This window comes from Hyla sarda, chromosome 6 (genome assembly GCF_029499605.1).
Source record: "Hyla sarda isolate aHylSar1 chromosome 6, aHylSar1.hap1, whole genome shotgun sequence".
In the NCBI taxonomy this organism is placed as follows: Eukaryota; Metazoa; Chordata; class Amphibia; order Anura; family Hylidae; genus Hyla; species Hyla sarda.
This window is the reverse complement of record NC_079194.1, coordinates 77188879-77318762: the sequence shown is the minus strand read 5'-3', so window position 1 is coordinate 77318762 and position 129884 is coordinate 77188879. Positions and strand designations below refer to the sequence as shown.

General features: G+C 44.0%; 2 protein-coding genes and 1 long non-coding RNA gene across 3 annotated transcripts in view; 2 read left to right on the top strand and 1 right to left on the bottom strand.

Annotated features, from left to right (window-relative positions):
- The window catches only part of LOC130275798 (uncharacterized), a 5151-nt gene extending 2761 nt beyond the window's left edge, over positions 1 to 2390 (bottom strand). The window contains exon 1 of the long non-coding RNA XR_008844904.1: positions 2219 to 2390. This is a non-coding gene — a long non-coding RNA (uncharacterized LOC130275798). The remainder of the gene's footprint in view (positions 1 to 2218) is intronic.
- Positions 2391 to 12120: 9730 nt separating this feature from the next.
- Positions 12121 to 76712, top strand: LOC130275797 (inter-alpha-trypsin inhibitor heavy chain H3-like). Its single transcript, XM_056524221.1, has 25 exons — positions 12121 to 12213; positions 17196 to 17213; positions 20268 to 20434; positions 22000 to 22104; positions 23004 to 23166; positions 24555 to 24665; positions 28465 to 28590; positions 30267 to 30383; positions 37330 to 37498; positions 42489 to 42614; positions 47547 to 47728; positions 50119 to 50304; positions 52894 to 53033; positions 54926 to 55086; positions 58099 to 58128; positions 59616 to 59648; positions 62603 to 62638; positions 65093 to 65128; positions 68764 to 68793; positions 69684 to 69797; positions 72632 to 72833; positions 73228 to 73400; positions 74748 to 74859; positions 75912 to 76064; positions 76450 to 76712. The coding sequence occupies exons 1-24, from the start codon at positions 12121 to 12123 to the stop codon at positions 76039 to 76041; spliced, it is 2760 nt and encodes a 919-aa protein (XP_056380196.1). The 3' UTR covers positions 76042 to 76064; positions 76450 to 76712.
- An 18304-nt stretch (positions 76713 to 95016) lies between these two features.
- The window catches only part of ISY1 (ISY1 splicing factor homolog), a 46798-nt gene continuing 11930 nt past the window's right edge, over positions 95017 to 129884 (top strand). The window contains exons 1-8 of the mRNA XM_056528257.1: positions 95017 to 95087; positions 97444 to 97466; positions 108511 to 108562; positions 109419 to 109484; positions 110334 to 110376; positions 124481 to 124593; positions 125083 to 125200; positions 127791 to 127913. Of these exons, the coding sequence (XP_056384232.1) occupies positions 95085 to 95087; positions 97444 to 97466; positions 108511 to 108562; positions 109419 to 109484; positions 110334 to 110376; positions 124481 to 124593; positions 125083 to 125200; positions 127791 to 127913 (541 nt within the window). The 5' untranslated portion in view covers positions 95017 to 95084. The remainder of the gene's footprint in view (positions 95088 to 97443; positions 97467 to 108510; positions 108563 to 109418; positions 109485 to 110333; positions 110377 to 124480; positions 124594 to 125082; positions 125201 to 127790; positions 127914 to 129884) is intronic.

Here is a 129884-nt window from a genome sequence, read left to right as displayed (position 1 = left end):
TGTGTGAAAACCTTGTGAAGACTTACAGAAAACATTTGACCTCTGTCATTGCCAACAAAGGGTATATAACAAAGTTTTGAGATTAACTTTTGTTCACCAAATACTTATTTTCCACCATAATTTGCAAATAAGTTCTTTAAAAATCAGACATTGTGATTTTATGGAAATAAAATTTTTCTCATTATGTCTCTCATATTTGAGGTATACCTATGATGAAAATTACAGACCTCTCTCATCTTTTTAAGTGGGAGAACTTGCACAATTGGTGTCTGAAGCCACTGTATATGGTATACAGATCATGTGTACAGACATATTTCTACCTCTATATAGTCCTGTGTATATTCATGTGGCATGGCGGAGTGTGAGGTGCAGGGCAGATGTAATTACCCTAGGGGCAGATGGCATTAACCCCTTGTGTTCGTGACGCCAGGGCGTGGGTTATCCTTAACCACCCGAAGGTATACCGATGGATCCTGGGCTACGAAGACACTGACGCCAAGTTACGGACAACGGTAGCTTTACTGAGGGTAGACAGTTGGAACAGTCTATGCAGTACAGCCAGGGCCCAAGGAGGTGATCAGTGACACAGAGGCCTTGCAGGCTTGCTGGGACTTGTAGTTGTATGGGAGAATTTAGTGCAGGCCATGCTGGGTAGACAGATCACTTGACTTGACTGACTTGTGACTGATAGGACGGTGACTTTATCTTACTGGCGCTTGACTTGTGACTGCAGGACTTGACTTGAGGCCTTCACTACTTTGGACACACACACTAGGCACGACTTTACTGGACCTCAGCAGGAAGTAAGAGAGAAAAGAGAAGCTAGCTCCACCCAGGGTTTATATTGGGGAGCCTAGCAGGGAGCTCATAGGTCACCTTTGGGGTCAGTTGATCACGGGTACCTCTTGGTTAACAATCACATGGTACATTTAAGGCATAACACATCTTTTAATATACAACATATAAACAAATGGGGAAACAACTACAGGGGGCCCTGGGACACTGCCTGACAGGGCCGGAAAGGTACTGGACAACACCATCCGGTACTGGGCCAGCACATTCACTTCTATGGTTTACAGATCTGTGTACAGCTTATAGCTGGTATTTACACGTCTATATGGTCCTGTTTATAATTACTTATATGGAATACAGATCCTCTGTACAGCTAGTTTTTACCTCTATATGGTCCTATAAATAATCACTCTATAACGTAAATGTATGTGGGAATATTGGTCTTTAATACAGTGATTTTCTTTTGGTAACAATATAGAGGTAAAGGTCATTGATAATGGTGGTAGTGGTCATGGTATGGCTGTATTTTGTGTACTTTACTTGTAACACACAACTAGCAATGTGCACCTGTGCATGAATTTCATATTGTTTGAAGATGCTGACAATTTTTATTTTTTTTGTACTGGTATTATTGATCTCAATAAACAAGATTTGGTCAGTAACAGTATGATGGTGATACAATCATGGCCGCAAATGTTGGTACCCCTGACATTTTCAGAAAACATTGAGTTTCTATGGATCAAATATTCTTTATTGATTTACAAAAAATGCACAGACAATACATACAATATTAAGAACAATTAAAAGACATAGAATGCAAGCCAAAAGTGGTAGTCCGCTGGACCAGAACTAACAGGCGGTGACAGAGACCAGCAATAGAAGTAAGTACTACAGGTCAATGCCTGATCATTGCAATAACACCAAGGAGATATATAATAATGTAAAGTGCATTATGTTTATTTATACAAAAACAAAACAGTCATAAAACATGGCAAAAAAGTGCAATGGCAGAAAAACACAGGTACGTATCCCTGCATTCCCCTGAGTTACCAAGGTAAAGGTATCAAATGTGCAACATAATGCATAAAAAACATAAAAAAAGTGCATAGAGTAACTAGCACAACCCACATAGCCTGTGAGGACAGTGTAAGAAATTGTAAAGCTTAAGAATAGCAATCTACAACCTGGTGTATGGAGCCCTGGTCACTCGCCAACCCGTCGCTTCGCTCCTCGCTTCAACTGGGGTGTGGCCTATGGATGAACCTCCTTCCTATTTATAACACCAAGGAGCCAATTGCTTTGTGCTCCTTGTGTCAGCTGATGGTGGACCATAGTACAATTCAGACATCACTTGATTGCGTCCGTGTGCTAATGGGCGCCTCATGATTACATCATGTGCCAAAAAGCTACGTGTATGGTCGATTACCTGTTGGTGGGCATAATAACCGCCACCTTCTACATCTGCTGCACGGAAGTCCCATCAGTGCGCGGGCCGCCCCGCCCAACTGATCGGTCAGCTGACCTCACGTCATCGTGGGGGGCGTGGCCGCACACTAGCTGAGGGTTAATGTGGATATATTTAGGTAAAAAATATATGCGGTCACGTGGCCCGCCTTACCCGGAAGATGGGTAGGCTGACCTCACGTCATCATGGGGGACATGCCTGCACACTACCTGATGCAGTACGGATCTGATGTGATGAGATGTGTGCGGTCACGTGACCGCCAGTGAGTCACATGACCGCACCCATCGCGATGACGGTACATCGTCTGGGACTATGTCTAGCTGGACACGTGAGCGCACACTGACAGGGCACTGTCAAGTGCTCACGCACCGATGTCTCGTGAATGACAACATATATATGGAGGAAACCAATTGGTGGTACACAAAAATAATCAATAAATCCTAAGGTAAACCTAATCCCTCTATAGAAAGGACATACAAAAAAATATATGTATCGGAGATAGATAGGTGATCTAATTACCATAGTACTAGAGCCAATAGGTTAGGTGCGTGTAGTGAAAGTGAATCAGTGCTGTGTCACACACTGAAGCGTGGATGACTATAAAGTAAATAAAATGAAAGATGTGTGAGTATGTGTGTAGTGACTGACCATTTGATATGTGAGTATAGACATGTGAATAGTCAATGAGTGATTGATGAATTAATGAATGAACAAATATGTATGAAAGATCAAAAGAACAAGTTAAAGATGAATAATTATAAATATAAATAAAAATAATTAACAACATTATCGTTGATGGTGTACCAAACATATGAAATTAGGTGTTCGCACAGGTATGCAGGGCATCAGTCATGATGCCATGGATATCCGGCGACCTACCGTGATCACAAGTCATTTATTGTATAAGGGCACCAAGTGGAAAAACAAACTAAGTCGACAACAACTCACTCCCCAAGGTAAGCAAGTGAGAGAAAACCACTGCAAATAGTGAAAAAAGAAAGGGAAGTGAAGTGAAGGAAATGTGATGAGGTGACGTGAGTGCAAAAAAGTGCTCAATTATAAAATATACTTGCCTTACCTATAAGTAGGTCAATACAATGATCTACAATGGCTGATCTTGAGGAATAAATCTATAAAAAATTTGCCCAATATAATAACACAATTTAATAGTATAAATCTGACCAATGGCCGATAGACAGATTACTAAACAGTTGTCAATGTATGGCATAACAAATGCTCGTATATAGCCAATTAAGGTAAAAAACCGACCTATGGTAACTCAGTGGAAAAGGGTAATAAAAGCAACCCAGAGACAATTTTTATATATATATTTATGTTAAATCATAATCATTTCAGGTAATTTGTACACAATACCAATTGAGGACAGTCTATAATGCCTAGGCTAAAGCAGCCAATTAGATATATATTAGTTCGGTAACCAGAGTATGAATAAAAACCAGAGTCCCCCCCCCATCCGTTATAAATGGTCTCGAAAAAAATCCAACGTGATGAGTGCCATCCAGAAAAACTAGGGCGGCTCATAAATGTAGAAGAAATCGTGGAGTACACCATTGCACAGATCTGACAATAACGAAAACGGTCCACCAGCTTAAAAAAAAGGAAGAAGGAACAAGAATGAATAAAAAATGATTAAAACCAATTAAAAGATAAAAAACCAATCTGAGTTGAAGAGAATCGCCGATAGTCATAAGACTGATTTGCATAGATGGTAAGAAGCTATACTGAGGTGACTACACTGAGGTGTCAACTCTATAGGAATGGTGCATAGCTATTTACCTCATTAAGTCCTTTAGGTGTCATGGTATGCAAACGAAAGATCCAACGGGTTTCACGTTGAGCCAAAGTGCAGGGCCAAGTGCCTTTCTGGGGACCAACTGAGACATGATCAATGCCCCTGAAACAAAGAAGTGAACCATCAGAATTATGGTATCTCTTAAAATGTCTGGGAATAGATTTTAAATGCATTCCCTCTTCTTCGTCTCATGCTGCCTGTATGTCGAGAACATGTTCTCGAATTCGGCGGCAAAACTCCCTCTTGGTCATTCCCACATACATAAGATTACATGGGCATGTTGCACATAAATTACTCCCTTAGTGGTACATGAGATGTGATGTCTCATGTTATATGTTCTGGTCCCCTCAGAGTTGCTAAATTGAGTGGTCTTCTCCATGTTCGGACAAGCCACACACTTGCCGCATGCCACATTGCCACATCGCCACATCGTGGGCCTGTTCCGCCAAACAAGAAATTCTCATTGGGTGTGGCTTAATAACTATGCACCAGAGTGTCCTTGATGTTGTTAGCCCTACGGTAAGTGATGGTTGGAGACGGCGATAGCATCCTAGCCAATGTGGGGTCCGTCATAAGTATAGACCAGTGACGTTTGAAGATATCACTTACATGTAAGCTTCTTGAGTTGTAATCTAGTATGCATCGAACCTGCTCAGTAGAGGTTAATGCGCTCCACTACGTTTAAAACAGTATTTGTCTATAACAGAAGCAGTTGTGTACTTTTGGCTGGCCTTTCACAGTAACTAGGCCCTTAAGACTTTAACAGGCACAAAATGGTACACAACCTATGTATGCACAGGTTACACTTAATAGAGGACAATACGTTCCACTACTCAACCAGTATTAGGCACTAATAGCAGGTGATTATGGCTTTTATTTCTCTGCTCACCCTAACTGGCTGTCCACTATTAGCTTTTCAGTTGTTGTACACACCAGTGCTGCAGCACACAGTCGCTGTGTACTAAATTTTCTCTCTCAATCTCTCTCCATTCCCTATCTGTGCTTCTAGGCTGGATTTGGGCTTGAGGTGAATCGCTTCTGTAATACACCCACAATTTCACTTTCTCTCTCAATCTCTCTCCCTTCCCTATCAGTGCTTCTAGGCTGGATTTGGGCTTGAGGTGAATCGTTGCTGTAAAAATGCTTTTCTGTGCATCACACACTGCTCTCTGTCCCTCTCTCTCTGCAATAGAACGCTGATGTGACTGGCCGCAAGATGGCTGCTGATTATATAGGGCTGTTACATCACAGGGGTGACTGGCTGTTGATAGGCTGCATGCTGCATGTGATTCAGGGTTCTGGAGCCTGGACCACACTAAATGGAGTTTACTGAAGTGATTTGTGTGATCGAATTGGGGTGTTATTCACATTTGTTGCAAAGGAAATTTTTCCTGAAATTCATAACAAATTCGGATTCGTCAGATTCGATTCGCTCATCCCTAGATATAACCACCTGCCCACATATTTGCCACTACACTTTAAGGATGGAAAAACAATGAAAATATTTTTTTCACAGAGCTTCAACCTTCCTGTAGGCCTCCAGTGTAAAATCAACATGCTGAACTAATCCAGTGTATTTATGAGAGAATTCCTCTCTTATAACACTATCAAAAATACAAAATGTCTGGAGACAAATACGAAAGGATAATAATAATGATTGATTCCATTTTTTTATATAGCGCCAACTTATTCTGTACTGCTCTACGTGCTTAATAACTCACACTGGTTCGTGAACTGCTCTTCATCTGTTCTCTTCCTAGCCGTGATCCCTCCTGACTTTCTTTACAGTAAACTCTTTATAAGCAGCAGGAGGGGTACCACATCCAAATACTCAAATCATTATTTTTTACAGTAACTGGATTTATATTGCTGTTACTGGTTTAATCTGGTTTCTCAAAGAGGTTCTCATAGTTGTGTGTTTAGCAGAAAAAAAATTAAGAAAATGGGTCGCCTTCTTCTAGGTTTGACTTTGCTGCTTTATGCCTTAAATCCAATAAGAAGACTTTGTGATTTAAGGAATAATAAACACAGAGGTTCTGTATATATGGGAAATGGTAGCTTAGGTTTACAATTTCATGATCACTTTTTAATGCAGCCGATATATATCTATAGCTTGTTATACGTTATGACCATTGGGTTCTCACATGTTATATTTATGCATGTTCATGTAGGAAATTTTGTAAGAGCAAAAACGAGTAAAGCAAATGAGATAACATACATATATATATATATATATATATATATATATAGATTTTTCAACATGAAAATTATACTAGTTGAAGAAGAATTCTTATAATAACCATGGAGCTGCTTTAGAAATAAATAAAAAGCCAATGCCTGCTGCACTATTCTTATCTATTATGTCAGAATCTGCCAAGTTGAAACATCCAACGCAAATTTTTTTCCAACGCAGCTTTTATTATGTATTGTACATGAGAACAAGGGTTTAAAAGCAAAATAAGAAAAACCTCTTCTTCCACCAGCTCTCTATTTAGGGCCCCTCTTCTATATCTACACACACATATAAATGCATATATATATATATATATATACACTCCTCTACAGTATGTATGTGGTCATCTCTTTATTTCCAACACAAGCTTCAGTTCAATCCATCTGATCTGCTACTAAATCTCCACAATCTCACATCCCCCCCCCCCCCCCCCCCCCCCAGGATTCTACGCAGTCTTCCAGTGGTGGAGGAGGACCAGGTGATTTCTTGGATAGTGACAAACTTTCTCCTTTCTCTTCTTTTAAAGATGAAAATCATCCCCCTTCCTTTGAGTATCATGAGACAAATCAGTTTTACAGGTATACATTGCATTTCTAAAAAGAATGGGGTGACCTGGGGCCCAAAACTTCTGCTCTTATGACAATCTGCTGCTGACATACGTTGGCTCTGGCCTAGCACATGTGTAAAGGGGTGGAAGCGCTCACCGCAGTCCACACATGGCAACAGTTTCCAGATGGCGGTTGGACTCGGTGTCATCCTTGTCTCCCTCCTGCTGGACAGAGCAGAAAACCAATGTAGTGAGAGGCTGGCAGGAGGAGGAGAGCGTACAATTCTGTTTGGCACAATGGCAGAAAGAAAAAGAGAAAGAACAGACAGGGCAAGGGGGGCAGAAAAAGGCAAAGAAACATGGGCATGGAACAATAATTACAGAGGACATCTGAGGATTGTGTAGAGCCATCAGAATTAGTTGGTAAGAGCGGCTCACTCACTGCTCTTGGTAACACCGGGATGGTTGTTTTACAGGGGACAGGGGAGGAAGCTGTACTGTCCTATATGAGGGCAGATGATAAATGTGGTGCTGCACTGCTGAAGGGGGTATAGAGGACAATGCGATGAGTTTGGTGAATGGTACTGTAGGAGGAAGAACATATACAGTGCTGCATGTTGGAGAAGGGGAGGATGTTGTGCTGTGGGGGAGGAGAGATGCTATAGGGGAGAGGGGTAGATGAATGGTGTTGTAGGAGTTAAGGTAAGATTTAGGGAACAGAGGGGGGCATTGATCTGGAGTTTTTAATAGTGGTGGTGAGGGAGTGTTGCTGTAGGGGAAGAGCAACAAACAACCCAGAGTGGGGTTTTCTACTACCTAGCCCCGAATGTGTCCCTGTTCATACTTTCAGGGTTTTATAAGGATTCTGGGCAGATTCTGTTTTGACGTTGGTTCATGCCATGGGAAAAAAATCTACCTGTTGCCACATATTCCACGAAAAAGCTGGTGGATTAACCATACATGGATCAGACCTTTTGAATAGGACCAATCCTCTGTTGTGGGGCTCCATAGAACATCAAACTGCACACCTGCAATAGAAATCCTAGTGCCATATATATTGATACAGATATTGAGGCATAGTGAAACGGGGGAACTATGTTTGGAGAACAGCCCAAGGCCTATGGTCTGCTATATCAGTCACTGTTCACAGTTCTTTTTATGACAGGCACACTTTAAGCAATTTAAACATCATGACCATCTGATTCGCAGGGGAAATCAGGGCAATTCTTTCTCTCTGCTATGCATTCTGCTTTCTCTCTGCTATGGCATCAGACTGGCAAACTGAAAGCAAAGAATTGGCTACTGAATTATTTTGCCTTTAATGGGGCATTCCAAGGTAAATTACTTCTTACAGGTGATAATTATAGGTGGTAAGTGTCAGACCCCCCCCCCCCCCCCCCCCGCAATATCCATAACAGGGACAAAATAAACTGATAATTTCTTGTCAATGCTGTCAGTCAAAGAAGAACTGACCGGATATGCCAAATGATTTGTTATTGGGAATGAATTGAATTTCCTTTTTGGGAACCATCTCCAATGTAGTCTAAAATTCAGAAATGAAGGCTTATCAAAGGGCCCACAATCTCATCAAGAGTAAAAAAAACATTATAACCCAGAGGCAACCTGTGCATGCAAAGAGCTGCACCCTCTAATGGCTTGGGTGAAGGGCAAGCCATGGCCACATTTTGGATGTCGCCGCGCCGCCTAGGATGCGGCGACACGGACTGTTAAGGGTTAAATATAAAGGTAAATGCCCAGCAGTAAGGGAAGGAGCTATAGGAGCGGGTGGAGTTAGGTTCCAGTTACAGGAGAGAGAAAGTAAGAGGATAGGCTGATGGCAAGAGGAAGAGGAGGAGTATTAGGGGTTAAAAGGGAGGCATGAGATCCGGCCGGCCTCTTTGGGTGATCTCCGGCCGGGTAGCAAACAGCTTCCCACCCTCCCTCCCATTTTTTCTGGTGGTTTTTTGAGTGTGTGTTGTTATAAAAAAAAAATAATAAGCAAACGTGTTGTTTGTATGTCTGTATGTTTTTACCCCTTTATATATAAAAAAAAATGCTATATTAAAAAAAATAAAAATAAAATTATGTGTCGAGATCAAAAAAATTCAATAAAAAAATGTATAAATAAAACTAGTAATTATGTGAACTTTGGGTTTTGTTGGTTTGGTTGTTCTGGTGCCACTGCACTGGGGCGTGGTGGTGTCTTGTATTGGGGTTTGTGGTGAATTTGGAATTTTTGTGCACTCGGGTGCCTTGGTACTGATGTTCTTTTCTTTTAGGATAAGTCACAGCGTGGCGGAGGAGAAATGGAAATGAGGAGTTCATGGAGGAGAGAGCGCTTTGCCCGTTAAAGAGGGCGGCCGGCAGATCGCTTACCTCCGAATGCTAGACTCAAAATTTTTGGGCTCAAATGTCTATTTGAGATATTTGATAAAATAAACGCTGTGGCCGACCCCCAGTTGTCCAGCAAAAGGTTAATGGTTGTCAGTGTGTTTCTTTGACATGAACATACAGCAGTTACAAGTGATAAAGCAGCATAATACGGACAGTCTCTCCAAACTTCTCAGCATCCACACCTTTATTAGTCTATACAGGGCTGGGTGTTAAGATTGGCTTTTTTAGAGCACCTTGACATAGAATGCCTCCTCCACAAATTGAACCTTCATTCATCTTATGCATGTTTGTGGCTACTTACAATGTGCCTTATCAAATGCAAAATAGGTTTCTTTACTTAAGATAGCCCCACGTAGAGGCATGATCTGACGAAGTGGGCTTGTCCCGTGAAACAGCTGTCACACATGCGAATGTTCATGGCGTCCTAGCCGCCTGCTCTGCATTAGCATGTTCACCTTCCTTTTCATATATGGGATAAAGATTATCAGCATGGACTGACCGGTAAGTGCGGTTTCTCTCTCTTTCAGGTTATATATCAGCATTCTGTGCCCTTCTTACCTGCACCACCAGTCTTAGCAGCACCCCATAGGCTCACGCCAACCCAACGGTTTGTGTTACAAACAGGATTCACGTACTACACCCCTGCAGTGCTGGATAAGAATTGTCTATACCTTTTATACAGATAAGAGGAGTAATGTCATAAAGCAACTGGCTGCTCTGACAAGAGCAAAAAAAGCACTGTGTTCATGTTAACCTTTTCCTGTCACATTATGTGGCTATCACATATGATATCATGTGGATGAATACCTTGAAACAAACATGTATGATTCTAAGGATAGGGGATGTGTTAGATCGCCTCGCCCCCCTGCGATCTCCCGAATGGAGCCCTGGCTCCCTGCATGGAATGAGCATTTTCGACCACCGCAGGTAGCTGCGGCCAACATGGCAATCTCCGGCCTTGCCATAGAACTGGATGGAAGGGGCGTGTTGGCCACAGCCTCGTGCTGTGGTCGAAAATACTCGTTCCATGCAGGGAGCCAGGGCACTATTCGGGAGATCATTGACCCCCCGTGATCTAACACTTATCCCTATCCTTAGGATAGGGGATAAGTTGTACATCCCAGAGTTATCGTTTAACACAACAATTTGTACATCTGTAGCTTTAGTGGTTACAGAGAGGCAGGTCTTTGCATATGGCACTAAATATTGTCACCTGAAACAAGATGGCTGCCAGATCATGTGGCCTAGAACTTTTATGTAAAAAAAAAAATAAAAAAAGAATAAGAACATAAGTTCCCTAAGTTTTTTGGTCTACAGTCTGCATATTACAGCCAAATAAATATGGAGGCTTTTTGGCTTGCTGTTATTGGCTTGCAGTGGCGATATTGATTATGAAAATGAACCAGCTTCAACAAACATTGTACAGGAGGTAACCGGGAACATTTGTGCCAAATTGGGAATTATTCTAACAAACGGTTTCAAGGGAGAAGATACAGTGATCCCTCAACTTACAATGGCCTCAACATACAATAGTTTCAACATACAATGGTCTTTTCTGGACCATTGTAACTTGAAACCAGACTCAACATACAATGCTTTGGAATCTGCGAAACGTGTCAATGGCTGGAAGAACCGACCAATCAGAATGGACATTTCACTGGCAAAACCCCTGTGCATGCATTGACTGGTGTCTGGTAGCGCCCCCTACAGTACAGGGAGGTATTACATGTTCTGTACTCTTCACCTGTGCCAGGGTTAGCTTCTCCTTTGGGCATCAGGTGGGGGCGGCTCCATTTTCCTTTTTTTTAGGACATTGCATGTTCTCTACAGGACCCTGAAGAAGCTCATATCCTCTACATAGACCAGTGTTTCCCAAAGAGGTTGCCTCCAGCTGTTGCAAAACTACAACTCCCAGCATGCCCGGACAGCCTTCGGCTGTCCGGGCATGCTGGGAGTTGTAGTTTTGCAACAGCTGGAGGCACTCTGATTGGGAAACACTGAAATAGACAGTGATTTACAGCTCCCAGCAGATCTTTCTTACTTTTATATGTAAGGACTTGCTTTATCTGTATTAGTTATCTACTTATTTATCTTTAATCCTCACTTTTTCCTATTTTTGGATGACATTTTGGTGGCTTCAGAACCAATTACCAGGTTTCCATAGAGTTATGGTCTCAACATACGATGGTTTCAACATACAATGGTCGTCCTAGAACCAATTAATATTGTAACTTGAGGGACCACTGTATTTGTAGAATATTGTGCAATCCAATATGGCAGTCAAACCATGTGCTCAAAAGTCTTGTAATGAACAACTTTGAGTAAGGTTAACAATGTTACCACATGCAACAATTTATACATCTGTTGCCTGTGCAAAAATTGCCACAGAAAACCAAGATAACTGGCAAATCATGTGACCTTTTTGTTCCAAAGGATTTAGCACAGTATAGGGCAAAAAAAGAGTCTTGGGGTAACAGTTCTGCCAGTATAGGCATTTATGGGCCAGAATAATAATCTGGGCAAAAACAATAGGTGTCCTGTGCATCTTCGTTGCTTGGCAACCTAATAAATTCTTTTAATTATATGGCGCTAACATATTCTGCAGTGCTGTACATCTATAATAACTCACACTGGGAACTGGTCTGCATGTGTTCTCCTCTTGGCTGTGCTCCATCCTGACTTTCTTTACAGTAAACTCTTTATATGCAGGCAGGAGGGGTAACCCATCCACATACTCAAATTAAGTTGTGTTTTTTTTTTATTTAAAAAAAAAAAAAAATAAAGAAAGAAATTTATATTGCTGTTACTGGTTTAATCTGGTTTCGGACCTCGGTTCTTATAGCTGTGTATCTCCCCGAAAAAAAATCATTTGCAAAATGTGTCGACTTCTTCTAGGTTTTACTTTGCTCCTTTATGCCTTATCCCCGATAAGCAGCGACTTTGTCATTGAAGGAATAAGAAACTTACAGGTCTGTATCTATTATGTGTCGGGGGTTAATAACTCATTTATGAATTATGAATTATTAATTATGGTCAACAAAAGTAGGTTTAGCATTTCATGGTCCCTTTTTATTATTTACGTTTTTTATACTATATGACCATTAGGTTATCACATGTTATCTTTATGCATTTTAACATAGGAAATATTCAAAGTTTTATACATTAATGAAAATCTAATGGAATGACATATATATATTTTCATAGAGGTCAAAAAAGAATTCTTACTGTAATGTACCAATATTTGGGTTTTGTATTCTGGTGTCTGTCTATCATGTGATTGCATGAAACAGTATAGTACAGTGGTCTCGAACTTTGGCCCTCCAGATGTTGCAAAACTTCAACTCCCAGCATGCCCGGACAGCCGTTGGCTGTCCGGGCATGCTGGGAATTGAAGTTTTGCAACATCTGGAGGGCCACAGTTCTAGACCACTGGTATAGTAGGACATGACATTATGTTGCCACCTTTGGATATTATTGATGTACTGTCACTTTTTAAGGGGCTTTTGGCAAGTTCCTATTTTTAAAGTACTCCAGTGGAATTTTTTTTTTTTTTATCAACTGGTTCAGAAAGTTAAATAGAATTGTAAATTACTTCTGTTAAAAATCTTAATCCTTCCAGTACTTATCAGCTGCTGTATACTACAGAGGAAGTTGAGTATTTCTTTTCTGTCTGACCACAGTGCTCTCTGCTGACACCTCTGTCTGTGTCAGGAACTGTCCAGAGCAGGAGAGGTTTTAAATGGGGATTTGCTCCTACTCTACTCATGTCAGGAACTTTCCAGAGTAGGAGCAAATGCCCATAGAAAACCTCTCCTGCTCTGGACAGTTCCTGACACAGACAGAGGTGTCAGCAGAGAGCACTGTGGTCAGACAGAAAATAAAAACACAACTTCCTCTGTACCATACAGAAGCTCATAAGTACTGGAAGCATTCATATTAATTCATTATTAACATTAATATTTTTAACTTTCCGGAGCCAGTTGATATGAATAAAAAAATGTTTTCCACTGGAGTTCCCCTTTAACTGTAATGTTGAAATAGATTCTAGCTGTAGGATTTTTGCTTCTTACCAGCAGCTTGTTATTCTTAAAAAAAACTTGGTTCAGCAAATTTTTTAAGGGAGTTTATTAGGGTTTATTAGGTTTTCATAATAACGACCTCCAACAATCCTCTGTCTCCTAGTCTAACTACTATCTCCTCCAACTACATAGCAAATTTTACGTCTTGATTGAGTCATGTTTGGGATGTAAAAAAGAGAGACGACCAATTTACTCACAGCTGTAGTTGAAGATCAGAGCCTCAAAACTATTAGAAATGTCCAGCTGAAACTCTGTATAATGTTTATTCAGGTAGAAGAAACAGGCATGGTCGCACATCTACATATTGTAATTTGATCTAATTGCTTCTCAGCATAAATTCAAAAACTAACAGGTTGTTAGTATACATTTTTGATCGAAAAGTACAAGCCCACTCGCCATGTCAAGGTCACCTATTTAGAGTGGGTCCCTAACGTCCCTAGCATAAAATGGCGTAGCACTGGGCGGCGACCACCACCGCCGCGACACCAGTGCCCAAAGGGGGAACAACCCACTGGCAAAGCGGCCCCAATGCCACTCAAACCAGTCTATGGGCCGCACCCCCCCGCAGACACGGCGCCACGGCAGCAATGGACACCGCACAGCACCACACCAGTGTGAACAGGGTGTAAAAGCTCACTTACTATGCACTCCCAGTCAGACTGGGAGGCTGCTAGGAAAGAAAAGGCCCTTGTGTAGCTAACTACTACTTATATAGGGTTGGGCTGAGGGGGTGGGGCAGAGTGCAGACACATGGTAAAAAAAAAAAAAAGAGGGGATAAAAACCACAATGTGAATTCAGGTAGAAGAAACAGACATGGTCGCAGATCTACATAATGTAATTTGATCTAATTGCTTCTCAGCATAAATTAAAAATCTAACAGGTTGTTAGTATACATTTTGATCAAAAAAGTACAAGCCCACTCGCCACATCAAGGCCACCTAATTAGAGTGGGTCCCTAACGTCCCTAGCATAAGATGGTGTAGCACTGGGCGGCGACCACCACCGCCGCGACACCAGTGCCCACAGGGGGAACGACCCACTGGTGTGGTGCTGTGCGGCGTCCGTTGCTGCCGCGGCGCCGTGTCTGCGCGGGGGGGGTGGTGCGTCCCAGAGACTGGTTTGGTTGGCACTGGGGCCGCTCTGCCAGTGGGTCGTTCCCCCTGTGGGCACTGGTGTCGCGGCAGTGGTGGGCGCCGCCCGGTGCTACGCCATTTTATGCTAGGGACGTTAGGGACCCACTCTTAATAGGTGGCCTTGACGTGGCGAGAGGGCTTTGTACCTTTTGATCAAAATGTATACTAACAACCTGTTAGTTTTTGAAATTATGCTGAGAAGCAATTAGGTCAAAATAGGTCAACTAGGTCATAATACAAAATTGTGAATGTGCGGCCATGTCTGTTTTTTCTACCTGGATTCACTCTGTATAATGTTTGTTGGCTCACAAATAGGGCTAAGGCTAGGTTCAGACTACGGAATCTTTGGGCAGAAAATTTTCCGCCCGGAGATTCCGAGTGCGGCCAGCGCAGACTGAATCAGTCGGCGCTAGGACCGTGTGGACACTGCAGTCTCCAATAGACTGCAGTGTGTTCCACACGGATTTCCGCCTGAAGAAAGAGCAACACCACTCTTCAGGCGGAAATTTCCAAGCGGATTTTCCGTTCACAAATTCCGCTTCACAAATTCCGAGGTGTGAATTTGTGAACGGAAACCCATTCACTAAACTATACGTTTTAGCAAGCGGAATTTCCGCCTGCAATTTCGAAGCGGAATTGCAGGTGGAAATTCCGGAGTCTGAACCTAGCCTAAGGCTCAATTTACATTTGTGTTGTCAATTATTTTTTCATAGGAGCAGAAAAACCAAAATGACAATGCACAATGGACCCAATTCACTTAAAATGGGTTGTGCCATTTTGACAGAAAGAATAGCACTGCTTGCTGCACTATTCTTCTAATTAAAGGGGTACTCTGCTTCTCAGCATTCGGAACAAACTGTTCCGAACGCTGGAGTGGCGCCCGGAGCTCGTGACGTAATGGCCTCGCCCCCTCATGATGTCCCACCCCCTCAATACAAGTCTATGGGAGGGGGCGTGGCGGCTGTCACGCCCCCTCCCATAGACTTGCATTGAGGGAGCGGGACATGATGTCATGAGGAGGCTGGGCTATTACGTCACAAGCTCATGGCGCCGGCTCCAGCGTTCGGAACAGTTTGCCCCCAGCGTTCAGAACAGTTTACCTCTTTAAATATGTCAGAATCTAGGTACCTGTAATGCAAATGTGAATACAGCCTCAGTCTGTGTTGTACATCAGAATAAGGATTTAAAAGCAAGATGGAAACCTCTTCTTCCATGGCATCGGCACCGAATTTACAGCCCCTATTCTATATTTGTCAACCTCAACCACAAATCCCCCCTTACATACCCTGCTACTTGTGCATTGATCTCTTTATTTCTAACACAGACTATTCTTAAGATCAAATGCATCAGAATCTGCCACATAGGAACCTCCAATGCAAATGTGAATGCAGCCTTAGTTTGTATTGTACATGAGAACAATTCCAGGATTCTAGCCTAAAGTCATAAAGTGGTGCAGGAGGACCAGGTGATTCTCTGGATAGAGAGAAGTTTCCTCCTTTCTCTTCTTTTTAAGAATAAAATCATCCCCCTTCCTTAGGGTATCATAAGACAAATCAGTTAGGGCAGGATAACTTGATGGGGGAGATTTATCAAAACCTGTCCCCAGGAAAAGTTGCTAAGTTTCCCATGGCAGCCAATCAGATCTTTCAATTTTGAAATGGCCTTGTCTTTTAGAAGAATTAGTGCAATGCAGGTCAGATTGTTATCAATGGAAAACTTGTCACAGTCAGTGGCGAATCATCATATGGGGTGTTTGGGTGCCCAAGACTACTGCTTAAAATGCACTTTTAACAATATGCTACTCATATACGTTGGCACTGGCCCAGCACATGTGTAAAGAGGTGGAGGAGTTTACCCCAGTCCACACCAGGCAACAGTTTCCAGATAGGCTGTTGGACTCGGTGTCATCCTCATCTGTCTCTTGCTGGACAGAGCAGAAAACCAATGTAGAGAGGCTGTCAGGAGGAGGAGAGCGTACAATTCTGTTTGGGACAGCGGCAGGAAGAAAAATTGAGAGAAAAGACAGGGCAAGGGGGGCAGAAAAAGAAGAAAGATGGACAAGGAAGAAGAATTGGAGAGGACATCTGGACATTGGATAATGATCTGGGGCCTATGGTCTGCTAAATCAGCCACTGTGTACAGTTCACACTACTATTGTTACTTATCACTGTTGTTCCCATATGTGTTGTGTGAAACATTTTCTTATTTCACTTATCCAGAAACCTTTGTCTGACTTTGGGAACTTCTAGGTTTTGCTAATGTGCCTGTTATCTTAGGGTATGTTCACACGATGGAATTTGTCCGCACCGACATTCCACAGCAGCAGAGTCCCATTGATTTATATTGAAATCTGCTGCACTGTTCACATGGCAGAATTTCTGTGCCAAATGTTTCTGCTTTGGAAATTCAGATTCCGGCGTCCGCAGAAAGAACATGTCTATTCCTTCTGTGAATTCCACAATGAAATGCATTGTCATCTACGAGACAATGCATTTTAAGCGATCCTAGCACCCGCTGCATTAGTCAAATGTGCGGAATATCTGTACGTGTTTTTTGTGCGGAATATCTGTACGTGTTTTTTGTGCGGAATATCTGTACGTTTTCGACTGTGTGAACCCGGCCCTACTTGGAAAAGTAGTGCCGCATGCAGAGCTAGTTTTCCCATAAAAAAATGCAGGTGTGAATATAGCCTAAATGAATTTTGCACAATTGAATTTTTTATTTCTTTTTGCTTACAGAAAAGAAGCACCGACAAGGTAAGGCGTTTAGCATATTAAACATACAACTGACTAGATGAATGTCACCACACATGTATCACACAGGGCTTCCCTGTTAACAGCAGAGATTAGAGTATCCATTTTTAATCTGGTCTGTATCTTCCATAGTACCGTATATACTCGAGTATAAGCCGATAAGCCGTGGCCCCTAATTTCCCCCAAAAACCCAGGAAAAGTTATTGACTTGACTATAAGCCTAGGGTGGGAAATACATCATCCCCCCCTGTCATCATCCAGACCCCCGTCATTATCACCCCCGTCATTATCACCCCCGTCATTATCACCTCCGTCATTATCACCCCCGTCATCATCACCCTGTCATTTTCACCCCGTCACCATCACCCTGTCATCATCCCCCCCGTCATCATCACCCCATCATCATCACCCTGTCATCATCACCCCATCATCATCACCCTGTCATCATCACCCCGTCACCATCACCCTGTCATCATCACCCCCCGTCATCATCACCCCATCATCATCACCCTGTTATCATCACCCCCATCATCATCACCCTGTCATCATCCCCCCGTCATCACCCCCCCTTCATCATCACTGCCTGTCAATCCCTTCATCAGTGGTCTTCAACATGCGGACCTCCAGATGTTGCAAAACTACAACTCCCAGCATGCCCGGACAGCCGATGGCTGTCCGGGCATGCTGGGAGTTGTAGTTTTGAAACATCTGGAGGTCCACATGTTGAAGACCACTGCGGCCTTCGTCATCATCCAGTCCAGACCCCCCTTTAGTTTTCTACTCACCTCCCCTCGGTGGGAAGGAAGCGTGAGCTGGTCCGGGCCATCTATGCTGCAGGGACCGTACGGTGGGGAGGGTTAGTTGTTCCGGGCTGTCCATTTTCACCGGGAGGCCCCCTTCTCCGCTCCGGCCCTGGACTAGTGACGTTGCCTTGACGACGACGCACAGGGAGGTTCATGTGCAGGGACGTCTGCTGCGCATGGACGTCCCTGTCTGTTGTCGTCAAGGCAACGTCACTGGGCCGGGGCCGGCCCGGAATGGAGAAGAGGGCCTCCCGGTGAAAATGGACAGCCCGGAACAACTAACCCTCCCCACCGGACGGTCCCTGCAGCATAGATGGCCCGGACCAGCTCACCCTTCCTTTCCACCGAGGGGAGGTGAGTAGAAAACTAAAGGGGGGTCTGGATGATGATGAAGGCCACAGTGGTCTTCAACCTGCAGACCTCCAGATTTTTCAAAACTACAACTCCCAGCATTTACTACTAGTTTCTATATATTTTATGGGCACCAGATATGCAGCCAGGCAAAAATGGTTTCAAATTATTGTATATACCTTATATACTCGAGTAGAAGCCGAGTTTTTCAGCACGATTTTTCGTGCTGAAAACTCCCCCCTTGGCTTATACTCGAGTGAACTCTCCGCCTGTCAATCCCTTCTCAGTGGTCTTCAACCTGCGGTCCTCCAGATGTTGCAAAACTACAACTCCCAGCATGCCCAGACATGCTGGGAGTTGTAGTTTTGCAACATCTGGAGGTCCGCAGGTTGAAGACCACTGAGAAGGGATTGACAGGCGGAGAGTTCACTCGAGTATAAGCCAAGGGGGGAGTTTTCAGCACGAAAAATCGTGCTGAAAAACTCGGCTTCTACTCGAGTATATAAGGTATATACAATAATTTGAAACCATTTTTGCCTGGCTGCATATCTGGTGTCCATAAAATATATAGAAACTAATAATTCTCTTCATTCAACCTACATTGTAATTGAATGTTTGGAGTGCTGAAACGCTGTAAAGTTTTAGGTTTCTTCTTCAAACCATGTTATTTCTATCCTGAATATACATGAAGGGAATTCCTGTAAACTCATTCTATATGGTTAACAGAAGCATCTAATGTGTCTTATTACAGTAACAGATAAGGCTGGGATTCCACTTGGCAACTTTTTTTTTTTTTGGGGGGGGGAAATTGCCACTGCACTTTTTGAGTCGAAGCCAGAAGTCTTTTCCTGAAGAAGAAGTATAAGTCTTTCTTTTATATTCCTCTTTCCTTTTGAATACACTTCTGGCTTTGGCTCAAAAACTGCAGTGGCAGTATTCCCAAAAAAAAGATCCCAAGTGTAAACACAGCCTAAAGGGGTTGCCACATCTTTGTCAATTTTATGAAACTTGGATTAATGTTTTGTTCTGTCCTGTCCTATAATATATTTGTGTCGCATTTGGCTAGCGAGGAATGGCTCTCATGTGCACACCATGGTATCCTATGGAGGAACATGTGACCATGACAGCACCCCTTCAATAGAAACTCAATGCATGCAAGAAACTAACATATGTAATTTCTTTATTTCATTTTTTGCATATTATTATGGAGCTGCCACCTTGCCTGAGCTTTTTTCTAACCACACTTAGGCACGGCCCATTGACATAGGCAACAATGTGCAGGACCTGTCTAAGATGAATTGGAGACAGCACTGTGCATTCTCTGTAACATTTTCAGAGGGCATTCTATATAGTGAGGGGCTCTTCTCTGATCAAAAGCTATTGGGGGAAATTTATCAAATCTACCTGTGTAGATGAAAAATGGTGCAGTTACCTATAGCAACCAATCAGATCACTTCTTTCATTTCTCTAAGACCTTTTTAAAAATGAAAGGAACAATCTCATTGGTTGCTATGTGCAACTGGTCAACTTTTCCTTTGCACAAGAGTTAATAAATCTCCCCCATTCTGTACTGTGAAGAAAGGCATTACTGGGAAAATGATCTGTACAGAAGAGGAAGTCTCAGCGTAGTTTTAGGCCTAGTGGTCAAACTAAAAACTGCAAGATTTCAGGTTTAATATAAAATATAGAAAGAAAAGGGAAAATTAGGAAAAAAAAATCACCAAAAATTCATCAAAAATATGGTTAACATAAAAAACCTAATTTAAACAACAGTTTATTTTCTGATAACACATTCTCTTTAAACTGACAAAGAAATGGCGAGCCCAATAAGATAAAAGTCTTATATGTGAATTTCCAGATATAATAATAACTTTTGCACATCCATCTATTTTGTGCCCTGCAGCCGGTCGCTGATATAGAAGTCTACAGTATAATTATCAGCAGTCAGGTGACGTCCCGCTTTGCCCACAATGTCATCACAAGTAGAGCTGTTAATAATGCCAATATCTCAAAAGAAGCCTTCTTTGATGTGGATCTGCCAAAAACTGCTTTTATTACAAATTTCAGCATGTAAGTCCAATTTTTACATTTTTTCTTATGCCCAAATATAGCTATTGTTCAGTTTACCTAAGGATTTGGGAGTCAAACAAATCTTATCTTTCCTTACATCCCACGACAGATGTTTTTGTATGATATAATGAGGCATAACTTATATAACTGCAATTGTCTAAAAGTGTGACATTTATATAGTGAATGACTACTGGCTTATTGCACTTGTACTGACAGAGGATAAAGGAGTTACCTTATCCCAAGTAAGTTATCAAGGACTACCAGGATTCCGTAAAACCAAGACTGTCTGCCACATGGACTTACTAAAGATATCCAGTATAGCTGATTTTCCTTGGCCTGAGGGATATATTCATTCTTGTTGGCCACTACTCCTCATGGTGGACCAGCCTCTCTGAGTCTAAGAGATAACAATTTCAAGGGCCCTTTAAATGTCTGTGCCATTTTGGACCTCTGGTTGTGCCATACACTTCTACTGCTAGGAGCCAACCAGTGGTATTCTCCTAATTGTCTCAGAGATTCATTCATCTCAGGAACTAACTATCCAACCCACTGACTTAACATGGGTTAACTCCTTGTTACCAGCTACCACTTGTCACCACAGGAATCATCTGTTGAAACTGTTTAAGCTGTGCACCTTGTGGATGAAGTTTTTGTGTTACGTAAAGTTAACCATTTTGAAGCAACTCCTCAAATCCATGTGTCTTGGTTTCCAACTGCATGTGCACCACCAAGGGCATCCCAATTGTTAAAGGGTTATTTTGGATACTAGAAATTCTCTTCTATTGTTCAGAGGCTGCAATCAGAATAAATAAAAAATATATACTCATTTACCTCACTCCCTTAAGGGTCTGCTTATAAAGTCTTCTGAGATGGATTCATCTCAGCATTGATGGCCCGCTCAGCCTATCAGTGAGTGAGGCAGAACACCACTTCACCTGGTGATTGGCCGAGCGGTCCATTACTGCTGAGCCAAGTCCATCTCAGAAGTAGAGACTGGAGCGTTCAGTGGGGGACCGGGAAACTTCACAAGAGAGAATTTCTAGTATCTGGAATACGCCTTTAGCTGGAATTGCCCCAGGAAGGCAACACAATTAGTGCAGTCCCTCTTCTTTTCAAATTGTGGTGTCCCCCAGAGAGGTACTAATGATCTGAACTCCACTGCAGCCACTGTGAACAAGGTCTCCTACTGAGGGTGGGACTACAACTACCAGCTGGCCCTGGCAACACCATCTGTGTTACCCTGCAAAGTCACCACATTGGAAACTTGGCCATGGTTTGCTCCAGGATAAAGATACCATAGGTTCTTCTATAGTTAAGTGACGTGTTTTGGATAATCAACTTTTTTAATATGACATAAATTTTATTGGTGCTCCATCCCATCTGATGAACCTTCACCTGTATTCATTACAAAATGTTTGTTTCTTTGGTAAATATGGGAAACAGAAAGTGTATTGCTTGTGCTTGACCCTACTGATGTGATGTATCCATTTCTTTTATAAGAGTCCTTGTAAGAGAAGGCATTATGAAGAATAGTTTGTATAACCAATTGTAATTGGATATTACAGGATAATAGATGGAGTAACTTATCTAGGAGTCATCAAAGGAAAGGAAGCTGCTAAAAAACAGTATGAAAAAGCCGTATCAAGGGGCCAAACAGCCGGACTTGTCAGGTAAATGATTCTATTTGGGTTCAGTCTTCCAGGCTGCGGAAATGCTGTATAATTTATTGGGAATTTGGTGTTGATTTGCTGCTGTGGATTTTGGAATGCATGCACCAATATTTTACAGATAAAAGTCGATGGGAGTATTTTTTCTGGGGCTGGCACAAAAATGTGCTACTTTTTTTTACATAATAAAACTGGCATGCCAGCCTGGATCAATTGCAGATTTTGCTTCAGATCTACAGCATAGTTGCAGCTCAATCAGCAATATTTACTGTGTATTTTGTCTTCTCTATTGAATTCATGCCAAAATTTAGTTTCTGCTGTGAATTTTTTCAGCAAGTATTAGAGACTACTCATCTACTTTGTTGCTACTGTAAATGTGGTAGCCGAGCACAGCTGTACCAGCTTCTACACTGAATCTAGTTTGGGTGGCTGTAGTCTTACAAGGTTTCCTGGACAGTCAAATGTCTTTGTCTAAAATGCTGACGCCTAGGTCTGTTTAATACATTGTAAATCTATTTTCTGTGTTTCTGTGTACATCATGAGTACACAGAAACACATGAGTGCCGCATTTTAAAAGTTAACAGTTTCCTTTCAAAAGTGTTTTTCACAATATAAAAAGCAGTATCTAGTCACTTGTCCACATTTTAGCAAATTAAAGGGGTATCCCGGGATTTTTTTATATATTTTTTTTTACTATGCTACAGGGTCTGTAAAGTTAGTGTAGTTCATAATATAGTGTCTGTACCTGTGTGTGATGATTTTTTTCACAATTCTTCTGTGATTTTCACTCCATTATTGTGTAACATTATATATATATATATATATATATATATATATATATATGTGTATATATTGTACCATACATATATCATACTAACATAAAACAATTTTATTCCACACAGGGCTTCTGGTAGAAAGACTGAGAAATTCACTGTATCGGTTAATGTGGCTTCAGAAAGTCAAGTAACATTTGAGTTGGTCTATGAAGAAATGCTGAAACGTCACCTTGGAAAATATGAGATGTTCATTAAAGTTCAGCCAAAAACTCTTATAAAAAAATACGAGGTACGGTCCCATACAGTATCACTTAAATAGAATGATAGAATTCTTGTTTGGTTCACATTTATATTCTTAAAAAATCTTATATATTTAACTTGCACACTTGTGCTGCCCACATAGAGGAGGAGACTAACAGTTTAGGCTAGCTTGGAGTAGAAGTCACTTAGGTGGAAAAACTTAAAGCTTCATGTGGGGCAGGGTGGTCTGGCTAACCTGAGGAACCCCCTGTGAGCCTGTGCAACACTTTTGTCAGTAGAACACAGTCCTTGACCCTGGAGTACACTTGGTGTGGTGTCTGGGGATGTACCTGTGATGTTTAGCTCCAAACACTCCGGCATCTTGTAAACAGAGTTGAAATTTACTTAACGCACAACTGTACCATGTAATGACCCTATAAAACTGTGCACACTGTATAAAGGCTGTCTACATGTGTAATGCAGCCATACCTTTGGCTGCTTATTCCATGGCTTTATCTTTGTAAAAATTACTTTTTTTTCCCACAGTCAGGAAAAGCATGAAAGGCATGGCCAGGGGTCTGCAATGCCCTAAGGCTGCCACGCCTCTTTCCACCTACGTAATTGTTTCGCGTGGCGCCCCCTCCCATAGACTTGTATTGCGGGGGTGAGTTTGCTCTGTGCAGTAATGATAGCGGGGCGATGCAGCTGAGATCCCGGGGGTCCCCAGCGGCGGGACCCCCGCGATCTGAAATCTTATCCCCTATAAGAGGCTAGGGGCAGGGTACCCCTTTAAACATAGATGCCCTCACAGCACGGACTGAAGACAATCTTGGTTAAAATCCTCCAAAACTCCACACAGTGCCGTGATCACCACACTTATGACCCTGATCTGTCTTAGATTAGAAGATTCTAGCAATAGAAACGGTACCTAGAAGAAACAAGTTTTTATCATCACGCTTGCAGCAGATTTAGGCTCAATCTGGTTGCTGACTAAGCCTAACTTTACTGACAAGACCTAGCAGGATACACTGGTCTACCTTACAGGAGCAGAGCTGGGAGACTCTCAACCACTTGACAACTTCATACTTTAGTATCTGGAACACATACTCAGCAACTATGGATGTCATAGAATGGGGTCCCCTGGTCAGGACATCTCTATATGAGTCAGAGCATAGAGGTGCTTAAAAGTAGCAGCGTCCCCCAGAGCATTCATTAAGTCCTTTGTATAGTCAGCCATTGATGTAAATAGCCGCATGTAATACTACAATTTCCCTGTAGCAGTCACTGCGGAGAAATAAGCAGCAAATGGCAACTTCCTCCAATACAATCAACTATTTTTTATTTAAGTGTATTCCAGGAATTGTCATTTAAGATCAACATGGATTAAACTTGGTGACCAAATATAATTAAACATGTGACATTTTATTTGTATTTCAGATTGAAGTAGATATACATGAGCCTCAAGGTATCAGCTTTCTAGATGCTCAGGCATCTTTTCTAACAAATGACCTACTACCGGCTGTAAAAAAATCTTTTTCTGGAGAAAAGGTAATATGTTATATGTGATAGCAAACATTGTAAAATTCATGTGTTCCTTGTCACGATGCCGGCTAGCAGGAGGTGGATCCTCTGTGCCAGAGAGGGATTGGCGTGGACCGTGCTAGTGGACCGGTTCTAAGTCACTACTGGTGTTCACCAGAGCCCGCCGCAAAGCGGGATGGTCTTGCTGCGGCGGTAGTGACCAGGTCGTATCCACTAGCAACGGCTCAACCTCTCTGACTGCTGAAGATAGGCGCGGTACAAGGGAGTAGACAAAAAGCAAGGTCGGACGTAGCAGAAGGTCGGGGCAGGCAGCAAGGATCGTAGTCAATAAGGCAAGCAGGAGGTCAAGTACACAGTATGGACAAACACAGTAACGCTTTCACTAGGCTCTAAGGCAACAAGATCCGGCAGGGGAGTGCAGGGGCAGTGATCAGATATAGTCTGGGAGCAGGTGGAAGCCAATTAAGCTAATTGGGCCAGGCACCAATCATTGGTGCACTGGCCCTTTAAGTCTCAGGGAGCTGGCGCGCGCGCGCCCTAGAGAGCGGAGCCGCGCGCGCCAGCACATGACAGCAGGGGACCGGGACGGGTAAGTGACCTGGGATGCGATTCGCGAGCGGGCGCGTCCCGCTGTGCGAATCGCATCCCCGACGGCCATGACAGTGCAGCGCTCCCGGTCAGCGGGACCGACCGGGGCGCTGCGGAGAGAGAGACGCCGTAAGCGCTCCGGGGAGGAGCGGGGACCCGGAGCGCTAGGCGTAACAGTACCCCCCCCTTAGGTCTCCCCTTCTCTTTGTCCGGTAACTGCCTCCCCTGGGATGAGGACACCGGGAAAGAATGGAGGGTTTCCTCAACGGCAGGCAGTACAGCAGGAGTGGGAATGGGGAGGGAGGGCAGAGGGCGAGGCCTGGCACGGGGCAGTGTGACACCAGGACGGGGGCCATGAGGAGGCACCGAGGCTTGCCTGACTGGACTGGGAGGGGGGGAGAGGCACTTCTTATGGCAGGCAGAGTCCATAAAGACCTTAGGGAGACCGGATACAGGGGGAACCACAGGGTCACGGCAGGGAGTACTGGGAACCGGTTTAAGGCAGTCCTTGAAACAAGAGGTACCCCAGCTCTTGATCTCCCCTGTGGACCAATCCAGGGTTGGGGAATGGTGTTGAAGCCAGGGTAGTCCAAGGAGAATTTCGGAAGTGCAATTGGAGAGGACCAAAAACTCAATTTTTTCGTGATGAGGTCCGATGCACATTAGGAGGGGCTCCGTGCGGTAACGCACGGTGCAATCCAACCTGACTCCGTTGACCGCGGAAATGTAGAGTGGCTTGACGAGACGGGTCACCGGGATGCGGAATTTATTCACCAAGGAATCCCGAATAAAATTCCCAGAGGCACCAGAGTCCAGGCAGGCCACGGCTGAGAGGGAGGAGTTGGCTGAAGGAGAAATCCGCACGGGCACCGTGAGACGTGGAGAAGCCGACTTTGAATCAAGAGACGCCACACCCATGAGAGCTGGGTGCGAGCGTGCGTTTCCCAGACGTGGAGGACGGATAGGGCAATCCACCAAGAAATGTTCGGTACTGGCACAGTACAGACAAAGATTTTCTTCCCTACGGCGATTCCTCTCCTCCTGGGTCAGGCGAGACCGATCCACTTGCATGGCCTCCTCGGCGGGAGGCCTAGGCGTAGATTGCAACGGAGACTGTGGGAGAGGTGCCCAGAGATCTAAGTCTTTTTCCTGGCGGAGCTCTTGATGTCTCTCAGAAAAACGCATGTCAATGCGAGTGGCTCGATGAATGAGTTCATGCAGGTTAGCAGGAATTTCTCGTGCGGCCAGAACATCTTTAATGTTGCTGGATAGGCCTTTTTTAAAGGTCGCGCAGAGGGCCTCATTATTCCAGGATAGTTCAGAAGCAAGAGTACGGAATTGTATGGCGTACTCGCCAACGGAAGAATTACCCTGGACCAGGTTCAGCAGGGCAGTCTCAGCAGAAGAGGCTCGGGCAGGTTCCTCAAAGACACTTCGAATTTCCGAGAAGAAGGAGTGTACAGAGGCAGTGACGGGGTCATCGCGGTCCCAGAGCGGTGTGGCCCATGACAGAGCTTTCCCAGACAGAAGACTGACTACGAAAGCCACCTTAGACCTTTCAGTAGGAAACTGGTCCGACATCATCTCCAAGTGCAGGGAACATTGTGAAAGAAAGCCACGGCAAAACTTAGAGTCCCCATCAAATTTGTCCGGCAGGGACAAGCGGAGGCGAGGAGTGGCCACTCGCTGCGGAAGAGGTGCAGGAGCTGGCGGAGGAGAAGGTTGTTGCTGCTGTAGCTGTGACTGAAATTGCTGTAGCTGAGACTGAAGCTGCTGTAGCTGCGACTGAAGTTGCTGAGTCATGGTGGTCAAGTACGACAGCTGGTGCTCTTGTTGGGCGATCTGTCGAGCTTGCTGGGCGACCAGTGTAGTGAGGTCAGAGGCAACTGGCAGGGGAACCTCAGCGGGATCCATGGCCGGATCTACTGTCATGATGCCGGCTAGCAGGAGGTGGATCCTCTGTGCCAGAGAGGGATTGGCGTGGACCGTGCTAGTGGACCGGTTCTAAGTCACTACTGGTGTTCACCAGAGCCCGCCGCAAAGCGGGATGGTCTTGCTGCGGCGGTAGTGACCAGGTCGTATCCACTAGCAACGGCTCAACCTCTCTGACTGCTGAAGATAGGCGCGGTACAAGGGAGTAGACAAAAAGCAAGGTCGGACGTAGCAGAAGGTCGGGGCAGGCAGCAAGAATCGTAGTCAATAAGGCAATAGCAGGAGGTCAAGTACACAGTATGGACAAACACAGTAACGCTTTCACTAGGCTCTAAGGCAACAAGATCCGGCAGGGGAGTGCAGGGGCAGTGATCAGATATAGTCTGGGAGCAGGTGGAAGCCAATTAAGCTAATTGGGCCAGGCACCAATCATTGGTGCACTGGCCCTTTAAGTCTCAGGGAGCTGGCGCGCGCGCGCCCTAGAGAGCGGAGCCGCGCGCGCCAGCACATGACAGCAGGGGACCGGGACGGGTAAGTGACCTGGGATGCGATTCGCGAGCGGGCGCGTCCCGCTGTGCGAATCACATCCCCGACGGCCATGACAGTGCAGCGCTCCCGGTCAGCGGGACCGACCGGGGCGCTGCGGAGAGAGAGACGCCGTAAGCGCTCCGGGGAGGAGCGGGGACCCGGAGTGCTAGGCGTAACATTCCTGGGTTCAAATGATCACACAGCCACTTGTAAACAAGCTTTTTATACAATATTTAAAAAAATATATTAAGGGTTATACGTGTCGTATTTTGCTACATATCAATAAGTAGCAAAATCAGCTGCGTATTTTACCATTGGGTAGGAAAATACGCAGCAAAATACCCTAAGGTTGTGTTCTCACATAACGGTGAATGCATGCAGTGGAAACCATGCCCCCATGTGCTCACCAATGGGCGTGCCATGTAGCCAATAATCTCAGCAACAAAGCACAGCAATTGGAGAATGTGTTGGGCATGGTTTCAGTCACATACATTCACTGGCACGTGGGAACACAGCCTTAGTTGTTGGTTTTAGCGTTACATTACATTAAAGTACGTTTAGTTTAGCTAGAAGATTGGAAAATAGTATGGTCTACAGCTTCTGTATATGTTGGGTTTGTAAATCCCAAACTGGGAAGAATTAGATTGCCTACCATTTATATCAACTGTAAACCTCTAAAAGAACTGCTCATGTGTGTTGGCATAGAGTGACATTTAGGACCCAAATCATTTATGGTTTTTATCTTTGTTGTCCTCAGGGCCATGTCTCTTTTAAACCCACCATAGATCAGCAGCGTTCTTGTGCAAACTGTGAGACTACTTTACTGAATGGAGATTTTACTGTGACCTACGATGTTAACAGAGAATCCCCTGGAAACATACAGGTGAGAAATAGTGATCAAAGATTACCTGGGGCGATTGTCAATTTTTTTTAAGTGGGGTTTGTAAGCTCATTGGTGGTCATGGTGTTGATGGAAAGCTGCACCACCCTATCTTACCAACCCTAGCCTTTTCTAGTAACTCAAAAAGGCTATTGAAAATCATTAATTTAAACATACAAATAGTTAAAAAAAACTGTGTCTCGGCATCCTGCCAACATGTTTTGAACACTATGCTTTCTAACTCATGTTTTAAATGTATGTATGTTTAAATAAAGGATTGCTGTTTTAATAATTGACACAGGCACTGGAATTACCTCCTACTATGTGAAGTCTTTCACACCTTGGCAGTCCTCCAAGCTATGCATCCCTGCATCCCCTCCCCCTCATGAATACAGCAGCCATGTTACTGATTCTGGAATGGGTATTTTGGATACATTGATTTATACAAATATCTACATCATTTGTGTTTACAAAAACTACCAAGCAAGAATAATTAAACTATTTAATCTAAATTCAACAAAAGAACAACCACATCTAGCATATACTTTAGTCTTAGAATTGTTCAACTCCCTAAATAGAATTCCTCATAAGAGGACACATTCGTAAATAAGGTGTTGACTATGACTTTTGCTGGCATGTTAGAAGCAAGCCTATGTCAAGAGAGCGATCTTAAGAAGAGAACATTACATAGCAAAAGCCAGGAAAATTATACAAAAAGATAGCAAAGGCATTGAATGTTGAAAGGATACAATTTAAGGAATAGTTTGCAAACACTAGCGACACTATTTGGTTTGCATAGTAAGACTAACACTAAATGCTGAAGATCTTAAAGGGGTTGTCTTCCGAAAGAAAAAACCTGTGTATGGTGTCAACAAGTATAATAAAACAAGGGATATAATGTTATTAGCCACAGAGCACAGATCTTCTATCAGCTTTGCTCTTTCCTTGTAGCTGTGCCATCACGTCACACTCTCTAAAAGCAGAGCTTCCATCTCTCTCCCCTCCTCTCTGCTCTGGACAAGACCAGTGATTTGAAGAGAGGAGCTTGCATTACTGATCATTAGATTTTAAGGCAGCAGGAAGCCTTTCTCAGCCACAGTAATTTCAGAACAGGCGCACTGCTGCCTTATCTGAAAAAAGGCTTTCTGCTTCCCTTAAACCCTAATTAGCAGTAATATGAACTCCCCTCTTCACATCACCGGTCACTCCATGAGCAGACAGGAGGGGGGGAGGGAGGGACGACGGTAAGATGGATTCAATCATGTATCAGGAAACCCTAGCAGAAAAGGTTATGCCTTCTTGTAAGGAAGATGAAGCTTGGACCTTCCAACAGCACAGTGATCCCAACTTAAAGTCCACCAAGGCTTGTGTACACGAGACGATTCTGCAGTGACCATCACATTCACATGACTTGAACACCATAGAAAATCTGTCGTGGGATTTGTAAAAGGCAATTGCAACCAAACAAACCAAACAATATTAGTAAACTGGAGGCCATTGGCCATGAGGATTGGGCTACAATTCCTCAGGAATGCTGCCAGAAGGTGGTGTTGGGCTATACTTCACTTTTGCAGCAGGACATAACAGTACAGAGGTTGTCACGAAGGGAATGAATAATTCTGACTTTCAAAATCTATGACACTTTTGGTATTAAAATGACTTTGATGTTTCCTTTTCAGGTTGTCAATGGATATTTTGTTCACTTTTTTGCGCCCCCTAAATTGTCTGGTGTGCCCAAAAATGTAGTTTACGTCATTGACAGAAGTTCTTCAATGTGGGGTAGAAAAATAGAGCAGGTAAGATATTCTATACAAAAGAATAACTTCAAAGCAAATTCTAACTTTCTAATTCCCATGGCAGGATTTATGTTCACTACAAAGTTACAAAAGGCATTTTATGGTAAATGAAAAACAATGGTGGGGTAATGAATGTCTTATTTGTGTCTACATATATAGTTTTGTGGCAAAAGTTCAAGGATGACTAGTAATTTATTCATGGAAACCTCTCCTCATTCTCCCTTCTGTACCCGGCGTTCGTTTAAAACTTCATGTGCAATGCCGGAGGCTCGTGACATCACGGCCACACCCCGCTCGTGACGTCACGTCCAAGCCCCCACAATGCAAGTCTATGGGAGGGGGCGTGAATGACAATGACGTCACGAGCCTCCGGCGAACTTCACATGGAGCGAAGTTTGCTTCGTGCACCGGATTTCTGGGGTGCCGCAGCCGAGATCGCAGGGGTCCCCAGAGATAAGACATCTTATCCCCTATCCTTTGGAGATGTCTAGGGGCGGAGTACTCCTTTAAGTTATTTGGGCAATTCTACTCAAGGGTGCGTATGGATAAATGCCCACATTACTACTTAGCCAAAAAAAGGCAAAGGTTTACATAATAAATGACACATTTAAATAATGTTTTTCCCCCAAAAAAACTATATATCAACCTGCTCACCTCCTCATGCTTCATAACATGATGCCCACACATTGGACTGCATTTTGAGTGTAACAGGTTCCCGTTAAAAAAAACATTGGCCCAGAAAGAAGTAGGAAGGATCATATGACCTCAGGGTAGCCCATATTGCTTTGCAAACAGCTCTCCCAGCCAATCAGCAGGAGGTATAGGTGTTCTGTATTGTCTGTTGTGCATTGTCTGTTATGTATGTCTGGTGCCACTAGATGGCTCTGTAGCTGAGAGGTTTTGAAGTTGTATAAAATGTCAGTAATTTTTGACTTGTTTGTCTCACATGCTAAAAAATATATTTTTGTTGTTGTTCAGTTTCCATGTTGTTTGACCATTAAAAGACATAAACCAATGCTGTCGTATCGTATTAATTATCAACAATAATTAAGTACAAGACATAGGGGTGATCTCTGAGCTTATACCTATGCACATAGCTTCAGCAGGTGTTCAGGAGAAGATCTCTAGGGGGATAAGTTAACAACCTAGATAATAGTAGGAACACACTGAGGCTAGAATTCCACAGAGGTTTTCATACATTTCTGTGAAAAAACGCCACGGCCAGATGTTAGCTGCAAGTCAATAGTGAACTGCAAAATGCCAGATCCACTTGGCATTTTTCATTTTGGCGTTTTTTTTTTTAAATCCTTTCGGCATTTTACAGGTCTTTTGGGCTCAGAGGCTGGTTTTCAAATTCAGAGTATGGCGGGGTTTTTTCGGGAAAATCATGGCGTCTTCCTCCCATACAAGTCTATGGGAGAGAAAAAACACAATAAAAACGCCATGTGGGTTTTAACTTTGGCGTTTTTGCAGGCGGGTTTTCTTTTTTTTGGCCTTTAGCGATCCAAAAAAGTGATGAGGTACCTTTTTTTGTTAAATTTTGTGGAGTACCATTAAAAAATTAAAAAATAAATAAAAAAGATACAGTAGTGATGGAAAAAATTGTATTTAACGAAATTAATATTTTTCAGAACAACATTTTTATTACATTTTAAACAGGGATCAATTTATGTGGCTGGGCAGAGAACTAAAAATCTATCCGGCAATATAAAAATTTAGAAAGGGGCCATTTAATTAATTTAATTATAACAAATAATATATTTTTTATAATTAATTTTGTAAAACTTTTTATTAGTAATGTATTTTAACTATGTAATTAACAATAAACGGAGCAGTCCTACTAGGCTAGGGAAAAAAAGGTTATAGAAATCAGAAGAATTGAAACTGCGCTGCAACTACGGCCAACACTCTGGACTTAATCTTTCAGCGCTATTTGCGCTAAATACCCTCACTGAGACTACAATTCACACCAATCCTCACCTATAACAAATAGGACATTTGCAATTTCCAGACTGTCCCACTGCGCTTACTATAGCACAGACCCTGTGTCCCAGCCACCTCATTAGTGCAATTTTAGCTAGCAATTGTGTTTTTCCCCTAGCCTAGTAGGACTGCTCCATTTATTGTTAATTATTAGTATCTATAGGCACATCGGGTGTGTGCAATGCAGTATCCTCGGCCTGAGTCCTCGTTTAAGTATTTTATGTAGAGCTCTCATCTCTGTATCTCTCTATTTTAATTATGAGTTTGATAAAATGTTTGTGTTTATATTTTTTTTTTGTAGTACTACTACTCCCAGCATGGAACAGACTGATCCATGATGGGAGTAGTAGTACCTATACTAATAGATAGATCGCAGTGGGTGTCACTGCTGTGATCCCCTGGTATAAGCTATAGAAGCCGTTGGCCAGCTGCACTTATCCACTCTGCCCGGCACCCTACTCCGCTGTGATGTGAAGTTCTCTTCACATCACAGATTCATATTTCCCTGAGAGCTGTGATTGACCGGATAGTATTGGTCACACAACTCTCAGCAGCATATTCGAATCTGTGATGTGAAGATAACCTCACATCATAGCGGAGTATAGTGCGGGCAGGGGCCAAACAAGTGTGGCTGAGGCCGCTTCTATAGCTTATACCAGAGGATCGCATCGGGTGTCAGGAGCGACACCCGCTGTGATCTGACCTTAACTGCAGGTACTACTACTCCCAACATGGAGCACACTCTGCTCCATGCTGGGAGCTTTAGTACCTGCATTAATAGACAGATTGCAATGGGTGTCAGAAGTGTGACACCCAGGCCATCTGTCTATTAGTACAGATACTACAGCTCACAGCATGGAGCAGAGTGTGCTCCATGTTGGGAGTAGTAGTACCTGGAGTAAGGGACAGATCACAGCAGGTATCACTCCTGACACCTGTTGCGATCCTCCTGATGTGAATTTCGCAACTCAGCTGTGCTCAGGGCTACAGAGCCTGGAGAACAGCTGATGCTGAGCAGTAGACATACTGTACGTTGTATATCTACTGCCCAGCAAGAACTTATAGTGAGCTTGCAATGTGTATACAGTACACATTGCAGGTTATGGATTGTATAATAATAACATTACAGGTTCTGGATTCTAGATCTATAGGGACAGAACGTTGATCCAGGGATCTATTCTGATGCCATATTTGGAGTCGGGAATTAATTTTTACCTCGAGTATGAGGGTTTTTTTGGCATTCCCCTGGATCATCTCAGTAGGGACTCATTAGGATTATAGGTTGAACTTGATGGACTCTGGTCTTTTTTCGACTTGTGAACTATATTACTATGTTACATTGCTGGCTCACTTAACCCCTTGCTGAGCTGTGCGCTATGTGCCAGCCCGGCAAGGAAAGAGTTAACTTACACTGCTGGACAGTGTAGGTTAACCCTTTGGGCGGTATACACTATATACATCTATCTATAGATAGATGTATATAGTGTATACAGAAGACAAAGAAGTCCCATTACCTCCCTCCAGTCCCGGCTGGGTAGCTCTGCCTCTAGTGATGATGCCATTAGGAGGCGGAGCTTCAGATGGGAGCCAGGCTGGTAAGGGTGTTAACATTGTACGTTTTGTATAGAGTAAACAGACTCTTCTGCCAGTGTCCTCCCAGACCGGGAGACTCCAGTTGTTGCTAAACTACAACTCCCAGCATGCCCATACAGCCATGCTTGTAGTTATCGACGGAATCCATTACTAAGCCGGGGCTTAGCGTTAGCCCCAAAAACAGCTAGGGCTAACCCCCAGTTATTACCCTGGTATCCACCTCCACAGGGGTGCCGGGAAGAGCCGGTACCAACAGGTCTGGAGCATCAAAAATGGCGCTCCTGGGCCTAGGGGGTAACCGGCTGGCATTATTTAGGCTGGGGAGGGCCAGTAACAACCCTGGTAACATCAGGCTGTTGCTTGGTTGCTATCTGGCTGAGAATAAAAATACAGGGAACCCTATGCATTTTTTTCCATAAATAAATTTAAAAAAAACAACGCATAGGATTCCCCATATTTTTATTCTCAGCCAGATACCAACCAAGCAAAAGCCTGATGTTACCAGGGTGGGCGAGGATCATTGTTACTGGACCTCACCAGCCTGGTACTGCCTGGGCTCAGGAGTGCCATTTTTGACGCTCTGGGCCTGTTGGTACTGGCTCTTCCCGGCACCCCTGTGGCGGTGGGTACCGGAGTAATAATTGGTGGTTAGCGCTAGCTGTTTTTGGGGCTAACTCTAAGCCCCGGCTTAGTAATGGATTCTGTCAATTAGACGGCTTCCACTACTAAGCCTGAAAATGTAAAAAAAAAAAAACACGACACATCGGCAAAATTATTTTATTTAAAAAAAACACTCCTCCCAAGCCCTCGTTAGCCATTTTATTAAAAGGAAAAAAATTCAGTTCATCCGCAGTAATCCACCGAATCCGCCGCAATCCTCTGCATACACCGATCTGAAACCAGAACAAAAAAGAAATAAAATGCAATGTCTTCCCAAACAGAGAGCCTCCAATTGTTGTAAAACTACAACTCTCGGCATGCCCAGACAGCCTTTGATTGTCTGGGAATGCTGGGAGTTGTAGTTTAGCAACAACTGGAGTCTCCCTTTCTAGGAAGACACTAGCAGAAGGGTCTGTTTACATTATACAAAACATACAATGTGAACAGAGCCTCACTAGGGGCGGAGCTACATGGACCCGGCGGGGACAGGGAGCGAGGGAGGTAAGCGGACCTTGTGTTCTGTATACAGTATATACAGCTATTTATAGATAGCTGTATATCCTGTATACCGCCCAAAGGGGCTAGAGGAGCAGGGAGTCCCGTCAGTATAGTGACTGGATTCCTGGCTCCTGTATAGAATACACGGGTACACTATGCCCCCCTGTATACTATATGGCCGGGGGAGGTGAGTAGTGATGCTGTAGTTCCCTCCTCATCTTCTTACACTCTGTGGAGTGGGCGCTCAGCATCCAACCCACAAAGTGGTACCTGAAGGCTGTGAAAAAACTGTCACAGGGGACAAATTTGGCTGTTTCCACACACCAGGAAAAACGCCTTTAGCTTTTTTGCTGGTGGGAAAAAACCTCAGTGGAATTCTGTTGTTCTGTTGTATTGCAAATAAATTAAGCCAATTTCTTGCGGTACACCAAATGTTGTGAAAAGCAGTGTATAAAGGGTTTTGTTTCCCTTTTACGTGCTTTATAAGGCCAGAATTCTGTTGCTACTCCCCAAAATGGATTATATTGGATGACTTGCAAAAAGCCTTTTGCTTCTTCACTTTCCAGGCACAAAACCTTTTGCTACTTTCAATTAGGGGCAATTTTTGGACTATTTGTAAACAGCCATAGCTTTTTCTGATACTTATTTGTATGTGTGTGTGTGTGTGTGTATATGTATGTATGTATAACCCTGGCAGGCATTTAAAAATAAATAAAAAATCCCATATTGCAGTGTATTTTTAAACAAGCTGCTAAGTTACCATCAGGTCCCATCCGTTTACCCATGGCCATCCATTTTAAAATTAACTATGCCTAAAATCTTAGGCATAGTACTTAGATACACTCCTAGGTGACCTAACAGTGTTATACAGGGCTCTGAGACAGTGTTATATGCAAGTTTTAGAGCTACTGTGAAGTTCGGATTTGAACTAACCATTTTGCTGAAATTTGGTCGGCTAGCCAAACCGAACTTTTGTAAAGTTTGCTCATCTCTATTTGGGACTTTATTCTTAGAACAGGCCATCAGAATCAGACTGTGGGGTTCTGATTGTCGACACTCTTGGACTTAAATTTTTATGACTAATTCTTAGGATCGACCATTAATATTAGATTATCGGGGCCTATCTCTCGCACCTGCACCAATCAGCTCTTTGAAGGGTCTGTGGCACTAACGCAAGCAGAGTGTCTTCTTTCTTATTTACCAGACACAGCTTTGTTCCTATAGTAGCAGCTGTGCCTTGTATTACAACCTTGTATTATCAAGAGCTATAGACAGTCTAACACAGCATAAAGGCCTGCACACATGTGTCTAGCAATCTAGAACCAACCTGAAGGGTTGCAACAAGTTGGTGCTTTTGCATCTGACGCCCTATCTGTTGTTCCATAGGCTGAAATCGGACCATCTGCACAGTTTCTCTTTGGGTTGTCCCACTGTATCAAAAGTGCATGCAATGTTTTCTGATCTGGCCCCTGCACATTGCATGGCAGCTGTATGTCAACCCATCCAAAAGAACCGGTCATACAGGATCCAAAATGAGTCATCCAGCAAATCTCAAAGGTCAAAAAGCGAATCGTCCAATTCCCATTTTGACATTTAATGCTGGCTGGATGACTTATTTTGCACCCTGTTGGACCGGTTCTAATCGTGAGAACATGTTACATTTTTTGGGCACTGGTTTTTATTTCACTTCTTTGAGTCTACATTGTGTTCCTTGTAGTTACCTGTTACCTCATCATGTTTGGATTTGGATTTTTTTTGCATTTTTAAGTGACTATATTAAAGGTTAAGTGTTAATTCAGATGTTACACCTCTAGTAATGCCATAAATTTAAAGTGTCCCTGTAAAGTGGAGAGACATAAGTCTATATTGGGCGATAAAGTTTCTGAGGCACCATATGATGCCCAGCAGGTTTCCTGCACAGGCAAAATTTGAATTTATAGGATTTATACACAAAACTTGTTGTAGTTCCCTCATTAATGCGATCGTCTAAAGTTGACTTATGTCTCTCCACAACCGATCTAACATTAACATTAGAGGGACATTTTATCTAAATATGAATGATTATTTACTTGGAAAACTGAATTACAAAAAGTTTACTGAATACATAGTATGGTAGTCATAAATGTGGCCTCGAAAACTGAGACTAGCAAAATATGTCTTGCTTTCTGAAGTCCAAATATTGTTATTACCTAACACATGTATTTGCACATAGACAAGGGAAGCCCTTCTCCGAATTCTAATGGACACCTCAGAGCACGATCGCTTCAATTTCATATTGTTTGATAGTGGTATTTTTCCTTGGAGTAATTCTTTAGTCAAAGCAACTCCAGAAAATCTAAGAAATGCTAGAAACTTTGTCAGTACAATCACACCTCAAGGTGGTAAGTACATTTAGATTTTTTTGTCAGTAAAAACTTTTAAAAGATCAGATGTAATTCTGTTTCTGTAAAAGGAAATTTTAAATCCACAGAAACATGAAAAAATTTGCTTTCTGACTTGTTGGTTTATTTTTAACCTTGGTAATTGTAGATTGAAAATGTATTTTAAATGAACATCTATTTGCACAGATATTTCAGAAAACAGGGAAGGTGCTCACATATTAATATGGTCTGACTGGATTATTAAGCCACATTCTGTCAAGAATCCAAATTGCCATACACAACTGCAGGATTGCAGTACCCAACAGAACACCAGAGGATCCTTAAAAAGGTACTACGTTGCTAGACATTTTATCCCCTACACTATGGATAGGGGATAAGATGTCTGATCAAGGGGGTCCAATGCGATCTCCGTGCAAACACTCGTCGTTCTGAACGTGAATGGAGGAGGCGTGGAGTGACATCACGAGGGGGCATGGTGTGATGTCACGAGCACCACCTCCCAAACCCAGCGTTCTGAACATAATGTTTAGGATGCCGGGTGTCTGCACATAGATTGCGGAGGGTCCCAGTGTTGGGATCCCCTGCGATCAGACATCTTATCCCCCATCCTATGGATAAGGGATAAGATGTCTAGCAACGAGTACCCCTTTAAGTCACGATCAAAACGGATATATGGAGGTGGTGCATTAGCTGAAATTCCATGGCCAATGCTGCTCCCTCTGCCCTCCTTAACTCCAGATTGGGATTTACAGGTTGCCACAGAAACTGGTGTTGTAGGGAGGATTTAGTGGTGGGGGCAGCAGGCTATGCAATTTCAGCTACTGCACCATTTCTTTATCCGTGCTGATTGTGACATTAAGTTATAACCCCTTGCTCTGCTTGCTAATTATTTAATTTTTGGTACTAATTTTTGTTCGTTCGTTAATTTTCCTCATAGTAGATTTCTTTTTTATAACTTTAAAGTGTACCTGTCGTTAGCAAAAACTTTTTATATAATGTAGATAACACCAACATATGTATAAAATGGTATTATCTCAGTGCAGACACCCATTACACATTGATTTAATTTTTTTTTATATTTCTGGGTGAACAAATGCTTTTCCTTAAACTATTGCCTGTGTGCCTCTGTGAGGAGACCAAATACAGGAAGTGAGGACAGGACAAGCCGGGCTCTGTGCAGGCTTCTGGCTTGTCAATCATCCTGCTGTGTGAGCCGGGAGAGTGTCACAGAGTCTCAGTGCACAGGGCCCTGCTTGTCCTCAGTGTACAGAGTCCTGCTTATCCTCAGTGTACAGAGCCCTGCTTGTCCTCAGTGTACAGAGCCCTGCTTGTCCTCAGTGTACAGAGCCCTGCTTCTCCTCAGTGTACAGAGCCCTGCTTGTCCGCAGTTTACAGAGCCCTGATTGTCCTCAGTGTACAGAGCCCTACTTGTCCTCAGTGTACAGAGCCCTGCTTGTCCTCAGTGTACAGAGCCCTGCTTGTCTTCAGTGTACAGAGCCCTGCTTGTCCTCAGTGTACAGAGCCTTGCTTGTCCTCAGTGTACAGAGCCCTGCTTGTTCTCAGTGTACAGAGCCCTACTTGTCCTCAGTGTACAGAGCCCTGTTTGTCCTCAGTGCACAGAGCCCTGCTTGTCCTCAGTACAGAGCCCTGCTTGTTCTCAGTGTACATAGCCCTGCTTGTCCTCAGTGTACAGAGCCCTGCTTGTCCTCAGTGTACAGAGCCTTGCTTGTCCTCAGTGTACAGAGCCCTGCTTGTCCTCAGTGTACAGAGCCCTGTTTGTCCTCAGTGCACAGAGCCCTGCTTGCACTCAATACAGAGCCCTGCTTGTTCTCAGTGTACAGAGCCCTGCTTGTCCTCAGTGTACAGAGCCCTGCTTGTCCTCAGTGTACAGAGCCTTGCTTGTCCTCAGTGTACAGAGCCCTGCTTGTCCTCAGTGTACAGAGCCCTGTTTGTCCTCAGTGCACAGAGCCCTGCTTGCACTCAGTACAGAGCCCTGCTTGTTCTCAGTGTACAGAGCCCTGCTTGTCCTCAGTGTACAGAGCCCTGCTTGTCCTCAGTGTACAGAGCCCTGCTTGTCCTCAGTGTACAGAGCCCTGCTTGTCCTCAGTGTACAGAGCCCTGCTTGTCCTCAGTGTACAGAGCCCTGCTTGTCCTCAGTGTACAGATCCCTGCTTGTCCTCATTGCACAGAGCCCTGCTTGTCCACAGTGGACAGAGCCCTGCTTGCCCACCCACACTTCCTGTATTTGGTCTTCTCACAGAGACACACAGGCAATAGCTGCAGTGACAAAAATAGCCCTGCTTGTTCTCAGTGTACAGAGCCATGCTTGTCCTCAGTACAGAGCCCTTCTTGTCCTCACTGCACAGAGCTCTGCTTGTCCTCAGTGTACAGAGCCCTGTTTATCCTCAGTGTACAGAGCCCTGCTTGTCCTCAGTGTACAGAGCCCTGCTTGTCCTCAGTGTACAGAGCCCTGCTTGTCCTCAGTGCACAGAGCCCTGCTTGTCCTCAGTACAGAGCCCTGCTTGTCCTCAGTATACAGAGCCCTGCTTGTCCTCAGTGTACAGAGCCCTGCTTGTCCTCAGTGTACAGAGCCCTGCTTGTCCTCAGTGTACAAAGCTCTGATTTTCCTCAGTGTACAAAGCCTTGCTTGTCCTCAGTGTACAGAGCCCTGCTTGTCCTCAGTGTACAGAGCCCTGCTTGTCCTCAGTGTACAGAGCCCTGCTTGTCCTCAGTGTACAGATCCCTGCTTGTCCTCACTGCACAGAGCCCTGCTTGTCCACAGTGGACAGAGCCCTGCTTGCCCACCCACACTTCCTGTATTTGGTCTTCTCACAGAGACACACAGGCAATAGCTGCAGGGACAAAAATATACCCATTTTTTAACTAATGTATATAAAATATATTCATATAATAGTATTATCTACATTTTATAAAACCTTTTTGCTAACAACAGGTACACTTTATTACATATCTACTAAAGGCGAAATTTTAGGTAGCACCTTTTTCAGTCAGTGATATGCAATTTAGTAGGTGCTACTTGTACCATTGATGATTCTTTATACTCTAAGTTATTTTCCTGTTCCTGACAACACCTCTGCCTGCCCCGTGTACCAAACAGACTCCCCTGTGCTTGACCCAGACTATGTATTTTTGCCTGACTCCCTGGTTCCGAGCACTGGTTCTACCTGGTCTGCTAAGCCAACATGTTTGGGAAGTTATCTAGTACCCTGTAGCAGCAGAAGTCCAGCCAATGCATCCTGGAGTGGGAATAAGGGTAAAAGTAGATGCCTGATCTACTTTGAGTTAAACGGGCACAAATTTTTGTACAGAGCAGGCCAAAGTGGACTTTAAAGTCTGCTTGCTGTCTATCAAGGCCATTTGCCTGGGCAACCATTTCTGGAAATGTGGTAACCCAGAAACCTCAAACTTGCAGGAATTCCTGGCCACATTCCAAGTGGTCTTTGAAGAACCAGGCAATACATTCTCTGCTGCACTGCTTAATCTTCGCTAAGGATCTCAGACTGTGGGATTAAATGCCACTCAATTCCATACACTAGCCGCAGATTTGGCTTGGATTGATAAGGCTCTGACGTTTTTTTTCGGGAGGACCTGTCTGAGCGCATCAAAGATTATCTAACTGGCAGAGACTGTCTTTCCACCTTGGATGCCCTCATCTCTCTAGTCACCCATATATACATATGTTTCATGCATTTCAGGGAAAGCTTCAGCAAGGTCACTCATACTAAAAGGCCTACTAGTAGGACACCTTCCTTCCAGGGACCCATTCTGTCACTTCTTTCTTTATCCACAAAGGAGGCAATGAAAGTCGAATGTGATAGATTCCCTGATCAAGAGGGCCAATGGCGAGGAACTTATACCTTATGTCTGTACTCTGTTAGCAACATCCACTTAATGCACAACTGCCCACTGAATTTGAAAAGCTCAAACACCTTAGGCTTGTGGGAAAGATGATCCTCAGTGGAGAAGACTTTGGTCCAAAATGATCTGTTCCAATGACTCTGTGTAATGGGAGTACCAGCACATCCATGCCTACATTTCTGAACTCTGATTTGACTCGTAACTTTATTCAACATGCTCTAGTTTGTCAATACTGGCTCCCTACCATTTACCTAGAAAAGCATATACTAGGGTTGTCTGTTAATGAAGCAGCACTGCCAAAACCTGTCCAGTATGTCACATCCCCTCTGAATCTGTAAGTAGGAGACCTGCATTCTAACAGTTTCTTTTGTGTCCTGCCTCTGTTTATTATGTTATTCTTGGCCTACCCTGGCTGTGTTGCATGCTCTAGTTATAGACTGGCATGCTGGGAAAATCCTTCATTGGGAGACTCATCAATCTTTATACAAAGAAAATCATCAGAAACGCTGGACTACATGAAGAGCAACATGGGGTAAAAATCCTGGAAAGTATCAGTAACTTTCATTAGGCCAATGACACCACGCTTTTTACAGAAAGTAAGGACAATCTAGTACATCTGCTGGCCAAGATTAAGGAACGCAGTCTCAAGATGGGCTTACAGGTTTACAGTCTTTGTTGGCCTAACACTATAACAACCACTGCAGATATGAAACTACCTGTTTCACCGCTCAGTCATCTGGCCTCAGACTGAATACACTACAGGGAAGCTATTCAACTGTTCACTACAAGTTGACAGCAAAAACCTACTTAGACTTTTTTGGTAATATATATCCTAAGTGTCCAACGATAACAACAAAGTTCAAAAGTCAATGTAACATGCACATGTATGGGTGGAAGTTGGGCACTCAGAAGTATTTCCTCCAATTGGCCCAAGAAACCTCAGTCTAGCACCACATACAGTAAATCTCTTAATTTCCCCAAATCTATTTGACATCAATTATCTTATTTGCTCTTATATTTAGTGAGCTACTATATGCGTTCTGAATAATGACTGCATACAGTGAACATGTAAGACTATTGAACTAACTGTTAAAACATTGTTATATCGCAGCAACAAACATCAATGACCCTGTGCTGAAGGCGGTTGATATACTTAATAAAGCACATGAGAGCAAATCTGTTCCTGAGAGAAGTGTCTCCATAATTGTCCTCCTGACTGATGGTCAAGCTAATACGGGTAGGTACAACAATGTAGGTTATTTTGTTTTGTTTTCTAGAAAAGGTTATCCTCTAGGTCATTTTAGACAATTTATATATTAAAGGGTACCTCTCATCTAAAAAAAACTTTTGATATATTATAGATTAATGTATGTAGAATAACTTTACAATTGCATGTTATTAAAAAATATGCTTCTTTCTATTTAATTTTCCACTTTGAAGAAATGACCACTAGGGGTCTCCCTACCAGTCCTGGCAGCAAGCATTTCAGACTCATGCTGGAGTCCTAAACACTACGAGCTGCCAGTCTGCTTTGTTCACAAAGGAGAACACTCAGAGCTGCCAGCCTCCTTTGTTCGCAGCCTGTTTGGCTGTGAACAAAGCAGGCTGGCAGCTCTGAGTGTTTAGGACTCCAGCATGAGTCAGAAATGCTTGCTGACAGGACTGATCGGGAAAAATACAATAGAAAGAAGCATATTTTCCATTAACATGCTATTGGAAAGTTATTCAACATTCATTAATCTAAAATATATCAAAAGTTTATTTGATGAGAGGTACCCTTTAAAGGGGGTTGCCACAGTTAGAATATATTGTCACCAAAAACCAAAGTAGGGTATGGTTGCTGAAATAACCTTACGGAAAACTTATCACCCAAAAATTTAAGTCAGCAATAACAAATTATAAAGATATGCAAAAAACTTTATTAATGATACATGTTAAAAGACAAATGTTAAAAACACTATAAGGAGGAGCACAGTGCACAAAGCTGGATGAAATGGCAGGACATTGCAGGCTAAGACATTGGTATATAAGACAAAGATAAAGGTGCTTGCGCCACAATCATGAGAATGGTAACAGAACAGAGATAAATCTAATCTCAATAAAAGTATACACAATAGGGAATAAGTGGAACATAAGCAAACATCAGAGTGACAAAACATTACCAATACAGAGCCATGCACCTCCTGCACTTACCCCAACGCACGTTTCACGCCAAATGCGCTTCGTCAGGATGGCAATTCATCAAACCATCCTGTAACAAACAAGGCATCATTTTAAAAACTTAGCGCCTAATTTCAAGCCTTTAGGTATGCAATAATTTTGCAAATAAAATCCCAAATCATGTCTTAAACAATTCTGTAAGTCTCTAATCTATACAAATTAATTTTCTCTTTCTATGAAGGGTGCTTGTCCATATATTTTTTAAGCTGATTGCTTTTTTTTGGATTATTTATTATACATAAAAAAAAGAGTATATTAACCCAAAACTTATTTTAAACTGATTGATGATAATAGTTATCTACACCTAAAAATTGGAAACCAAATATACTGTTTGGGTAACCAATTAGAATAAAGAGAAATTGCTCAAAAAGTATTTGACAAATAAACGAATGTATTGGAAAATAGGTTTAAAATGAAAATTTTTACCGGAACTGCTATTAGGAGCAAGGAAAGCAAGGAAAAAAGGAGCAAGGAAAAAAGCAGATGAGATTAATAGAGAAATGCATATTAATAAAATGAACCTAAAAATTAAAAAAGAAGGAAGGAAATGTGTATGAAATGTCTTAGTAGCCAGATATTCAAGCAAATATCCGACGTGGAAAATATCCTTAAAAAGCAATGAAAGATTATAATGAATGATAGTTTCTTTTGTTCTTGTTTTATAAAGTAATAAACCAAAAAAAGTATATTTATTAGGGCCAAAACGCTATGTCAGATAATAGCCCCATCATATCTTTAATTAATAAAAAGAAGACAATCAGAAATAAATAAAGGCTGCAATAAAAAAAACTGTTGACAGGTCTGTAAGTATATTCCACAAGGATGAAAATATTGAGATTAAACAGCACTTGGTGTGGCAGTGGCATGATGTTCATGCGGAAGTGCCCCTCTGGCCTCCAGTCCTTGGGCAGAACATCACAAATGCATGAATACCCATAGGTTTATTATCAGGCATAGCATAAATTCAATAAACACAGTGTTTCCCATCATTTTGCCCAATACCAGAAAGTGAACCCTTGTTTATTAAAAGTCTTTCCAGTTGAACAAATCCAGGTTTGTCACTCTTTGTAAAAGAGAGTGTTTCTGAATTTTCAAGCTAAACACATTAGGGCCAAATGGCCTTAACAAAGTGATAGAAAGAGCATAGGGAAAATTTCATTGAGACAAAAGGAGGTATATGTATATATACTTCTTATATGTATAAGGTGTAGGATTTTGTTTGTAAGCTATCCCTGAGGAAAGGGTCACACCCCGATATGCGTTGGATCTATGCATTTATTTTACAATTTTATGTCACAAATGAATGTATACTTTAGTGGAGACTGTTCTGAAATCTACATGTGTGATACAGTGGTCTGTTCTCCTACCTTTTCCCTTTTTCTTCCCATGTATATTTACAGGGTGATCTACAAGTTCAACAGGAGGGATGGAAGCGTTTTGCAGAGATTTGTGTTTTTGGCATTGTGGAGTTGTGAGTGGTATTTTATACCACTCACGATGTGTACTCATTTATACAAAGGATGATATGTATGCTGGAATAGAGCTGCTCCTGATTTTATGTTGGTTTTTCCCCCTGATTTCTCTTTATAGCTAAATTCTGGTTAGGCTAGGTTCACACAGTGTTTTTTCAGGCGTGTTTCATTTGTAAAAAATGTGCCCGCAGAATCGTGGGCAAATTGCATCCACATTTTAACAGAATCAACTGTCCAACTGCTGGGACGCCTCACGATCTCCCGTACGGGGACCCAGCACTGCCACGGCTCTGCGCAGCTAATGCTCCTGTTGTCGACCTCACTAAGATGTTGACAAGCATGCCCCCTTCATTCATCTGTATGGGAGAGGCAGGGATACACGGACGCTGCATCTCCACCTCTCCCATAGAGATACATAGAGAGGGTATGTCGGCAGAGCTGCGGCGCCATACAGAAGATCACAGGGGGTCTCAGCATTTGGTCTCCCTCAAGCAGACACTTATCCCCTGTCCTGCATATAGAGGAATTGTTGTATTAGGCTGCAGTACTCCTTTAATGTGGCCTAGGTAAGTTTCTAAGAAAGCGATTGTCTGTGCACACAGTGGCCCTGATTTACTATTGTAAACCCGACCTGTCTTGTCGGGTTGCCTGCTTGCACCACAAATTCTGTCTGCCCCAGAATTTGCATTCAAAAATGTAAAAACCCGACCAACGCTCCATTATAAGCAGAAAACCTGAAAAAGGAGGCGTGTCCGCCGGGAAAAGGGGTGTGTCCCCAATATTTACTAAGGTTTCCACAGAAAATGTGGTGGAATTGAGCTCTGGAAAACATACTGTGTACTGGACCAAAAGCAACTATATACACCAAAAAGAAAAATTACCAGTGCAACAGATTATAATTCAACATGAATATACTTTATTAGAAAAATGATACCTATATTTAAAATCCTATAAAATACACAGAATCATATAGGCACATAGAATGAAAAATACAGAGAACAAGGTGAGGGTATAACATAGGTACTATTAGTAGTGCAGTAATACAGAGGAAATATAGTATTGCACTACCCAAATGAATAACAGCATACAGCAAATAGCAGCAAAGACTTAAAGGAAATCTGTCTACAGTGTCACCTGCACTAATCTGTTGGTACCGACAGGTAGCGCAGGTGACACTGATGGCAACGGTACTTACCTTGTCCCGTTCCGTGCAGTTGTTCTTCGGTAATCTTCTCTGGTATCTTCAGCTCTGGGCCTGGCTTGGAGCATGGGGCGGAGCTTAGTGACATCACCACTGCTGTTCTCTAGCAGCAGGTCCCAGCAGAGCACAGCAGCAGTGACGTCACTAAGCCCTGCCCATGCTCCAAGCCGGACCCGAAGCTAAAGATACCGGAGAAGATTACCGAAGAACGACTGCACGGAACGGGATGAGGTAAGTACCGTTGTAATCAGTGTCACCTGCACTACCTGTCTGTACCAACAGGTTAGTGCAGGTGACACTGGTGACAGATTTCCTTTAAACAGTTAGGGAATGTGCATAGTACAAAAAGTATAAGGGCTAACTCAAAAAAGCATAAGACCTCTGTAGTATACCTGCCATGTACCCAAATAGATACCACACACCTACACCCCAATGCATGTTTCGAGTATGGGCTTCATCAGGGGCCACCCACCCCCTGACGAAGCCCATATGCAAAACGTGCATTGGGGTGGAGGTGTGTGGTATCTACTTGGGTACATGGCAGGTGTGCTACAGAAGTCTAATGCTTTTTTAAGTCAGCCCTTATACTTTTTGTACTATACACATTCCCTAACTGTTTAAGTCTTTGCTGCTATTTGCTGTATGCTGTTATTCATTTGGGTAGCGCAATACTACTATATTTCCTCTGTATTACTGCACTACTAATAGTACCTATGTTATACCCTCACCTTGTTCTCTGTATTTTTCATTCTATGTGCTTACATGATTCTGTGTGTTTTATAGGATTTTAAATGTATGTATAATTTTTCTAATAAAGTAAATTCACGTTGGATTATATTCTGCTGCACTGTTACCTTTTTCTTTTTGGTGTATTTATTTACATGAACTTACATTTTTTTTATTTAGTACTATTAAAGAAAGGTAAACTTCACCCACAAAACTGTGTTTCATACTTCAGCCATCATCTTGGTTATATTAATTTGCATGTTTTCTCCCAGCTGTGTCATGTGACCAAGACAGAATCATCATGTAAGTCTAAGGGGCTGTCCTGGTCTCATAGACACATAGAGGGAGATTTATCAAAACCTGTCCAGAGGAAAAGTTGCTGAGTTGCCCATAGCAACCAATCAGATCGCTTCTTTCATTTTTAAAAAGGCCTCTGCAAAATGAAAGAAGTGATCTGATTGGTTGCTATGGGCAACTCAGCAACTTTTTCTTTGGACAGGTTTTGATAAATCTCCCCCATAGACTGTGTAAATGTTTTATTTCATCTAAGGTGAAGCAAACCCTTCAAGAATCCAGGAGAATGCAAAGAAAGCCATTCAAGGAAGATACACCTTGTACAGTCTTGGTTTTGGTCAAGGCGTGGATTATCCTTTTCTGGAGAAGTTAGCTCTGGAAAATTCAGGAATTGCCCGTCGCATATATGAGGACTCGGATGCAGCTTTACAGTTGCAGGTAATGTTTTATCATTGTTAGGTTTATTTTAGATATTAATTAATTTTTATTTAATTACTTTTTCACCATCCTTCCATCCATTCCTATCTAAATTGCAAAACTTTATTGTTTTTGCATACACCATACCTTACCTTATGTCTCTTCTACCGTACTTATGTACCTTAGGTCCCTGCTCCACTATTTGTGTTAAAGGGGTACACCGTCCATAGACATCTTATCCCCTATCCAAAGGATCTCTCTACTGCACCCAGCGTTCGTTTACAGCGTTGGGTGCAGCGCCGGAGGCTCGTGTAGTCAAGGCCGTGCCCCGCTCATGAAGTCAAGGCCACACCGCCTCAATGCAAGTCTATGGGAGTCCCATAGACTTGCATTGAGGGGGCATGGCCGTGACGTCGCGAGCTTCCCCCCCCCCCCCCCCGCATCGCCAGTCATCCGGCACGGAGCGAACTTCGCTTCATGCACCGCATGTCTGAGGTGCCGCAGCCGAGATCGCGAGGGTCCCCAGCAGGGGGACCCTCTGACATCTTATCCCCTATCCTTTGGATAGGGGAAAAGATGTCTAGGGGCATAATGCCCCTTCAACTCATGTCCCTACTACGAAACATATGAACTTACTACTTTATGTCACTGCTACCGTATGTACCTTACCATATTTATGTCCATACTTATTATAGGGACAGAACGTTGATCCAGGGATTTATTCTGATGCCATATTTGGAGTCGGGAAGGAATTTTTACCTCTAGTATGAGGGTTTTTTGCCTTCCTCTGGATCAACTCAACTCAGTAGGGACTCATTAGGGTTATAGGTTGAACTTGATGGACTCTGGTCTTTTATCAACCTTATGAACTATGTTACAACAACATATTTCAGTTTTCATCTGTACCTTGCTAGTTTTTCTCCCTGTTTCCCAGTCAAATAGTTAGTGTATTGGTGGTGTGGTTTGGCTGATGCTGAGTATGGCTGCGAGAGAGACAAGCTCCTGCAGTAGCGCTGCTTTAAAACGTTATACCTCCTGCAAGCGACCTTGTCTTAACTTTGGACACAAGCCACCACAATGTTTATGATGGGCAGTAAAAGGGATGCAAAAACCAGAGACCCCGCATACAGAATCAGGTACAGAAATCTGAATCTTTATTTGACCTTGCTGCTGCGGAACAGCTTGCTAATGAGGCCAATGTATTTGCATTGTACCAAACCACTGACAAGACAGTTTCAGAAAACCCTGAAAGATGTGCTTCTTATGATCAGAAGCTCTTTACATAAGGACTTTGCTCTACTTATGCACCCACTACAAAGCTCTACTACAGCTTTGGAAAGCAACATTCTGAATAAAAAATGGCGTCCTTTGCTGCATCCCACAATGTGCTCGTGGATGCCCACAACTATCTAGATGATAAAATGGAAGCTCTCCAAACCAAGATGGTGGATTCTAGAAAAATGTTAAGTTATGAAAAATATCCAGGTCCATTACTTTATCCCAACTGGCATGTAATATTAGGCAACTTACCAAACATCTTTTACTCTGGAAGACTATGAATACAGAATTGATAGAGCCCACCAATGTTTCCAAACCGTGTAATCCACTAGAAAATTTGTTTTATCTTTTTTGAGCTAAGACTTTCTTCTCTTGGTGCTACCTTAAACCCTACGAGGACATAAAGCAGATCGCAAAACTCTCTGCAGGCACAATTTTGGTTGAGATACCTTATCACTGGGGTTTCCCCATGAAGATTCTTGGGCTTTGCCAGGGATCGGTCCATGTTAAGCCCTCAGGGTCTGAAGGAATAGATCTTCTCCACTCTTGAGGCATGACAGAAGGGACTCCCTCCACCAGCTCTTCACCTAGATACTCACCATATGTAATGGGTCAAAAATGAGAAAATAAAGTGACTACTGAACATCCATATATGGGAATGTCTGAGCTATTTGGCTTAAAGGGGTTCTCCGGTGCTTACACATCTTATCCCCTATCCAAAGGATAGGGGATAAGATGCCTGATCGCAGGAGTCCCACAGCTGGGGACCACCAGGATCATGCACGCGGCACCCCATTTGTAATCAGTCCCCGGAGCGTGTTCGCTCCGGGTCTGATTACTGGCGACCGCAGGGCCAGCGGTATGTGACGTCACGCCTCCGCCCCCGTGTGATGTCACGCTCCGCCCCTCAATGCAAGCTTACGGGAGGGGGCGTGATAATTTTTGTGTGATTTTGTTGTCAGCACATTCAACTATCTAAAGACGAAAGTATTTTATACGATTAGTTCATTCATTCAGATCTAGGATGTGTTCTCTTAGTGTTCCCTTTATTTTTTTGAGCAGTGTATATATTTTTACTTATAAATATATAAATGCTAACTGTGTATTTTGCTTGCTTAATTTATGCTCTTTAGGGCTTTTATAGTGAAATTGCAAATCCAACATTGATTAACATAGAAATGCAGTATCCTGAGAATGCTGTATCTGACCTCACTCAGAACAACTTCAGACAATACTATGAAGGGAGTGAAATTGTTGTTGCTGGACGTGTAAAAGATAATGACTTGAATTCATTTAATGTGGATGTAAAGGCAGATGGGGTAAGTACAGATTTTGTGCTACAAATTCCATGTTACCTTCTCTATGAAATGTGGTCAAACAGTATGAATTGATTTATAATATTCTTTAAAGTGCATGTCAGATCCCACAAGGATGCCTCTATCACCTATATTTATCATATATAAATCAGTGTTAGAAATCCTCTCAGGGGAAGGAGGAGTGTCCCTCCCTTGTGGTGGCGGGAGGTGATTGGTGTGTGGTGGGAGAGGGCGTGTCCCTCCCTTGTGGTGGTGGGAGGTGATTGGTGTGTCTGCTCATGCAGTGTTGTCCATGAGTCAATTCTCGTCTATGACTCATGGACAAGCTGATGCTGCTGCAGGACTGGTCAGTGTCCCAATAGGTATGGGGACCCCTAGTGGTGGATTTTCAGGGGCCCTTTTTTTTTTTGTATTCAAAATTTTTTAAACAACCATATTACACAAGGTCTTTAAAGGGGTACTCTGCTGGAAAACATTTTTCTTTAAATCATCTGGTGTCAGAAAGTTAAACAGATTTGTAAATTACTTCTATTTAAAAATCTTAATCCTTCCAGTACTTATCAGCTGCTGTATGCTCCACTGGAACTTCTTTCCTTTTTGAATTTCTTTTCTGTCTGTCCTCAGTGCTCTCTCTGCTGCCACCTCTGTCCATGCCAGGAACTGTCCAGAGCAGGAGAGGTTTGCTATGGGGACTTTCTTCTGCTCCGGACAGTTCCTGAGACACACAGAGGTGTCAGCAGAGAACACTGTGGTCAGACAGAAAGGAAATCCAAAAGGAAAAGTACTTTCCCTGTAGTATACAGCAGCTGATAAGTACTGGAAGGATTAAGATTTTTAAAGTAATTTACAAATCTGTTTAACTTTCTGCCATCAGTTGATTAATTATTTTTTTCCCCAGCGGAGTACCCCTTTAATTTTCATCAGTAACAACATATCAAAGTTTTTGGATCTGACAGTTCCCAATTAAAGCTGTTGCCCACCTTACATTGGCTTTTATCTGTTAATTTTGTTTTCTAAATGCAAAATTCTAAATAGTTTCCGTTAGAAATTTCTTTCTGATGTCACTCTATGCTGGTTGAGCCTTATAAATGTGTAACATTAACATAATTATTATTTTTTTTTTATGCGGAATGTTGTTTCAGACTATAGTTTTCAGACATGACTTCTCTCTATTGACTGTAAGGGTTGTACAGGTCAGAAAAAAAGAGAAAGTTCTGAACATTTTTTTTTTCTTTGTGAGAATTTCCAGCCATATATTCTCATGGTATGGGGGGAATTTATTAATAAATATAACAGGTTGCTCTAAAACCATGAATCCACGTCACTCTTACGGGTTTTCTAGTGATTGTGGAGTGAAAGTAGTATAGTTTTATTTTTGGCACAAATTCTGGGGTAGACACAATTAAAACCCGATTAAAAAAGTTGGGAACACAATATAAAATCAGGACCAGTGTGTTTTTAATTATGATCTGACACACAAATAAGAAAATCACGATGGTGGTGATATTCTACCTTTTGTTATGAATAACAATCTTTTAGTTGGGAGTGGGTTTGTTTAAAGGGGTACATCGCTGCTACGGGCCCTCGTGACGTCACAAGGGGGCATGGATGTGACATCACGACCCTAAGGATAGGGGATAAGTTTCAGATCGCTGGGGGTTTGACCGCAGGGGGCCCCCTGCGATCTCCTGTACGGGCCCCAGCAGCCCTTGGGAAGGGGGCGTGTTGACCACCGCACGAAGCGGCGGCTGACACGCCCCCTCAATACAACTCTATGGCAGAGCCGGAGCGCTGCCTTCGGCAATCTCCGACTCTGCCATAACGATGTATTGAGGGGGCGTGTCAGCCGCCGCTTCGTGCGGTGGTCGACACCCGCTATCTGGCCAGATACAGGAGATCGTGGGGGACCCCAGCGGTCGGACCCCCCGTGATCTGAAGCTTATCCCCTATCCTTAGGATAGGGGATAAGTTTTTCAGCACTGCACTACCCCTTTAAGCCTCTTTAGGGCTTGTTTGATTTTTTGTGAGATTGTCCAGACTATAAGGGTGCGTTCACACTGAGTAATTCAAGAGGAATTTACTCGAGTAATTCCTCTTGAATTCTCCGCTCCAAATTAATGCACATCTCCTCTGCCCATTGACTTTAATGTTTTTTCTGCTGTCCGGTTCACATATCGGAAATTCTGCTAGCAGAATTCCGACGCTGAATTCCTTTCTGCTTGAAGAAAGAACATGTTCATTCTTTAAGCGGAATCTGCTAGCAGAAATCAATAGAAGTCATTATTCAAATTCCGCCCAACATCGTTTTTGCGCGGAATTTGAGCAGAATTAGCGCAGAATTTGCGTGAAAATGGTTGAAAAACCCTTCACTTCTTTCTCCCCCATTTCTGCTCACAATTCCGCGCAAATTCCATGCAAATTCCGTGCGAATTCCGCACGAATAGAAAATTATTTTTTCCGCACATACATTTTTCAGCGTGAATTCCTCTTGATTTGCTCACTGTGAATGCCCCTTACATTTCTGAACACCATGTTGTCTACTCCTCCTCAAATGTCTTTAATACATGTAAATCAATCTCATATTTTGAATAGGCTGATAAACCAATCAAATACACAGAAAATATTCAGCTTCAAAGTAAGGATGATGTGAGCAAAAAGCAGGAATACATCTTTGGTGACTTTACAGAGAGACTCTGGGCATATCTCACCATACAGCAGCTGTTGGAGAAACGGTACGTGTATGGGTCAAGTTTTTTTTTAAAGTAGTTATACTTTAGATTGAAACCCATAATGAAGGAGAAGTCAGAGAGTTCGATCATTTTTGCCAGATCCAGAGGATAAGGCATAATGGTAGTCACCTAAGACTTTACTTTTCATAATGAAGTCAGAAGTAACCCATGGGAAACAATGATTAAGAAATGTTCTCACAAAAAGGTGACAGGATTACTTAAAGATAATGTGTCATCAGAAAATTAGCTATTTAAAAGTTTTCATTTTAAACATAAGTCTAAAGACATTTTTAATTCATTTTTTTTTTATAATTAATCTGTTTTTCTGTTTTCAGCCTGACCACTTGCCTAATATTAAGCTAATACTTCAGGGAAGGGGGGGGGGGGGGGTAGATTTATCAAGACCAGCATCACACACGGAAGTCTTATGATTCCTCCGCCAGTGCACAGGTTTGCTGGATTTATGTAAAGGTGCAAGTCTCTGCACATTGAATGGTGCCAGAGCACCTGAAGTCTCAGCATGTTCAGAGCTAGCAGAGATTTCAACTGCAGTTTATGCTTGCTAGCAAGTGTAATCTCTCATAAATTTAGTGTGGTGGCTAACAGGGTGGCGTGTATAGTGTACAGACAGGGTGTAGTGACTGAAATAAAGTTTGTGAAGCCAGGGTAGTGTTAACCTCCACACTCCAAGGATAAGCAGCTTCCTGGACCAAGCGCTAGGGCAATAAATACCACAGATGCAGGGTTATGGAAACTACTTTTACTAAAAAGATCTTTTTAAACAACTTGAGAGACTACTAACACAGACTTGGAGTACTTCACGCTACACTCACGGAATTCCTTGCCGCCAGGGGTGGACTTTGACTTTTGGACCGGAGCTGCCAGAGGCTTTCACTCCAGCTATCCTTGACTTGCGTTTTTGGGCCCTTTCGGCTCTCAGGCAACTTTTCCCCACAACTGGACTTTGACTGACTTGACCAGGACGGCAGGATGCTTACGGTTAAGTGTAGTTGCTCAGCACTTGACTTCTCCTCAGACTCCACTGACTTCTGTAACTTGAACACTGCACTAACCCCTCCTCAGACTTGAACACTGCACTGACTTCTACTTCTCTCCTCCTTGCCCAGGACCAGATGTTTCTCCTATTAGACCCCAACACCTGTCCCCATTAGAGGTATGGGGCAGGGTACAGCAGAGATGCTTCCTCTAGCTCTTACTGACCTACACTTTGACTGACTCCTTCCTGTACAGCCAGACCAGGGAGCTTAGGGTCTATGACTCTGATTGGCCACAGTGATCACATGACACTTTTGCAACCTTTTCCTTAAAGGCAAAGTACACTTCATACAGGATAAACATTGGCATAAAACATGGAACAATAAATACAATATTAAATAACCAGTTCCCTGGAGCTGTTGGTTATAACAAACACATGAGGCAACATCTACCTGACAGGGCAGGCAGAGTAGTAGGTTTTGTACCGGGTTACCACATTAGCAAGCGAGGTGCAGCCACATCCCCTTTGGCTGAAACCATGCCCTTTCCCATGAAGCCACACCCAAACTGATGGGTTACTGTAGCTACAGTAATTCAGCATGTTCCCAACACAGTGAAGAAAGCCATCTGCATCCAGCCTCATTCACAGCATGAATCCAGCTCTGGGCCTTTGTGGAACAGCTGTTCAGCAGAGCTGGCGGCACCTCGCTGATCAGATATTGATGGCCCATTCCGACAATAGGCCATCACTATGTGGAATTGTGGAAGCCCTTATTTATTTTAATATATTTTTACTAAATACAGTAGTAGTGTAAAAAAAATTCTGCTGGGTATAATGGTGAGTAACATAAAAACCTATTTCCAATGTTGGTTCTCATATCTATTTTACTTAATTTAAGGCTTTATGCAGATCCTGCAGAAAAAGTGAATCTAACAGCGGAAGCTCTTGATCTGTCCCTTAAGTTTAAGTTTGTGACTCCTTTAACATCAATGGTAGTTACCAAACCAGAGGAAAAAGAGAAGGAAGAAGAAACATTAATTGCTGATAAACTTGTGGAAGGTAGGAACCTTTCTTATAATTGTCCGTAGAAAAATACTGTAAACAACTTAAATAGGCACTGTCAGATACAAATACATTTTATATTGTGGTGATGGTGTGATGAAGGGCAGATGCTATTACATCTTGCCCTTGTTATTGTCCTTCGTGATGCTAGGTCATGGTTATCCTCTACACAACCCGAAGTATGGCTGCTGGTTCCTGGGCTAGGTGCAGGGCAAATAATCACTCAGATTTTGCTCTCTCCTGTCTGATAGGACTCCTCTGTGCTCTCTCCTGTCTGATAGCACTCCTCTGTGCTCTCTCCTGTCTGATAGCACTTTTCTGTGCTCTCTCCTGTCTGATAGTACTCCTCTGTGCTCTCTCCTGTCTGATAGGACCATCTGTGCTCTCTGCTGTCTGATAGCACTCCTCTATACTCTCTCCTGTCTGATAGGATTCCTCTGTGCTCTCTCCTGTCTGATAGCACTCATCTGTGCTCTCTCCTGTCTGATAGCACTCCTCTGTGCTCTCTCCTGTCTGATAGGACTCCTCTGTGCTCTTTTCTGTCCTATAGTACTCCTCCCGTGCTCTCTCCTGTCTGACAGGACTCCTCTCTGCTCTTTCCTGTATGATAGCACTTCTCTGTGCTCTCTCCTGTCTGATTGGACTCCTCTGAGCTCTCTCCTATCTGATAGTACTCCTCTGTGCTCTCTCCTGTCTGATAGGACTCCTCTGTGTTCTCTCCTGTCTGATAGCACTCATCTGTGCTCTTTCCTGTCTGATAGCACTCCTCTGTGCTCTCTCCTGTCCTAAAGTACTCCCCTGTGCTCTCTCCTGGCTGATAGCACTCCTCTGTGCTCTCTCCTGTCTGATAGGACTCCTCTGTGCTCTCTCTTCTCTGATAGGACTCCTCTGTGCTCTCTCCTGTCTGATAGGACTCCTCTGTGCTCTCTCCTGTCTGATAGGACTCCTCGGTGCTCTTACCTGTCCTATCAGAGAGGAGAGAGCACAGAGGAGTGCTAGCCCACCCTCACTTACTGGACTTTGCCTGTGCTTCAGCTTGGACAAAGCCATGATTTTATCAGCCATAATTTCTATAAAAAGGAAATAACATTTTCTTATGAAGTATATTGAAAAGGTTAATGTTTTGGCAAGATGTACAACATATTGTGGTGGCCCAGTACAGAAGTGGCCCTTCTGTACAATCTATGGTCCTTTTCAGGTGGACTCAGTCCTAGTCCCCTGGTCCCACACCCCCTCCCATAGACTTGCATTGTGGGGGCAGGGCGTGACATCACACAGGGGCGGAGTCGTGATGTCACAACACTCTGGCCCCGTAGTTGTGACCCAGCAGACTCCGAGGTTGCAGCACTGCGTGCAGCTCCCAGAGGTTAATGCTGCATGCAAGATAGCAGGGGTCCCCAGCGATCAGATATCTTATCTTATAAGATGTCTTAGGGCCAGAGTACACCTTTAATGTTAGTATTTTTTAATAAAGAGGAAGGAAAGAAGCTACATTGGTTAGTTGCCGACTGCTTTTCCTATTGAATAAGTGCCTTTAAAAGCATAATGCACTTTTTTTTATAATCCAAAACAGCCTTTTCCCTTTATCATTTATTATGGAAAAAAAAGTAAAAAAACAAAAAAATAGAATTGATATCGCCAAATTCGGAAATGTCCCTATTAAAATATATTTGAGGAGACTTACCAAAACCTGTGCAGAGGAAAAGCTGACCAGTTGCCCATAGCAACCAATCAGATCACTTCTTTTATAAAAAAAAAAAAAAAAGGCCTCTGAAAGATAAAAGAAGCAATCTGATTGGCTGCTATGGGCAACTGGTCAGCTTCTCCTCTGCACAGGGTTTGATGAATCTTTCCAATTGTTTTAGATTTTTAGTTTCAGGTTTTTGCATTATGTTTTTGGAGGATTTTTTTCCAAATTGTATTAACACAGCTGTAGCTGTTGTAACGCTGTGTGGACCCACTTTGCCACAAGTGGCATCTGGCTAGGCAGGCAAAATGGGGCAAAACTGACCCTAAAATAGCGTCAAATGCAGCAATGCTGTTTATTAACAGAGCAGGTACAGTGACAACAGCTAGCCAAGATGGCTACAGATGCAGAATGGAACAAGCTGCAAACACAGTCCAAGTCCATAACAGAAGAGACAGGTCAGGGTCCAAGGGATGAGTCAAAGGTAAAGTCCAGCATACAGGCAGGGACCAGCAGGCAGGATAAGTAGGCAGACAGAGACCTTAGCAGTTCAGGACATACAACCTTGCTAAGGCCTCAGGGAACAGGTGTGGCTTCTTTATGTAGTGAGTGCGTTGCAGGGATTGGAAGGCAAACTACTAGGGAGTGCACGCTAGCTCTACAAAACTCAGCCAGGACTTGCACACGGGGCCCCTTGAGGCAAGAGTGGAAACTGTAGAATAAGTCAAAGCAGGAAGTCCGGGAAATACAGCAGGCACATGGCATGGAGAATGTCGCCTGCCACTGGTGAGAACCAGGACACATGCTACACTGGTTGTTGCCAACCAGCAGCATTACAGCTGCTCTGTAGAGCTGGGATAGGGCAAGCTCTTGTTTTTCTCAAGATTTTTGAGTCAAGCCAAATCCTTCTTTAAGGAGACCTCTGGAGCTGTAAAACGTATCCCCTATCGGACCCCCCGCAATCTCATGCACGGCACCACAGGTCTCCCCAGGAATGGAGCTTGTTGACCCCCACATGAAGTGGAGGCCAAAACGCCCCCTCCATGTATCTCTATGGGAGAGCCAGAGGTACCCCAGTGCTATATCTCTGGCTCTCCTATAGAGATACACAAAGGGGGTGTGTTGGCTGCCGCTCCGTTCCTGGGGAGAGCCTGGATGCCTTGCAGGAGATCCAACTGCTGGGACCCCCCGCGATCAGACAATTATCCCTTATCCTTAGGGAATAACTTGTATGGCACCACAGTACTCCTTTAAGTGTAAGTTTAGGAGGCAAATTTGTAACAGATTTTTGTTATGTAACCTATCCTTTTAAACTTTTACAGGACAAGACTCATCTTCTGTAGGACAACAATGTAAGTTTTATATATATATAACTGTTTAGTTGTAAAATTTTTAAAGCATTTCAATAGCAGAAGACAATATACAAAAAAAAAAAAAAACTTAAGCTGTGAATAGCTGAAAAAACAAACCTAGGCTGAGTTTACACATAGGCCTAAATTTAAATAAAACATAATAAATATAAATAAAAAAAATGAAAATATGTATAGAATGCATCAAAAAAAGGATACCCAAAAGGCAGGTGGAAAAAAGCATATATTCTGCTGACACATCCAGACTGTGTGTTTTGTCATTTTTATTTTTTAGAAGTTTTTGTAATTCTATTTTAATAACATTTTGTTAGTTATGTCTAAAACTTGTGGCTGTTCAGCACCAATTTTCCACCTGTTTGGGAATAACTAGTTATAAAAGGCAAAGCATTCTTAAAGGGGTACACCAGCGGAAAACATTTTTTTTATATAAACTGGTGCCAGAAAGTTAAAGGGTACCTCTCATCAAATAAACGTTTGATATATTTTAGATTAATCAATGTTGAATAACTTTCCAATAGCATGTTAATGAAAAATATGCTTCTTTCTATTGTATTTTTCCCGATCAGTCCTGTCAGCAAGCATTTCTGACTCATGCTGGAGTCCTAAACACTCAGAGCTGCCAGCCTGCTTTGTTCACAGCCAAACAGGCTGTGAACAAAGCAGGCTGGCAGCTCTGAGTGTTCTCCTTTGTGAACAAAGCAGACTGGCAGCTCGTAGTGTTTAGGACTCCAGCATGAGTCTGAAATGCTTGCTGCCAGGACTGGTAGGGAGACCCCTAGTGGTCATTTCTTCAAAGTGGAAAATTAAATAGAAAGAAGCATATTTTTTAATAACATGCAATTTTAAAGTTATTCTGCATACATTAATCTATAATATATCAAAAGTTTTTTTGATGAGAGGTACCCTTTAAAGAGATTTGTAAATTACTTCTATTACAAAATCCTAATCCTTCCAGTACTTATCAGCTACTGTATGTTCCACAGGAAGGTCTTTTCTTTTTGTCTTTTCTTTCTGTCTGACCACAGCGCTCTCTGCTGACACCTCTGTCCATTTTAGGAACTGTCCAGAGCAGGATAGGTTTGCAATGGGGTTTTTCTCCTGCTCTGGACAGTTCCCAAAATACACAGAGGTGTCAGCAGAGAGCACTGTGGTCAGACAGAAAAGAAATTCAAAAAGGAAAGAACTTCCTGTGGAACATACAGCAGCTGATAAGTACTGAAAGGATTAAGAATTTGTAATAGAAGTCATTTACAAATCTGTTTAACTTTCTGGCACCAGTTGATATAAATAAAATTGTTTTCCACTGGAGTACCCCTTCAACTTGTATTCCCTGTAGCTGGTAAAACCAAAGATCAGCTGGTACAAGGGGAACCTTATGAAGCGGAAGTGTTGTAATGTTTCTAAACGTATGTTTTTTGATACATATGGATACCTTCACTTCAATAAACACATTGTACTCTTTTTAACAGGGCAAACTAATTCATATGCTGCGCAAAGTCAAAGTAAGATATCCATTATATTTAAAAAAAAACTTTAATGCCCATCATATTACATGTGTCTGTAATATTGGCTCAGATTGTATATAATTGTCAACATCTTATGTATTTAAACTATTTTTTTTTTTGATCTTCCATGATAACAACATCATGACACCTTCTAATTTCTGACTCCAGAGAGTACTGTATGAATATAGGTATATACCTTAATTTAAGTGATGTTCCATATTTGAGTAACACGGACTATATATTCATCTACAATTTCAAAGATCATGTTGCTACCAAGATACCATCATTGAGCAGCCTAGTTGCTAATTGTATTAATGGGATCTATGTGTCTTTGCTTGGGGAATACTGTGCTAGATCAGCAATTTGTAAAATGTTTATTTTTTTTACACCTTAAAGAAAACCTGTCATCATCAGCATCACCCGCACTTATCTATTGGTATAGGCTTGCCATTTACTATTGTAAATACAATAGTTGAGTTAAATATAGTGGTCACTCAAATTACAATGGCCTCAGGTTACAATATTCTCAACATACAATGCTCTTGAAACATACAATGCTATGGACAGTCAAGATCTGCGAAGCGTGTCAATGGCTGGAAGAACCAATCAGAATGGACATTTCACTGGAAAAACCCCTGTACTACTGAAGTGCATGCACTGACTGACTGTGTGATAGCGCCTACCTACAGTACAGGGAGGTACTGCATGTTCTGCACTACTCTTTATCTGTGCCAGGGTTAGCTGCTCCTGTGGGCACCAGGTGGGGGCAGCTTCATTTTACTTTGGGACACAGTGTGTTCTGTACAGGACTGAAGAAGCTCCTGTCCTCTACATAGACATTGATTTACAATTTCCAGCAGCTCTTTCTTACTTTTATATGTAAGGATTTGCTTTATCTGTATTAGTTATCTCCATATTTTTCTTTAATCCTCACTTATTCCTATTGTTGGATGCCATTTTGAGGCTTCAGAACCAATTACCAGGTTTCCATAGAGTTATGGTCCCAACATACAATGGTTGTCCTGGAACCAATTAATATTGTAACTAGAGGGACCACTGTACATACCGTATATACTCGAGTATAGGCCGAGTTTTTCAGCACGATTTTTCGTGCTGAAAACACCCCCCTCGGCTTATACTCGAGTGAACTCCCCCACCCGCAGTGGTCTTCAACCTGCGGACCTCCAGAGGTTTCAAAACTACAACTCCCAGCAAGCCCGGGCAGCCATCGGCTGTCCGGGCTTGCTGGGAGTTGTAGTTTTGAAACCTCCGGAGGTCCGCAGGTTGAAGACCACTGCGGCCTTCAACATCATCCAGCCCCCTCTCACCCCCTTTAGTTCTGAGTACTCACCTCCGCTCGGCGCTGGTCCGGTCCTGCAGGGCTGTCCGGTGAGGAGGTGGTCCGGTGAGGAGGTGGTCCGGTGAGGAGGTGGTCCGGTGGGATACTGGTTCCGGGCTGCTATCTTCACCGGGGAGGCCTCTTCTAAGCGCTTCGGGCCCGGCCTCAGAATAGTCACGTTGCCTTGACAACGACGCAGATACGTCGTTGTTAAGGCAACGGCTCTATTCCGGGCCGGAAGCGCGGAGAAGAGGCGCCCCCGGTGAAGATAGCAGCCCGGACCACCTCCTCACCGGACCACCTCCTTACCGGACAGCCCTGCAGGACCGGACCAGCGCCGAGCGGAGGTGAGTACTCAGAACTAAAGGGGGTGAGAGGGGGCTGGATGATGTTGAAGGCCGCAGTGGTCTTCAACCTGCGGACCTCCGGAGGTTTCAAAACTACAACTCCCAGCAAGCCCGGACAGCCGATGGCTGCCCGGGCTTGCTGGGAGTTGTAGTTTTGAAACCTCTGGAGGTCCGCAGGTTGAAGGCCGCAGTGGTCTTCAACCTGCGGACCTCCGGAGGTTTCAAAACTACAACTCCCAGCAAGCCCGGACAGCCGATGGCTGCCCGGGCTTGCTGGGAGTTGTAGTTTTGAAACCTCTGGAGGTCCGCAGGTTGAAGACCACTGAGGGCGAATGATGAGAAGAGGATGATGAAGGGGGGGGGGGTGTGGGGATGATGAAGGGGGGTGGGGATGATGAAGGGGGGTGTGTGGGATGATTACAAGGGGATGATGAAGGGGGGATGTGTGGGATGATAAGGGGATGTGTGGGATGATGACAAGGGGATGATGAAGGGGGGATGTGTGGGATAAGGGGATGTGTGGGATGATGACAAGGGGATGATGAAGGGGGGATGTGTGGGATGATGACAAGGGGATGATGAGGATGTTAATGACGGGTCTGGATGATGACAGGGGGGGATGAGGTATTTCCCACCCTAGGCTTATACTCGAGTCAATAACTTTTCCTGGGATTTTGGGTTGAAATTAGGGGTCTCGGCTTATACTCGGGTCGGCTTATACTCGAGTATATACGGTAATAGCTGTATGGGATATAGACGAGAGTAAAAATAAAAAATTAAATGAAAATATTATAAATTTATAACTAAAATGAAAATATGTATAGAATGCATTAGACAAGAATTTAAAAATAATAAAATATATAGAACATTAGACCAAAAATAAAAGAGGATACCCACAAGGCGGGGGGTATTGCGGAAGAGAATCCCAACATATACTGTTTACACATCCAGACTGGGTGTTTTGTATTTATGTATCTATTTTTTTATTTTATTTTAATGTTTTATGTTCTTATTTTATTTTGTTACATATGTCTAAAACTTATGGCTGTCTAACACCGATTTTCCACCTGTCTGTGGATAAATATGTTACAGTATAATAGGCAAAGCATTCTTAACATGTATTCCCTGTAGCTGGGAAACCAAAGATCAGCTGGTACCGAGGGGAACCTTATGAAGCAGAAGTGTTGTAATGTTTCTAAACTTAAATTTTTTTTATTTGCTACAGGGATACCTTCACTTCATTAAACACATTTTAATCTTTTTAGCAGGGCAATCAAATTCATATGCTGCGCCAAGTCAAAGTAAGATATTAATTATTTAAAAAATAATAATAATTAATGCCCATCATATTACATGTGTCTGTAATATTGGCTTAGATTGTATATAATTGTCAACATCTTATGTATGTAAAAAATTTTTTAATTTTCTATGATAACAACATAATGACACCTTCTGATTCTGTGTCCAGAGAGTACAGTATGAATATAGGTATATACCTTGACTGAAGTGAAGTTCCATATTTAAGTAACACCTACTATATTGTCATCTACAATTTACTATACTAATTTAGCAGTTCTGGAAGCTTTTTGATACCTTAACCCTTTAAGGACCAAGCTTATTTTGGCCTTAAAGACCAGGCCAATTTTCATTTTTGCACTTTTGTTTTTTCCTCCTCCCCTTCTAAAAACCATAATGCCTTGACATCACTTGTCTGCGGCGAAACAAAAAAAAATTATTTTTGGGGTGAAATTTAAAAAAAAAACATTTTGTAAATTTTGGGGGCTTCCGTTTCTATGTAGTGCGCTTTTCGGTACAAATGACACTTTATCTTTAATGTGTAGGTTCGTGTGGTTTAACTAACATTATATTTTAATAGTAGCATGCAGCGGTACCACATTTGTTTATGTTTATTTTTGATTGCATTATTTTATTTTAAAAAAAGGGGAAAAAGGGGTGATTCAAACTTTTATTAGAGAAGGAGTTAATTCACTTTTATTAACACTTTTTTTTTTAAATACTTTTTATTTTTTGTTTTAGTCCACATGGGGCTATAACATGCAATCTTGCAACTGCATACACTGTTCAATGCTAAGCTTTGGCTCAGCATTGATCAGTGTTATCGGTGCTCTGCTGCTCTAATCTGCAGAGCCTGGCTGGGACATCAGAGGACCGGATGAGGAAGAAGCAAGTTAGGGCCCTCTCTCTGTCCACTCAGCTGATTGGGTCCTATGATTTTGCCGCAAATGTCCCGATCAGCTCTGCTGAGCTACCGGCAGCATTAGATCCCGAATTTAGACGCTGCGATCAACTTTGATTGCGACGTATACAGGGTTAATGATGGGCATCGGCCCGATCGGGGATATCCGGCATTAACCGCGGGTCCTGGATGCTGATAGCAACCAGGATCCACCAGGTATGAAGTGTGCTTAGCTCATGACTACGCTTCAAACTTCGGTAATGGGATCAGGGCATACAGGTATGCTCTTGGTCCTTTAGTACCAGGATGGAATGGCATACCTGTACATCCTTCGTCTTTAAGAGGTTAAAGGTCACCTGTCATCAGCATCACCCGCACTTATCTATTGGTATAGGCTTGCCATTTACCATTGCCATTTACTATTGTAAATACAATAGTAGAGTTAAATATAGTGGTCACTCAAATTACAATGGCCTCAGGTTACAATATTCACAACATACAATGGTCTTGAAACATGCAATGCTATGGACAGTCAAGATCTGCGAAACATGTCAATGGCTGGAAGAACAAATCAGAATGGACATTTCACTGGTAAAACCCCTGTACTACTGAAGTGCATGCACTGACTGGCTGTGTGATAGCTCCCCCTACAGTACAGGGAGGTACTACATGTTCTGCACTACTCTTTACCTGTGCCAGGGTTAGCTGCTCCTGCGGGCACCAGGGGGGGGGGGGGACTTCATTTTACTTTGGGACACAGTGTGTTCTGTACGGGAGCCAGAAGATGCTCCTGTCCTCTACATAGAAGGTGATTTACAGCTCCCAGCAGGTTTTTCTTACTTTTATATGTAAGGATTTGCTTTATCTGTATTAGTTATCTCCATATTTTTCTTTAATACTCACTTATTCCTATTGTTGGATGCCATTTTGAGGCTTCAGAACCAATTACAAGGTTTCCATAGGGTTATAGTCCCAACATACAATGGTTGTCCTGGAACCAATTAATATTGTAACTTGAGGGACCACTGTACATAATAGCTGTGTGGGATATAGACAAGAGTAAAAATAAAATAAAAATATTATAAATATATAAATAAAATGAAAATATGTATAGAATGCATTAGACAAGAATTAAAAATAAAAATGCTAAAATATATAGAACCTTAGACAAGAAATAAAAGAGGATACCCACAAGGCAGGAGGGGAAAAGAGAACCCCAACATATATTGTTTACACATCCAGACTGGGTATTTTGTATTTATGTATTTATTTATTTTTAAATGTTAATGTTTTATGTTCTTATTTTATTTTGTTACATATGTCTAAAACTTTCGTCTGTCTAACACCAATTTTCCGGCTGTCTGTGGATAAATATGTTACAGTATAATAGGCAAAGCATTCTTAACATGTATTCCCTGTAGCTGGGAAACCAAAGATCAGCTGGTACCAGGGGAACCTTATGAAGCAGAAGTGTTGTAATGTTTCTAAACTTTCATTTTTTATTTTTTTTTGCTACATGGATACCTTCACTTCATTAAACACATTTTAATCTTTTTAGCAGGGCAATCGAATTCATATGCTGCGCCAAGTCAAAGTAAGATATTCATTATTTAAAAAATAATAATAATTAATGCCCATCATATTGCATGTGTCTGTAATATTGGCTTAGATTGTATATAATTGTCAACATCTTATGTATGTAAAACATTTTTTTATTTTCTATAACAACATAATGACACCTTCTGATTCTGTGTCCAGAGAGTACTGTATGAATATAGGTATATACCTTGATTGAAGTGAAGTTCCATATTTAAGTAACACTATATAGTCATCTGCAATTTACTATACTAATTTAGCAGTTTTGGAAGCTTTTTGATACCTTAACCCTTTAAGGACCAAGCCCATTTTGGCCTTAAAGGGGTACTCCTTTCCTAGACATCTTATCCCCTATCCCAAGGATAGGGGATAAGATGTCAGATTGCCACGGTACCGCTGCTGGGGAGCCCCGGGATCGCCGCTGCGGCACTGCGCTATCATTGCTGCACAGAGCAAGTTCGCTCTGTGCGTAATGGCGGGCGATACAGGGGACGGAGCAGTGTGACGTCATGGCTCCGCCCCTCGTGACATCACGGCCCACCCCCTTAATACAAGTCTATGGATGACTGCCACGCCCCCTCCCATAGACTCGTATTGAGGGGGCGGGCCGTGACATCACGAGGGGCGGAGCCGTGACGTGACGATGCTCCAGCCCCTGTACTGCCCATCATTATGTGCAAAGCGAACTCGCTCTGTGCAGTAATGACAGCGGGGTGCCGCAGCGGCAATCCCGGGGGTCCCCAGCAGTGGGACCGCGCGATCTGACATCTTATCCCCTATCCTTTGGATAGGGGATAAGATGTCTAGGGGCGGAGTACCCCTTTAAGGACCAGGCCAATTTTTGTTTTTGTACTTTCGTTTTTTCTTCCTCCCCTTCTAAAAACCATAACGCCTTGACATCACTTGTCTGCGGCGAAACCCAAAAAAATAATTTTTGGGGTGAAATAAAAAAACAACCCATTTTGTAAATTTTGGGGGCTTCCGTTTCTATGTAGTGCACTTTTCAGTACAAATGACACTTTATCTTTAATATGTAGGTCCATACAATTACAAGGATACCCAATTTATATAGGTTTTATTTTATTTTACTATTTGAAAATTTTTTAACTACATGCACCAAAATTAGTATGCTGAAAATTGTCCTCTTCTAACTCCTATAACTTTTTACATTTTTCCGCATACAGGGCTATATGAGGGCTCATCTTTTACTATGATCTGTAGTCTTTATTGGTACAATTTTTGTTTTGATGGGACTTTTCAATTGCTCTTAATAAAAAAAATTTCAAGTGACCAAAAATGTGAAATTTTTTACTTTTTTTTACATGTACGCCATCAACCATGTGGTTTAACTAACATTATATTTTAATAATAGTAGTATGCAGCGGTACCACATTTGTTTATGTTTATTTTTTATTGCATTATTTTATTAAAAAGATGGGGAAAAAGGGGTGATTCAAACTTTTATTAGGGAAGGAGTTAATTCACTTTTATTAAAACTTTTTTTAATGCTTTTTATTTTTTGTTTTAGTCCCCATATGTGGCTATAACATGCAATCTTGCGACTGCATACACTGTTCAATGCTAAGCTTTGGCTCAGCATTGATCAGTGTTATGGGTGCTCTGCTGCTCTAATCTGCAGAGCCTGGCTAGGACATCAGAGGACCGGATGAGGAAGAAGCAAGTTAGGGCCCTCTCTCTGTCCACTCAGCTGATTGGGTCCTATGATTTTGCCGCAAATGTCCCAATCAGCTCTGCTGAGCTACCGGCAGCATTAGATCCCGAATTTAGACGCCGCGATCAACTTTGATTGTGACGTATACAGGGTTAATGATGGGCATCGGCCCGATCGGGGATATCCGTCATTAACCGTGGGTCCTGGATGCTGATAGCAACTGGAATCCACCAGGTATGAAGTGTGCTTAGCTCATGACTACGCTTCAAACTTCGGTAATGGGATCAGGGCATACAGGTACGCTCTTGGTCCTTTAGTACCAGAATGGAAGGGCATACCTGTACAACCTTCGTCATTAAGAGGTTAAAGGTCATCTGTCATCAGCATCACCCACACTAACCTATTGGTATAGGCTTGTAATGCAGGTATGCTGGTGACAATGGTATTTACCGTTTGCTAATGTGTGGCTCCGTTACTTCTTATTATGCAAATTAAGTGCCTTGGTGCACTCAGGGCATTCCAAAGCCCAAAGAGTCCACTGTGACGTCCAGCATGGATCATCAGAGTAAACTGCCTCCTCCCCTGTCCTTATTCTCCATTCCTGTTAAATCTTTTTTATCAGTAGAGATTTCACTCTCGCGTGCGCAGTTATCTTTGACAGTATACATGAAGTGAAATCTCTCTGAGCGCGAGTGAGATTTCATAGGGGAGGAGGATCAACACAGCGGAAGGGCGGAGCCACACATTAGCAAACGGTTAATACTATTGACATCAGTGTCCAACATTGTACCAACATGGTGACATTCAGTCAACACAGTCAGCTGCAGCAGTAAACAGTAGTATGTCCAGTGGTGTTTCTAGGGTCTTAAAGGGGTATTCTAGCTCTGTAACAAAAAAATTATGTGCTGGGGCGGTGGTAAAATAGCAGCTCCTGTTTTTCTTCTTCCGGTCCCCCCACTGCTCATCTCTTGAGTCTGTTTCTGAGACAAACGCTTGGAGTAGGACCTGCCCTGTGCCCAGTGATTGGCTGAGCATGCAGTTCCATCTGTAAGCACTTATCTTGGATGAACAGGAGCTGTAGCTGAACACTTGGAGACCAGGGGTAGGTTAGTATTAATTTTTCAATTTCTGCTTCTAATAATAGGAATGCCTGTTAATGCTGGTGGTGTCCCAGATGGCCATAATGTGCCACACTGGAAAATGCCACCAGTGTGAGCCAAAAAGTAATTGTGCTTTTCTATATCATACAGTAATATTGCCCACACACAGCAATAGTGAACTTATCATTGCCTACAAATAATATTAGTGTCCCTTTTAGGCCACAAACACTAGTAGTAACTAGGTAACTCATACAGCAGTTATGCCCACCTTCATGCCCCCAAACAGTAACAATGTCCTTTATCTGTCCCCACATAGTAATTCCCATCATTTTTATCACCTACATTATAATATAATAATGCCCTCTTTATGACCCTTTGATGTTAATAATGCCCTTATGAAAGTAGTAATGGCCCCTTCCCGTCTCAGTAAAGTAATGATTCTCTTTCTGCTTACCATGCATTAAAATTTCCAACTTTTGTGCCCCCCTACAAAAATTGTTCCATTTGTGCCCCCTCCCCCCAAAAAAATATTAAAAGTGACACAAAGGGGGTTGTTACTGTTTTGCCATAGAAAGGGGGTAATAATTTGCTTTGTACTCCCACACAATTACATTCCTACTTATGTGGCCCTAATAGGTCATAATGCCCCCCTTTATCCCTCCAAAACAAAAAAATCTTCTATCCACCTTACTTTTCTCCATTTACAAGTTAAGCACTGGCTATGATGGGAAGGACTGTGGCCTTCAAGTTAGAATGACAGGACAAGGAGACTATTGTTCCCTGTTGTGCCACAAGTTTCAACTGCATCTGCTTTATGTAAGAAACAGGTTTATATTAATTACTTTTTTTCTTTTTCCCTAGGTTACCCCACTTACTCTTCTAGAAATTTTGGTAAGTGTTCCTTAAGCTTCATTGCCTAATGTCAACCGATCGGCCTTTTTAGGTTGATCATAAATGGGCCTACAGTGCTGTGTTTTAATACCTTGTGAAAGTATTCATCACACTTATAGAATATCTAACAAGTATGTATTGATAGCTTCACCCTAAAATATATGTCCTCTAACTTTAAAGGTTCAGGCCCACTATACGCTTTAATCACTGAAGCTAATAGATTTACCAAGACTTACCCCCTATGCCTATGGGAGAAAGACTTAAGATATAGCTACACAGGATTGGCAGACAGCTCTTAAATGGCTGTCCGGGCATGCTGGGAGTTGTAGTTTTGCAACATCTGGAGGTCCGCAGGTTGAAGATCACTGTAATGGGTTCAAAATCTTTTTTTTTCTAAATTTTGCACCTTTAAAATTAGGTGTGTCTTATATGCTGATGCATTTATTCACACAAATTAATGGGCTTTTGGTCATTCCATAATCATCTTTCATTATCACCTTCTCACCTCATTGGCTATGACCATAACATTCATTGGTTTGGCACACATCTCAATTCACCTTTACAGCTATACATTGCATGAAATATGAGCAGATCAGGCTTAATACGGATTAATATCTAGGCATACTTTTATCCCATAACAGGGATACTGTTCTTGTTTTTGTTTTCTTTCTTTGTTCTACTCTTGTTCTACGTCTGTCCTATACAATTTACTTTTGTTAGGCAGCTGTGTCTGTCTTTTTATGCTTTGATATTGTTTTGAATCTTTATTTCTTTTAAAACTATAAAAAACTATTGAAAGTAATGTGTTTTCTTATATTACATTCTATTTATTTTATATTCTAAATGATCAACAATGACTTATATAACTGGATATTCACTTCTATTAACAGTGGATTCTGACCCTCATTTTGTAATAAATGTTCCAAAAATGAATGACTCGCTGTGTTTCAATATTCAAGAGAAACCGGGTGTAATACTAAATCTTATCCAGGATAAAAAACTAGGTAAGTCGTGGAATTTTCGATTTAACACTTTAAAGGAACCTGTCATATTGAACATGTTATGGTATAGAGCAGAAGTAACTGAGCAAACTGCTATATGGTTTTGTCAGGAAATATTTATTTAAAGTGGTACTCCACCCCTAGAAATCTGATAAGATGTCTGATGGCGGGGGTCCCGCCGCTGGGGATCCCCGCATTCTACTATGTGGCACCCACCTGTAACGGCTTCCGGAACCGCTGGAGGCCCTCAGGCTAATACCATTCCGACCATGAGAACGGAAGATGGTGACATCACGACTCCACCCCCATGTGACATCACACCCGCCCCCTCAATGCAAGTCTATGGTAGGGGGCGTGACAGCTGTCACGCCCCCTCCCATAGACTTGCATTGAGGGGGCGGGTGTGATGTCACATGGGGGTGGAGTCGTGATGTCACCATCTTCCGTTCTCATGGTCGGGATGGTATTAGCCTGAGGGCCCCCAGCGTTGGGACTCCCGCCATCAGACATCTTAGGGGATAAGATGTCTAGGGGTGGAGTACCCCTTTAAACCCCTTGTCATTATGGGTTTAGGAGTCCAGTGGGCTGTCTTATTAGTGATTTACAGCTACCTTTATATGCACAGCTATACAGGAAAGACAGTTAACCAGTTACCTGCCAAACTGACTGCAAAGCCCAGAACTATATAGTGGTCATTTTAGTTTCTTCTGCTCTACAACAAGCTTTGAACGATCATCCTTTTCAATGTCACAGGTTCCCTTTTAATATTATTTTTCACTGACTGTTCATCTTACAAATGCATTGTGGGGCATACTTACAGTACACCAGTATGTAATCTAAATGCAGCATGCACTATATACACCTGCCATTGAGGGAGTACAGCTATGATAGATCTTACTTGTTTTGAGAGTTGCATAGATAAATATGCAGCTGTATGTATTTTTATCAGGTCTATCAAGATATTATAGGAATCAATAATAGAAATCAAAAACTAATATCTGGCCGCTTAGGCCTGGGATGAAGTTTCTGATAACTATGACAAATATTCTTGCTGGTCCCTCACAAGGTTAGGGTTAGTTTCAATGTTCAAGCAGATCTGTATAGCAGGCTGTGTAGGACTTTTGACCATGACAGCTCCAGAGCCGAGATATCAGAAAAATAGACATTTTAAAAGTGTTAAAATATATGCAAATTAGGCTTTGGAGTCCACTGGGTGTTCCCCTTGGCTGCTAGATTACAGGGGAAAGGCAGGATTACAGACCAAAGCACTAAGGAGGGCGACTAATTAGTGAAGGGGCCGAACTTCGCTGGGCTCTAGCAGCCGAGGGGAATATCCAGTGGGCTCCAAAGCCTAATTTGAATATCTTTTTAAAGTCTGATATCTCAGCGCTGGAAGGGGTAACTAACTACTGAAGGGCATTTATGGATTCATTGCCAAAAGCCCTATTTTGTTACTTTATACCCTAAAAACCTGCTGACGGGTCCATTTTAAGGGTGTATTTACATGTACATTATCCTGTGAATATTTGATGGTGCAAATTTTATGCTGCAGATTTCAATGTAAACAAAATGATTAAACACAGCTTCATATCAGCAGCATTACATTTACCCACGATACTCTACATGTAAATAAACCCTAAATGAAGGTTTTGAAGCCATCATATACTCCTCTGTGTGCAATCTTTATCCTTCTTCTTGCTTGGATGGTTTCCTGTTTTAATAGCTAGGGTGCCACCCCCATGGGAAAGCAGTGCAACAATGCCCCTCCTAATCAAGTGAAACCCCCCCCCCCCCCCCACACACACACCTAATAAGCCAAGTAGCATCATGACCCTGGGGTGATGGGCTTAGTTTCCCAAGGCACTTAATAATCCTTTCCAATCCACCAGCTTTCTCACTATGGCCTCCAGCCTATTGTCACTCTCACCATTGACAAGCTCAGGCCTTCTGGCAGGGTAGCACATTTGTACCTGGGCTCATGCTGATGCTGGCATTTCCACTTGTTAGTTGGCAACCAATGCCTCCCACTGCTGTCCGTTTTTATGACAGTATATGGTAAAAACAACTGCACATTGCAGCCCACCAGTCGTCGAATCCAAAGGTGCCTAAAGATAAATGACATAAAAGTTCTGAAAAACAGTTACATTGCATTTATAACATATTCAATAAAGAATAACAATACCATTCAAGTACACAAGTCCTGAAACTCTTTTTTTATTTTCATAATACAATTTTTTTTATAGCTGTTCTTGCTTTTAAGAAGAATAAAGAGAACGTTTTAATTGACTGTTTAGTTGCTGGACACATTTTTCCCTTAAAGTGATACACTCAGTGTTATTTTTGGTAAGGGGGAGTGTTCACTCCCTTTACGTAGCCGTGCTGTAAAGGAACTAGATTAAAGTATAGGTGGAACTGTAGACATTTAACTCCATGCTGTGTACTTACAGTACTGCAGTATTCCTCCCATGTGAGAGAGAGGCCCCATCCACCTCTTGTGCTGCACAGACTGCTAAGGAGACACTGTAGTGTTCTGATGGGCCTGTGCGCCATGTTAAACTGAAAGAATATAGACAGACCTTATGTTTTTTAAAGAGAAGCAGGACCCTTATGGTTGTACTGCCATGGTGGTGGCATTTGCAACCCCCTCTATACTGCAACCAAGGGAAACAGGGCACTGAATGTAATGTTCCTCATATGAAGTCAACAATCATGTCAAAGGTCCTTGTAATGTGGTAATGTAGACCACGTAAAAGTCAATTACTGATATTTCTATTTAAATAAGTTTACACCATTTGTTTGCAAAATACCATGACACCAGAAAATATTGTTTTCTTTAGGTATTGCAGTCAATGGGCAACTTATTGGAAACAAAAATACAAGCACAGACACATCAAATGAAACTTATTTTGGAAGAATTGGGATTGTAAACAGAGAGATGAAGATAAGAATTGAGGTGACCACTGACACAGTCACTGTCATGAACCGTAAAATCAAGAAAACCTTCTCATGGCAGGATACAGACTCTATCAGCGAGGAGGGGTAAGACACTTAAACACTAAACCTAAACACTAACATTTCTATGAACCCTTTTGAGAAGTAAGGTCCTGTGATCAGCTGTCAGTTTGGGTCTGGCCCCAAAAAGTTGTGATCACTCACAGAAATCCTCATACCCGGGGCCTTCACTGCAAATTCACCTGGTCCACTGGAATGGCCAGTCTACTCAAAATTTCTGTTCTCTTGTATGTGAGGTAGGGTGGACTGACTTACTGGTCATATGTCAATTTGTCCTTATGGCTAATAAAATGGTGGCGGTCATTCTTATGCCAGTCATTCTTTTCATTTGGCCATTAGAAATACAGTATAAATAATTTAAACTGGACTTGACAACCCATATGACATCTTTATAAATATTTTTGTGTTTTTACTCACCTAGGTTTAATCTGGTGGTCAACAATGGAAGTAATGTGACCTTTTCATTTGGAGAAGGAGCAACATTTGTCATTATTCTGCATGAAGTTTGGAAAGATCATCCTGTTCATAGGGATTTCCTGGGTTTTTACACATTGGACGATCATACATTTTCTGCAGGAGTCCATGGACTACTAGGTAACATGTATTCTGTATTATTACCAGTGGTTTGTGGATCTACAAATTAACAGGACAAAAGTTGTTCTTCTCCCTCTTTAAGGGGTACTCAGAAAGTTAAACAGATTTGTAAATGACTTCTATTTAAAAATCTTAATCCTTTCAGTACTTATCAGCTGCTGTATACTACAGAGAAAGTTGTGTAGTTATTTCCAGTCTTACCACAGTTATCTCTTGCTCCACCTTTGCCCATGTTAGGGACTGTCCAGAGTAGGAGCAAATCCTCATAGCAAACCTCTCCTGCTCTGGACAGTTCCTGACATGGACAGAGGTGTCAGCTGAGAGCACTGTGGTAAAACTGGAATGATCTACACAACTTCCTCTGGAACATAAAGCAGCTGATAAGTACTGGAAAGCTTAGGATTTTTAAATAGAAGTAACTTACAAATCTGTATAATTTTCTGGCACCAGTTTACCCCTTTAATACATTTTTGTTTAAACCCTCATGCTGCCAGAAGTTTCTAGATATTTTGCAATGCTGGTGACCAGGACAATATTCACAATTCGGACATGCTCTATTGATAAAATTATGTTATACCATCAATCCCATATATTTTTGGAAAGTAGACATCAGGCATATTGTCAGAATGCCACCCAGCAATTTATCATCTAAGCTTCCTTTATGCAAATTGCATTAAAAAGTAAAAAATTTAATCAAAAGCAAATCTCTTAAAAAGTAAGCAACATATTGTAAGCATGATTAAATGTGGTAATGTTTCATGTTATCAAAACCTGTCAAGAGGAAAAGTTGCTGAGTTGCCCATAGCAACCAATCAGATCGCTTCTTTTATTTTTGAAAAGGCCTCTAAAAAATGAAAAAAGCAATCTGATTGGTTGCTATGGACAACTCAGCGACTTTTCCTTTGCACAGATTATGATAAATCTCCCCCCAAATCTCCCCCCAAATCGTTAGTTAACGGAAAACTGTCATCAGTGTCACCGCAATAACCTGGTCTACAGTCAGATAGTGTGGGTGACACTAATGATAACCATACTCGCGCATCCGCAATCCATTCTTCCGTTGTCCCGGTATCTTTATCTGTTCCCTCTGTTCGGTTTGCCGGCTTGGGGCATGGGCGGACTTTGTGACGTCACCATTGCTGTTTCCCTAGGCTTGCTCGCAGCAGGGCCCAGCAGATAAACAGCAGCGGTGACGTCACAAAGCTGCTGTTTTCCTTTAAACTTGTTAAACCTGTTTCTTTCTGTGATACATTGCTTCCTCTGCATACACTCTGGTGGAAGTGCATAGGTTAACATACAGTTATGTCTTTTTCATTCATTGGTTGGTAAACCATTTTTTTTTTCCAGGACAATTTTTCCATGGAATCAAGTATAAGATCTACAATGTTCACAAAACTGATAACCCTGAAAAACCAGATGCAACAATGAAAGTGAAGAACAAGCTGCTGACAGTGACAAGGTAGGGAATGTTTAGTGGTATAGCTGAGGATATACTGGGGAATCTGACAGGCCGAGTAGATCATGGATGTCTTTACACATTTGACCAATTATACAGTGCCATACTACAGTTCAGTGCCATACTAAAGTACTGTGTGTCATTCAACTGTTACATCAGTGATCTAATAGTACAGCCTGCCTGTGGCAAGCTGTAGTAGCAGAATGCCATGGCAGCCATGAAACTTTCAGAGAGACCCTAAGTGATATGAAAACCAATCAGCACCTCTTGACTGTATTGTGAAGGTGCTGATCAGAGCTTTGACAAGATGGGCACCTGTGAAATAACCATGCAGATGCTGTGACTGCAGCATCTAGAAGGTTAACTAACAGGAACAGACTACCTTAAATATGCATCATTTTGTAGGAAGAAGTAAACAGGGTACTCCAGGATTTCAGCCTTTGAGACCATGATGCCAAATTTTAATACAGTGAAATATGCTTCTTTTACCCCTGTGCGCATCTACCTCAGTACTGATGTCTTTTTATTTTACTGTTGTAAAGGCCAGAGACAATATTTCATAAGTTACATGGTCTCAACATTACTTCAGTAAATTCTTTTCATTCTACTATTCACTTACTCACTGCAGCATACCCACGTCCCCTGGAGACCATGTGACTTATAACATATTTACTATGGCCACATGGAATGCTGGGAAATGTCAGAGACAACAGTAAAATAATAAGACCAGCACTGGTTGTCTTGTTGGTGCCAGGGCTCAAAGCATCCCGCTGCCACTCAGCCTATCGCCAGCCTAGGCGGGACATCACTGCAGCTGGCCAATGACTGAGCTATAGTGTGACGTGTTGACCATCGGCAACCAGGAAGAAGACGGTACCGGAGGACTGGAGCAGCGCTACTGGGGCACTGAGAAAGCAGCGGCAGATGATTCCAGTTTGTTGTTTTATATGCCGGCAGCCCAGGCATGACAGCACAGAAACTTTCTGAACTGGACTACTCCTTTAAGTATTCTGACTTATAATGGTATTCATTTTATTCTTTTGTTTTTATTTTAGGGGTGTACAAAGGGACTATCAAAAAGACTTCAGGATTCCCTGCTGGTTTGTGCATTACAATGGAGAAGGCCTAATTGATGGAACCCATACTGACTACATTGTACCTGACATTTTCAGTATTTCCTATTAGAAGTGATTAACATAGAGATTTAAAGGGGTACTCCGCCCCTAGACATCTTATAAGATGTCAGATCGCCGGGGTCACGCTGCTGGGGAGCCCCGGGAACCCCGCTGCAGCACCCCGCTATCATTACAGCACAGAGCGAGTTCGCTCTGCACGTAATGACGGGCAATACAGGGGCCGGAGCATCGTTACGTCACGGCTCCGCCCCTCGTGACATCACGGTGATGTCACGAGGGACGGAGCCTTGACGTCATGCTGCTCCGTCCCCTGTATCGTCTGCCATTATGCACAGAGCGAACTCGCTCTGTGCTGTAATGATAGCGGGGTGCCGCAGCGGGACCGCGGCGATCTGACATCTTATCCCCTATCCTTTGAATAGGGGATAAGATGTCTAGGGGCGGAGTACCCCTTTAATGTAATTCATGACTGTTTATTTTTTTTTTAATTATTAGTCAATTGTATAGCATGCTGTTATAAGGAAAGCTTCCTCCCCTTAAAGTGCCCCTTCCAGTTTAATTAAAATTTTGAGGTCAAGTAGAACTTAGCAATTGGAAAAAATGCATAGAAGCAGCCGCTGGTTGGTTATTCTTTAGGTATCCTTTAAAGTCTTGAAGCACCTCATCTACAGTCCCAGAAGACATTAAGTGATGTCATATGTTAATAATAAATTGTTGTAAAATACCTATCAAGAGCCAGTATCTCATTTGTGTAAGGGAAAATCATTTCCAATCCTGCTACCTCCAACACTGGACAGTGAAGAAGAATAAGAATTTTTAATTAAGCAAAATCTTAAAAGGAATGTGTTATATTTTTAATTTTAGCTTTAATAATTGAATGTAAGAATGAAGAAGACGAAAAAATAGCAGCAACTCTGAAAAAGCCAAAAAAAAAAAAAAACATTGGGCAGTAGCGCACTTTACTCCTTAAGTCAGAACTTAGTCCATCTGATTGCAGGGGACAGGCTCCATAGACTTCAATCACTGTCACCTATAATGAGACTAAGTGCGGAGTAGGGGAGTGAAGCACGCTCCCATATCTAACGATCAGTGGGGTACTTAGCACTGTCCCGGCGACATGTTAAAAGTTTTGTATAATGATAGTAAAGCTTTATTGGTATATAGGTATGTTCTCATAACCCACTATCTGCCAGTCTAGTAATACTGCTCCAGAAATCTAACTCCTACCACATGGGTGTAAAAAAATAAGTAGAGACTTAAATGGGCACTGTCATATATAAAAAAAAATTTATATGTTGTACATCTTGGCAAAACAATAGTTTTTCTAATATACTTCTTTAAAAAATGTTGACATTTTATTAAAGAAAACGGCCTTTGAAAATACCCCCACCAGGGGTCCCCATACCTCCCGGCACACTGAGTCCCACAACAGCATGAGTGTGTCCAAGGGTCATGGACACGAGATGGCTGATTGACAGGAAACACAGCCAGCAGCAACTCTGCTGTAACATTGAGTTTTAATAATCATGTGCCTCTAAAAAACAAAAAACAAAAACTACAACTCCAAGCATTCCGGGACACTCAAAGAATATCTGGGCATGCTGGGAGTAGTAGGCACACAGCTGAAGGCAACAGTTAGTGAAATATGGGTGACAGAGACAAAAAATGTACATGTACATGAGCAGGATGAGGTATTGAGTAACATATAACAGGTTGTTATTTTTATCGTGGTATCTGACAGGTGCGCTTTAAATTTCTCACAGAAGTAATGAAGCCAAGCTACATACACATATGCTGCAGTAACTATACTGTGGGCACAACCAGTGATGTAGCATGTATTCAACTACAACAGAGTGTGATGGCTATGTAAAAAAAAGTATTCTTATGCAGAACTAATAGTACATTGACAAAACTACTAATTATAAAGTATCTCATATGAGTGAGATATAATATATATATATATATATATATAAAAAGCAAAATCATCGGTAGTTGCAGTATCTTGTAATACCTTTTTTGTTGGACTAACAAGATTTTGTCCAACAAAAAAGGTATTACAAGATACTGCAACTACCGATGATTTTGCTTTTTGCATCACTGGACTAATAAGGCTACTCCTAACTAATCTATATATATATATATATATATATATATATATATATACAGTGATCCCTCAACTTACAATGGCCTCAACATATAATAGTTTCAACATACAATGGTCTTTTCTGGACCATCTTGAAACCAGGCTCGACATACAATGCTACAGACAGTCCAGATCTGTGAAACGTGTCAATGGCCGGAAGAACCGACCAATCAGAATGGGCATTCACTGGTAAAACACCTGTATTACTGAAGTATATGCACTGACTGGTGTCTGGTAGTGCCCCCTACAGTACAGGGAGGTACTACATGTTCTGTACACTTTACCTGGGCCAGGGTTACCTGCTCCTTTGGACATCAGGTGAGGGCGACTCCATGTTACTTTTTTTAGGACATTGCATGTACTGTACAGGACCCCGAAGAAGCTCCTGTCCTCTACATAGACCAGTGTTTCCCAAGCAGAGTGCCCACAGCTGTTGCAAAACTACAACTCCCAGCATGTCCGGACAGCCATTGGCTGTCCGGACATGCTGGGAGTTGTAGTTTTGCAACAGCTGGAGGCTCCCTGCTTGGGAAACACTGACATAGACAGTGATTTACAGCTCCCAGCAGATCTTTCTTACTTTTATATGTAAGGACTTGCTTCATCTGTATTAGTTATCTACTTATTTTTCTTTAATCCTCACTTTTTTTTGGGATGACATCTTGGCGGCTTCAGAACCAATTACCAGGTTTCCATAGAGTTATGGTCTCAACATACAATGGACTCAACATACAATGGTTGTCCCTGAACCAATTAACATTGTAACTTGAGGGACCACTATATATATATATATATATATATATATATATATTGTCACGATGCCGGCTGGCAGGTAGTGGATCCTCTGTGCCAGAGAGGGATTGGCGTGGACCGTGCTAGTGGATCGGTTCTAAGTCACTACTGGTTTTCACCAGAGCCCGCCGCAAAGCGGGATGGTCTTGCTGCGGCGGTAGTGACCAGGTCGTATCCACTAGCAACGGCTCAACCTCTCTGACTGCTGAAGATAGGCGCGGTACAAGGGAGTAGACAGAAGCAAGGTCGGACGTAGCAGAAGGTCGGGGCAGGCAGCAAGGATCGTAGTCGGGGGCAACGGCAGGAGGTCTGGAACACAGGCTAGGAACACACAAGGAAACGCTTTCACTGGCACAATGGCAACAAGATCCGGCGAGGGAGTGAAGGGGAAGTGAGGTATAAATAGGGAGTGCACAGGTGAACACACTAATTGGAACCACTGCGCCAATCAGCGGCGCAGTGGCCCTTTAAATCGCAGAGACCCGGCGCGCGCGCGCCCTAGGGAGCGGGGCCGCGCGCGCCGGGACAGGACAGACGGAGAGCGAGTCAGGTACGGGAGCCGGGATGCGCATCGCGAGCGGGCGCTACCCGCATCGCGAATCGCATCCCGGCTGGAGACGGTATCGCAGCGCACCGGGTCAGTGGAGCTGCCCGGAGCGCTGCGGTAGCGAGAGAGAAGCGAGCGCTCCGGGGAGGAGCGGGGACCCGGAGCGCTCGGCGTAACATATATGCACTTCAAATTGAGTCAGCACTCGAGAGTCCCAGCTATTCTGCAGGTGTCAGACCAGCATGCCACTGCTGGATCAAGCAAATTCCATTCCAAGTAAAGACACAGCAAACTGCAGCAGCTTGTGGGTGATAAAAAGTAGCTAAAAGATAATTGCACCAGCAAAAACATGCAACATTTTGGCCAAATGGCCTTTCTCAAGCATAACAAAGCATATAATGTGCCCTTCTTAAATATACAATAGTAAGCTGTGATTGGTTACAACTTACAACACATATGTGAATCATCTGTGATAAACAGATCATCCCACCCCTTCATCATGATAGGTCAAAATATATAAGCATGTGACAAAGTACTGTCAAAATTGTAAACAGTATATATAATGTGCTCAAATACATTCTATATTGTACAGTTACAAGAATTTATATGCTGGTGATTGCAGAACGGGAGTCCGCCATACTCACTGTTCTCCACGATCGCTATATCCAAATCATTGTACTGTCAGTTATATTGCCGTGTGCCACACGCTGACTCTGTAAACAAATGAACTGCGCACGCGCTGGTTCATTTGTTTACAGACAGAGTTATATATTCCTCACATTTTTTGTAAATATTTTATTTTATCTTTTTATGTGACAATACTGAAGAAATGACCCTCTGCTACAATGTAATGTAGTGAGTGCACAGCCCGTACAACAGGTTTTAATGTTGTGTCCAATCAAACTAACTCAGCACACGGCGATTAATGTCTAAATCTTGGCAACAAAAGTACAGTGGGGATCAAAAGTTTGGCCACCCCAGGTAAAAATTTGTATTAATGTGCATAAAGAAGCCAAGGAAAGATGGAAAAAATCTCCAAAAAGGCATCAAATTACAGATTAGACATTCTTATAATATGTCAACAAAAGTTAGATTTTATTTCCATCATTTACACTTTCAAAATAACAGAAAACAAAAAATGGCGTCTGCAAAAGTTTGGGCACCCTGCAGAGTTAATATATTGTACTGCCCCCTTTGGCAAGTATCACAGCTTGTAAACACTTTTTGTAGCCAGCCAAGAGTCTTTCACTTCTCATTTCAGGTATCTTTGCCCATTCTTCCTTACAAAAGTCTTCCAGTTCTATGAGATTTCTGTCACGCACTGCTCTTTTAAGGTCTATCCATAGATTTTCAATTATGTTGAGGTTAGGAGATTGTGAAGGCCATGGCAAAAGCTTCAGTTTACGCCTCTTGATATAATCCCCCGTGGATTTTGAGGTGTGATTAGGATCATTATCCATTTGTAGAAGCCATCCTCTCTTTAACTTCAGCTTTTTCACAGATGGCATCAAGTTAGCATCCAAAATTTGCTGAAATTTTATTGAATCCATTTTTCCTTCTACTCGTGAGATGTTCCCTGTGCCACTGGCTGCAATATAACCCCAAAGCATGATAGATCCACCCCTATGCTTAACAGTTGGACAGAGGTTCTTTTCATTAAATTCTGTTCCCCTTCTTCTCCAAACGTACCTTTGCTCATTCCAGCCAAAAAGTTCAACTTTAACCTCATCGGTCCACAGAACTTCCAAAATGCTTCAGGCTTGTCTATATGTTAATTTGCAAAGTTCAAACACTGATTTTTGTGGTGAGGACGTAGAAGAGGTTTTCTTCTGATGACTCTTCCATGAAGACCATATTTGTACAAGTATCTCTTTATAGTGGAATAGTGTACCACAACTCCAGTGTCTGCCAGATCTTTCTGGATGGATTGTGCAGTCAAATGTGGGATTTGAATAGTTTTTCTCACAATCTTACAAGCTGTTCTGTCTGATATTTTTCATGGTCTTCCAGATCTTGTTTTAACTTCCACTGTTCCTGATGACTGACATTTCTTAATTACAGAGGATATTGAAATCTCAGAACGTTTTGCTATCTTCTTATGGCCTTCTCCAGCTTTGTGAGCGTCAACTATTTTCAGTTTCAGATTTCTAGACAACTGCTTAGAAGAACCCATGGTGCTGATTGTTGGGGCAAGGTCAGATGAGTCTGGGCATTTAAAACCTTTGAGATTGACATCACCTGGTCTTCCCAGATGATGATTGAGAACAATCCATGACACTGGCAGGTCTCAGCTTTGCAAAGGGGGCAGTGCATGCTATAAATTCTGCAGGGTGCCCAAACTTTTGCAGATTTTTTTTGTTTTCTGTTATTTTGAAAGTGTAAATTATGGAAATAAAATCTAACTTTTGTTGACATATTATAAGAATGTTTAATCTGTAATTTGATGCCTTTTGGAGATTTTTCCATCTTTCCTTGGCTTCTTTATGCACATTAATACAAATGTTTACCTGGGGTGCCCAAACTTTTGATCCCCACTGTAAGTACACCCCAAAAAAATGTCCAAATTGGGCCCAAAGTACCTTAAAGGACAACTGCAGCCATAACAACTTATCCCCTATCTACAGGATAGGGGATAAGTGTTTGATCGTGGGGTGTCCGACCGCTGGGACCCCCTGCGATCTCCCAAATGGAACCCGGCATTGCCGCTCTGTGAGAGCGGCTAATGCGTGTAGCGTGGACCTCACTGAGGTCGACGGTACGCCCCTTCCCCATACAGCTCTATGGGAGAGGAAAGAACGCTGCATCCCCCCTCTCCCATAGAACTACATGGAGGAGCTGTGGCCCTGTGCAGGAGATTACGGGGGGCCCAATGTTCAGACCCCCCCCCCCCCCCGATCAGACCCTTATCCCCTATCCTGTGGAAAAGGGACACGTTGTTATGGCTGCATGTTTCTTTTAAGCTTCCTGGGCATGGAGTTTACCAGAGCTTCACAATATTGTTACTGGAGTCCTCTTCCACTCATCCATAATGTCATAACAAAGCTGGTGGATGTTAGAGATCTTGCACTCCCCCACCTTCCGTTTGAGGATTCCCCACAGATGCTCAATAGGGTTTATGTCTGGAGACATGCTTGGCCAGTCCATCACCTGTACCCTTAGCTTCTTTAGCAAGGCAATGGTCATCTTGGAGGTGTGTGTTGGGATGGTTATCACATTGGAATGCTGCCCTGCAGCCCAGTCTCTGATGGGAGGGAATCATGCTCTGCTGCAGTATGTCACAGAATATTGTACAGTTCAAAGAGAAAAAAGGGGGATGCACTCACCCGGATCTTTTGCTAGCAGAAATCTTTATTCAATATTCATTACAGTGATTGAGCGGGTAGACGCAGAGGAGAAGCCTCGCAGCGACAGACTGTTTCCTGCGCTCCAAGCGCACTTCCTTGGGCTGCCGACTGTTTTACTACCCGAATGTCACAGAATATGTTGGCATTCATGGTTCCTACCATGCTTGACTGTAGGCAAGACACACTTGTCTTTGTACTTCTCACCTGGTTGCCACCACACACGCTTGACACCCTATCAACCAAACAAATGTATCTTGGTCTCACTGGACCACAGGACATGGCTTCAGTCATTCCTGTCCTTTTTCTGCTTGTCTTTAGTAAATTATTTGCAGGCTTTCTTGTTCTTCATGTTTAGAAGAGGCTTCCTTCTGGGGCAACAGCCATGCAGAACAATTTGAAACAGTTTACAGCATATGGTCTGAGCACTGACAGGCTGACCAGCCACTTCTGCAGCAATGCTGGCATCACTCCTACATCTATTTCCAAAAAATGTAACGGGCTTGGAGACCAGAAAGGAGGCCAGGCTCTGGCTTCATACATCACACCAGGGCTGCCATCAGAAATGTTGGGGCCCCTCAAGCTCAAGGACTGGGCCCCCCATGCCGCCCCCGAATCTGCCACACGGCCTGCCCCAAATATTTATTTCTAATTAGATTATAGTAGAGTGCAGTCCAGTAAAATAACGTGGTGCAAGTGCCCTAAAAATTTGCCAATATTCTCACATACTGGCAAAAGAGGTAGATTTCAGCTGCATGCAAGAGCTCTGCAGACACTGAAAGTGACTTACAGTTAATGTCTTCACTACGTGAATAAAAGGGTGCACATTATCCGCACAGGGCATCCTGAAGACTTCTCCCTGCCATTCGTCTCCACAGAACCTGTCAGAGCAGCCAGACAAACATTTTAGACTCCCTTCTCAAGCACAATGCCCACCTCCACACAAACTCCCCGTGTGTATTGCATTTAACAGTAATTGTGCCCCCATAGTTGTAGGCTCCACTCTCTGTGCCCCCATAGTTGTAGGCTCCACTCTCTGTGCCCCCATAGTTGTAGGCTCCACCCTCTGTGCCCCCATAGTTGTAGGCTCCACTCTCTGTGCCCCCATATTTGTAGGCTCCACTCTCTGTGCCCCCTTAGTTGTAGGCCCCCTCTCTGTGCCCCCATAGTTTTAGGCCCCCTCTCTGTGCCCCCAAATTTGTAGTCCCCCTCTCTGTGCCCCCATAGTTGTAGTCCCCCTCTCTGTGCCCCCATAGTTGTAGGCCCCCTCTCTGTGCCCCCATAGTTGTAGGCCCCCTCTCTGTGCCCCCATAGTTGTAGGCCCCCTCTCTGTGCTTCCATAGTTTTAGGCCCCCTCTCTGTGCCCCCATAGTTTTAGGCCCCCTCTCTGTGCCCCATAGTTGTAGGCTCCAATCTCTGTGCCCCCATAGTTGCAGGCCCCCTCTCAGTGCCCCCATAGTTTTATGCCCCCTCTCTGTGCCCCCATAGTTGTAGGCTCCCTTTCTGTGCCCTATAGTTGTAGGCCCCCTCTGTGCCCCCATAGTTGTAGGCCCCCTCTATCTGTGCCCCTATAGTTGTAGGCCCCCTCTCTGTGCCCCCATAGTTGTAGGCCCCCCTCTCTGTGCCCCCATAGTTGTAGGCTCTCTCTCTCTCTGCCCCATAGTTGTAGGCCCCCCCCTCTATCTGTGCCCCCATAGTTGTAGGCCCCCTCTCAGTGCCCCCATAGTTGTAGGCCCCCTCTCTGTGCCCCCATAGTTGTAGTCCCCCTCTTTCTGTGCCCCCATAGTTGTAGGCCCCCTCTCTGTGCACCATAGTTGTAGGGCCCCCTCTCTGTGCCCCCATAGTCGTAACCCCCCCTCTCTGTGCCCCCATAGTTGTAGGTGTCCTTCGTGCTCCCATAATTGTAGGCTCCGGCTTCTGTGCTCCACTGCTCCCTTAGTATTGGGTCGGATGGGACCTACTGCTATGGGCTGGAGGGGCAGTGGAGCGCAGAGGCTGACCGACGCAGCCTACTTACTGTTCAGGGGCTGGGTCGCACTGGGCAGTCTGTTCCCACTTCTGCTCCGCTTTCTGTGCTGCTCTCCGTACCCATGCTGTACGTCCTTGATATCACGTGTAATGGACGTGCCTGCGCAAGGCATGTTTGCTTCCCTACCTCCTGACAGGCACCTCTCCCTTAAAGGGACAGCGGCTGCCAGCGGAGACGTAAATACATGTAGCTTTTTCTTTAGCCCCTCTCTCCCCTTAAGTTGACAGCCACCGACCCAGGCAGCAGCTGCAGTGTAGGGCAGGACTGTCGCCCGGGCCCCTTACTGGAGTACTTGTCATACCCCCCTGATGGCGGCCCTGCATCACACTGCCGCTCAAGCCTATCACTGACCAAGGTGAAACATCTCTGTGGCTGGTGATTAGCTGACCGCAGTGTGGCATGTCTGGACCAAAAGCCGAAAGAAGACCGGGAGGATGGAAAATTGGTTCCAGTAGCACCGGAAGAAAAGTTGAAGTCTATTATGCCAGAATAAAAAAATGGCACTGTGGTGTTTAAATAAAGCCTCACTTCTTTGCTATATGGACATGATGCTATAATCTTTTGTTGTGGATGTAATACAGGCTTGTGGACTGAAGCCTTGCATAGCTGGCACCCTAAACAGACCTCCTTTAGCCATACATTCCCCCTCTCTATTATCTCAAAGTTTCCATTCTACTAAAGTGCACTTATACACTTACACACTGTAACAAACCTCCTCCTCATGTAATCACCTTACTTCTGGGGTGACAGCTTAGCAACTGTCAGGACCTGGAGGAATATCTCTTCCGTAGGGCAGAACAGTGCTCCATCAAGAGGGAGCTCTAGGCAGCTGCCTATTTTGCCTAGGTAGAGCTGGCCCTGGGTAAAGACACATTGGGAGGCAAGACAGATGGTACAAGAGACGGGAGGGTGAATCAAACAACAGGCGACGGTCCGTATCGCGCTTCATCAGGCTCTGGTCAGTAGCTATCCCTGCCTCCTCCTCCTAACTACTGCTAGACCGACCATCCTCACTGACAGCAGGGCTGGTTAGCTTATGAGGGAGCAGGGACAACAGGCCAATCAGGCTCGGCCCAAGTGTCCCAAGTGAGTTCTGACCAGACACCTGTAAACCTTGTGAACCTCACGTGTATTCTGTTGGTGGATCCTTAGAACTCTGACCTCCTGCTTGTCTTGGACCTTGCCTTTGACTTCAGATTCTGCCTCTGATTTAGTCACTGTCCCAGTCTCTGACGTTACCCTCCGATTTTGACCCCAGCTAGGTGTACTGACTTGTTTCTACTTCTGATCCTGTCTTTGTTGTGTCTGTTTTTAATTTTGTCACCCAGACTGTCTGGCTAACCTCCTCACCTGTAGGTTATGCCTCAGGTACTTAAGTGACTTTTACCCAGATGGGGGCCGCTACCAAGGGCGGATATTCTAAATACATTATGTAGAGGCAGTGGTGAGGGGAAGTATGGGGCTGCACTACCCTGTCCCTCCTATTATACACATCATTCTAGTTCTCTTTCTGTAATCTGCGCTGGTGTGCTCTTCTATTCTCCAGGCTCCTCAGACTGCATTGAACACACCTTCCCTCTACAAAACCTTTTGCCCTCCCCCCGCTCAGTAAATAACAACAGACACCGTGTTTCTCTTTTAGTGGGCTGAGGTGGTGGTCACAGCTCCAATTTATTAAGTAATGAACAGCACTATAGCGTGCAACTCTAAATCAACACTGCATAGCAGTAACCATATAACAAAACGATGATATTGACCTGTTCAACAGCCGTAGAGGAATGCCAACCGTCGGATCCCCGACGGGCATGACTGCCCACGGCATCTTCCATCTTCTAAGGTCAAACCATTCCATGCCAGCTGTGACTAAAAGGAAGACAAAAAGAATAAGAAAAACACAAAACAGAAATAAGTACAAGAAGCAGAAAAATCGTAAACATCACGGGAGTAGACAAGCCTACAGTACGGCCTCTGAAACGTAAACCACCTTTTTTTTTTTTTTTTTTTTTTTTATATTTCAAATTATTATAATTTTTTTTTTTTTTTTTTTTTTTTTATATATTATTTTTTTTTTTTTTTTTTATAAAAGGGTGAACAAGCAAGCCCACGCGCCGAACAACCGGAGCGCGGGCCAAAATAGACATAAATACAAGAAAACATTACAAATTATAACAACCAAAAGGGGAGGGAGGGCGGGACGTCTCTCGTTGCTGGTGAGGTAAGAGGAGGGAGGAAGCAGGAGAGTCTCCTATATCCCTTATGGGCGTAACTATACACCCAGTTCCCACCCCGACCTGTGGGAGGGCCCCAACCTTGTTCGGCACCTGTTAACCCCCCAGTGTCCATACAGTCAGTGGGACCTATTCCTATTATTGGACAGGTCCCATACAGACTGCATTGAACACACCTTCCCTCTACAAAACCTTTTGCCCTCCCCCCGCTCAGTAAATAACAACAGACACCGTGTTTCTCTTTTAGTGGGCTGAGGTGGTGGTCACAGCTCCAATTTATTAAGTAATGAACAGCACTATAGCGTGCAACTCTAAATCAACACTGCATAGCAGTAACCATATAACAAAACGATGATATTGACCTGTTCAACAGCCGTAGAGGAATGCCAACCGTCGGATCCCCGACGGGCATGACTGCCCACGGCATCTTCCATCTTCTAAGGTCAAACCATTCCATGCCACTAGGAGCCCGTGTATCCCTACACGGAGCTCCGACCGCCACTTAACAGGAAACGGGCCTGCTCCAGACCGTCCTGCAGGCCCGATAGAAAAATGTCCAGCCCACTATCATTGAGGTGGACCCCGTCTGCGATCATGAATCGTCTGTTGTCACCCTCCAGCTCGCGGTGACGGACCACCACCCCGCCCTTGGACCGGACAAAACGGGCCATCCTAGCATTGACCAGGCGGCGAGACCGCTCAATGGCCTCAGCATCCCTGGCCCCTTGCCACTTGACCCGAGGAACAATTTCCGACCATACCAAAACCAGCTCCGTAAAGAAGCCAGATAACCTCTCCACATCAACTGTCATAACGGTGATCAGCTCTGGAAAACGGGTAAAACAAAGGTCGTTCCCACCGGCATGAACGACCAAAATCACCGGAGATCGAACCATACCGGTAATAACCACCGCTTCCGAAAGAATTTGGTGCCACCGCATGCCCGGAATCCCACGCCAGTGGGCATCAATGTTCGGAACCCCCAACGATCTTCCGCCAGGACGGCAACTCGCCCTTTGGGCCGCCCGGTGGATATATGAATGCCCCAAAAAGAACACGGAATCCACCGGAGACTCTGAAACAGAAAAACAAGTTAAAGAAGCAGTTCCGGACGAACATATCCTGCATAACATGCCGAGCGCCATCTCCCAATGCGCTGAATGTCCGCCACAGCCAGCCCGGCACGCGACGCCTCCGTAGCCGCACCAATCCGAAAGGAATGTGTGCCAAATTCAGCCACCGGGGCACCAACAGCACCAAGGCACCGCTTAAAAACCGCCTGGAACTGATAGCGCGTCAGAGGGGAGCCGTCAGCATGCGCGAAAAAATGCTCACCACCCGCGCGAACCGCCAAATAACCCAAAAAGGCCCGAACAGGACATACCTCCCCGTCCACAGACCGCAAACTAACCCACGCCCCTTGGCCCATCTGATCCGTCTTGGACCTGCGTATACGCAACTGCAATACGCCGTTTGAGCAAACTACATCCTCAAACAACAAACCACCCACGCCCGACTTAGACGCGGGAACCATCTCACCGACCCGAAAAGCGCCAAAAACGCGGCGCAAAAAGCAGCAGAAAAAAGCAACGACTCAAACTGAGAAGGACAACATTCCTCCGTAGCCGACAACAGAGCCACCAACAAAGTGTAGGAAACCGGGCGCCTGCGCTCGCGCCTGACGTGGGTCTTCTGCCAACCCTTCAGCGCTTGCTGAATTAAAAAACGCTTCGTCACATCTTCCCAACCCAAAAGTTTAAAGTAAAAACTCACGCCCGCCAGCCTCCGGCGGGCCACCACAGCGGAAACATCAGCTGCGCGCAAAGATAACAAATAGTCAATGGTTACCGATAAGCGGGACTCCCCACAGACTTCCACCGGGCGTCCAGCAACCATACCCCACCAAGCAGCCCACGCCTTACCATGTCCTGTCCAAGTAGCAGCCGCTACCGATGATTGAATAAGGGGCATCAATCGACCGTCACCAAGTCCCACACCAACCGGGGGCAAGGAGTGCCCTCCTGGGCCGCGTCCGGACACATCTTCCGAAAGGCCTGAAACTGAAAACGGGACAAAGCATCAGCAATCACCTTGTCGATCCCAGGGACGTGGCGGGCCCGGAACCAAATATTCAGCTCCAGACAGCGAAGCACCAGATGACGAAGCAGAGACAACACAGGAAGCGAAGAGGACGTAAGACCGTTAACACAATGAACTACACTCACATTGTCAGACCAGAAAACAACCCGGCGGTTACTAAAAAGAGAGCCCCAAAGTTCCACCGCAACCACAATGGGAAAAAGTTCCAGCAACGTGAGGTTCCGGCATCGCCCGTCGTCACGCCACTCCCGAGGCCACTCCTCGGCACACCACGCACCATCAAAGAAAGCCCCGAAACCCAAAGACCCCGCAGCGTCCGTGAACAGTTGAAGGTCACCATTGGACAATTCAGCCGCCTGCCAACAAGTGCGACCATTATAGCATCTCAAAAATTCCCTCCAAACCAAAACATCAGCTCGCAGCTGCCGGGAAATGCGGATCCTGTGGTCCGGATACCGCGCCCCTCGCGTGGACAAAGACAGCCTCCGAGAAAAAACCCGCCCCATGGGCATAACTCTGCACGCAAAGACAAGGTGACCCAGCAACACCTGCATTTGCCGCAACGTGACCTTCTTAACCTCACAAAAAACTTCCACTAAACCCAACAAAGATTCCAACTTCTCACTCGGCAGGCGAAAAACCATGGCAACCGAATCAATCTCAATGCCCAAGAACGACATCACAGTGGCAGGACCCTCCGCCAGTTACCCATGGACTTGGCAACCTTAGGCCTGAAGGGGCCCGCCTTCTCAGACTGAGGTCGCCGCTCCCTATCTATGGTATGTTGGTCCACAGAAACCAGGGACCACACATCCACATATGCATTTCCCCAAATCTTCTCCTTAACCGCCTCGTCCACATGCACCCCCAAAGGGCTGAGCCCACAAAAAATAGCCTCCTTGTGTACGCCCGCTCTAACCGGGGACACACGACGGGCTGGTGTAGCCAGTTTTTCACCTGGCGACCCTTCCAACTTGGAAAGAACAGCCTTCAAAACAGACAAAACATCAGCAGACCCACCCCCAGTACCCCAAGCCCCCGCAAAGTCGAACTCACCAGTCCGCGCAGGGGCACCAGAAGAAGTTGATGGACCACTGGAGGAAGCATCAGGCACTGGATCTGACACCGGAGCAGGAGGAGGAGCAGGATCCGGATTCGGAGCTGGAGCCGCACTGGGCCGCTCGCCTCCATGCGAAGACCTCCTAGAGGACCTGGAACGTCGCCGACGACTGCCACGCCGGCGAGCCCTCCTGTCCGGGCTCGCCGAGCTCCAGGAGCTGTCTCTCTCGAAGATGGCGATCGCCAGCGGGACGAGCGGGACCTCCCCGATCTCGCTCTGCATCTGTGGTCCCGGCGACAACTGCGGTGTGACCGAGCACGAGACTCAGCAGCCCTGTACCGCCGAGAGCGGCCAGAACCCCGGGAGGATGACCTGGAAAAACGCCTGCGTACACTCCTCACAGACCCCCTTGAATCCCGGTCACGCGGGGGCTGGCTGACCCGCTGCTCAAACACCTGACCCCCAGCAAGAGACTGTGAAGGGCCGGTGCTAGGGGGGGGAGGGAGAGGTGGGGGCGCTACCTGAGGGACAGTCAGAGAAGAGGGGCCCGCAGTATCAACCCCGGGGCCCATGCTATCTTGGGCATCCTCAAATAAAGGGTCCTCCTCCCCCAAATCTACTGGCAGGGGTTGTGACACAGCCAGCCCACCACCATGTGGCAGGCTGACCGCGGATACCCGCGCCGGCGGCGTGTCCGGAACCTCGTCAGCCGACGAGGAGGCACGAGACCCGGCCGAGGGGGCATGATGGTTCCCCATTACCCCGGAACTCACACTGCACTGCCCGGGGACCGCCGCTACTAGTGAAGATGCGCGCGCGACTACCGGAAGCGCACGTGCAGGAAGGGGAGGAGCCATCCCCCGCAACCCGGCACCAGCAGCAGCAGGCCCAGGCCCCGATGCAGAGGCCAAAGCCTGCGCCACAGCACGTCCCCGCCGCCCGCCTGTATTAACCCGCGGCGGGCTGGGACTCAACCTAGAAGGGGGGCGGGATTGCCTACCCGTCCGGCGGCTCACTGCAGGCACCGAAACCGTCGCCGAAGACAAGGACCGGGCAGAAGAAGGAACCCCAGCGGGGGCCATATCGGGAAGGAGCCGTGAGAGAAGCCCAGGATCAGCCAGCAACCGCTCCCGTATCGCCAACCACACAGCCTCGTCAGCCATAGCGAGCACCTACGTCTCTCGTTGCTGGTGAGGTAAGAGGAGGGAGGAAGCAGGAGAGTCTCCTATATCCCTTATGGGCGTAACTATACACCCAGTTCCCACCCCGACCTGTGGGAGGGCCCCAACCTTGTTCGGCACCTGTTAACCCCCCAGTGTCCATACAGTCAGTGGGACCTATTCCTATTATTGGACAGGTCCCATACAGACTGACTCTGCTTTTCTCTGACATGCCTCACATAGGAACAAATCTAGCAGGTGGAAATAATACGAGCATTAATAAAACATAAATTCAGACTCCACTCCTCTAAATAAATAAAGACTCCAGATCAGATTCATAAATTTTTTCAGATCCCTGACCTGTCTCCTACATGAATACAAATCCAGGCCAGACCTCAAAGTTTATGAAGTTTATAAAAATATATATATCAGACCAATCCCCAAACCAGACCCCCATATGAATCAGTGTTGACCCCAGACCAGCTACCCTGGGGTTAGACCCTTTAGATATGTGACTAAAGAAATGCCACCTTATTTAGGCCTTTCTGGGATCTATTAGCCTTTTCTGGATCATCAGACTGCCCGGCCTGACCCATAGAGAATGAATAGAGCACTGGCTATACATGCACGATGTATTCCATTCATCTCAGGAAACATTTCACCTCTATACTTGTGATTGGTAGGGGTCCCAGCAGTTGGACCCCCACTGAGTAGCTTGGGGGATAACTTCTTGACATGGGAATATCCCTTTAATTTTAAATTTGTAATATTTTACTAACATTATGTTTCACACACAATGGGGGATATTTATCAAAGTTGTCTAAGTCCTGCATCAATATAGACCATACAGAGGGTTAGTCTGGTCTATTGTGCGCCTAATTTATCAAATGGCGCTCAGCTCTTGATAAATTTTGTGCACAGACTTCATGATCTATGCTTTAGTCTATATTTAAACCTGCTCCAACATGGTCTGACATTTCGGCGTACTTTCAGCCGATGCGACTTGTCGCTGAAAAGTCGCTTTTGATAAATTCAGCACCAATGCATTTTTCAATGCATTTCAGTCTAAAATAGACTAGAATGCATCATGCTCTAAAAATCCTCTAATGCAAAAGTCGCACATATTTAGACTGCGACTTTCTGTGCGACAAATTTAGGCAAGAAAAAACAGTCTAAATCCTTTGATAAATCTCCCCCAATAAGCCTGCAAGCACACCATGATCCATGCCGTACTCCATTCAATTCAATGATGTGAAAGATGTCTGCTAGTGACTGTGGTTGGCTCATTTTCTGGGCTTATCCATTTTTTTTTACCTGGAAAGTGGCAGCAGACTACAGTTTTCGTTAAATTAGCGAACTGGAGTCACTCATTGGATTAAATGAGTTACCTCACGCATCTGGCAGGGATACAGCAGCAGATGGTTTTGCAATGCATAAGACACACTGTTACGCCGAGCGCTCCGGGTCCCTGCTCCTCCCCGAAGCGCTCGCGGCGTTTCTCTCCCTGCAGCGCCCCGGTCAGACCTGCTGACCGGGAGCGCTGCACTGACATGGCCTGCGGGGATGCGATTCGCATCGCGGGACGCGCCCGCCTGCGAATCGCATCCCAGGTCACTTACCTGTCCCGGTCCCCGGCTGTCATGCTCTGGCGCGCGCGGCTCCGCTCTCTAGGGCGCGCGCGCGCCAGCGCTCTAAGATTTAAAGGGCCAGTGCACCAATGATGGTGCCTGGCCCAATCACCCTGATTAGCTTGCACCTGTTCCTTGCCCTACTTATACCTCACTTCCCCTGCACTCCCTTGCCGGATCTTGTTGCCTTGTGCCTTGAGAAAGCTTTACTGTGTTTCCCATACTGTGTTCCAGACCTCCTGCTATTCCACCATTGACTACGAACCTTGCCGCCTGTCCCGACCTTCTGCTACGTCTGACCTTGCTCTTGTCTACTCCCTTGTACCGCGCTTATCTCAGCAGTCAGAGAGGTTGAGCCGTTGCCAGTGGCTACGACCTGGTTGCTACCGCCGCAGCAAGACCATCCCGCTTTGCGGCGGGCTCTGGTGAATACCAGTAGCAACTTAGAACCGGTCCACTGACACGGTCCACACCAATCCCTCTCTGGCACAGAGGATCCACCTCCAGCTAGCCGAATCGTGACACACACATGGTATGTATGCACCCTTATTTTGGTCAACAGTTGCACCATAATCACAAGTGGGATCGAAACAGAGTAAAAACTTTAATGGAAACTCCTGGTTTTGGTAAAACTGCTGATCAAAATTTTTTTGTGCTTACATTTTTTTCTCTCTCATGTGATCCACCTGAAGCAGAATTGTTCAAACGCACTTTTTTACTTGCAGTGGTAATGGATTTATGAAATGCTAATGCTGGATGAAATGTCACAAACCCCTCAAAAACACCGCAAATCTGCACCAGCCCAGATCTGGCTTACAAAAGTGGTTGCGGAGATAGATCATTTTTAAAGAGTCACTATTTTTTTTTTTGAACAGCATCGTAAAGAAAAGTCACAGAGGAGAGGAAGAATCATACAAAGTGATGATTTACGCTATGTTCACACCTCAGAATGTCCGCACGGAAAATCTCAGTGCAGAAATTCCACAGACTGCGGGCACCAGCACAATATGCCAGCACTAGGACCGCACAGGAATGCACAGTCTCATAGACGGCTATGCATTCCATGCGTGATTCTGCAGAAAGAATGGACAGGTTAATTCTTTTTTGTGGACACGGAAATCGAAATTTCCATACCAGAAACATCTGGCATGGAAATTTTAAGGTGTGCACTAGAGATGAGTGAACTTACAGTAAATTCGATTCGTCACGAACTTCTCGGCTCGGCAGTTGATGACTTTTCCTGCATAAATTAGTTCAGCTTTCAGGTGCTCCGGTGGGCTGGAAAAGGTGGATACATTCCTAGGAGACTCTTTCCTAGGAATGTATCCACCTTTTCCAGCCCACCAGAGCTCCTGAAGGCTGAACTATTTTACGCAGGATAAGTCAACTGCTGAGCCGAGAAGTTCGTGACGAATCGAATTTACTGTAAGTTCGCTCATCTCTAGTGTACACAGTTGAATTCAATGGGACTCTGCTGCAGCAGAATCTCACTGCAGAATTCAAATGCCGAATTCCGCACGGAAATTCCGAGGTGTGAACATAGCCTTATTGTTTATTGCTTATGTTCGCCAAATTTAGTAACCCCATAAAAATAAATTACTTCAAAACATACTTTCTGAAAACAAGAATGATTAATGTCCCTCATGGTGTTTTTTGGTTTTAAACAGTTTTTTTCGGGGTTTCCAGGACCCAAAATACTGTGTGTCTACATAGTCTCAGGAAAGCTCCATTCGGCTGATTATGATGCATTCTCCTCTTAGCATGATAATAATAATAATAATAATAATAATAATAATAAATGTACATAAAAAATGTATTGCGCTGTATTTCTTTAACTTTATAACAGTAAAGAACGATACGAACATCTAGTCACAACCTGAAGAAATAAGCAGTCGCCAGCGAACTGTAATATGACTTCCTGGCAGCAGGTGGCGCTGAGCTCACGATGACATAGGTGAAGGAATGATGTTACGCTCAATACGCGCGCCGCATTCGTGTCGTCATTTCCGGCGCGCCGCTTGCTTTCTGTAGGAGTCGCGCTGCTGTGCTGTCAGTGTTTCGATAATGGTGAGATGTGAATGAATGTATCGCGGAATTATATTCTGTGTGTCGGGGCGGACTATACGTCTCAGCATGTCCTGAGGTTGTAGTATGGTTCGTTCCAGCCACGTGATGAAGTCCTGCAGTGAATAGAAGCCTTTACACCAATGGCTATACCCATGCCCTCCACCCTGCAACCATAGCTACCAACCTGTAGCTTTACAGCTGTTGCAAAACTACAACTCCCATCATGCCCTGACAGCCTTCGGCTGTCAGGGCATGATGGGAGTTGTAGATTTGCAACAACTGTAGAGCCACTGCTTGAGGACAGGCTGCTCTTCTGTGACATGTCTGACCGGTAAAAGGGAAATGCCTCATAATCTGTGACAATCTCCTCCATTGGTGTAAAGGATTCTATGCAGCTTTGGAAGAAGTATACACGTTATTTATATAGCACCACATGCCTCTTTGATGTACACACATTTTGACTTCCCCCTGGTGCATTGTAAGGTGTAAAAAGGAGGTGACTGCAATCTACTGGCAGGAAGACCTGCAAAATGAGACCAATGTCACATTAGGAAACATCCTTAGGGTGTGTTCACATTGGTTTTGAAAACATTTTTATTCCAGTGGAGTTCCCCTTTAAGTTGTTTTAGAATATTAATACACCACAGGGTCATGTGATGGCACTATATAAATAATGTTTATATGTTTTTTTTTTTTTCAAGCAGCATAGAAGCCTGTACTTCAAGCATAAGCAACCTTTGGCTGTGCAGATGTTTTGGACTACATCTCCCATGATGCTTTTACATGTAAAATGCTGCCAAAGCATCATGGGAGATGTAGTGCAAAACACCTGCAGTGCTGAAGGTTGCTTATGCCTGCTGAACATCAATGTCTATATCCATGTTTTCCACACTGCGGACCCTGCAGCCATAGCAAAGATCTGCACTGGTATGAAGTCAGTCAGGCATGTCCTAATAGAGCAGTGTTACCCAACCTGTGGCTCTCCAGCTGTTGCAAAACTACAACTCGTCTGTTAGTGAATCGGAATGTAGTTTTGCAACAGCTGGAGAGGCAATGCCAATCAGTTGCTAGATAGGTCACTACTGTATTAGAAATCTTGAATTCATTGACAAAGCTACAGGCCATGCCAGAAGTAAACAGTCAGCCTCACTGCATTAAAGGGGTACTCCACTGCCCCAGCATTTTGAACATTTTGTTCCGATCACTGGGTGCGAGCTGTGGGGGTCGCCACGCCCCCTCCCATAGACGTGCATCGCATCTCACACCCAGAGTTCAGAACAAAATTTTCCAAATGCTGGGGCAGTAGATTTCCCCTTTAAGCGTAGCTTGTTAGTCTGTCCAGAAAAGCAGGAGATGCTGGGAGGTTGAATCTGTGTTAAGCATTGTGCAGGGGTCACCTTTTTTAATGTAACTATGAGACTTGCTAAGAGTTAGTAAGTTACTTCTAGAGATGAGCGAATTTACAGTAATTCGATTCGTCACAAACTTCTCAGCTCGGCAGTTGATGACTTTATCCTGCATAAATTAGTTCAGCTTTTACGTGCTCCGGTGGGCTGGAAAAGGTGGATACAGTTGTAGGAGAGTCTCCTAGGACTGTATCCACCTTTTCCAGCCCACAGGAGCACCTGAAAGCTGAGCTAATTTATGCAGGAAAAGTCAGCAAACACCAAGCTGAGAAGTTTTATTGAATCACTGTAAATTCGCTCATCTCTAGTTACTTCCGTACAACGCAGCAAGCAATGTGTGAACTGTCAGTTTGCGTGCAGTGGGGACTGGAGTTGACATTGTATTGGGTGAAACAGAGAGCCTGGTAAGAGGGGAGCAGGGCAGCCATGTTTATGAAAGGGTAAGGCTAGGTTCACACTACAGAATTTCCGCCTGCAATTCCGCCTTGAAATTGCATGCAGAAATTCCGCTGACTAAAATGTACTGTATAGTGAATGGGTTTCCGTTCACAACTTCACACTTCGGAATTTGTGAAGCGCAATTTGTGAACGGAAAATCCGCTTGAAAATTTCCGCCTGAAGAATGGCGTTGCTCATTCTTCAGGCGGAAATACTCGCGGAACACATTGCAGTCTATGTCCTGAATCAGTCGGCGCTGGCTGCACTCGGAATCTCTGGGTGGAATCTCTGCCCAGAGATTCCGCATTGTTACCCTAGCCTAAGAGGACAGGTAAGAAACTGCAGATCATGACTTGATCACTGTCAGGATCAAAGGGAATCAATGTTGTCACAAAAGACTCTATTCCTATTATTAAGCAGCATGTGTAATGAGGGACATGTCTATGCTGTAACTGACCTTATGCCATATTTTTTTTTCATGGATTCTTTGACCACTTTTTTCTCACTTACAGGCTCGTAATGCAGAGAAAGCCATGTAAGTATCTTTACTTTCTATAAAACATCTTCAGAAATGTGAATATTTTATCATGTGTCTATAGTCTGAGATCCATTCTTCAATACATGAGCAATATGAATGTTGCAACAGTTAAGATAAGATTCCTTTTTCCAAGGAGTTCTCTAGTTCTTTGTACCCACTAAATGGGGCCTTGACCATCTTTTGTGTGTTGTAAGTGGTGGAGATTCACCATGTGTCCATATTCCAAAGGTTCCATGGTTGTGCTATATGTTCCTGCAGATTCAGTCAGACCAAATATTTTTTTGGTCTGACAGGATCTACACAAGAAAAAAAGCACTAAAAGACCATTTGAACACATGTGCTATAAAAATGAAATCTAAAATGATTTGCTGCTGTGCACTTCTGCTTGATTTTCTTGCCATTATTTGGGGTTAATTAACCCCTTCCCGACCCATGGCATACATGTATGTCATGGGTCGGCTCCCATTCTATAACGTGGGGCCACGGTGTGGCCCCTCGTCATAGCGGGTTGGGCCCGGCACCTAGCAATGGCCAGGACCCGTGGCTAATAGCGTGTGGCAGTGATCGCGGTGCCACGCACTATTAACCCTTTAGACGCGGCATTCAAAGTTGAATGCCGCGTCTAAAGTGAAAGTAAACTAATGCCGGTTAGCTCAGGGAGCTGCTCGGGATCGGCACGGCATCCCGAACAGCTTGCATGACAGCCGGAGGATCCCTACCTGCCTCCATGCTGTCCGATCGCCGAATGATTGCTCAGTGCCTGAGATCCAGGCATGAGCAGTCAAGCGGCAGAATCATTGATCACTGGTTTCCTATGAGAAACCAGTGATCAATGTAAAAGATCAGTGTGTGCAGTGTTATAGCCCCCTATGGGAGCTATAACATTGCAAAAAAAAAAGTGAATAAAGATCATTTAACCCCTTCCCTAATAAAAGTTTGAATCACCCCCCTTTTCCTATTTAAAAAAAAAACCTGTGTAAATAAAATTAAAAATAAACATGTGGTATCTTCGCGTGCGGAAATGTCCGAATTATAAAAATATATTATTAATTAAACCGTACGGTCAATGGCGTACACGCAAAAAAATTCAAAAGTCCAAAAAAACGTATTTTTGGTCACTTTTTATATCATGAAAAAATGAATAAAAAGCGATCAAAAAGTCCGATCATTACAAAAATGGCACCGCTAAAAACTTCAGATCACGACACAAAAAATTAGCCCTCATACCATCCCATACGCAGAAAAATAAAAAAGTTATAGGGGTCAGAAGATGACAATTTTAAACATATAAATTTTCCTGCATGTAGTTATGATTTTTTCCAGAAGTACAATAAAAACAAACCAATATAAGTAAGGAATCATTTTAACCGTATGGCCCTACAGAATAAAGAGAAAGTGTCATTTTTACCGAAAAATGTACTGCGTAGAAACGGAAGCCCCCAAAAGTTACAAAATTGTGTTTTTTCTTCAATTTTGTCGCACAATGAATTTTTTTTCCGTTTCTCTGTAGATTTTTGGGAAAAAAGTAGAATTGGTGGGGTAAAAAATAAGCCATCATATGGATTTTTAGGTGCAAAATTGAAAGAGTTATGGTTTTTTAAAGGTAAGGGGGAAAAAACGAAAGTGCAAAAATGGAAAAACCCTGGGTCATGAAGGGGTTAAGCAAAACCCCGTGTAGAGGAAGAGTGGTGCAGTTGCTAGCAAATGCACCCTTCTTTATTTACACAGGTTTTGATAAATCTCCCCCACAGTGTTTATACATAAGGGACATTTATGCTCTAGAGTGGTTTTCTTTTTAATTTCTTGTCTGTCATTGGGGACACAGACACCATTGGTGTAGGCTGCGGCCTCTAGGAGGGGACACTAAGCTCAAAAAAAAAAAAAAAAAAAGTGATAGCTCCTCAGGAAACTAAGCCAGTCTGCGCTTAATGTCTCGAGGAGGTTGACACTCCTACCTTTTTTGGCAGGTCCTTTTTTTTTATCTGCTGGATAACAGGGATGACTTATCTTCCTGTTCACCCGAGCAGGGTGGACAATTCCTCCTTCAATAGCACTGTTGACTTCAGCTCAAAGAACAGAGACAAGGGCATGTGGGGTCCCTCTGGCACCACCAGCCCAAGGGTCCCCCGGATGCTATAATGGTTCACCACCCCATACCAGCAACCCCTTTCCTAAAAGAGAGTGGCAAGCTGAAGTGGTGACCCTGCTGGTCCCTCTGAAGAAAAAAAGGAATCCCTGACTACCTGAGCTGGTAACATCTTGATTAGAGGGAGATCGACGATTGATTGCAAAGTTATTTTCAATCAATAATTTTTGATTTGAGTGAGTGAACGCTCCACCCAGAGGTGTTCAACAACTCTTCGCCCCGTGGGGAACCCCAGAGATGGACCTCATGGCATCCGGACTAAACCAAAAGATTCCTGCTTCATGACCCATGCTCGGGATCCCTAAGCTTACACAGTGGACTCCTTGAATGCACTTCCATCTCCTGTATGCCTTCCCACCTCTGCCGCCTTTCCCCCCAACTCCTCAAGAGAATCAAGGCGGAAGGAATTTCACCGACCCTGGTGGCTCCAGACTGGCCCCATGGAGCATGGTTTGCCAATCTACTTTATCTACTTATCGATACTCCCTGGTGTCTGCCTCTATGAGAAGATTTTCTCTCTCAAGGTTTTCATTACCACTCGTTTAGAGTAGCTTAGCTTACCGGCATGGCCGTTGAAGTTGCAGTTCTAAGAAACTGCGCTTTCTCAAAGCCAGTGGTTCAGGCCGTGTTGGAGGCCCGAAGGTTTACGTCCTCCCTTATCTACCACTGGACCGAGAAGACCTATTTTCTGTCGTGCCAGTTGCAAAACCTTCATCCATTCTGCTTGGTTTTTGCCAAGGTCCTTGCTTTTCTTTAAAGTGACCTTGACTTGGGGTTGGCCCTCTGCTTCCTCAAACCCCAGATCTCAGCGCCCTTTTTCATCAGCCCCTAACCACCAACCGGGATGTTCATATTTTTCTTCAAGAGGTTGCTCATGCTGCACCCCCCCCCCCCTACTGTTGTCCACCCCCTTTAAACTGTTGGAGGAGATCAGCACCACCGTAACCTACCCCGCTGACCTGAAAGGTACTTTTCTTGGTCGCTCTTCATTGGGGGACAGTCTATAGATAGCAAGCACGGCACTGCATCCCCATACAATATGGAGCAATAGGCACTATGTAAGGTATAGGCTTGTAATTGCTGAAGGTGGTGCTCTAATAACAAGTATTGCAGATACACTGCACCGCAGTCAGCTCATAAATCTTCTTTTATTGCATACTCACAAATTTACAAGGGAAGAGGGTTGTGGGGGGACACAGGATGGCGACCAAGCTCCGTTTCGCACGGTGATTGTGCTTCCTCCGGCCCTTCATTGGGGGACACCTATACTGATGGGTATATGCTCTTGCCACTAGGAGGCGCTGACACTAGGAAAAATCAGCTCTCCTTTGGCAGGATATACCCGCCCACCTGCAGTGAGGTAATCAGTTTTAGCTAGTGTCAGTAGGAGGCACAGGTCTGGGAGCTCCTCAGAACTGGTCTTTTTTATTATTTTCTAGTAAGTGCTGTTTAGTTGGGTTTACTTACTCTACAGGTGTCCGTCTTCCAGGCGACTCGGGAACCTCCATATCCTATGTCGGCTGCTCCATTGTTCCAGGATGCTCTTTTTTGGCCGTTTATTCTTACGTGTAAGTCTTTCAGGTGACCCGGGTACCTCCAGTTTCCTTGTCGGTTGCTCCGGTGTTCCGGGAGGTTCCTTTTCAGGGCATTCCACTCTCCTGTTTTGCCGTTGGTTGTTTTTTCTCTCCCTAGCGGACTGCGTTGGTACGTCCTATCAGTATAGGTGTCCCCCAATGAAGAGTGACCGAGAAAAGGAGATTTTCTTTGTACTCACTGTAAAATCTCTTTATTGTAGCCTTCATTGGGGGACATCACACCCACCCTTTCTTCATCTTTTTTCCAGATTATTTTTTCCGGTTCTTGTTTTTTTTTTTTTTTTATATATTATCCGGGATTCCTTTCTAGATTCCTTCGGACATATTTCTTTGTTGGCTTCTCCTACTGCTATGTGACAAAACAGATTACCTCACTGCAGGTGGGTGGGTATATCCTGCCAGGGAGGAGCCAACTTTTTTTTTTCCTAGTGGCAAGAGCATAATACCCATCAGTATAGGTGTCCCCCAATGAAGGCTACGAGAAAGAGATTTTACGGTGTGTACAAAAAAATCTCCTTTTTCTAGTGGAGATAATCTCCCTGGTTGGGGCTTTTTGGGCCGTGCGGCGTGGAGCCTCTGCCTTCCGGGCATGCTGGGAGTTAGAAACATAGAATGTGTCGGCTGATAAGAACCATTTGCCCATCTAGTCTGCCCAATACATCTGAGGCCTATCAATAGTCCCTTGCCCTATCTTATATGAAGGATAGCCTTATGCTTATCCCATGCATGCTTAAACTCCTTCACTGTATTTGCAGCTACCACTTCTGCAGGAAGCCTATTCAATGCATCCACTACTTTCTCAGTAAAGTAATACTTCCTCATATTACTTTTAAAAACCTTTGTCCCTCTAATTTAATTCTATGTCCTCTTGTGGTAGTTTTTCTTCTTTTAAATATGTTCTCCTCCTTTATCATGTTTGATTCCCTTTTATGTATTTAAAAGTCTCTATCATATCCCCTCTGTCTCTTCTTTCTTCTATACATGTTAAGGTCCTTTAACCTTTCCTGGTACGTTTTATCCTGCAATCCATGTACTAGTTTAGTAGCTCTTCTTTGAACTCTCTTGTGGACATACGGCCTCCAGTACTGCGCACAATACTCCAAGTGAGGTCTCACCAGTGTTCTGTACAGCGGCATGAGCACTTCTATCTTTCTACTGCTTATACCTCTCCCTATACATCCAAGCATTCTGATAGCATTTCCTGCTGCTCTATTACATTGTCTTCCTACCTTTAAGTCTTCTGAAATAATTACTCCTAAATCCCTTTCCTCAGATACTCAGGTCAGGACTGTGTCAAATATTCTATATTCTGCCCGAGGTGCCTTATCTTGCACTTATCCACATTAAATTTCAGTTGCCAGAGTTCTGACCATTCTTCTAGTTTTCCTAAATCCTTTTCCATTTGGTGGATCCCTCCAGGAACATCAACCCTGTTACATATCTTTGTGTCATCAGCAAAAAGACATACCTTACCATCGAGACCTTTTGCATTATCACTAATGAAGATATTAAACAAAATTGGTCCCAGTCCAGATCCCTGAGGTCCCCACTGGTAACAAGACCTTGCTCTAAATATACTCCATTGACTACAACCCTCTGTCTGTCATTCAGTCACTGCCTAATCCACTCAACAATATAAGAGTCCAAGCTCAAAGACTGTAGTTTATTGATAAATCTTCTATGTGGGACAGTGTCAAAAGCCTTACTAAAATCTAGATATGCAATGTCAACTGCCCTTCCGCCATCTATTATTTTAGTCAACTAGTCACAAAAAATCAATAAGATTTGTATGACGTGATCTCCCTGAAGTAAACCCATTTTGTTTTTCATCATGCAAACCATAAGATTTTAGATGTTTCACAATCCTATCCATTAGTAGGGTTTCCATTAATTTCCCCACTATTGATGTCAGACTTACTGGCCTATAGTTGCTTGATTCCTCCCTACTACCTTTCTTGTGAATGGGCACAAAATGTTCTAATTTCCAATCTTCCGGGACGACTCCTGTTACCAGTGATTGGTTAAATAAATCTTTTAACGGTTTTGCTAGCTCACCACTAAGATCTTTTAATAATTTTGGGTGTATCCCATTAGGCCCCTGTGACTTATTTGTCTTCACTTTACACAGGAAACGTAGAACCTCTTCCTCTGTAAAGACACATGCATCAAACAATTCATTAGTCTTCCTCCCTAATTGAGGTTCTTTTTCTTCTGTAAATACTGAACAGAAGTATTCATTAAAGGGGTACTCTGCCCCTAGACATCTTATCCCCTATCCAAAGGATAGGGCATAAGATGTCAGATCGCCACGGCCCCACTGCTGGGGACCCCCGGGAATGCCGCTGCGGCACCCCGCTGTCATTACTGCACAGAGCGAGTTCTCTCTGCACGTAATGACGAGCAGTACAGGGGCCAGAGCATCGTTGTGTCACGGCCTCGCCCCTCGTGATGTCACGGCCCGCCCCCTAAATACGAGTCTATGGGAGGGGTGGTGGTCGTCACGCCCCTGCCATAGACTTGTATTAAGGGGGCGGGTTGTGATGTCACGAGGGGCGGAGCCATGGGGTAACGATGCTCCGGCCCCTGTATCGCCCGTCATTAAGCACAGTGCGAACTCGCTCTGTGCAGTAATGACAGCGGGGTGACGCAGCGGCAATCCCGGGGGTCCCCAGCAGCGGGACCCCGACGATCTGACATCTTATCCCCTATCCTTTTGGATAGGGGATAAGATGTCTAGGGGCGGAGTACCCCTTTAAGGCAGTCGGCTAGCCCTTTTATTCTCTTCTACATACCTTCCTTCCTTATTTTTTAATTTAGTTATTCCTTGTTTAATTTCCTTTTTTCATTTATATATCTGAAGAATGTCTTATCCCCTTTTTTCACAGACTGAGCTAGTTTTTCTTCTGCCTGTGCTTTAGAAGTTCTTATATCTTGCTTGGCCTCTTTCTGCCTAATCTTGTAGATTTCCCTTTCTTCATTGCTCTGGGTTTTCTATATAATTACTGAATGCTAACTTTTATTTTTTTTAATTATTTTACCCACTTCTGCTGAGTACCACAGTGGTCTCTTCCTTGTTCTGCTTTTACTGACAAGTCTAATGCAATTTTCTGTTGCCTTCAATAATTCCTTCAATGTGTCTTTTAAGTAGTCCAATTTCTCCTGGACTCTATGTAATCTGTTCCAGTCTGATAGGGACTCTTTTATGACTAATCTCATTTTTGAAAATGTTTTTGTGTGGTATGACTTCTTCACTGTTTGGCCACAGCTGGAGGCACCCTACTTGGGAATCACTGGTCTATACCAATGGTCTATGTGCCAAAATACTCTTGACAAGAAAGGGAGATTACATGAAGTACTCCAAATCCACTTATCCCATTCCTTGTTTTTATTTCTTTATCTTTTTAACCTGTTGGGGACGAAGGGCGTATGCATACGCCCTTGCGTCCTGGTACTTAAGGACGAAGGGCGTATCCATACGCCCGTGGGAATTTCGGCCCCCGCCGGGCGGGGACCGGGCCGGGGTGACTGCTGATATCTATCAGCAGGCACCCCGTGCAAATGCCCAGGGGGGTCATTAGACCCCCCCATGTCGGCGATCGGCGCAAATCGCAAGTGAATTCACACTTGCGATTTGCGCCGATTCCGGGTCATTACGGGTCTATGGTGACCCGGTGACCTGGAATAGAAGGGGGATCGCGGGTGTCTAAGACACCCACGATCCCCCTAAAGCGATAGGAGTGAGGTGGCAGAGTTGCCACCCCTCCTATCTCTGCTATTGGTGGTCTAGATGCGACCACCAATAGCAGATCAGGGGCGGAGGGGTTTACTTTCGTTTTCCCCGTCCTGCCCTCCCACAATAGGCGGGGCAGAACGGGGAAAATAAAGAGGAGCGGCGCCGGAGTCCACTTACCCCTCCAGAGACAGCGGAGCGACGGGGATCGGCGGCGGCGAAGGAGATCTGCGGCGGCGTGCGGCAGAAGAGGACGGCTCCCGGATGCGACGGAAGCCGGTGAGTAGTTGCATAGCAACATCTAGAGGGCTACAGTCTGAGACCACTATAGTGGTCTCTAGACTGTAGCCCTCCAGATGTTGCAAAACTACAACTCCCAGCATGCCCAGACAGCTGTTTGCTGTGTGGGCATGCTGGAATTTGTAGTTTTGCAACAGCTGGAGGTCTGCAGTTTAGAGACCACTGCACAGTGATCTCTATACTGCCCTCTAGATCTTGCAAAACTACAACTCCCAGCATGCCCACACAGCTGTTTGCTGTCTGGGCATGCTGGGAGTTGTAGTTTTGCAACATCTGGAGGTCCACAGTTTGGAGATCACTGTTCAGTGGTCTCTAAATTGTAGCACTCCAGATGTTGCAAAACTACAAATTCCAGCATGCCCAAACAGCTGTCTCGGTATGCTGGGAGTTGTAGTTGCGTACCTCCAGCTGTTGCATAACTACATCTCCCAGCATGCCCTTCTGTGATCAGACATGCTGGGAATTGTAGTTTTGCAACAGCTGGAGGCACACTGGTTGGAAAATACTGAGTTAGGTAACTGAAACTAACTGAAGGTTTTCCAACCAGTGTGCCTCCAGCTATTGCAAAACTACAACTCCCAGCATGTACTGACAGACCGTGCATGCTGGGAGTTGTAGTTTTGAAACAGCTGGAGGTTCCCCCCCCCTCCCCCCATGTGAACGTACAGGGTACATTCACTCGGGCGGGTTTACAGCAAGTTTCCTGCTTCAAGTATGAGCTGCGGCAAATTTTTCGCCGCAGCGCAAATTCCTAGCGGGAAACTTACCGTAACCCGCCAGTGTGAATGTACCCTAAAAACACTACACTACACTAACACATAATAAAGAGTAAAACACTACATATACACCCCCTTACACTGTCCCCCCCAATAAAAATAAAAAACGTATTGTACAGCAGTGTTTCCAAAACGGAGCCTCCAGCTGTTGCAAAACAACAACTCCCAGCATTTCCGGACAGCCACTGACTGTCCAGGCATGCTGGGAGTTTAGCAACAGCTGGAGGCACCCTGTTTGGGAATCACTGGCGTAGAATACCCCTATGTCCACCCCTGTGCAATCCCTAATTTAGTCCTCAAATGCGCATGTGCTCTCTCACTTCGGAGCCCTGTCGTATTTCAAGGAAACAGTTTAGGGTCACATATGGGGTATTTCCGTACTCGGGAGAAATTGCACTACAAATTTTGGGGGGCTTGTTCTCCTTTTACCCCTTATGAAAAGGAAAAGTTGGGGTCTACACCAGCCTGTTAGTGTAAAAAATTTTACACTAACATGCTGGTGTTGCCCTTTACTTTTTATTTTCACAAGAGGTAAAAGGAAAAAAAGACCCCCAAAATTTGTAACGCAATTTCTCCTGAGTACGGAAATACCCCATATGTGGGCGTAAAATGCTCTGTGGGCGCACAACAAGGCTCAGGAGTGAGAGCGCACCATGTACATTTGAGGCCGAAATTGGTGATTTGCACAGGGGTGGCTGATTTTACAGCGGTTCTGACATAAATGCAAAATAATAAATACCCACATGTGACCCCATTTTGGAAACTACACCCCTCACGGAATGTAATAAGGGGTACAGTGAGCATTTACGCCCCACAGGTGTCTGACAGATTTTTGGAACAGTGGTCTGTGAAAATGAAAAATTAATTTTTTTTGTTTGCACAGCCCACTGTTCCAAAGATCTGTCAAACACCAGTGGGGTGTAAATGCTCACTGCACCCCTTATTACATTCCGTGAGGGGTGTAGTTTCCAAAATGGGGTCACATGTGGGGGGGTCCACTGTTCTGGCACCACGGGGGGCTTTGTAAATGCACATGGCCCCCGACTTCCATTCCAAACAAATTATCTCTCTAAAAGCTCAATGGCGCTCCTTCTCTTCTGAGCATTGTAGTTCGCTCGCAGTGCACTTGACGTCCACATATGGGGTATTTCCATACTCAGAAGAAATGGGGTTACAAATTTTGGGGGGCATTTTCTCCTATTACCCTTTGTAAAAAAGTAAAATTTGGGGAAAAACCAGCATTTTAGTGGAAAAATATATTTTTTTCATTTACACATCCGACTTTAACAAAAAGTTGTCAAACACCTGTGGGGTGTTAAGGCTCATTGTACCCCTTGTTACGTTCCTTGAGGGGTGTCGTTTCCATAATAGTGTGCGATGTGGTTTTTTTTTGCTGTCCTGGCACCATAGGGGCTTCCTAAATGGGACATGCCCCCCAAAAACCATTTCAGAAAAACTCACTCTCCTAAATCCCATTGTTGCTCCTTCGCTTCTGAGCCCTCTAGTGCACCCGCCGAACACTTGACATACACATATGAGGTATTTCCTTACTCGAGAGAAATTGGGTTACAAATTTTGAGAGGATTTTTTTCCTTTTACCCTTTGTAAAAATTCAAAAACTGGGTCTACAAGAACATGCCAGTGTAAAAAATGAAGATTTTGAATTTTCTCCTTCACTTTGCTGCTATTCCTGTGAAACACCTAAAGGGTTAACACACTTACTGATTGTCATTTTGAATACTTTGAGGGGTGCAGTTTTTATAATGGGGTCATTTATCGGGTATTTCTAACCAGAAGACCCTTCAAATCCACTTCAAACCGAACTGGTCCCTGAAAAATTCCGATTTTGAAAATTTTGCGAAAAATTGGAAAATTGCTGCTGAGCTTTAAAGCCCTCTGGCGTCTTCCAAAAGTAAAAACTCGTCAATTTTATGATGCAAACATAAAGTAGACAAATTGTATATGTGAATCAATACATAATTTATTTGGAATATCCATATTCCTTATAAGTAGAGAGCTTCAAAGTTAGAAAAATGCAAAATTTTTGCATTTTTCACCTAGAAAGGATGCAAGTATCGCCGAAAATTTACCACTAACATAAAGTAGAATATGTCATGAAAAAACTATCTCGGAATCAAATTTATAAGTAAAAGCATTCCAGAGTTATTAATGCTTAAAGTGACAGTGGTCAGATTTGCAAAAAATGCTCCCGTCCTTAGGGTCATAATGGGCTCCGTCCCCAAGGGGTTAAATATTTTTAATTTAGACTCTTAATATTGTTACTAGCATATCTTTACGGTGAATAGATAAACCATAGATTTGTTCCAGAAGTTTCTGCAACTGGCCTTTTTATCTGAAATAAAGTGAAAAGAGTTGTTTTTCTGTTTCAAACTTTTTTATTGAAGTTTTTTAACACAAACAAATAAGAGTTGTTTTTCATTCGCAGAAATTTTTGTGAACTCATCGTCATTTCTTATTTTTTTCTTTTTTCTAGGACGGCTTTGGCGAGGTTTCGCCAAGCCCAGCTTGAAGAAGGGAAAGTTAAGGTAAGACTCTAGAATCCTCCCTAGAAGTAGATAATTTTTCTGACAAAATCAGACTGAATTCAAACTGCAGCTGTGATTTCTGAAGCACGAGTCATTTAGGCGTGCACCACAAAAGTTTGAGACCCCCTCAGCAAACAGCAAACTTAAAAGGTGGTTTATGAGGCTAGCAGCTTGTTGCCTTTGCAGGATAAATGTGGTTTCACGTCCGCAGTGTATCGCCGGCACTGTAAGCAGACAGGAGAACGGGCACTGTTTTTTCTGTTAAAGTTGAATGCTTGCTGCCCGCACATGAAGATAATAAGGGGCCTATGTGCTGGGGCCTGCGCTGACACACAGGAGATCTGCAGGGCATAGCCACGCCTGACTGTTGCTGACTGCTGGAGAGCAGCAAAAGCTATGCAGAGTTGTAATTGTTAACCACTTTGTCAACCTTGGGATTAGTTTATGGGGGTGAATATTAGGGACAGTTGCGCTTTAATGCTACAGATTTTCCGAGCAAAGAAAAAATTCTTTACTTGAAAATTCCAGTGCAGCAGCCTCCCATTGTTTTCAGTTGGATTCTGCTGCACAGTGGACATGGCTGAATTTTCTCAACAATGCTACCGTGGTAACTCAAACGCCGAAATAATTATTTTAGTTCATTCTTTCAGCGGAATCCGCTCTGATATACATTGCTTATTTCTGAGTGGTCCTAGCAGACAGACTCTCCACCCAGAATATTTCCGGATGGAGATTCCGTAATGTGAACGTACTCTTACAGTGATAGCCTTTCGTGTTTCTCCTACATTGCTACAGTGATGGCCTTTAGTTATTCTTCTATCATTATTGTATTAATATAATTATTTACCCCAAATAGGAAAGGCGGCCTTTTCTTGCCTCTGAATGTAACGAGTTGCCAAAAGCAGAGAAGTGGAGAAGACAGGTATGTGATCTGTTTTATGTGGTTAAAAGCACAATGCAAGACTAATTAGCTTAATTTTCATTTCCAGTAATTGATAAGGCTTGTTATGATTGAGCTATGATGAGGAAAGAGATGCACCTGTCACTAGAATTTTACACTGGTAAGCTATGTAGGAGGTGGGATAATGATCAGAAAATAGTCCTAAATCCTACAAACGTTCTTAAGCATTAACAACTAGTTATATTACACACCACAATGTTAAATACGTTTCCTTCAGACATTGATTAAGAATTTTACATTTTATGTATAGTCTGTGCACTGTTTTACATACATATATCTTTTCTATTGAAGACTGGACATTTGGGTTCAGCACATTTCTTAATCATGTCAGTCCACATCCCAGTGCCTTTTGCAGTGTAATTTCTGCATAAAATACTCCCTCTATGGCCTATTTCTGTGAGAATTTGTAAAATGGTGGAAGAAGGGGGCCAGTATTTTTTCCCCCTCCTGTTAGAGAGTTTAGGTGCTTATATGTAAAAGAGCAAAGTTGGCCAAACCCCCAAAAGGTCGCTTTCTTATGTATATGGGAAGGTTTCCATGTCCCTTTATAAATGTTGTATACAGGAAGGATTGGGCATCCTGAATTTTAATAACCAGTTTCTAAAAGTAGCCTATTCCTCTCTCCCCATTGAAGATGTGCACTTTTGGCCAAACTTTACATACATATCTATAGGCAGAACAGGAGCAATATGTGAGACTGTTAGGCCACCTTACGATTTCTTGTCTGATACTCACCTAAGTCTGTTTACATACAAGTTTTCATACTTTTCTACCCTAGTTTGACATATTCATTTTCTTTTCTTTTAATAGATCATTGGTGAGATTTCAAAGAAAGTGGCACAAATTCAAAATGGTAAGACTGTGTAACAAGTGAAGTATTCTAATTATTATTATTCTACTTAAAAGGCTTACTGCCATTAAAATTAACCTTTGATACAGACATGTCAAAAGTTAAGATCTTTCAGTGTCTCAGTGATGAAGCTAGTTATAGCCATCTGCTAATTATAGCCGGGTAAAGCGCATGGCATCACACTCCCCTGCTAGCAGTCCAATCCGACTGATGCGCTTATAATATAGTGCTTCAGTCAGATTAGACAGTCGGACAGGGATTAAAGGGGTATTCTGGTGAAAAACATTATTTTTCATCAACTGGCTCCAGAAAGGTAAACAGATTTGTAAATTACTTCTATTAAAAAATCGTAAGCCTTCCAGTATTTTTTAGCTGCTGAAGTTGTGTAGTTCTTTTCTGTCTGCCCACAGTGCTCTCTGCTGACACCTCTCTCTGTCTCAGGGACTGTCCAGAGTAGCAGCTAATCCCATAGCAAACCTCTCCTGCTCTTGACAGTTCCTGAGACAGAGGTGTCAGCAGAAAGCGCTGTTGTCCGGGGGATCTTGGTCCTCCCTTACCTGGACTATCTTTTGATCAAAGCTCCATCCTGGTCCCAAAACTTGGGGAGCCTTCATCTCACGTTACAGACTCTGTCCGCCTTCGGTTGGCTGATCAACCAGGAAAAGTCCAACCTGTCTCCCACCCAATCTCTTGTATTTCTGGGTCTCCTTTTCGACACGACAACCGCCCATGTTCGTCTTCCGTTGGACAAGCGGTGCTCTTTGCAGGAGGGTGTCAGTCGCCTACGGCGCCCCTCTCTCATTCCTATTCGCTTCTGCATGGAGGTACTGGGCCAGATGGTGGCGGCCAAGGAGGTGGTTCCTTTTACCCAGTTCCACTATCGCCCTCTCCAGCTGGCCATCATGCCCCGGTGGGACAAGTCGCCGTCTACTCTGGATCGCCAGATTCTTCTGCCCCCCTCCGTTCGTTGGTCTCTTCTGTGGTGGCTCCACTCTCCCCTCCTCCAAGGGCAGTCGTTTCTTCCCCTCCACTGGGAGATAGTCACGACCGATGCAAGTCTCCAGGGTTGGGGAGGTGTGTCTCAGGACCTGACTGTCCAGGGTCGCTGGTCCCCTCAAGAGGCTCACCCTCCACTGGGAGATCGTCCGGTTTGCGTCCAATCAGACAACGCCATGGCTGTGGCATATATCAATCGCCAGGGTGGCATGTGCAGTCACCTGACAATGGAGGAGATCTCCAAGATTCTGCTCTGTGCCGAGACTCTAGTTCCGGCCCTCTCCGCGATTACGGGTGTGGAGAATTGGAAAGCGGACTTTCTCAGCCACTCCTCCGTGGATCGCTTCATTTGACGGCATGACGGTTGAAACTGCAGTTTTGAGAGCTCGGGGGTTTTCTTCCGGGAGGATTTGCACAATGCTTCGGGTTCAGAAGCCTTCCTCCGCTAGGATTTACCACTGCACTTGGCGGGCTTATTTCCGGTGGTGTGAAGCTCAGTCCGTCTCCCTGGTTGTTTTCTTTCCTTTCCGTGCCCTTTTGGCCTTAAAGGAAATCTGTCACCTGCACTAACCTCTCGGTAGTGACAGGTAGTGCAGGTGACACTGATGACAACGGTACTCACCTTGTCCCGTTCTCTGGTGAGGATCTCCAGTAATTTTCTCTGTTAGCTACCTCCGGGCACCCGGCTTGGGGCATTCGCGGAGCTTAGTGACATCACCGCTGCTGGTCTCTCACAGCGGGACCCAGCAGAGGGCAACAGCACTAGGTGACATCACTAAGCTCCGCCCGTGCCCCAAGCCGGGTTCCTGGAGCAGAGCTAACGGAGAACATTACTGGAGATCCCCGTCACGGAACGGGACAAGATGTGTACCGTTGTCATCAGTGTCACCTGCACTATCTGTCGGTACTGACATGTTAGTACTGGTGACACTGGTGACAGATTTCTTTTAAAATTAAAATTTATTATTTTATTTATTATTTATTAAAATTTTATTTTTAAATTTTCGTTTTTTCCTCCTCGCCTTCTAAAAATCATAACTCTCTTATATATTTTCATCCATTTACCCATATGAGGGCTTTGTTTTTGCACGACCAGTTGTCCTTTGTAAAGACATCGCTCAGTTTACCATAAAATGTATGGCGCAACCCAAAAAATACTGTTAGGAAATTGAAAAGAAAACATAAATTTTGCAAATTTTGGAAGGTTTTGTTTTCACGCTGTACAATTTACGGTAAAAATTACATGTTTTCTTTATTCTGTGGGTCAATATGATTAAAATGATACCCATGATTATCGTATATACTCGAGTATAAGCCGAGTTTTTCAGCACGATTTTTCGTGCTGAAAACACCCCCCTCGGCTTATACTCGAGTGAACTCCCCCACCCGCAGTGGTCTTCAACCTGCGGACTTCCAGAGGTTTCAAAACTACATCTCCCAGCAAGCCCGGGCAGCCATCGGCTGTCCGGGCTTGCTGGGAGTTGTAGTTTTGAAACCTCCGCAGGTTGAAGACCACTGCGGCCTTCAACATCATCCAGCCCCCTCTCACCCCCTTTAGTTCTGAGTACTCACCTCCGCTCGGCGCTGGTCCGGTCCTGCAGGACTGTCCGGAGAGGAGGTGGTCCGGTGGGATACTGGTTCCGGGCTGCTATCTTCACCGGGGAGGCCTCTTCTAAGCGCTTCGGGCCCGGCCTCAGAATAGTCACGTTGCCGTGACAACGACGCAGAGGTGCGTTCATTGCCAACGTACTTCTGCGTCATTGTCAAGGCAACGCCTCTATTCCGGGCCGGAAGCGCGGAGAAGAGGCGCCCCCGGTGAAGATAGCAGCCCGGACCACCTCCTCACCAGACCACCTCCTCTCCGGACAGCCCTGCAGGACCGGACCAGCGCCGAGCGGAGGTGAGTACTGTACAGAACTAAAGGGGGTGAGAGGGGGCTGGATGATGTTGAAGGCCGCAGTGGTCTTCAACCTGCGGACCTCCGGAGGTTTCAAAACTACAACTCCCAGCAAGCCCGGACAGCCGATGGCTGCCCGGGCTTGCTGGGAGTTGTGGTTTTGAAACCTCTGGAGGTCCGCAGGTTGAAGACCACTGAGGGCGAATGATGAGAAGAGGATGATGAAGGGGGGGTGTGGGGATGATGAAGGGGGGTGGGGATGATGAAGGGGGGGGGGGTGGGATGATTACAAGGGGATGATGAAGGGGGGATGTGCGGGATGATAAGGGGATGATGAAGGGGGGATGTGTGGGATGATGACAAGGGGATGATGAAGGGGGGATGTGTGGGATGATAAGGGGATGATGAAGGGGGGATGTGTGGGATGATAAGGGGATGATGAAGGGGGGATGTGTGGGATGATGACAAGGGGATGATGATGAGGATGTTAATGACGGGTCTGGATGATGACAGGGGGGGATGAGGTATTTCCCACCCTAGGCTTATACTCGAGTCAATAACTTTTCCTGGGATTTTGGGTTGAAATTAGGGGTCTCGGCTTATACTCGGGTCGGCTTATACTTATACTTTTCTATTATTGTACCGCTTTAAAGGAAATCACAAACTTTTTTACCAAATTAGTACGTTTAAAATCCCTCTATTTTGCTGACCTATAACTTTTTTTTTTTTTTTTTCCTATAAGCGACGTTATGAGGGCTAGTTTTTTGCGCTGTGATCTGTACTTTTTATGGATACCACAGTTGCATATATAAAATTTTTAATAATTTTTTTTATCAATTTATCAAAAACAGCAATTTAGCCCTTTTTTTTTTTTTTTTAATCCATTTTTATTTCAGCTTTTCATTTATACATTAACTCTGTAAAGGCATATTACGTTTCTCAGAGATTTAAACAACAATATTCTCCCCACATTTTCTTATTTCCCAATGGAGGAAGGGTTCCATGGAGGGGGAAAGAAAACAAAATAAACCTAGACAAACCAAAACACACAGAGAAAGAGAAAAAAAATAAAAATTAAAATAAATATTATACTTCTCTCTCTCTCTCTTCCCCTCATCCCATCTCTGTCAATCCATCTCCGCCATATCAACCAAAATTTATCTTCATTCCCTCTTTTGATATATATGGCTTTTTCCCAAGCAACTATTTTTTCCATCTTTTGAACAAAATGCAGTCTGGATGGTGGATTTGGGCTATCAGCTTGCGCGCATTATATAATAATCTGCCCACCGCTAACTTTGTGTTATCTTCTATCGGCAGTTCCTCCACATAACCCAGTATACATATTTTAACCTTCCTATCAATATCAACCTCATATATTGCTCCAATATATTCTATAATTTCTTCCCAATATCTTTTAATAACCGGGCATTCCCACAGCATATGGAGTAGGTCAGCACTAGAACATATACACCGAGGACATTTTGCCACTTGTAGATAACCTATTTTAGCCAGGAATGCTGGAGTCTGATACACCCAATACAATATATACAGCTGGGATAGTCTCGCACCCTCACCCAATGCCTGATTGGGTACACTACTCATGATATTATTCCATTGATCCAATGCCACCTGTTGCTCTTCTCTCCATTTATAAAAAGCTGGTATGTTTTGCTTTTCCCAAGCCTTCATAGCTATAAATTGGTATAGTTTTGAAATAAATCCTTTCTTCCTATCGTCCTTTATTATAAATTCTAATGCTGTATCTTTGCTTCAGCAATTTTGCACTTTAATATTTTTTTTTTTTTTACGTTCACCCTACGGGATCATTAACCCCTTAAGGACCCGGGCTTTTTCCGTTTTTTCATTTTCAATTTTTCCTCCTTAACTTTAAAAAATCATAACTCTTAAAAATTTTCACCTAAAATTATATATAATGTCTTAATTTTTGCGTCACTAATTCTACTTTGTAATGACATTAGTCATTTTACCCAAAAATCTACGGTGAAACGGGAAAAAAATCAATGTGCGACAAAATTGATGAAAAAACACTATTTTGTAATTTTTGGGGGCTTCTGTGTCAAAAATGATACCTTATCTTTATTCTGTAGGTCCATACGGTTAAAATGATACCCTACTTGTATAGGTTTGAATTTGTATCACTTCCGAAAAAAATCATGAATACATGCAGGAAAATGTATACGTTTAAAATGGTCATCTTTTGACCCCTATAACTTTTTTATTTTTCTGTGTTCAGGGCGCTTTGAGGACTCATTTTTTGCGCCGTCATCTGAAGTTTTTAGCGGTACCATTTTTGTTCTGATCAGACTTTTTGATCACTTTTTATTCACTTTTTTGTGGTATAAAAAGTGATCAAAAATGCGCTATTTTGGACTTTGGAATTTTTTTGCGCGTACGCCATTGAACGAGCGGTTTAAAAAGTGGTATATTTTTATAATTCGGACATTTCCGCACGCGGCGATACCACATATGTTTATTTTTATTATTATTTACATACCGTATATACTCGAGTATAGGCCGAGTTTTTCAGCACGATTTTTCGTGCTGAAAACACCCCCCTCGGCTTATACTCGAGTGAACTCCCCCACCCGCAGTGGTCTTCAACCTGCGGACCTCCAGAGGTTTCAAAACTACAACTCCCAGCAAGCCCGGGCAGCCATCGGCTGTCCGGGCTTGCTGGGAGTTGTAGTTTTGAAACCTCCGGAGGTCCGCAGGTTGAAGACCACTGCGGCCTTCAACATCATCCAGCCCCCTCTCACCCCCTTTAGTTCTGAGTACTCACCTCCGCTCGGCGCTGGTCCGGTCCTGCAGGGCTGTCCGGAGAGGAGGTGGTCCGGTGGGATACTGGTTCCGGGCTGCTATCTTCACCGGGGAGGCCTCTTCTAAGCGCTTCGGGCCCGGCCTCAGAATAGTCACGTTGCCGTGACAACGACGCAGAGGTGCGTTCATTGCCAACGTAATTCTGCGTCATTGTCAAGGCAACGGCTCTATTCCGGGCCGGAAGCGCGGAGAAGAGGCGCCCCCGGTGAAGATAGCAGCCCGGACCACCTCCCCACCGGACCACCTCCTCTCCGGACAGCCCTGCAGGACCGGACCAGCGCCGAGCGGAGGTGAGTACTCAGAACTAAAGGGGGTGAGAGGGGGGCTGGATGATGTTGAAGGCCGCAGTGGTCTTCAACCTGCGGACCTCCGGAGGTTTCAAAACTACAACTCCCAGCAAGCCCGGACAGCCGATGGCTGCCCGGGCTTGCTGGGAGTTGTAGTTTTGAAACCTCTGGAGGTCCGCAGGTTGAAGACCACTGAGGGCGAATGATGAGAAGAGGATGATGAAGGGGGGGGGGTGTGGGGATGATGAAGGGGGGGGGGTGTGGGATGATAAGGGGATGATGAAGGGGGGATGTGCGGGATGATAAGGGGATGATGAAGGGGGGATGTGTGGGATGATAAGGGGATGATGAAGGGGGGATGTGTGGGATGATGACAAGGGGATGATGAAGGGGGGATGTGTGGGATGATGACAAGGGGATGATGATGAGGATGTTAATGACGGGTCTGGATGATGACAGGGGGGGGATGAGGTATTTCCCACCCTAGGCTTATACTCGAGTCAATAACTTTTCCTGGGATTTTGGGTTGAAATTAGGGGTCTCGGCTTATACTCGGGTCGGCTTATACTCGAGTATATACGGTAATGTGTTTTTTATTTTTGGAAATGCCGGGTGATTCAAACTTTTATTAGGGGAAGGGATAATTGAAAGGGTTAATGATTTTTTTTACACTTTTCTTATGCAACATTATAGCTCCCATAAGGGGCTATAACATTGCATGTACTGATCTTTTACACTGATTGATCCATCTCCATAGGAATGGATCAATCAGTGTTTTCGGCGATTGAATGCTCAAGCCTGGATCTCAGGCTTGAAGCATTCATTCGGCGATCGGACAGCACAGGAGAAGGTAAGAAGACCTCCTCCTGTGCTACAGCTGTTCGGGATGCCGCGATTATACCGCGGCGATCCCGAACAGCTCCCTGAGCTAGCCAGGCACTTTTACTTTCGTTTTTAGCCGCGCGGCTCAGCTTTGAGCGCGCGGCTAAAGGGTTAATAGCGCGCGGCACAGCGATCAGTGCCGCGCGCTATTAGAGGCGGGTCCCGGCTTCACTATGACGCCGGGCCCGCCGCGATATAATGCGGGGGTCACTGTGTGACCCCGCGTTATATCGCAGGACCGGGACTCATGACGTACGCATACGTCATGGGTCCTTAAGAGGTTAAAGGGATACTCCGGTGAAAGTGCCAGAAAGTTAAACAGATTTATAAATTACTTCTATTAAAAAATCTTAATCCTTCCTGTACTTATCAGCTGCTGAATACTACAGCGGAAATTATTTTCCTTTTGAAACACAGAGCTGTCTGCTTACATCATGAGCACAGTGCTCTCTGCTGACATCTCTGTCCATTTTAGGAACAGCTTATGTTTGCTATGGGGATTTCCTTTTACTCTGGCAGTTCCTAAAATGGACAGAGATGTCAGCAGAGAGCACTTTGGTCATGATGTCAGCAGACAGCTCTGTGTTTCAAATGGAAAATAATTTCCACTGTAGCAGCTAATAAGTACAGGAAGGATTAACATTTTTTAATAGAAGTAATTTACAAATCTGTTTAACTTTCTGGCACCAGTTGATTTAAAAAAAAAAGTTTCTCACCGTAAAATCTCTTTCTCAGAGGATCCATTGGGGGGGACAGACCGTGGGTGTATGCTGCTGTCTCTAGGAGGTGTGACACTATGGTAATAAAAAAAAGTCGGCTCCTTCCAGCAGGATATACCCGCCTCCAGGCCCTGAGCTAATCAGTTTTAGTTCCAGAGCAATAGGAGAGGACCGACAGGTCAAAGAAGAACCAAACTGTCCGAGAACCATATAAAAAAATACAACTGAACACACCCTCAGACAGAAAACCGAAGAAAACCCCAAAAAAGGGTGGGAGCTGTGTCCCCCAATGGATCCTCCGAGAAAGAGATTTTACGGTAAATTTAAAAAAAAAATCTCCTTTTCTCTATCGGCTCCATTGGGGGACACAGACCGTGGAACGTACCTTGGGTGGGCAGATAAGCAGTCAGGCAAACGGCCGTTCCACTGCCACCTGCAACACTTTACGGCCCAGACTATCATCAGCCGATGCGAAGGTATGAACCCGATAGAACCTCGAGAAAGTGTGCAAAGACGACCAGGTAGCCGCCTTGCAAATCTGCGAGGCCGAGGCTCTGTTCTGGAGAGCCCAGGATGCCCCAACAGAACGGGTAGAATGAGCCACAACCCTGAAGGGAGGATAAGCTTCCGAAAAGGCAGACCGAATCCACCGAGAAATGGTGGCCTTGGAAGCAGGTTGTCCCTTACGACGACCTTCCGTGAGGACGAAAAAGGAATCACACTGACGAAACGAAGAAGTAATAGAGAGATAGGACCTAACAGCACGAACCACATCCAGTTTGTGGAGTAAATGCTCCTTAGGATGAGAAGGAGCAGGACAAAAAGACGGGAGGACAATGTCCTCATTGAGATGAAAAGCTGAAACCACCTTAGGCAAAAAGGAAGGATCTGGCCGGAAAACAACCTTGTCCTGGTGGACCACAAGTGGAGCGCGCCTTATTTTGAGGCAACAAGGAACTCTTACCCCCCCTGTGGCCTCAGAGATACTCTCTTCAAGGCGCTTGCCAAAAAGACGGCCACCCGTAAAAGGAAGCTCAGTGAGAGACCTTTTGGAAGCGGCATCCGCATTCCAAGCTTTAAGCCTCATAGAACGGCGGAGAGCAGCTAGGTGACCAACAGCTAAAGCAGAACAATGGGCTGACTGCATGGAAGCTGTGCACAGAAATTCCCCAGCTTTAGAGCATTGGAGAGCCAGAGTAGACAGATCCTCTGGGGGGATCCCGCTAGGATACCCTGACGGAGTTTTAGGCACCACTGCGATAGGGCCTTGCACGCCCATGTCGAGGCGAAGATGGGAAAAAGCGAAGAGCCAGCTGCTTCAGAGTCACACTTCGCTAAGGACTCCACCTTCTTGTCCGTGGAATCCTTGAAGGCAGCCGCATCTGCCAGTGGCAGTGTAGTAGCCTTAGAGATTCGGAAGATTGGTGAATCCACTGAAGGAGGGGAAACCACCTTAGTGACAAGATCCTTGTCAAATGGATAACGTTCTTGAATCGTTTTTATTCCCGGGAACCTCTTGTCTGGATGTTTCCATGCAGATTCCAGAATGGCGTCAAAGTCAGCGTGAGAGCTGAACCTTTGAGGTGCTGGCTTAGCACGATGAAAGGATACTTCAGGAGTTACATCCGAAGATCCTGGGTCCTCTAAGTGAAAGGTGTCTCTTATGGCTGCGACCAATGAGTTCAGCGTTTCAACTGTACCCGAGCGGTCCTCTGAGTCAGATGCCGATTTGGAAACCTCGTCAGCCAGTTCACCAGGAGAATGTGAACGAGTGGAGGCAGTCCTGGAGGGTGGTGACCCTGACCGGGTACGCGGCTCTGGCGTGGTAGAGCGGCGACTCCGAGAACGTCCTCTGTAGGAGCGACGTTAGTGACCAGATGACGGGGGGACGGGACCCACGGGGGAAGCGCCCATGCCTAACTGAAGACTCAATGGAAGAGTCGAACGAGGCACCCTTAGTACGCTTGTGAGAGCGTGAAGTATGTGGGGAAGAGGAGCGGGCCCCCAGAGAGGGCCGGCGCAGGGCAGACCCCTTCAAGGCGGACGCCACTTCCCGGGAGGCCTCAGCTACCGAACAGGAGACTTGAGTCAAGTCCGCCATATACTGGGTCTTAGAAGAAACCCAGGCTGGAGGGGCGGCTGAATCCACCGGAACCAAAAGGGCATCCGGGGGTACCAGGGGGAGTAGTGGGGCAGGCAGAGAGCAAGTGGGCTTAGTAGAGCCAGACATCTTAGCATTACAGTGCTTACAGACGAAATAAGACACCAACATTCCAGTTTTCTGTTTAGAGGGAGGAACAGCTCTGGGTACGGACATAATGAGAAAAAGACAGGAACTTTCTCACCCTAGTCTGTGTCCCCTGGCAGCTGCAGTGAGGAGAACTCGGCTCGGTGCTGCTAGAGTGTAAAACGGGCCAGCCAATAGCCAGAGAGGGGCGTGCCTGAGGCAGAGGCACTAACTGATTGTCCCCTACTGAAATTCGCACCCACGGCGCTAATTGGAGGCCACTTCGCGCCTCTAGGGAGCTCCGACAGCCCAGGGGGCGGAGCTATGAGAAGAGCGGAGAAGAAGCTGTAATGGCGCCCGATCCTTGTCCCGAGCGCACATGTCAGCCGCATATGCGCTCAGGAGGAAGTGAGCAGGCGGCCCAAACGCCGGCAGCGGCTGCCGGTGAAAACGAAAGTAAGCCGGCGCTCAGAGTGCCCGGCCAGAACGAGCGCCGCGGCTGTCAGACGCATATAAGGTGCCGCGGTCAAAGCCGCACAGTAAACACCACACACACAGTGAAGCAGTAAAAACACATTCACACAGTGTAAAAACAGAATGCATGCCCCCTAAGATGCCACTGCTCGCCTCAGAATAAAAGTCAAGCCCCGGTATAAGCCAGCCCCATAAACCTGAAAAGGTGGGCCAAAAACTGAGGGTCTCCAGAGGTTGCAAGTCCGCACCTAAGGAAGAAAAGGGAAATGTACTTACCTCAGTCAGAAGAACTTACCTAATGGAGTCTTCCATGAAGTCTTCAGTCAGCTTTTTGTCACCTGCATCACGCCTGGCTGCTATGCACGAGCGAGGCTTGCAGGGGAATAGGGGGAACCCGGACCCATGAGGTACCAACCCAGGTGCTGACCGTTGGCGGGGGGGTGAACAGCGCATACACGCAATGTCTGTGCCCCCTTACTTGCAATGGGGAAACAGGGAACCGGAGTCCCTGAGTCCCCACCTGAAAACATGAATGAAAAAGGAATAAAAAACGAACACGTCCCTATACTAGAAAAACAATAAATCAGAAGACCTGGTCTGGAGAATTCCAGACCATGTCCACCTCCTTCAGACATTAAGCTTAAACTGATTAGCTCAGAGCCCGAAGGCAGGTATATCCTGCTGGGAGGAGCCAACTTTTTTTTTTATTACCATAGTGTCACACCTCCTAGAGACAGCAGCATACACCCACGGTCTGTGTCCCCCAATGGAGCCAATAGAGAAACAAATGTTTTCAAATCAACTGGTGCCAGAAAGTTAAACAGATTTGTAATTTACTTCTATTTCAAAATCATAAAGGGGTATTCCAGGATTTTTTTTATTTGACTATGTTATAGGGGCTGTAAAGTTAGTGTAGTTCATAATATAGTGTCTATACCTGTGTGTGACAGTTTTCTCACAATTCTTCTGTGATTTTCACTCCAATATTTGTTACCAGCATACAAAATGACTGTTGTCTCAGATTTTTCCCAGCTTGCAATGCGGCCGAGATCTGACTCACTAGTCAGCTGATGACAGGGAGCCTGTCTGCTTCAATGAGTGGAGAAATTGCTGGGTGGGAGAGAGATCAATCTGCAATAACTGTAGGCACCCTGATTGAAAACCACACTGATTTGAATGGATGCAGCTCATTTATGTTTCAATGGGTGGGGTGGCTGATGTGTGGGAGGGAGGAAAATGGAATTGTGGGATTTGTAGTCAAGAAAAGGAGACAGACGAGACAGGTGTCATCAGAAAGCACTTAGACAGAAAAGAACTCAACTTCAGACGCTCATAAGTACTGAAAGGATGAACATTTTTTATAGAAGTAATTTACAAATCTGTTTAACTTTCTTGAACCAGTTGATATATAAAAAAAAGTTTTTTTCCTGGATAACCCTCTTTAAATGTACCTTCACCGCTATACCCATACAGATTAGAATAATAAAGTTGGTTGAACCTGCTTGTTTTTGGCTGGATCAGCCGATTGTCTATGGCATTGTTTTCCAACCAGGGTGGCTCCAGCTGTTGCAAAACTACAACTCCCAACATACTGGGAGTTGTAGTTTTGCAACAGCTGGAGACACCCTGGTTGGAAAACACTGGTCTATGGTGTGAGTGCCTTCCAATTCTCCCCTGACCATTGATGTCAGGTAAGAGAAGAATTTGGCATGTTGGATTTACACTGCTGGTCATTTTGTTCAGTGCGTGCGTGCGTGGTGGAGAATGTGAAAAAATTGCATTCACAGGAGAAAATCAAAGCAGGTGCTGGCACAAGAATGATGCAATTGTTTTTTTTTACATTTTTACCAGGCACGTTTGATAATTTCCCTCCAAAATGACCAAAGGTATTCCAGACTGTTCTCCAGCCAAGGATAACAATAGATGTTTAACCTCCTGACATCTCTAATAGGTCTTTAGCCTTTGCCTCATTTATGCCTTTTCATTTAATTATCACAACAATTCTGTAGAACTTGTTGTTTCTTCGCGGCATGTTTTATGTTCCTCCCCAGACTGATGTAATCCTGGAGTTATCGCTGCTACAAATAGCAACTTTCCATTTGAGCAAACGCCATGTACTGTTTTTAGCTGCCTTTATTAAAGGAAGGTGGAAAGCATGGCCTAATAGTTTCTCTGGTGTATCACTGTGTAGGCAGTAACCTTGAAGAAAACATTTTAGATGAAAAGTGGAAAAAAAAATTTCATTTATTTTATTAAGTTTCATTTATGGCTTAGTAATACACAGCACTTCCATACACAATCAACAGAGCCAGAAACAAATGCTGTACTTGGTTACTAAAGCTCAGCTTCCACTGAAGTGAGTAGGAACTTAGCTGCATGACTTATACAGTGTACGGTGCTGCCGTATTCCAGACTCATTCACACTGTATGGGTGTCGCAGCTCTGGCAATCCACTGATCCACTGGGTGCAAGGTGTCCTATAAAACCCTTTAAAGGGGTTATCCAGGAAAAACTTTTTTTTAGATATCAACTGGCTCCAGAAAGTTAAACAGATTTGTGAATTACTTCTATTAAAAAATCTTAATCCTTTCAGTACTTATGAGCTTATGAAGTTGAGTTGTTTTTTTCTGTCTAAGTGCTCTCTGATGACACATGTCTCGGGAACCGCCCAGTTTAGAAGCAAATCCCCATACAAACCTCTTATACTCTGTCCAATTCCCGAGACAAGGAGAGACGTCAGCAGAGAGCACTGTTGCCAGGCAGAAAACAACAACTACACTTTAGCAGCTGATAATTATTGAAAGGATTAAGATTTTTTAGTAGAAGTAATTTACAAATCTGTTTAACTTTCTGGAGCTAGTTGATAAAAAAAAAAAAAAAAAAATTTTTTTCCTGGAATACCCCTTTAAGGCTGGGTTCACACCACGTTTTTGCAATACAGTTCCCGTATCAGGTTTTTGATAAAAAAAACGGATTCCCCAAAACCTGACTAAACAAAACGTGTGTAAAAATTTTAATCCATATACGGTTTGAAAAAATGATGTCCGGTTGCATCCGTTTTTTAAGAAAAAAATGTATACGCTTTTACCTTTTCACTCCATTATGAATAAAGTTTCACTTGTTTGATTGAAATTCCAAGAAAAAAACTGCAAAGTCAAACGCACATATGGTTCTGTACGGTTCCCATTGACTTCCATGTTAAAAAAAAAAATAGGTTTCAATACGGTTTTTCACCTGGACCAAAAACCGTGGTAGGCTACGGTTTTGGGTACGGGTAAAAAACTGACAAAACCGTACAGGATGCAAAACAGACACAACCTGATGCATCTTTTGGTATACGGTTTTCAATGGAGAATCAATGCATATGGTTTTCAATACGGTTCCGTATGGTATTCAAATTGAAAACGTATACGGGAACTGTATTGAAAAAATGTGGTGTGAACCCAGCTGAGCTCTCAGGTGCTGTCCCTTGTTTTTAGACTGTATAATTTAAGATTACAGTTGGGCATTATTTTTGTCAATAGAGCGTGGCCCTATACACGAACAGTGGTTTTAAAGGTGTGCCTTCAGCTGTTGCAACACTACAGCCTTTGGTTGACCAAGCATGCTGGTACTTGTAGTTTTGCAACAGCTGGAGGCACACTACTTGGAAACAACTGCACTATGACACTGTTCATTGACCTCTTTATGTATCTATGAAGCAATAGTAGTGCTTTGACATAAAAAAAAATAATAATAATAATAATAAATAAAATAAAAAAAATTATAATCTCTTTACATTTAGCTGGTCTTGGAGAATTTAGGATTCGTGACTTGAATGATGAAATAAACAAGCTAATCCGAGAAAAGGGTCACTGGGAGGTCCGAATAAGAGAGCTGGGTGGTCCGGATTATGGGGTAAGTAAAACTCTTAAGTTGACCATAAACAAGATTTAGTGCTGCAAACACATAAAACAAAGAATCTTTATTTTACATTGGTCATCTCATATAGATTAACCCTGTCCATAAGCCAGTGTTTCCCAACCAGGGGAAATAGGGGATAAGATGTCTAAGCACCGGAGTACCCCTTTAATCATATAGTGGAGGAGATATCTTTCGGGAGTTCCCAATGTATTCCCCCACCACACACTAAAAAAGAACCGTGCAAAAGACCTTTACTTGTCTTAAAGGGTTATTCTAAGGTATACTACTTAACCATAGGATAAGTTGGGAGTTTGACGATCGTCAAACATTGTTAATGTAGTCGTGCTTGATGCCTTTTTGGTTGCTTGACATTTTTTTGCCGCACACCATTTTCCTTATTTCTCCCTTAATAATTGACTTCTAAGCACATTATTTCTCTGCATTAGAAAATTAACAAATTTGACTTTTTTTTTTCTATATTAGCGTATAGGGCCCAAGATGCTTGACCATGAAGGCAAAGAAGTGCCAGGAAACAGAGGCTACAAGTACTTTGGAGCTGCTAAAGATCTTCCAGGCGTTCGAGAACTGTTTGAAAAAGAGCGTAAGTGCTTTGTCCCCTTGAATCTAAAAGCAGTCACTAAAAAGTGGATATAATCTTAAATAGATTTGTGAGTTCATTGTATAAACTTGTACTAATCCTGAGCTGCAGGTTTTATCATAGTCCAGAGCTGCATTCACAATTCTGCTAGATTTAGAACTTAAAGCATTTCCTTACTGTCAATAGAACATGGTGTTCAGATGGCTGTATAACATGAGTTGTCATAGCTCTATAATGAAGGTGGAATATATGTGCTGACATTTCTTTTAATGTTTCTTTATTGGAGCATTTATTTTGAATATATTTTAAAGGGGTACACTGGTGGAAAACAAATCTTTTGAAATCAACTGGTGCCAGAAAATTATACAGATTTGTCAATTGCTTACCGTATATACTTGAGTATAAGCCGACCTGAATATAAGCCAAGGCCCCTAATTTTACCCCAAAAACCCAGGAAAAGTTATTGACTCGACTATAAGCCTAGGGTGGGAAATAAATCATCCCCCCCCCCCCCCCCATGTAATCATCCAGACCCCCGTCATCATCCAGACCCCTTTCATCATCCCCGCCTGTCAATCCCTTCATCAGTGGTCTTCAACCTGCTGACCTCCAGATGTTGCAAAACTACAACTCCCAGCATGCCCGGACAGCCATCGGCTGTCCGCGCATGCTGGGAGTTGTAGTTTTGCAACATCTGGAGGTCCGCAGGTTGAAGACCACTGATGAATCGATTGACGGGCAGAGAGTTCACTCGAGTATAAGCTGAGGGGGGCTTAAAAACTCGGCTTATAGTCTAGTATATTTAAAAATCTTAATCCTTCCAGTACTTATCAGCTGCTGTATGCTCCAGAGGAAGTTGTGTAGTTCTTTCCAGTCTAACCACAGTGCTCTCTGCTGACACCTCTGTCCATGTCAGGAACTGTCCAGAGCAGGAGCAAATCCCCATAGCAAACCTCTCCTGATCCAGACAGTTCTTGACATGGACAGAGGTGTCAGCAGAGAGCACTGTGGTCAGACTGGAAAGAACTACACAACTTCCTCTGTAGTATATAGCAGCTAAATACTGGAAGGATTAGGACTTTCACATAGAAGTGATTTACAAATCTGTTTGAAGCATATGTTCACACTGAAGAAATGGAGCAGAATTGAAGAGGAATAATTTAGGTCAGGAAAATCTTTTTTATTTTTATTTTTTTACCATTTTCTCCCATCCACGGAATTCGTGCAGAATTCATTGACCTCAATGGGCTTTTACCCATTTGTCTGTCTTCAGGCAGAACAGAATTCTGCATCATAGAAGAAATTCCTGAGTGTGAACAGGCAGCGGAAAGTCCATTAAAGTCAATGGAACTTTCATTGTCAGATGATTTGGAGTGGAATAAGTGACGACCAGAATTACTCAAGTAAATTCCTCTCCAATTCCTTAGTGTGAACATAGCCTTTTAGATGCTGCAATTGACTTTTTGATCCCAGCATCTGATGGGTTGATGAAAGACATAATGAGCACACTTCATACACACAAGCCGTGACCAGGGTGTACATGTACGCCCTGTGTTGTTTAGGTGTTAAAGTGAAGTTTCTACATTTGATCCATGGAGTTGTAGTAAAATAAGTACAATGTGATTAGAATTTACTTAATCTAGATCACACGGCTGCACTTTTTCACTACCGCTGGGAAGTTTTTCATTGAAATCAAGTATGTCGCAGATAAACTACTCACTCATTGAGAAGATGCTGCATCACGCTGGATTCATCCAGTTTTATTCAGTGCATAAGGCTCAGTCACATGAAACAAGGTCTAGAGCTGTCACGCTTCTTTATTACGTTTAGGTCAATGAATTACCCCAGTTGTAGTCGGTGTTTCTAATTTTTTAATTGGGCAAGAAGTATTGGCCCTCAAAAATCTAATGGAGATATGTGCAGAGTCAGTATATAGGACTATTTCTGTATATTTTTTTAGAAAAAAGTTAGATGTAAAAAAATATACTGTACATGACATGGGGATTGTACTCTTGGGGCAACTTTATTTAATATTTCAGTAATTGTAATCAGGTCTAGTACTAGAAGTATGTCTGAAGAAATGTATAATAACAAATAAGATTTCCTGAACCAGTGCCTCTCTTCCTCCTGGTATTGTTGTTCAAAATTAGTCTGTAAAGAATTAACAGGAAAAAAAAAAAAAAAATTTTTGTTTATATCAACTGGCTCCAGAAAGTTACAGATTTGTAAATTACTTATTTTAAAAAATCTTAACCCTTCCTATAATTTTCAGCTGCTGAAGTTGAGTTGTTTTCTGTCTGGCAACAGTGCTCTCTGCTGACATCTCTGTCTGTCTCAGGAACTGCACAGAGTAGAAGAGGTTTGCTATGGGGATTTGCTTCTACTCTGGACAGTTCCCGAGACACGTGTCATCAGAGAGCACTTAGAAAAGAACTCAACGTCAGCAGCTCATAAGTACTGAAAGGATTTTTTTATACAAGTAATTTACAAATCTGTTTAACTTTCTGGAGTCAGTCGATTTTTTTCTGGATAACCCCTTTTAAGATTTCTCTGTCACTTTTCATAATAAATATGTCTACATTTCTGTTTGTAGCTGCTCCTCCACCCAGGAAAACACGAGTTGAGTTGATGAAGGATATTGATGCCGAGTATTATGGGTACAGGGATGAAGATGATGGTGTGCTGGTCCCTTTAGAGCTAGAGGAGGAAAAGAGAGGTAATGGTTTTTGGATGATAATGGGAGTGGCCATTGTTTTTTTATACTGCCATTTTCTTTCTGCTTTTGTCCCACTGTTGGTTCTGCGCAGGGCCGCTGGGGGTGAGCTCTGTTTGTCAGTTAAGAGTACGTTCACACATACAACAACGTACCCCAACTGTGCAATGCAGTGTTTCCCAACCAGAGTGCCTCCAGATGTTGCAAGACTACAACTCCCAGCATGCCTGGACAGCCTTTGTCTGTCCAGGCATGCTGGGAGTTGTAGTTTTGTATCACTTGGAAGGCACCCTGGTTGGGAAACACTGGTGTAATGTAAGAGAAGAGGTGGTGAAGCCCTGGAGCATAGTAAACCTCGGGCCCCTCCTCTCTGACTGTTAAGACAACTCCTGGCCAGGATACAGAAGCTGTTTTTATGGAAATACAGGACAATACTAATGTAAAAACAGGTTTGGCTGAAACAGACTTGTTAAGCCCTAATGCACTGTGTGTACAGCTGAACAAATAAATACTTTGAGACAGTTGCGCTTTAAACATTGTGTTCTGGTACTTTCATTGTTGCTACATTAGTTGTCATTTAATTTCATGTCACATATATTTCTAGGCCATAAAATGTGTAAGTGATAAGTGCTTATCCATTCCATAATGAAATCAGTTTGCATTTAAACAGAGGTGGGCATAAAAAAAATAATAATTTTGATGTGTCAGAAAGACAGATCTTAGACCCCCGACCAATCCCTAGTTAGAGCCAAGAGAAGTGTGCGCTAGGAGGATTTTCTCTCAGTACTTTACCATGTGATGGAAAAGGTTAAAAAAAAATGTTGGAAAATAAACCCCTGGATAAACAGTGCATCTCTGGACAGGGGTAGATTTAAAAAAGCATAATTTATTAATACAAAAACTAGGGATCGACCGATATTGATTTTTTAGGGCCGATACCGATAATCTGGTACCTTTCAGGTCGATAGCCAATAACTTCTACCGATATCCCGGTAAAAGTTATTGACTATTCCCCCCCCCCGACACTTTAAATCAATGAACTGCAGAGACCGCCACCCGCTTCTCTCCCCCTGCCTGTCCTGGGGTCCTCCTGAGTCCAACCACCACCGCTGCCCCTTCGCCTCCCCCATTCCCGGTGTTATAATTACCTGTTCCCGGGGTCCGCGCTACTTCTGGCTCCGGCGGCGTCCTGAGCTGTCAGCGCACTGACTGTGACGTTGCGTTGAGGACGTCACTCGTCATTGTGCAGCGCACAGCAACAGAGCAGGACGCCGCAGGAGCCAGAAGTAGGATGGGGAGGCAATGGGGCAGCGGCGGCGGTATGTGGCCAGAGGATGGGGGAGGCAATGGGGCAGTGGCGGTGGTATGTGGCCAGAGGATGGGGAGGCAATGGGGCAGCGGTGGCAGTGGTATGTGGCCAGAGGATGGAGAGGCAATGGGGCAGCGGTGGTGGTATGTGGCCAGAGGATGGGGAGGCAATGGGGCAGTGGCGGTGGTATGTGGCCAGAGGATGGGGAGGCAATGGGGCAGCAGCGGCAGTGGTATGTGGCCAGAGGATGGGGAGGCAATGGGGCAGTGGCGGTGGTATGTGGCCAGAGGATGGGGAGGCAATGGCGCAGCGGCGGCAGTGGTATGTGGCCAGAGGATGGGGAGGCAATGGGGCAGCGGCGGCGGTATGTGGCCAGAGGATGGGGAGGCAATGGGGCAGTGGCGGTGGTATGTGGCCAGAGGATGGGGAGGCAATGGGGCAGCAGCGGCAGTGGTATGTGGCCAGAGGATGGGGAGGCAATGGGGCAGTGGCGGTGGTATGTGGCCAGAGGATGGGGAGGCAATGGCGCAGCGGCGGCAGTGGTATGTGGCCAGAGGATGGGGAGGCAATGGGGCAGCGGCGGCGGTATGTGGCCAGAGGATGGGGAGGCAATGGGGCAGTGGCGGTGGTATGTGGCCAGAGGATGGGGAGGCAATGGGGCAGCA

Coding starts and splice junctions, on each gene's coding strand:
- LOC130275797 (XM_056524221.1), top strand. CDS start 12,121: ATGTGTCGACTTCTTCTAGGTTTTACTTTGCTCCTTTATGCCTTATCC. Junction 28,591..30,266: donor AATCCCCTGGAAACATACAG/GTGAGAAATAGT, acceptor TTTCCTTTTCAG/GTTGTCAATGGATATTTTGT. Junction 62,639..65,092: donor ATATGCTGCGCCAAGTCAAA/GTAAGATATTAA, acceptor TAATCTTTTTAG/CAGGGCAATCGAATTCATAT.